Consider the following 115,384-nt stretch of genomic DNA (forward strand, 5'->3'; position numbering starts at 1 on the left):
GCCAGGCAACTATTGTGGTTTCAATGGGGATATTAGTTAATCAATTAATCATTAGGTTATTTGAGTTGAGTTGAAGTGAAACACAATAAAAGCAGCTTCTAACCGGGCGTATGAATCATCATTCACTTGAACACAGAGAATGTTTTGAAATCCAATAGTTCCCAAAACAAATAATAGACTGAAAAGTTTAATATGTCTTTATTTTTTCCTCGATATGGGCAAATAAACTGCCATGAAAGATGATGTTCATAAAAAGAGGACTGCACATCTCTAGGTTTCCCTGGTATTTGTGTTAACCTGTTTCTTAAACAACACAGTGTGGGTTTTATAGCATTAAAAGAAATAAAAACACACAACAGACTATACTACTGAAATGCTGCCATAAAGATTGTCAAGCTACGACAACCTCCAATGCTAAATCTTTATATATATAAAGGGTAATCAAAAATAATCACACCCAGGAGTTCTGTAGATATGTGTGTGTGAGTGTGTGTGTGTGCGTGTGTGAGAGAGAGAGAGAGAGAGAGAGAGAGAGAGAGAGAGAGAGAGAGAGAGAGAGAGAGAGAGAGAGAGAGAGAGAGAGAGAGAGAGAGAGAGAGAGAGAGAGAGAGAGAGAGAGAGAGAGAGAGAGAGAGAGAGAGAGAGAGAGCTCCCTGAACACTGTGTGGTCGAGCATTGATGGGTAAATCAGGTGACAGTCTGGCGGCTGAACAGCTCGATGGTGACCGCGCTGAGGAACACTGGGATGCTCTTCTGATGGAAGAGATGCAGATCTACCAGTCCAGTTAGAGTGCGGGAAAAATCTGTCTCCAACAGCTGCATGCTGCCGCTGCCCATTGGACCAGTAGACTGGAGAAAGAGAGAGAGACAGGGGAGAGAGGTGTCTGTTTAAACATTTGTAACAAACTACAAAGGTAAAGTAACAAATAAGTTAAACTTACAAATGTTAACAAGTGTTTTAATTCACAAACAAACAAAAATAGTCAAACAATCCACTACCAGTCACTCCCTAACAGCCACTAACTAGCTAAATGAGTTGGGACACATTGGTTTTACTTCTGTCATTCAGACTGAGTAACTGACTGATATTTACCAAGCCATTTACTGGTCTATGACAAGCTATAAGTAATAAGCTCTAAGTGAGAGACACAGTAAACCAATTAACTAACCACTACTACATAACTAGATAAAAACTATTTGTCACTAATTACTAACAGGTACCAAGTAACAAAACTCACTAAAACAAACTTACTAAACATCGAACTAACTAACATTCAAGTCAAACTCTGTTCTGGTTTATATCAAACTGTGAGTAATGATAAGCTCTGAGTAAGTGAAAGACACAAACCAAAAACTGCTACTCCAATAAAAAAACTTAGTCACTATCTAAAAACTAACAGGAGTAACAAAAGTCGAACTACCTAACAAAATGACTAGACATGTGCCAGTATAATACGATATATCAAGATAATGAACATGCACGATATTGTTATCGTGAATAATTATATTGGTATACATATATTGATATTATCCTAGATACTGTTTGAAAATGTTTTGATTCTTTATAGTTCGGTCACACTTTACAATAAGGCTCCATTAGTTAACATCAATAAATTCATTAGCATAAACTGACAATGAAAAATACTTCTAAAGAATGTATTAATCTTTTCAAACATTTAATAACACATAATTGAAATAAAAGGTTTGTAACTATTATCTAATGGATCTAAACATGAACTAACGGTTGAATTTTTTTAACTAACGTTAACGAAGAATAATAACATGTAACAAATGTAGCTATTGCTTATTGTTAATGTTAGGTAACGGATTAACGTAAAAACTATTATTTACTAACTAACATTCACTGAACCAAACACAGTTTGAGTTTACTTATGTCAACGGCAGTGAGTAATGTTAGCCTTTACATAAACAATAAAATGTTCAGATGTACAAACACCCCTTAAAACCTTCAGATGCACATCAAAAAAAAGAAAAAGCAGTGCGTCTGTGATTAATTGCTTGCCCAAAGTAGAACCAAGAGGAAACAAACACAAAATGAGGGCATCAACGCACAATGGTGCTTTCCATGTCAAATATTTTTAAGCCTGACCTCCACAAGAAGTTGTTAGCATCAAAAATATTTTACATTTAGAGGGCCTGAGAAAAGAGGGCTCTCATAAAGATCTATTCTTTTTTGCCATTTCATAAGCATCATAATGCGATCTCATAACACAGAAAGGCCCCCCTCGACACCAGACCTTCTAATACCTGTCCCGGCAAACCGGGGACACGTGGAAATGCCTCTCCTTTGTCTCCAACTTGGTTTTGATTTCTATTTTCCCAGATCACATTTTAATAAAAGGTCATCCAGTTTTTTTTGTCTTTGTTTTTGAGAGAGAGTTATTCAGATTGTGACCTTATCATGTGTTTTTGTATTGCCACCGCCACAAAAGGGTGTTATGAACAATATGTGACCTTTCGGCTAACAACAAGTTTTTGTTGATGTTAAAACCTTCCTCAAGTCCACATAAGAGGAGAGAGAGAGGACAGAAAGATAGAAACGCTTTTATGAAATGAGAAGAAAAACGATTGACTCGGGGGTATAGTGGGGCCAACGGACAACGGTAGAAGTTTCCAAATTAGTATCGTTTCTTTTATCTTCTTTGTTTCATCTCTCCATTCTCCATGGACATCCAGTTACTCTGCCGCTCCTAAAACAGTCAAGCCGGGAGCCTGCAAACTCCACACGTAGCTTCATGTAATGACATCTCTCGCTGAGCTTTCTTTCCGGTTTCCTCTCTTCAACGGGTTTGCTTAAATGCAGCTTTTAGACAGAAGGGGTGTGAAGAGAATAATTACAACACTTTGCATTTGACCCAAACAGCTGTTTTCTCTCTGAGGATGTAAAAAGCCATTCATAATGACAGTTTATGCAGTATTGTAGAGAGGGATGGGGAGAGAAAGACAGACAGTAATGGAAAAAGGAAAACAATGCTTGCCTAGAGTTTGCTCAAGATACATTTCAGTACATGGAGTGACACCTGTTTCGACTCACAGCCTTCAGGATCTTTCAGGGACTTTCACTGTAACAGCCTATATATCTCCTAACAAATCCAGAGAGAGTCATGCACGCCACAAACCACCTCCAGCACAAATACCAAAGAAATACACAGATAAGAAAGTAAAAACGTCTAGTCTCAAGAGATTTTACAATATACATTGTCTGAAGCCATCAATCCACACACACATACTGAAGCCGTTTTTTACTACAGCTTTTACTACAGCAGAACCACACACACACACGTCTGGTCCACTATCTTTGTGGGGACTCTCCATAGACGGAATGGTTCTTATACTGTACAAACTGTATATTCTGTCCCCTTACACTAACCCGACTCCTAAACCTACCCATCACAGAAAACTTTCTGCTCTTTTACATTTTCTAAAAAACATCAAGTATGTTCATTAATCAATTTCCCTTGTGGGGACCATTGGCTAGTCCACACAATGTAGGTGATTTCACGTTTTACTATTCTTGTGGGGACATTTGGTCCTCACAATGTAATAAAAACAAGAGCACACACACACACACACAAAATGTTGGGGTCAGTAAGACTTTTTTTATTATTAATCTTTATTCAGCAAGGATGTAGCCTGGATGCCAGCCCGAAACCCGCCCACAACATTTTTTGGTCGGGAAGTTCGGTCTGGACTCGATCCATTGAGGAGTAATTATGATCGGTTCAGAATTAGTCGGGCCAATCAAATTGCCAGGGCGGGCTTTATACGATGATGGACAGATGATCTGCAGTTACGTAATCATCACGTTATCAAAGAGCGCTTGGGTTGAACTGGTTTCCCTCAGAGTTGACTGCAGCTGCAGAACCGAGATGTATAGATTCCGCTATCGCGTCTGTTGTAAAAGAAATCGACAGCGCATTCATTTTAAAAGACGAACAGAGAACTGCAATCAAGGCATTTGTCGATCAGAAAGATGTGTTTGCCGTCCTTCCTACGGGATTCGGCAAACGTTTATTTTATCAGCTGGCTCCGATGGTCGCTAAGAAGATGGGACGCAATGAAAACCCTGTGGTCGTTGTGGTTTCTCCTTTGGTCGCACTCATGGAGGACCAAGTAAAAGAAGCAACACTCATTATTTTACTACTTCTTCCAGCGTGCGTGCAGTTGAGTTCTGTTAACAATTTGCGTAGCTCATAAAAAAAACACTTACTGCGTTGCTCTGATTGGTTGTAGGTCTATCCAATTGAGTGCAGAGTTTTTTTTTTTTCCTGGTTCGGTTAAGACACGCCTCATAATCAAAGCCCTATGGAGCAGAATCAGACTCACATTTTGACTAGAATATGAGTATGACGAAGTCAGGCTAGCAAGGATGCATTAAATTGAACGAAGTGTGAGTAAAGGTTTGTAATGTTACAAAATATTTCTATATCAAATAAATATATTTATTTTAGGCATGTTACCATGTTAAGTATCGTTGTGGGAACTGCAAAAAAAAAAAGAAAAAAAGAAAAAAGTTATGCAGAAAACCCAGCACAGAAGTCATTTAAAGTTTGCAGTGAGCCAGGAAAGCATGTACACACAAACAAATTTATGATCCAGTAACATCTGAGTCGTCTGTTGGTGCGAGTGCACCCTGCCGAGCTTAAAGAGAGGAAACGAGAAGCTGTCATTGCTTCGAGTGTGAGGCGGAGGTGTGTGAAGAGCAGTAATTGGCTGTTAAATTAGCTTTATCTACTGATTAGGCAGATGTATAATTAACCAACTGCTCCTTGCTAACGGCAAATCGTGCTTTACCACATCCATGACATGAGATACAACACATGTATTGCAGATAAAAACTTACATTAGCTAATAAATAGCACATTAAATTGTACATATTACACTAGAAAACAAACATTTTAAGTATAAAGTGGGCTAGAAAAAAAAGGTATGACGTTTAAAGCTAGGGTAGGCAATGTTTTTCATAAACACTTTACGTTATACATGTTGAAACTCTCTTCACATCCTGATAGCAAATCATTAATAGAAGTGGTCTAAATATATATATATTTTTTTACATATAATATCTTTTGTGGAAGTCTCAGGACCACAAAATAATCGTCTAATCATTGCATTTGTTTTTTCTCAGAGCTGTTCACATCCTCAGAGTTGTTTAAGGCAAAGCTCTGTAAGTTGTTTACGTTCATTACTTTTGTAATGTTATGTGCTTTGAGACATGGGGTAATTTAACGCCGTCTCTCGTGACGCTTTGCGAGTTCATGTGTTTTAGAGGAGGCATGGCTTTGGAGACGCTCTAAAGGGAGGGTGGGATCTTATGCTTTCAAAGCTAGCTTGCTATTATTAGCCCCTCCGAAATCACCTACCCTGTCTTTAAGACACAATGTATGAATGTCAGTGGATTAAAATATCAAACCAAGTGGCATTCAATTAATTTTTTATGTTTTAGTAAGACAGGTCTTTTGGGAACTTTAGTCGTTAAATTTTCAAGTTGGTCAAAAATAACTAATATCAGGAGGACTTAATGGCTAGCGTTTTGATATAGGCTGCTAACCGATAGTTTTGATATTATACTCATAATAACTTACAAACTGGACTTTTTGCTAGAAAAAGATTCAGCCTAACTGTTGTTTTGAGCAGAGTGAACATTTGTAGAAAAACAACAGATGTGTTTAGAGGGGACAAGCTCCATCTATGATGTCACTGGCAACAGATGCAATAGATCTACCGACTTGCTTATTCTGAATTCTGAAAATGCAACTAGCAAATGCATCTCCATTTCTCAGATAGATAGTGAAGTGCTCAGTGTTCATGAAGACATGCAGACGTTTGATCTGGAACTAACTAAGGTTACAAAATTTTTATTTATTTATAAGTACGTAATTTATTACTTGTAGCTAAAACTAAACTTGACTGAAATAAATATATCTCTTTTAATGGGAAATGTAGGTTTAATAACTACAAACACACTTGGCCTAGTTATTTAATGCATTTTGTATATTTAATTTGTATTTTATAAATGGTTTAAATAGTACAAATATATACACACAAAAATAAATATGTATATAAAATACATACATACATGTATATATAAAATGTGAATACAGCTATTTTTCCTTGCACTGATGCCATGAATTTGAAATACGTGAAAAAAAAAAAAAACATTTGCTGGGAGGACCACCTCTCCAACTGGAGGTGGTGTAATTGAATAATCAGAAATATGCAAATGAAAAACAAAAAGACTTCAATCTAAATGCAGATTTTGACATTTTGCCTAGGATGGAAAAAAACAACAACGGGATGAGTGGCAGAGTAAATATCAAGACCATTATCAAGGGTTTACTTTGACTATCAAGAATACAGGGCATTAGCGTATGCATTAAGTTGAATATGAGAAATGTCTGCAAATGTCTATTTAGTATTTAGTCACGTCATCCGCTGCCTGTCGTTTTAGCAAGGATAATTATCAGTTCCTGTCCCAAAGTAAAAAACAACTCACTCTGTGAATCTCCTTTGACGTTCAACGGAAACGTACAGTACATATTTGTCTGTTTATGTTCTTGCTATATGCTTAATAGAGCATACAGAATTGAGTTACAGTACAGTAAATGCCACACATCAACCCACCATCTGTGAGAAGCAACACAAGAACAACTTCATAACATGGAAAATAACATCTGTAGATTAGACTGCAAGAAAAACCGATCAGTTAATCTAAACTTCCTTAAAGTGAATTTAAACTTTCTAATGTAACACACACACAAAATAGCCATCTGAAATGTTGAAACATTTAGTGGGGTTTGATAAAGTTGGACATGCATCTCATCCTGCACTAAAGCCCAATTTATACTTCTGCGTCGACCTCCCGCCGTAGCTTCGTCGTAGGCTGTGTGTAGCGCGCGTACCCTTCGGCGTACCCTGACGTGCACCTCTCCAAAAATGTAACAACGCGTCAATTCTACGCGTACCGCAAGCGCTGTGATTGGTCCGCTAGAACCGCTCCCCGGGTTTCACATGCTCCCTCTGCATGTGTAATTGCGCGTCAACACGGACAACGACGCAGAAGTATAAATGAAAACCAACGCATAGTCTATAGCGCAGAGGCTCCGGCGTAGGTCAGACGCAGAAGTATAAATCAGCCTTTAGTCCTACAGTATTGATTCTTAAAACAGGGGGGGGGGGGGGGGGGGGGGGGTTATTGGAGGAAGATACAAGCCGCCATATTATATATGTACCAGAATATTATAGAAACTTTTTTGGCTTGGCCCAATGAGAAACCGCCAAGCAAAATGCTAAAAAAACAACAACACCCAGAACAACTTAGCAACTGCATAGCAACACCCTGGAAACCATCAACACCCCCCTCCACTACTAATTTTCTTGATTTCTCTCATCTTCTATGAAATTGGCAGACTTTCTCTTGGGCGTTTGAAAAGATTTTGATTTAGATCTTTCAATCATCGAAGCTGTGAAACATTCTCTTGCTTAAGTGTTTCTGTATCCTCAGCCTAAACAAATGAAAATGTATCAGTACAAAAAGCTTGCTGTCCTTACAAAACCTCTTTCCCCATGATACTCCACCACACACAAACAACTTCTGCTGTCATGACAGGCTAACACGATGGCTGACACATGCTTTATGAACGGAGAGAGAATAAAAGCGCGGGCCGGTCTGGAAAAGAATGTCACACGGAATAGCACTCAAACTCTGTCGGGAAACTTTCGCCACTCGACAGCTTTGATGGACAGAGATGATGTCTGCTAGTTTAGGCATTCGATCTTCAATAGACACCGCAGTCTCTAGGGATCAAATCAAATGTCTTACCACTCATTGCATTTCATGTTCTCTCTAGACCAGAAGAGAGAGCCCACGCATGAGGACACATGCACATGCTGTATGTTGGGCTGGAATCTATAAACCTGCTCTGCATGGATTACCCTTGACCAGATGTTCCGAGATAATACAGACAGTCTATAGAGAATCGGTATATTAAGCATATTATAATCGGTATATTAATATATATTAAGGTCTGAAATTGCACTTGTACAGAATTCTTTGGCATCCAAAAAGAAGAATATATAAACATAAGCAGGTTATGTGAAATTCGATGAAACACATCCAAACATTGAATATAAAATGTGCAGTTTCATATCCTGTGTTCCCACACCTTTTAACCAATTAATTTCCATGATAAGGACTTTTGTACATTGTACAGAGATTCATGAAGAGCAACTGGATGAAAGATTTTACAGCAGATCTAAAACAAAATGAGATAAATAAATATTACGTAACTTTACTATAGACATATACCATAAATAAAAATATACACAATAGAAACGTCTGTAAATATTCACTATAAAAATCCCCATACATAAATACATGATTCACTAAAGAAAATTCAATAAATTTTTTTTTTTACTATTTCCATTAATAAAATAAAACATACCATACTTCACTAAACTAAAAAAAGTCTTCATATTTCAAATGTATGATATCAAGAGCTGAGGGCAGGAATAAATATAATAACCACTGCTGTGTTAGAAGTAGTTGAAGACACCATAGTGGATCCATTAAAAAAAATAATTTAAGAGTTCAAGCTGTGAATGCAAATGTTATTGGTCAAGATAGGATAGGAAAGAGTTCAGTCTGAAAAAGAGAAACTCATCCAAAACACAGCAGTAGAGACCCTGATTAACCAGTCCACAACAGTGTCCACAACAGTGTATTGACTGAGGCTGGGCAGGCAGGAGGAGACCGAGATTCACTCTATCAAAGCAACTGCACAGACAGGGTCCAAAATTAACTTTGCCATGCCTGCTAATGATAGGTGATACAGTATGTGACAATTTACTAGCAGTTATTATTTCCTACCTTGCATGAACATTTATTTAGCTTTTTTTTAAATTAAATAATAAAAACATGTCTGTCACTTTTTTATTTGGTGGCTTAAAACAAAGAATATTCCACATTAGTGTCATGGAGAGGCAGAGGCAGTTGAGCAAGAAAAGATTGTTACTGGGTTGCAAATTTGATTGCCAAGAACATGTCAACAAAGGTGAAAAACAACAAAGAGATGAACAAAGATACAGAACATTAGCAATAAAAGTCGCATGAACAGATTTCTGCAGGACACTTGCAAGTTCATCAACAGCAATCAAAGCTCTTTTTGGATATTTTATCTTCTCTGAAATCTAATACATGATTTAAACCCCTCAAAAATAGACTTCAAACCCAAAAGTGCAGCCTCTCAGTAGCAAACAGCCAAGAGAATGACTTGAATGAGAATGCATCGACCGTGCAAGTGAATTTCACACCTTTGATATGATTTTTTTTTTATATTGTCATAAATTACAGCATGTACTGTTATCAGTTCTCTGACGTTCCCTCACTACATGCACTCACTTGCAAACATATTCTAGATTTCACTCATTAATAGCTCATCAGTGAGTTTAATCAGCGAGTCCATCAAAAGGTGTAATCATCCCCTGATTGGACGGGAGGAAATGCCAGAACGCTGATCAAAACACGCATAGAGACACCTGCCGTTCCAACGTCGACAATCAAAGCAGCGCTACTGTTACTATGGAGATTATCAAAGCCAGAAACTTTGTCATCCTAACCTTTGAGGTTAAAGCAAGACATGGCACCGGCAAAGGTTAGCACAGGGACACATTAAACTGTCAAGTGTATGTACACTCAGAGGATGACATTTGGATGATCATTATAAAGGCTATGTGGATACTTAACATATGTATACAGGTCAATGCTTGAGACACAGTGATTTGCTGTGAACTTTAATCACTACTCTTATTTAAATAGAACACTGTTGAAAATGAAAAATAAACTAGTTCATTTCAGCCTTTACAACTACACGCAAATGGACACTTACACTTTGAACAAATCCCTATCTGTAAGTATTACATTTCAGCATGCAACTCATTGTGCACTGTTTGTGCTATATGGACATGAACAGAGTTGGGTAAGTTACTCAAAAAAAGTAATCCACTACAAATTACCAATTACTACTTTAAAATTGTAATTTGATTACATTACTGATTACTGCATGTAAAAAGTAATCTGATTACTAATTACTTTACTTTCAAGTTACTTTGAAAACATATTAAAACTACACAAAAATACACTACAAAGTGAAACACAGTTCTTTCCGTAATTTAATTGGGCGAGCTCTGTGGACCCATAGACTATTATGTCTATGTGTGGACCTCCCCCCCTTCTGCCCGCGAGTCGTCAGGGAAACGGGCCAGCCCGCTGTAGTGCCGCGCCGTTAAAGCGCCGTACTCAGCGGGTCCCCGAGCCTTCTCCAGCCCGTTAAAGCTCGCCGGTGCGCCTGCCAGCTTCACCAGCTTCACTCGAGTCGCTCACTGACGGACAACGGCCGCCGCTTCCGCCTTTAATGACGACGAGATAGCTGCATCTGTAGAGAAGGACCGCGGCTAGCTTTCTTTACGTTATAAGAAAGCTACCCCGCCCCCGCCCCCCGTAGACGTCTGCGTCCATTTTAGCAGCCGCGTTCTCCGGTAATTCATTAAAGCGCATGCTCATTAACTGACGCAGCCACACCAAACGTGATTAGAAATGTATTTTACTTAATATTTTTTCTTAACAATACATTTGTAACGTAAGTAACTTAATTTTATTGACATTAGTAACTGTAATCAAATTACATACATTTTAAATGTAATGAGTTACATTACTGCGTTATCACGAAATGTAATTACACTACAGTAACGCGTTATACCCAACTCTGGACATGAAGGATACCTCAACCATGTTGTTTGTTGAGAAGCGATGTGCTATTACTTTTTAGAACTATTGGAGATTAGTGGTGACCGATATAGATTTTTGGATGGCCGATATACAGTATACAGTGCTGGAAAAAATTAAGAGACCACTGCAAAATTGCTGTTAGTCAACTTTATGCTAGCCTGGCTCCGCCCTCCGTACTTCCGCTCAATTATCATTTTCCTTTAGTACTACGTCTGGGATTGTGGTGTATTCTTTGGTTTTCTCCGGTATATTTTTTACAATCAGCGAACCGAGGGAGTGGCTGAGAACGATGACGTTGATGTCGTGCGCTAGTTTGAGTGGTTTGAGTCGTCATACGTCACGACCAAATGTCAGCGATTGGTTATGGCAGATCCAGAGTGGCTCTGGGCAGATCCAATAGTTTTAAACTTCAACAGAGGACCCGCCTTCAAGGAAGTTACCACTTGTCAATGGAGCGAGGCCATGCTAACTTTATGCCACTCCTGGCGACAAATCTGGCATTATTTAATGGCTGGTGACCATCCATCTGACTCTTGATAACATTACAGAGGTTTTCAGTGGAGTTCAGGTCTGGAGATTGTGATGACCATGACAGGGTCTTGATCTGGTGGTCCCCCATCCATACTGAGATTGGCCTGGCTGTGTGGATTGGAAAACCAGTCAGTTGGGGAACATTGTCAGAGCAGAAGGAAGCAATTTTTCTTTCAGGATAATCTTGTACGTGGCTTGAGTTATGCATCCTTTGCAAAGACATATCTGCTAGATTCTAGCCTTACTGAAGAACCACCAGATCATCACCAATCCTCCACCAAATTACACGGTGGGTGCGAGAGACGCCGGCTTGTAGGCCGCTCCAGGTCTCCGTCTAACCATTAGAGAACCAGGTGTTGGGCAAAGATGAAAAATGGACTCAGTGTTTCCATGACTTTTCAAAAGAGGGAAAACAGACGGATCTGCCTGCTTCTGATCTTCTCTATCATGGATTTTTTCATTTGATATTGAAGGATGTATAGGGATTGTGGTTGATCTGTACGGACCAGATTCAGTATTCCTCAAAATGAATGAAAACAGTGACATGCAAACTCATTAAATTATTGCAAGTTTGTGTAATATTCTATGTACAGGTGTGAATTTGCATAGCCTTCAGCCTGAGGCTTATTGATTTAACTGTTGGGTGAAACATCTTAGTAACATCACAGAAAGGCCTTGGGAAATCACCTACAACAGCTTTGAATCGAGGCTGAATTTTATTTAGAAAATGTACATGTTTTTTGGCCCCTAAGTACATTTCATTCTCTGATGTGAATGAAATAGGCAGACAAGGCTTTGAGGAGTTTAAAAAGTGGACTTGATGCCCTGTTTCAATAACACCCACGCAAAAGCATGAACAGAGTGAGAGCTCTCACGACCAATGTGCTCTTATGCTAAAACCTGAGATGAACAAAGAACGTTTTGTCAAAGCTGCACAATGACTACGGTGCTCACTGTGTGCTGGGAATAGACTGTCCACTAAAATTATAAGCACGCTACACAAAATTGAGCCTTTTCAGCTGCATTCAGTTTGTTTTCATCCCATTGAATAGAGACAGCAGCATGGCTTAAATATCGCAGATAAAAGGGATTTTAGATTTCTTTCCTATCTGTACTTTGAAGGTAAATTTTCTATTGGGGACAAAACGTTAGAGGGTGAAATTAATCTAATATTATGTGAAAACGGATGCTATGTACGTTACTAACCAAATGTACCCACCATCAAAGCACAGAGACACTAATTACAGCAAAGATGAGAGGACACAGAGTATACAGTCTTCCTTTGATGGAACTGTTCATGTTATTGCTACGCTCATAAAAAATGCAAAAGTAGTATAGAACTAGATTTTTATGTTTTCTGAGAAATGCTTGCTGCAATGATAAGGTGTTCTAGGTGGTTGCTGGGGTGCTGCAATGCGGTTTCCAAGGTTTTCCAAATGGTTACTTGCCCAATGCTATGAAGTCGTAAGAATGTTGTTATTGTATTAGGGGTGTGCACGGATAGTCGAATATTCAATCTGTAATTATTATCCGACAAATAAAAATACTATACAGATAAATTATCTGATAGCAAAATTATCTCGAGACATATGCTTCCTTTAATTTTTTTTACGAGGGAGACTAGTTTAAGAACTTTAAGAAACTTTCGCTTTAGCACACTGTTGTCAGTGTCCCTGCGCAGTTTTTTTGTTCGCTCTGCTTCAGCTTAAATACTTTTGTTCTATATATTTTGTTTAAAAAAATAAAAAATAAAGTCTTTCTCGAATGTTATTTTTATTTATATATATTTATGAGCCCAAATATTCAAATACAATATTTTTGAAAAATGCCCATCCCTATATTGTTTATTAAAGCTGATATAAAGAAAAAACAGCAACAAAAAAACATAAAAAAAAATAAATAAATAAAAAACACACTAACGAAACCAATAATAAATTGACTAACAAAAACAGTATTCATTTTTTTTTTTTGGATCATGGTTGTCTTACGGAGCTATGGAGAGTGTCTGACATGTATGAACCTGTTTAGGAGAAGATATGCCATCTTCAGAGAGTAATATGGCACATGGTAAGATTGCCAATATGTGTTATATATGCAATATTTGCTCTGACTGCCTCAACTGTTGTTGATTACATAACTTTTATTATTAAACCAGTAAAAAAAAAAAGAAAACTTAAACTGAAATATTTATCAAAATAGAAATGCATCTATGAAAAAAAAACAAAAAAAACTACAATGCCAAATATAATAACTAAACAAACAAACTATTGTAAAAAGAAATTGAAATCAATATTACATTTTAAAATATTAAAAACCAAACTGAAATCTACAAAACTATAAACAGGGAATTTACAGTTTAATTCAAAATAACAGTGATATTACATCATTAGTGAGAGTTCAAGATTTCAAGACCATTAGAAAAACAGGCAAAGCAGTAACTACACGCTGTCAAAACTGAGACAAATCAAGTGATCTCAGAATATGATCTACCCTGCGACAGATCGTTTTGGTTCAGCAATGCTCAAATTCTGAGTGTGAAATTCAATCAAAATTCAATCCAAACCATTTCTTTCTCAGTTCCAGTGTTGGTGTAGTTACTGTGTTTTTTCCTCTCAGGTATCTAGACTTTTACTATCAGCATAATACATGGTCACCTAAAACAATCACCAAAAACTATGTACATCCTCATGTAAAAAAAATAAAATAAAAAATAACCAAACAACCTCAACTATTTGGCTAACCCATCCCTAAAAAAATTGTTTTAACAAAGTTTGAAGTGGGAGTGAAATGGAATAGAGTATTGTGGCAGCAGTGTGACAGTTTCTTCACCGCCTCACGTTTGCTACTTTATTTCTCTTTTAATTGTGACCATTGATTGAGTATTTTCTCTGCCTGGCTCCCTGTTGAGATGAGCTCAGCAGGGAAAGAGGCTGATTGGTTTTGCGTCTGAGAAACTTCTGATTACTACTGGAGCTGAAAACTTAGCTGAGGGCAGCAATCAAGGGGACCAACCTGGCCTGACAATTACTGAGTTAAGAGATGATGAGAGAGAATGGCAACATAGCGGCAAAACACTGCTGGGCGATGAAGCGGATGCTTCCATATGAGTGTTCAGATAAACACTGGAAAGCTAAAAGTTTAACTGCCAGATACTGTGATTGAGGGTTATGGTTAAATCTATGTGAGTGTGTGTCTGCAAATCGAAACTTTGCAGTTCATTTCAAGTCAAATTCCTGTCAAAGAGTGGCTTTGAGCTTGTCAGATTTTTACCAGCAAAACAAAAATTGAGCATGCATAATTTTATGAGCATGAATTTGGTTTTTGAACTGTTTACTTATGCTTAAATTGCAATTGCATGAATGTTGTTAACAGTTTACTGTTGTAATTCTCCAACTTATACTATGCCCTAAAAGTATGCAATTTGCATAATGATGCATTTAAAAGTTAATGACCACCAAACGTATTATTACAAATTTCACAATGTTGAATTAACATTGAATGCATATCTTTTCATCAGGTTAGATACTGATTATTAAAGCTGTAGTCCGTAGCTTTTTTGGGGTTAAAAATGATCCAAAATACATATTTGAGAAAATGTGTTCAAAACTATCTGCTTGCCTTCGATTCAAAACGGTAAGCTTGTAATAATGTTTTTAATTCCAGTGGTACTGGTGGATTTCCGCGGGAGATTTGAGCTCGTCTTTGCGTCATTACATCACATCTGTACACATAAAGAAGGAGTCTCGGCTAGTATAAGCTATAGTGCGTGTGAGGATGCTGGAGGTGGAGATTTATTGCCTTTTCTCACAGCACTTGATATAATTAAACATCAATTTGATGGCGGATGCAGAAAGGTTCAAACGACAATCACCAGTGACGACTGAAGATTCACCCGTTGTAAAATGCAAAAGACTTTGTTCAGACTTCGGACTACAGAAAAAAAGAGACTGCAACCGGACCCATGCGAAAACAAGGATAATATCGGAAGGACATTACATATAGTAAGTCACGCAATGCTGACGTTGTTAAAATTAACAATTTGAGTTTTGCGTGATATGATTGTTAGATCGTGAAGCGATTGTTAGATTTAATCAGCGCGATTTACTGGAATGTCAGAACCAGAACAAAAGTGGATGTTACTTACTTGTTCAGATGACAATTTCCGGGGAAAATTATTATGTTGGTCATACTTCCAAAAAGAATAATCTGTGATTCTGAATGCCAGTATCCACACCGGCGCGGTGACTGACAGCCTCACAGTCTCCTCAAACATTGTGTTCATCCGCGCTGTATCGTGTCGAAGTACAACTCACGTAAAGTTGATAATTCCGCAAATAACTGCAATTGCAGATTTCGAACAGAGATGGCGACAAAGAGGAAAAACTCCGGACTGCAGCTTTAATCACTTAAACTCCTTTAACTAAACCTCTCCACTTAACCGCCGGACTCGCACATCCGCCATGTTTGTAGTTTTTTTTGACACTTTTTATTCGTGTTTGCAGTTCTAATCAAATCATCATCCAAAGGGCAATGGGTTGTGGTCAATATTAGCCAATAGAGTGTGCACAGATCTGCACTTTGAATTCTAACCGGAAATTTTAGACCATCCAGGTATTTTTGGAATACTCATTTTAACATACTATGCTTTGGGACACACTAATTCTAATTTCGAATACTATTTAGGACGGATAGCATGCAAATTGGGACGCAGCACCCATCTTCTAATGCTTCAATCTTTTATTCAAAATGTTTTTGAACGAACAAATTACAGACAAATATTATCTTAATTTAAAATTCTGTTCAATACAGATAATACAATAATTATTTATAAGTTATGGCGGTTAACTGTTAAACAGCTGCTATTAAAATTCTATAAAATGTTGTCAAAAATAAAAAAAAATAAAAACTAGTAAAAACAAAAACTAAATGCTACAAGTGAAGTAAGCATCGAAATATAATGTACAGTATGAAAAATAGATTGAGATTTGCTCTAGATTACTTTTAACACTTATTAAATTGTTTCTGTTTTAAAAATAACTAGGTCAGCGTTAAATGATGCAAATGGAATCTAAATATAAAAAAATATGGATAATGAGAATGTAGGATTAAATCTAAAATACTGATCAAACCAATAAACTAAAATTATAATAAACAATAATAATAATAAATGTTAATGATACAATATGTAGGATTTTTCACCAACAGGGGTCGCTAACCTCTTACAATAACAAAGGCGTATCGATGACGCAAAGCATTAAGCGGAATTATGGATCTTGTCATCAAGCTGATGAGTCTTTTATGGATGAGTGAATACATTGATGTTTTTAACATGACTGTGGTGTGAAGCATGGCGCGATTGCTAATGAGAGACGTATACCAGCGCCACACGCTGGTATACGAGTCCCACGGATATAAAGGAATAAGGACAATTCATTCTACCGAACTACACGCAAGTGCTGAATTAATACCCACACAGGTCAGTTTATCAGATGAATTAAACTGTTTTACTTGCTCTAACAGTTACACTATCTCACTAAACGGCATTTGAGTGTGTTGAATGTTGTTAGTTAGGTTGTTTGTTGGCTATATGAGACTAGCAGTAAGCTAGATCAACATTAGAATAACATACAGATCATATTCTAACATTTCAACATGTTGAACTAAATAACATTGATTAGTTTTAAGTACATTTGCTCACCTGTCTAATAAAGCACATGCAACTCTCGCGTCTCTGTCAAGTCTAAGTTAGTCGCGGACGTGGAGCTCTCGGCATCTCGAAAGATGTTGATCTTCATTTTAGTCCTCTTTTTGTCTCAAAGTCTGCTTGCCATGGTCCATAGTGTTTGAACAAAACAACAACAGCGTGAGCGTCCTGCTAAGCATTACCCAGTTGTCCACGTCTGTCGCCATGGTTACTATGGCAGTACGAGCGGAAACCGAGGGTAACGCGGATATGACGCCATTGACTGGCGACTCCTCACCCCTGCTCACACGTCCCGTTTCCTTGGTTAAAATCGCAATTTTCTCACGATTTACAAATAGTTGGAAACATTTGGGATATTGTAAGTAATCAACTAAACAAAATATATAACATTGGCCTAGTAGTTTTTAAATATTTTACTACATATTGTGCCTTTAAATTATGTTTAATGATGATGATTAAAAAAAATAAATGGAAACAACATATTGTGCATCCCTATGTAAATCTTTACAAACAAACAACTCTACAAATTACATCCCCCACAAATAGATAACTGGGATTTAGAGCTTTTAACCTAAAATCAATCAGTAACATATGCTTTGGCCTCCAGTTTAGAAAAGGTAAATTAACTGAGAAAGACTTTGTTTTCTGACCACGGTTTTTTTGCCAACCCAGAATGCCCTTCTAAGAGCACAAATGTAATTTTAAAACCAATAAGTCTACGATGAGTCTACGCTAACATGACGTTAAGATGATACTCCATATGCCCTCAATCAATACAAACCAGTTTTTCCTGTAGGAGTCGCCCACGATTAGAATTAACAGCTGGACTAAAGTTTGCCTCAGATTCAGTTACTGTCTTGAGTCACTGCCAAGCCTTGTAATGCAGTAAACACAAAGGGCTTCAAAGAAAAATATAAACCATAACATTTGGTTGACATTCTTTACAGTCACTGAGAGGAGGTTTCATAATGTGAAGCAAATGGGTAATTAGAAGACAAAAGTCTGTTCTAAACCACTAACCCTATGTATTTAACTTTGGAGAGTGACTCGTCCTGCACCATTCCTGCTAGAGGCATCAACAATACCTCAAATCGTGTGGCTTGAGGAGAGGTGTGCCATTATTTTTCTAAGCCATTGGACTGGTGAACAACAATGGTTGTGGCCTGGTGAAGAATAATGGTTGTGGCCTAATGGTTAGAGAGTCGGACTTGTAACCCAAATGTCGTGGGTTTCGAGTCTCAGTGGGTGGGGGGAGCAAATAAACAGTGCTCTCCTCCACTCTCATTACCCACAACTGAGGTGCCCTTGCGCAAGGCCACAATCGCTCCCAAGGCGCCTGCTCTAAGTGTGTGTTTATTGCTGTGTGTGCACTTGGATGGGTGATTCGAGCACAAATTTCAAGTATAGGACACCATACTTGGCTACACACATCACGCCACTGTTATAATTAACATGATTATCTGCACAATTATATGATTAAGTAACTTAAGCTTTAAAACACTGCGTTTAACTAAATCACAAAAAAAATCATGCAATATAAAGTAACACGTCACACCTAAATGCACTTATTTAGATTAAAATCTTAAAATGTCTTTTTTTTGTGCCCTCTGCAAGCATTTTTGAACATCATGATTTGCAGTAGTGGATGAAAGTAACAAAAGAATAGTGCAGCATATTATTAATCAACTCTAATTAATCAATGTGTCACAACTGACAGATTACAACACAATAGAAAAGACCATTAAATCTTATTGAAGTGCTTGTGTGTGAATGATAACATCTGAATGCCTGTGATTGTGTGTGTGTCTGTGTAACTCAAGGTTAACAAATATTGACAGTGAATTATCTTCAGCAGAAGGGTCGCAGGTGGCTTCAACAGGTCTAATTTCACAGGCTGAGAAAACCCCCCCACACACACGTCTAGACCGACTCATTCATACAATTTCAAGTGGCTAAATATTCTCTGCAGTACTAGAGTAATATAATATCAAAGTAAAGTTCAAGAAAATGGTTCAAGTCAAAATTAGGATGAAATGTGCACTTAGCTGTTTGCATTTACTTTTATATTTAAGACAAGCCCTCATCCCTCTTTTTGCTCTTAACGTCAGTTCCCAGAGTTCTGGCATCTGATTCTGTCAACGTTATATAATTATAAGCCTGCTCTTGTAGTTATCAATTTCCTGAAGAGGTGATTAGCAATTAGTTTCATTTAGGCACTTGAAAAGTCAGCATGTTCCCTTAATATATGAAGACTTTAGATGCAAAAATAGGTATAATAATTTTTCTTTTAAATTGGCATTTTTATCAGGCTCAAAAAGAGCTAAATCCATGTGTGCTTTTTTTTTATTTGGTGCCACCTCTTTGGACGAGACATAGTAAACAGTTGCAAAATCCCTAAAGAGCCGTTCTTTAAAGTAGGTTATGTCAGTTTCTGTCAGAGTTACAGCAGCACATGAAACCCTGTTGAGTTTACATGCTACTCGCAAATGCTGTCATTGCCACTGTAACGATTTTCTTTAGCCTTAGAACGGTCAGAATTATGAGGTTGGCAGCGTTTTCTTTTGTCAGTGACTTAAACTACCACAGGTTCATCCATTTCATCATACTTCTCCATCTTGTTTAGTTAATTTCTTTCAACAGGATAAAAACTTGCAGCTTGACAATTGAAAGCCAGCTCATTCGCACGCGTCATTCATCGTGAAATCATATCTGATCTTATCTGATTGGTTCTGTGAACTTGGGGAGTGACGGAGTGAGGTTTCTGCCAATGAACCGGTATTTCTGAATGTGCTGAGGCTGGGATTTAGCGGGTTTAAAGCAAAAGTATTTAATGAATGTATAATATGTCCTGCGTGAACCCCCACAAACTCCTGAGCGTGTATCATAAGGTAAGATGCCGATTTTTGTGCTGTGTTTTTAAAATGTATCATGAGTTCTGAGCGTTCTCACATAACTCTGTCCTCATTCATTTGTATGTTCATCTTTTTGTTTGGGCTGTTTAATATTAGGATTTTGTTTAAAATACTCTACCATAGCACCGCCCCGCCCCCAGCACCCCCCTGATAAAATATGTTCCCGCGGCTATGCCTCCAGTGGCATAAAACAAGTGAAACGCAGAAGCCCATGATAATTGGGATGCAGGCAAGTTTGATCTTCAGATGATCAACAAAATCAATAAACTGTAAATGGTTAGTTCATCTAAATATTTAAATTCTGCATTACTCACTCTCATGTTGTTTTCATGTGTCACAGAAGCATTTGAACACCATTGTTCAGTATATGTGCATTGTTGTAAATCTGTTCATCATATAAAGCCATCATGTCTCTTCAGAAGACTTGGATTTGGATTAGACCACTCGATTGATTATTTTTACGATGCATTTATGACATTTTTTGGATCTTAAGTTTTAGAGGAATGGACTTTAAACAGAGGGACATCAATTTCTCAGGTTTCATAAAATATCTTCATTTGTGTTTAGAAGTTGAATGAAAATCTTATAGGAGAGTGAGTAGAGGGTGAGTACACGATGGCAGAATTGATATTTTTGTGTGAATTATACCTTATAAATACAGTAAGCTGAGCCTTGGATAAAACTAACTATATTCGTTTTAAATATTTTTTACTAAATTACGGTACTATTATAGTTTATAACTATCATATTGTGAATAGCATATCGTTACATTTCTATATCGTGGTTTCTCAATATAAAGATGTATCGTTACACCCCTACTGCTATATTATCATGCAAAAACGGATTGCATTGTAGTCCCAGTTCTCCAGGTTAAGTATTTTTATTTCCATAGAGCTGCAAAGTGTAGACTAATGTACTTATTCCCAACGTTTGGAGTAATGCCACACATTTTTCCATATGGAACGTAACCTTGCAGTCCTACTTTAATCAGATGGACAGTCTGATAGATAGACACTTTATTCATCCTCAGGGGGACATTCAGTACACTCAGGTATAATTTGACAAAGAGAAGGACACCAGATATTGAGCCGTATATTCATTGACATCATTTAAAGCATGAGCACAAATGCCATCACAGAGCTTGATGAAAAGTGCTTATGTGAATATCATTTCAATTATTGATGTCATAACACCCGCTCACATCTGTAAACGACTTTAACAGAGAACAGCTGTGTATTTTGTATTTGTAACTTTCAACTTAACAAGACAACCATGCCTAGTGTGATTACACCTGTGTTACATGTGTTATGTCACTATTAAATCAAAACTATAAACCCTTTTATGACCAAAATGGTGAAAGAGCCAGTGCTTGACCCATGTTTCTACTAAGCCAAACGATGACATAACGGAGAAGTTTCTGCATAACCTGCCAACAAATAAACATACTGCATCACAGTCTTTGTTTTTTAAAGTCCCTGTAAAGGCAATTCTAAACACATTATAGAAATGTATTGCTAAAACACATTACAAAGACTGTGAACTGAGAAGTACTGAATTGTGGAGTTAGACCGTTAAACAGTTTTTCACCGTTGCTGTGTTCAGGATTTTCTGAACACAGCGAATGTTTTAGTTTTATAAACATTCGTCGGAGACTGGGATTCACTGATAATCCGCTGTTACTGGTGAATGGGGCCGAACCGACTATCTCCCGTCCCAAAAGCAGTATCACCTAATATCACCGTCGGCTGCTTTCCCGCGAGTGGGCGTGGTTTCAGCTCAGCCAGCGGACACGCCCCCAGCGTTTTAGAGCAGAGAACACTGCTAATTTTTTCAAGATTTTTATAGCTTGTTATTTTATTTACTTGGCTGCTTTTTTTATCATTCAAATTTGGCTGGGTGGCTAATAACACATTTTTCTGTGGTGTGACAAACTCAGAACACATACTTAATTTTGACTTTACAGGGACTTTAAGTTTGAGAACACATTTTAATGGTCAATGGTCAGAATAGTTACATATTGAATAAAATTTATTGTAATTAAATAAGCTTCATCACATCAGCTGCCTTTGGTGGAGACAGCTTTGTTAGATACAATGGGTGCCATCTAGTTTTGTTAAACCAGCCGTTATTCCAGCCCAGAAGCTCTTTTCTGCAGTGAAAACAGACAATAGTTCCAGATTGGAAACCGACTATGGCGCAAGACTGTTGAAAAGGCACGAGAGAGAATTGATTGAGATTGAATGCACTGAAGTGTTGCAGCCTTGATCTAATGTTAGAAACTGACAGTTAAGGGATTTACTTTTTGCTGTAAAAAATGGCAAATATCTAATCTCTCATTTAACACTGAACAAATGTTTCACTTTTTAACATTCAGGATACCATGTACAAATGTGTTATCAAGTTTCAGAAGAGCTGAAAGCTACACAAAACAAAGTCGAGGATATTCAATGACTTTGACAGATTCCCAAGAGAATTTTCAGGACAATGAGTAATGTTTTAACAAATAAGGGGGGGGGGGGGGGGGGGGGGGGGTTGGGGGTCTGTCTCTCATTATCTTTCCTTTTTCACAGACAGAAATGGAGAAGAATTTCAAAGCAGTTCTTTGATTCTTTAGCGGATCAAAACATAACATAACTAAAGCATTGCTCAAGTGCACTTATCTAACAATGCGGGGGTGAACAATTGAGGAAAAAAAGAGACCGGGATTCTGTTAATTTATCTTCAAGTGCCTATTCTCTAAAAGCAAAACAATGGTGATTATAATCAGAGAAAAAGACAATGAACCATCTTTTCTAAACACAGTGCACACTGCACATAATATTCATTGTGATCAAATTTCAGCAATTATTGTGAATTTTGTGAAAACTACATCCTGAAGGCTCTAAAATTTTTCTATAATATTGTGGGCATTTGCTTGGCCGTTACAGTTTGCCAAGCAAACAACTACAAATTCCAACAAGTTTATCTTTGACCGGTCAGTCGTAAAATGAAAATGCAATTTGTGCTCTCCAGTAAGCAAGCACAAATAGTTTGCAACTTACAGTAAATAAATAAACACCTTTAAAGGTAAAGTCTATAATTTGTGTGCCAGTAGCAATGAAGCACCGCCGTGTCTACACTCTTTGGGGAAATCAGCCTACAAATGGCTTGCTTAATATTTGACTTTACATTAAATTGGGATAAGAGAAAGTATTTTAAAAACTAACACACTTCACCTTTAATAAAGGCACTTTAAATGACTCATTGTACTTTGGTTGTGAGCTGGCTTCTGCATGAAAAAGAATATATATTCAGCTAACTCTAAGCCATCTTTTTACTTTTCAGTCTAAAACTCAAGCACATTAACTACAAGGAACTACTGGAGTGCTTCTTGCGCTCCACTTAAGACACTTCCTTCAGAAACTTCCTGACAGACATTTAAATCCATTAGTTTAAATGCTACAGAGTCCTTTCCAGGGCTGGTGCCTGCCTAAACGAGGTAAATTAATTTAGACACGGTCTAGTATTCACTTGAAATGAATAACAAACAGACAAAATCACTTGACTATCAAAACCGTTATATTTAAAGGTTTGTAATGCTAAATCAGTAAGAGAATCAGAAGTCATCATCAGGGTATGAGGTATCCTTTTTTTTTTTCTTTTGCTACATTCACAGAATGTGAAAAAGAGCAAATATCTCCTTAGCACGGAAATAATGTGTATTATAAAATTAACACAACACAACTAGACACACACAAACGACTAAATGCTTACACTCACAAAGCAATAATAACAGCCGAACGCAGACTCACTGAAGCTTTACTGCAGCTCTAATTAAACAGCCTGAGGAAAGTACCGATCAAATAACAAAAACTTAAATCCAATTATTCCACTGTGTGTGTATGTGTGCGTCTATAAGGGATTACCGAACATTTCTACAACCCACAAAGGAAGAGCATTAATTAATAAAGATAAATTACATTTGCAGGTAAATCATTGTAAGAGTATGCAGTAAATATGCATTTTGCATCAGATATATAGCAATAATAACAATTGGTTTATCATACACAGACCTGTCCAAAAGAAAAATTAATATCTTCGCATTTGCATTAAAAAAAGGATAATTACCATCTTAAATCAAGTGGATGCACAACAATGTCCAAACCGTATGACAAATAGTGCAACTACTGTACTATTAAAACCTAATGAACAGTCTAAAGTGGAATACTAAATTACTGGTTCATCTTCAGTCAAATTTGTTTTGATTCAACATTAAAAATTAATATGCTACTGAACATGCTATTATTTAATGTAGTAACATTGGTAACACTTTACAATAAGGTTTAATTATTTAACATTAGTTAATGCATTAGGTACACTTTGCCAAAACAATGATCTTGAATTTATAAATTTAGGTTTGTTAATTACATATACAAATAAATTCAACATTTTACATTGTATAAATTAACATTAGTTCATGTATTTATGTGCATGAAGATGGAAGCCTCCACACTCTCCAAATAAGCAATATTGGTTGCTCACTTGTATAGACGTGGTGCATCTCGAACTGTCCACTGCGCAGTGCGCACATTCATGGTGCAAGACAGGACACCATACAACTCTGGGCCCAAACTTTGGAGAAGCTTAAATGTTTGTTGATTTGAATTGAGGAGATCTCGCCCCCCATACATAATTATTATAAAATACAGAACTATTTTTATATACATAGAGATCATTTTTTTATTTGTTTTGTTTTTTGATTCCCTGTTTTCTAAATAAACCTTGCTTCAATTTTAAGAAAACATTGAATTGAACAGTATGCAGCAATAAACAAAAGTGCACTATAAAGAAAAGAAAGTGCACATGGGTGTATTTCAAGGCATTACAAAAACTGAACTGGGCTTATTCATAAAAGTTAAAAACTCTCCAATCTTACTTAACTAAAAGTATACCAACACATCTCAGGGGCTGACACTCAACATACTAGCATACTTGTTACCAGAAGAAGTGCCCTGATAGTAATTTCCTTGATTAAGTGTTATACTAGGTCGCTGTTTTTCACTACTCCCTGCTGTTAAAGTAAAAGCATCAATTTCCTATATTGTAGGAATGCCGTCTGTTCGTATTCAGTTGGTAGGAACTGACTGAAGAGAATGTGACCTCCTGTAGAGACTCGGATGCACCTGAGGCTGGAGGAGCTGCTGAGCTGGTTCAGATGAGGCTAAACACAACAGCAGTTCTTCAGATGCCTGACCACAGACTTGGGTTTTAAGTCCTTCTTTCGATTTTCATGCTTCTCAGAATTGTGAGTTGAACAACAAACCACCAACTGTGGTATGAAGCTTCAGGCTCTTCTAACTATCAGAGCTTTCTTTTTCAGAAAAACTTGAAAACTTTTTCAACAAAAAAAAAAACGTTGCCAAGGCAGCTCTTCAAAGTCATTCAAAATCCCATTGATGATAATGTCATTGTTTTATAATTGAACAAAAACTCAACATAAACCCTTTGATTGCTGGTATGTTTCATCTATAACATCTGCTCAGCTTTGACAGAACCCTAAAATGATCAAGTGATCATAAAATCAACACATTCAAACTAACTACAATGGAGTGCAATCAAGTCTTAAGTTTACCATGTCTACTTTCAAAGTTTCCTTGTAGAATTTATACTTTTCTTCTAGTTTGCAAGTACGTTTGTAACTAAATATCCCATGTGTGCCAAAATAAGTCATGTAAGCACTAGGGATGCACGATATAGGATTTTGGCCGATATTCGATATGCCGATAATTTCAAACTAATTTTGCCCGATGCCGATATATTTGTTGTTGTTTTTTAAGTGCAAAAAAAGCTTATTAAAGCTTCTATTAAAGTTCTCAGTCAAGAGCAGTGAGTGATTTCCTCTGTTTTTTGTTGTTTTATTAACATTAACGGGATAGTTCTCCCCAAAATTTAAATTGTCATCATTTACTCTCTCAAGTTTCTTTCTTCTGTTGAAAAAAGTTATTTGGAAGAATGTGGCTAACCAAACAGTTGCTGTACTTCAGTGACTTCCATAGTATATTTAAGCACAGGAAAGAAATGAATACAGGTTTGGAACAACATTAGAGTGAGTAAATAATGACAGAATTTTTATTTCTGGGTGCAGTATCTCTTTAAGGACAAGCGGCAGCATATTATGACTGTCTCTTTAAGAACTGCACGCGACGCGTCTAATATACACGCATTTGACAAGCAGATTTTCTCTGTTTGCTTTCACTTTAGACATAACCAACTTTGTTTATGTAAACCTTGTGTGTATTTGACAGTATCAGCGCAATAAGACTCGAAAGATTAGTCCAGTATGCAGACTCTGTGACAGGCTTTTAGTTCCTGTGAGCGTCGGGTGTAACGCGCTCAGAAAAGCGCATGTTAGAACAGCGCATCAGCACGTGAATGACATGTTTACCTAGCAAGACTTTGACGCACATGCAAATAATGAACTTTTGTGAATTGCGGTGTCCCGTGAGTGTAACTCTACCTCTGCGTTTACATGTGATGTGATGTGAATGTAGGCTACGTCGCGTTGTACAGTATGATAAAGGCGCCAGAATTGAACTGATAGAATGCACGATACTATGATTTTTCTTCAAAAGCAGATCGTGGAGACATTTTAATCGTCCACGATCAAAAACCGCGTGAGACGCACACCCCTAGTTGGCAGTTTAAGTTGCTGGCGCTCATGCTTCGTTCGCAGTCATCACGTGCGCATAGGAAACACGCCACCCTATTGTCAAGGCTCATAGTCAGAAATATTCATATCGGCCGATGCCGATGATGGTCATTTTAAGCTTTTATCGGCCGATACCGATGTTGTCGCGATATCATCGTGCATCCCTAGTAAGCACAAGCCGGGCGTAATTGTTTTTTTTTTTTTCTGTTGTACGAGCTCGCAGGCGATTTTTTCTCTCTCGGGAGAAATGGCTCACAACCACCGAGTGTCCGAACTCGCACAGTATACGCCTGCCTTTAATGGGTTATAGCTACAAACACGACGTTTACATATGAACATACCTTAAACAGTAATGAATCCTCCATATGCTCAGCGTACACAGAAGTGAGCCGGTACTGGTTCTCCACAGTGATGTCGATCTGGTACCCGGTCAGTACGTAGCACGCAGTGCGGAACTCTTGAATCTTCTTCTGGAACACTTCCTTCAGGCGCTGGTTCTTCAGTTCTGCACTTTCCATCTGCTTACGCAAGTCTGAAGAACATGTACATCACATTTAGTCATAACCAGAAGAACATTCAAATAATATGAATAAGATCTGAACAAGAGCAACAATTTAACAAGTTCGTATTAAATGAAAAATGTATTAAAGTATTAAATGAATAAAATATGTATTATTCTTGGTGCATACATCCCTTGTATTGTAATAAATAAGGTTATGACACCAACATTTTAGATACCAGTTTAATTTAATAATTCTCGATTCCAATTCAGATACCCAGCTAAAACTACAATTTAAAAATGTAAAAGATTATTAAACAAATAAACAGTCATTACTAAAAAAGAACAAATAATCAAACTACAAGAAATAGCACAAATAAATAAATACAATAGAACAAAAACACAAATGAAATAATCAGTGCTTTTCAGATAGGTCTAAAGTAGTTTTCAGGTGCAGAAATTAAAGTAATTATCAGAATTCATTTGAATATTTAATTTAAAAACAATGCAAAATTGACCATCTAAATTAGATTTTTAAAAATCCAACTGTATCTTATAGGAAGGATTCTGTATGTACAACAGAGGCCTTAACAGCAGTTTTAATTCTCTCATGGACCTTCATGAAAATTTAATCACAAACAATAAAAGTTCTGGAGAAAAGAGAGATAAAAAAGTTCTGCTATGTACTTTAATTGCACACTAGAACAGTGCAGTTAAATTTTGAAAGTTTCAGTCATAACATAACTACCGGTGTTTTGATGAGCTGCACACTAGAAGAAACAGCCTTTTGTTCAGTTGTCCTTTTGCTTTAACCATTCATCAGGATCACTTTTAATTATATATCATGTTAATGTCTCTCCTTTTAGCCTCCGCTGGAAGCTTTTTAAAATTGTTTTCACTTTGTTCATTTTCCGTATAGAGAGCAGGATAGAAATTACACTAAACTTTCAACACAATCACCTTTAAAATGAGCAGCAATTAAAAAGTGCTGTATGTGGCCCTCATCTTCATTAGTACACTAACAATTACCATGTCATGAACTTTATGAGGCTGCATGGACCATGTTGAGAAGTGATGCACTGTCGGGAAGGGACTAGTTTTTCCTTAGGAGGTCAGTATTAAATTCTAATGAGATTAAAATCAGTGTTTTTTTCTTCTTCATATGACTTTGGTATAAAAGATGAAACATTTTCTCCTGATTTTAAATCTAAAAAATCATCTTTTGTTTGGATAGGGATATTAAATGATAGGACACTTTCAATGATAGTTTTACAAATGTTTGACAAATATTTTGTCTTCTTTCTGCACATCATATTTATTACTCTATTGTCCTATATTTCTAAATAATAAATGCCACTGGTCTGATAGTTTATGTAATGCAAAGACATTCAAACATTAAGTGTGTCCAAACACTTTCTGGGGAAACTATTTTCCTCAGGGTTCCTGCACACTTTTGAAAGTCAAATTTAAGGCTTTTTAAGACCTTTTTAAGACCTTAAGAAATCAAAATTAATACCGTACATTAGGGCTGTGCAGTATTGACAAATATATCTTGATATTTTCAACGTTTTGTTGATAATAATTAGATGATATTTTACTGATTGTGTTTTTGTGCTGGTGCCATGGCTGGTTTAGGTCTGTTGTTGACAGCTGACTCACGAAGATATTCATATTTTTCATATTCTATGCAGTGGTCGGTTCACAGCAGTGACAGAAATTAATATTTTGATTAAGGGGCAATATTTGCCACCTTAAATTGATTTTTTCAGGGGCATTTTCACCTATATATGGACATTTTTTCTAAACTTATTTAGAGTTATGCATCACCTTTAATCTCAAATACTATCATTCAAATTAAATTATACAGTAATTATACAATAATACTTAATTATATAATAATCATACAGTACCACTGTTACCAGTCAAATTAAATCATTCAATCAAAATCCATCTTTGCAGTGCAGAGGTGACAGAAGCGGCATCAGAAGTGGCATTAATATATTTACACTCCATTTACAACTGCATAAATAAAGCTATGAGATATATATTTTTAAATCAATATTCAATATTTAAATATGAAATGATTTCTAATTTTAACGTTTTATTTAAAGGGTACTTTAAATATGAAACCGCAGCGGCAAATCACTGTTTTAATAAGTGAGTTGAGGGAGTCATTCATTCAACCGATTCGTTCAAACGGCTGATTCATTCGGGAAAGAAGCAAGTGATTCGTTCAAAACGCGGATTTCAGTCAAGAAATAATCGCTGTCGGTTGCATTGAGACTCTGCTACGGTTTCATTTTGAAATTATAGTCGGCGAAATAAAGGGAAAACAAACAATATTAACAATATTGTGTCTAAAAAGTAGTTTCAATGTTAACTTATTGTTAATTTAACAGTTGTATAACATAAATATCACACTTGGAATCGTGCACGGGAAAACGGCACTCTTTCTGATGTGATAATATAAGAACATAATATGATATAAATATAAGACAAAAACTAATTTGGGGACATAACTGCACACATCACGCAGTGAAAGCACGAGACAAATGCGATGTCAGCTCACAGCAGAGGTGGGAGTAAGTCACACATGTGCAAGTCACAAGCAAGTCTCAAGTCTTAACCTTCGAGTCTCAAGCAAGTCCATGTCAATTTTTTATAAAAGCAAGCAAGTCAAGTCAAGTCACTGCCTTATGTCAAGCAAGTCAAGTCAAGTCGTAGCTTGGGTCACAAGTCACTGGCAAGTCATACAAACGTTTGATGATTTCACTGAATTTATATATTAAAATAAGTTAAAACTACATAAATTGTGGACTATGGTTTTATTTGCGACATATTTTTTTTAAAATATGCATTTCCACATACAGCTGAGTGGTTACTACAATAAAAATCTGAAAAATAAAAAATAAATACAATTTCAAAGTACATAGTCTAAAATGTAAATGTAACTGAAATTAGGCCAACATTAAAGCATGAAAAAATAAATATGCCTCAAACATTGCAGAAGACCATTAAAAGGTATTAAACAATTCACAATTCAAGTATAATGGTTCCTATGCCACCAAATGGCATTCTTCAAACTGGCATCCCCTTTATATAAGTTATATAACAGTCGTTGGCATTTAGCCTATTATGAAGTTAAAACCGCCAATAGGTGGCGCCAAATCACCGTCTTAATGTACGAGTCATAGAAGCAGTCAACTGATTTGTTCAAAACAAGCGTGCCGCACAAGCCCTCAAAAGTGAAGCCAAAACGTCTCGATCGCCCCCCGGTGACCGGTCCTAGTATAGCTCATAAGCCCCGCCTCCCCATGTTATTCAACGGGACGTGAGACCAACTAAATAATTAAATGACACTTCACATATCTTTTTTCTAAAGATAGTTTCTGTCACTTACTGTAGTTTCTACCACGTTGATGTAATTTCAAGTGTTTGTTTTTAAAATAAGTTTGTTTTTAGTTAGTTATTTGATGCTATAAAAAACGGTGCTGTGACATCATGATTGACAGCTGTGATTGACAGGTTCTCTGTGCGAAGTAGTCACTGAAGCACCAACAGACTTTTTTTCATAATGTTGACTGTGTTTAGTAGTTGTATTTACCTTATTTTAACGAGGTACTGCAATCAGCAGACATCATTTGAGATGAACGGAGCAGACAAGGACACTTAAGAAAAGTGCAGGGCGTGTGCTTGCGATTGATTCAAAGTAAGTGAGGGCGGGGCCTTGATTTCGTGGCTTTACTTCCTGCTCACGACTGCGCATGACTGGTCCCGAAAACGCTACTGCGCAGACTCAAATTCCAATATGTCAGCGCCATATCGGGACGCTGGCGGCTTCAGTTCTCTCCAATGGAAAAGAGCGAAGGGGCGTCGTCCATCTTTTTTTACAGTCTATGGTTCAAAATGACAGATTCGTTCTGGAACTAAGCAACTAGGTCACTGAATCACAAATACGCATAACTCTTTCTGTGGCTTGTTTGAAACTATTGTCATTGGAGAAATAGAGCAAAAACAGAAAATATTTGGAATATTATGTCTAAAATGTCACATCACAATATTCACTCTTTGTTTACTGAACTGTTTTATAAAATCATCACATTTGCAATCGCGCCAATAATCTGGAAATATTTTTTTATATATGTTATAATTATGAAAATAACTCATACTAGGGCCATTTTTCCACCACATTTTGAATTTTGGGTGCATATTAATTCTGCTGGCATTTTTTGCCACCAACCCCCTGATAACATTAAGATAAACATAAACGACAAAACTAACAGTTTTCTATATTGTTTTTCGTCATTGGAAAGAACAACATTTTTGGCTTTAAAGCATGATTTAAAAAGAAATGTGGCAAATGTTATACAAAACATATAACATCATTAATTATCATTTGAATATTGACAACATTAAGCTACATTTGAAAACATAATTGTGTATAAAGAGGCATGCTGTTTTGACCAATATTATTCTCTCTAGATTTAAAGATAGTCAAATGAACTATAACAAACAGGTTAAACAAGCCATAGCTTACTTTTAGACGTGGTGAATGAAGTTCGACTGTTCGAGGTTGTGATGGTCATCCGATATCCCTTGCCAGTTATTATGCGTACAACAAATCTTCTTGCATGAATATGGTCATTTTCTAGTGTTTATATCCAAAAAGATACGATGCAGGGAGATGTTTTTGTATTTAGCGCGCTCACCGCGATGTAGGCTATTTCTGGGCTTGTGCAGTGTCACGCAATCGCGCAGAATCTGATGACTGACGTCAATGGTTCCGTTGCTTTCATTTTGTTTATCAATGGATGTTGCGATGATTTATATAAAAATGTATATCAAGTCATTCTCGAGTCATACAGTTCAAGTCAAGTCAAGTCTCAAGTCATTGGATCTCAAGTCAAAGTCAAGTCGAGTCATTTTCTTAATTTAGTCAAACAAGTCTCAAGTCCTTAAATTTGCGACTCGAGTCTGACTCGAGTCAAGTCATGTGACTCGAGTCCCCCATCTCTGGCTCACAGTGCCTCGTACATTGTTAAAACAATGATTACAATATCATAATAGACAATACACATCGCAAACCATACGCACATAAAGAATGAACTTACAACTGAACGGACATTTACGACCTTTCTTCTCTTTCTCTCCTCTCGCGTACAGGAGACAGTTATGCTACCGCGACTCGCGAGTGACGCGAAATGTCACGTGAACTAGCAAATCCACAAAGATAGAATAATAAATAAATAAAAATACGTACGCTAATTAGATAGTTTTAATTTGGAAAGCTTTTAGATATGTCTAAGTCAAAGTGTCATCTAAAATTTAAGACCTTTCATAAGTAAAAATAAGACTTTATAAGACTTTTTATGGTCTTAAATTTTAAAAATCTAATTTAAGACTTTTTAAGGATCCGCGGGAACCCTGTTCCTATGCTTGCGATAATCAATCATTTTGCCTTAAGCTAGTATGCAAAAGGAAAATATGGATACACAATCTTCTTAATGAGCACACATTAAACACTCTTAGGATTTGAGAATGTGCTAGAAATAGGGACTTACATACAAAGAAATATGATATACTTTGGGAGTATGTTATGAAGCGCTAAATGTGTCGGACAAAAAAGAAATTCATTTCCAGTTTCCGCTATTAAATAGTTTCCAATCCCTTTTATAATTGATCGATGATTAAACTATAAGCAATTTTACTCTATAAAAGAGTTTGACGTGCTGTGATTGCATATAAACAACAAAAAAGCTGTTTTTATACTTGAAAGAACTTATTCTTGCATTACTAAAGACAACAAAGCCACTCCAAATTGATTTACCCACTCATTTTGAACTAGATTTGAGCAAGCACAAATCCTGTAATCATACATTTTAAGTGGGAGAAAAATGAGGTCATAAAATAAAGGAGGAACAGTGAATAGCAAATTGAGACAGAAAACGTGCAGCGGCCAATTTAAAAGCAGACCTCAGGGTGTTTGTTTACTCATGGGTCTGAGTCCTAATTAGACTCTTGCCTCCTTCTGAACTCATTCAAACTGATAGCCAAAGAGAGAGAGACAGAGGGAGCATGAAACAAATAAATGAGTCCCAAAGAAATACAGATCGTCAGCACACACCACTCGAGTCCAATTAAACATTTAGCCCTGGCTATATACTGTATATATATATATATATATATATATATATATATATATATATATATATATATATATATATATAAATAATGTCTAAATCATTGTCAACACAGGATGAGGAATTAGGAAGAATCTGTTTCACAATCCTTGTCGTCACATCCAAGAATCAATCCTGTCAACTGGTCAAGCCAAATGCAATTGCAGACATATTAACTTTTGTTTGTTAGCAAAGTGTTTGATTTAGATAAGGACCAAATGTAAACTCACATCTGGTCATATACATTTGGTTTCTGGTCAACACTACCACAATCATCCAACCAGAAGAATAACTCGTGATTTTCAAGTACTCAAAGCCCATTTAAAACTGTAAACAGTTTACTTTGAACAGCCTCAATAAATACACACTTTTTGTGCTGTTGCCCCCATCTTGTTTTAATGTTTTTTTGGTACGACATGTACTCTAAATTTTAGTAAGGAAACGCACAAATACCAGTCTAACTTTGTGAGCTGCTGCTTACACACACATTTGAGACACATTCTTAATCCAGCAGAATAACATGAAATAATTTTTCATTATTTTGAGACCCCCGAGAATTCAACGGAAACCTGAGGCAGGGCTGTTTACATCAAATTTGGTGAGGAATCGTACAAAAAAAAAAGTGTCATTGAATACAGATAAAAGGGGATGTTTCCTTACCCTACTATTGAAATGCTTGTGTAAAAAAAAAAGTATTTACCCAGTATTTCCTGTGAAGGTGGGATGATGAGGGTAGTGTCGTCTGTTGTCATGCCACCACTCGCCTCAATTTTCCGGAGTCGTTCTCTCAAGCGCTGACACTCCACCCTCAGCTGTTCCACCTCTTCAGCGCGCTGCTGCTTTGCAATGCTGGTGGGGTTCATTTGCAAGTGTACCACCTTTGTCTTCACAGGGTCGTAGTCTCCCTAATGGATGGAAAACATGTTAAGAAAGTCTATAAGTTAAAAGTTTATTAAACTTTATAAAACTTTTAAACAAATTGAGTTTTGATTTCATTCTTCCAAAGAAGAAAAAGTGCAGACAATAAGCCTCGACAACGTAAAGGTAATTACCATTCATTTTAATACTTTTGGCATGTAAAAGCATTGTAATTGTTGACTGAAGTAGACTCTGATCCAACAAATTAACATTAAAATAAGAGTGACAAATAAATAAATAAAAGAAAAGAAAACTGAAAAGATGCAATGGAAGATGTCTGGAAACATAACATGCTGTTTTCCAAAATCCTTAAAACACACCCAATCTGAACATCAGTGCCTTTGAATTGTATTTTGCTTTCATAAGTATCCAAATTCTTCAATCAAATCAAAATGATACACTCATTAGCACTTTAGGACAAAACAAAGTTATCTAAAAAAAAAAAAAAAAAAAAATTACCTGAAAAGAAATAAGTTTGTTAAGTGAGAGTCACTAAGTCAGTTTCAATAGCTCATTTATTGAGCAAATACATACACTGTTGAACTACTACAAAAGTTCATGAATGAAAACCAGTTAACATGAAGGGTTAAAATCAAGTCCCATTTTGTCCGAAGACTGTCGCCCCGTAAAAAAATTAATTTATCCAAATTACCCTCCAAACAAAAGGACCAAAGAAGGGATAGTTCATCCCTGTCTGAAACGAAAGGCTTTATCTTCTGGAACGATTCTTCATTTGGGTTTAAAACTTCAGGGGTTTAAAAGCCATTACTGAGCCTTCTGGTGAATTAAAGGCCCCATCAAAGAATAATGCCTCGATCTGAACATCTCATTACTGAGCAAATTACATCACCCTGAGCTGAAGACAGAAAGGCAGAGAAGAGAAATAGAGACTGAGGGGTAAGGAAGAGATGACATAACTGCAGAACAGCAGGGGATGAAAGAACAGAAACAACTAGAGTTACTAAAAATGAAAGATTAAGCTTTTGTTAAAGTGTTCCATATGAAGTTGGGGAAAAAGGGACGAACAAACTCAGAAAGGCCAAAATAAATGGTACTCCGAAACAAAGTCAATAATAATATAATAATAATAATAATAATAATATATAAAGTTTATTTTAATTAGGTTTAATTATAATCCTGTCAAAAAAACCCAAACAATATTTATTTGAGAAATAATTCACATTTTAATCTGTTAATATTTTTAACTAACAAATTAAAGGAGTGCATTTAATAGCTAATGGCAATTCGTTGCTCTTGAACACTGTTGTGTTTTTTTTTTTAAGAGTATGACGACTCTGGCCGAGCAGGTAAGTCTGAAATAACGTGCCGACATGAGATTTCTCTGTACAAGACTAGTTTCTGTATGCAATAGCCCTATACTGTGCTGTAACATGGTAAAAATAATAGCTTTGTAGGACTATACGTTATTTTGATAATTGGTCAAACAATCTGTTGTCTGAATCTGTTGCTTTAAAACTGAATGAAGAATAATATATTGATATTTAATATTTTTTGAATATATATTTTCTGTCCAAAGTGTTACTTTAAATAATAGTGTGGTTATTTTATTGGCTCATATTTTTTTTAATTCAGATTCAATAAAATTATTGAATGTAATTAAAAAGTCTAAAATGAATACAATTATATATATATATATATATATATATATATATATAAATATATATATATATATATATATATATATAAACAATATAAAATTTAACTTGGTTTTGGGCCAAGTGCATCCAGGATTTTCGGTTTCGGCACAGAATTTTCATTTTGGTGCATACCTAGTTTGTACAGGTGATAACTCCATGCGTTCATCTCTCTAACCTTCAAGATGAATATAATACAGCTTGAATCACGAATGACGCATAGACAACAATAAAAAGACAGCAAAGGTTAGCAGTCCTTGGGCCAAAAATAAACCATCTTAAAACCGACAAGTGTATAGAGTGGGTTGATATTATTAACTGTACGTGTGAAGTCGCTTATTCTTACTGTGACACTTACAAGCGTCATAGATAATGGGTAGAAGGTCTATTAATATTAGAGCCAAAGTCTAAGCACATTAAGAAGACTGCGTGATTGAGAAAGCAGAACGAATGAATGACGCAGCTCTTGAATTCCAGACTTTTCAGTTTGTTTTGGGCTGGCACCAATGTTGAGGTCTAATGGAGCATGTCTGACTGCATTTCAGCCCACTGATCGCATCATCGGGTCAGGAAAAGAAAGGATAAATGGATGGGAGGACACTGATAAATATAGAAGCATCAAAAAGATGACGGAAAAGTGATGTGGCCTTATATCTTCCCATTATGTCACTGGCAGTGGCTAATGTTTAAAATTTACCTATAACAGGCTGTTTACCCAATAGAGTGTGACAACATAGCAGTAGAGCCAGGAATTGTAAGGCATTTGCCAATATAGAAACCAAATTTCATAAAATAAATGAAAAAGTAAACTACAGTAGTGGCCAAAAATGATGTCCAGAGGTGATATTTGTTTTTAATGACCCAATAAGTTTGATTAATCAAAATATAAGGAAAATGTTTTACATTATTACAATATTTTAAATACAAGGGAAGAACAACACACTAAACTTGGTTAAGGTATTCATCTTGGCAAAAATTATTTGGCAAAAAAAATAATACTTCTAAACTACAGCCTACAAAGCATAGAAAAACAATCAGTTATTAATATTTTGTTGGTTCTCTCTTGTTTTAGGATGTTCAACGTTTCTTTGTTTGACAGCCTGGCCATAAATCATGCCCACACAATTTTGCATGTACATAATCAAAAATAAAACTATTGACTCGAAGCACAATTACACAATATGCTTACAAAATCTTTAACAAACTTTATTAATATTTGAATAAAGATATACATTTTCCTATATCACTTTTGGCCACTGCTGCAAGGGTTTTGCAATATAACTTTTAGAAATTTTGTTCATATATTACATATTTGAAGCTGTTTTGGCACTGATGTCAGGCTTATTTATTTGTAGAATACAAATAATGAATCTTGTCTTTGTGATTTGTGTTCATCAAGTTTCTTAATACAACACAGAACATGTTATTTTATATTGCAGTGTATTTATTAGACATACCTCCTTCCCTAATATATAAATATAGTATACCAATACAGAACCGCATAAACGGCATAAATATTTAAACCCTAGGACTTATAGTTTGAGTTTCCACTAAGTGCCTATACATTATTTATTGACTAACAGAAATAAATAAAAACACCACTGTGCTATTATTAAAGTAATATTTTTAAAAGCATATTAAAAGCTAGCAATCCCCAGCATGCAAGAATAATTTGTCCTACCATAGGGAAAAATCATATGTGTGAAGAACCATCAAAACTCTTTGTTGACCCATAAGGACCAGTGTTTTTATTATTTGAAATTTATTTGAAGTCAACTTATATCTTGATAATTATTATTTATTTATTTTTAAATACAAGACATTTTTCAACTATAGGTTGATGGAGAAAACAGTTTTTTCTGTGATTTTAAGAGGACTTGTAAGTATGTGGAGTTTTGCAGGCGAACACAATAAGGTCTCAAGTGCCAATTTAGGCTTTGGAGAAGAAACACATATACCTGAGTTACTGTGGAAACCAGAGGCAATGCAAGTGTGGCTGTGCATGAACAAAAACACAACACAGCTAGCCTCAAACTGAGTCTACTGCACATTTATTTTCATTACAGTGTCCTAAAATGGCATATGCCAAGGATAATTTGCCAATTGAAATTTAGACCAGCAATGAAGTCATGCTAGTTAAGGAAGAGAGAGAGGTGAGTTGAATGCACCTTTGAAAAAAAACAGTTTTATGAAAGAAAAAAAAAACACGTTTTTATACTCAAGGTAACAAAATTAGCATACATAAAAATTAGGGATGCACGTTATAGGATTTTGGCCGATATTCGATATGCCGATATTTTCAGACTAATTTTGCCCGATGCCGATACCGATATATTTGTTGTTGTTGTTTTTTAAGTGCCAAAAAAGCTTATTAAAGCTTCTATTAAAGTTCTCAGTCAAGAGCAGTGAGTGATTTCCTCTGTGTTTTGTTGTTTTATTAACATTAACGAGATAGTTCTCCCCAAAATTTAAATTGTCATCATTTACTCTCTCAAGTTTCTTTCTTCTGTTGAAATCATAAAAGTTATTTGGAAGAATGTGGCTAACCAAACAGTTGCTGTACTTCAGTGACTTCCATAGTATATTTAAGCACAGGAAAGAAATGAATACAGGTTTGGAACAACATTAGAGTGAGTAAATAATGACAGAATTTTTATTTCTGGGTGCAGTATCTCTTTAAGGACAAGCGGCAGCATATTATACTGTCTCTTTAAGAACTGCACGCGACGCGTCTAATATACACGCATTTGACAAGCAGATTTTCTCTGTTTGCTTTCACTTTAGACATAACCAACTTTGTTTATGTAAACCGTGTGTGTATTTGACAGTATCAGCGCAATAAGACTCGAAAGATTAGTCCAGTATGCAGACTCTGTGACAGGCTTTTAGTTCCTGTGAGCGTCGGGTGTAACGCGCTCAGAAAAGCGGATGTTAGAACAGCGCATTAGCATGTGAATGATATGTTTACCTAGCAAGACTTTGACGCACATGCAAATAATGAACTTTTGTGAATTGCAGTGTCCCGTGAGTGTAACTCTACCTCTGCGTTTACATGTGATGTGATGTGAATGTAGGCTACGTCGCGTTGTACAGTATGTTGAGATGAAGGCGCCAGAATTGAACTGATAGAATGCACGATACTATGATTTTTCTTCAAAAGCAGATCTTGGAGACATCGATCAAAAACCGTGAGACGCACACCCCTAGTTGGAAGTTTAAGTTGCTGGCGCTCATGCTTCGTTCGCAGTCATCACGTGTGCATAGGAAACACGCCACCCTATCGGCAAGGCTCATCGTCAGAAATATTCATATCGGCCGATGCCGATGATGGTCATTTTAAGCTTTTATCGGCCGATACCGATGTTGTCCCGATATCATCGTGCATCCCTAATAAAAATTGACAATAAAGCTTTAGTATCTGCACCAGCAAAAAACACTGAAATTGTATAGATATATAATATCAGCTATGATGATAATACAAACCCAAATTGCTTATTACACAATCTGACTGGTCAATCATAGCATTCAGAATTTCAAATATTTATGAATAATGACCGCTTAACTGATAAATCAATCTCATACATTCTGCTATAGAGTTCAGTGTCTCGTTTCAGTATTTTACTGTTTTTACTACTACAGCTGTCAAGATTAACCCTCTGGGGACTAAACCCTTTTTGGTCCGTTTTCTCTATTTTTACATTTGGGCTTATAAACCATATGTAATGGAGATGGATCACTATGTGTTTGGTATCTATGGATTCAGAAGACCCTAAGATAACATAAGCATGCATGTAATGTGTATATAAAGGAAGTATGAGTGAAAAATGTACTATAAACTACAGAATTTCAAAAACGGAAATTAGATTTTTCTCATTTATTTCTGAAAATCACACATCACACAAAAACAGTTTTTGAACAAAAAATATATTTGTCAAAGCCTTTGCTTGACAGAGATGTGTAATTGTTAAATAAAATGTGTAAAGAACAATAAAAAATGTAACTTTATTTACAAATAGTCCCAGGCGTTTTTCTTAGGAATGCTTAGAATTTTCTAAGCAATGCCTTCTCCTCGTCACTCTCCAGTAATTGTTCTAGAGCTTGCTCCACCGTAAATCGTTTACTGCTTGCCATCATAAAAGTGCTAAAACAATAAATAATGCTATAATTTTATGTATGTGTATATATATATATATATATATATATATTATAATTGTTCTCTCTCTCTCTCTCTCTCTCATATAAATCTCTGATAATCCGCTCCGTAAGCCTCCGTTCGGTCTCTCTCCTTCTCTCCATTCAACGCTGTTTGCGTCATATCCCTAACTATATAGTACCACCCCTTGCAATGCTACAGAGTCCTCTGATTTGCTAGAAAGGTCATGGTAACCTTCCTCTGATTGGGTAAGAAAATATTTCTCCATCGGCAATTTTTCAATTGGTTGTTGTTCGCGGAATCTGCCAAACAACATCGATTTCATTGGCCTTTTACATAGTGGTATTGCGCAACAAGGAAGGGTGTATATTTACAAAGCCGGGTATCACTGTTTTCAGCGGAATCTGAGGAAGACGGTAAAAAAGACCGCAGCTCTCTATCATTAATAGTTTTTAAGATAATTACACATTTGTAAAAGTATGCCATTTTGGGCGGTACCGCCCAATCCGTCCCCAGAGGGTTAACTAATCGTGAAAATTGTTGATTATAGCATTATATTTAGATCTACTCCTGTCACATGAAAGGTTTCAGCGGTGAGCATTGTAGCCAATGACAGACGTGTCTGTTGAGCGCATGAATGCAGTGCGCTCGTCATTGTAACTTGATTTCTACACTCTCACAAAAGTTATCACCACAACTAACAGTTCGAAAATGATGTTAAAGTGAGTGTAGACAGTGTTATTGATTATAATGGGAGTTTTGGCAATAGTCCAGAACTCAGTCACCGATGCGCTGTGATTGACAGCTCCAGTGATTGTAAAGGGAGTCTTCTTTGATCGCTTTCTGTATATAATTTAATCACAATTTACATACCAGATTATTTTCATGCTACTAAGAAAAACAATGTGAGGTTGATCGTTAAGCCACTGGTTTGATAAACAGCAATAAACGATTTTGAGACAAATAACTCTACTGAGACAAATGTCTGACTGTACATGAATCATATCACCAATCACTGATCACAGATTAAGCATTAATTAACAGTTGCTTACATGTTGTGGCAATACTGTCCGGTCCATATCTTACAGTAAAAGACTGTTTGCGAAGCCTGCGCCGAAATGCGACTGATTTACCAAAGAATCCACAGTGAAATGTCCAGAACAAACAAATAATGCTCTACTGAGACATTCACAGTTGAAAATAAATAACCACTTTCCTAGCATTAGGAGCATCCTTTGGAAGGCACTGTTATTTTTAGTCCAGTATCTCTCGTCTTCTTCTCATCTCACTAACGCACCAGTGTTTTTACAGCACTGTGACCTTTTACATGTCAAAAGATCAAGGAAATTATGATTTCTCAATTCATGTCCCTTTTAACAGAGACTAGAGCTGCATGATTGACAAATCATTCTGTTATTGTGTATTATTTCCCAATACTGTGATCACGGTTGTTTATAATGATAAGCACTCATATTAAAATATTCTTTGTGTGTGAAGAAACTGCATCCATATACTTTATATAGGCTGCACATTCAAAACCAGAGAACCACAATGGTGTTCCTGAATTACTTCAATAAACAATGAAAGTGAACTCCATATTAGCCTGCTTAACAGCATGAGGTAGGGCTGCTCAATTATGGCAAAATCATAACCATGATTATTTTGTTCAACATTGTAATCACAATTATTTAATATGATTAGGAGTGGGCGAAACGACCAAAATCTTAGTAATTCTTTTATAAAAAGTTTTAAACAATTATTGAAAGAAAAGTAAACAGTCAGTAATAGAATAAAAACAATGAAGAAAATAAAAAACAACAGAAAAAAAGATACAATTAAATAATGCTTTACCTTTTTTCATGCAAGTCTTCAGTATTCATCTAATGGTCCACTACATAAATTGAAGTAATCAAATGTAAAAGGTAATATACTGCTTCAATGTATGAATTAAATATACACAGGTTATTATAAAACTACTAAAAGTTATTCAGTCAAGAGCAGTGAGTTGTTTTCTCTTTTTTCACTTTAAGACCGAATGCACAGATCTAATATTTTTTTCCCAACAATTTACGTTCACTTAAAGTGGAAATGAAGCAGCAAGTCAAGTTAACATTATTTAGTAAATGGGTTTCCACTCTAATCAAAAATTATATAACAAACATGACAAACGTAACAATTAAAAAAAAATTGAGTTTTGCTATTGATTTTGTAGCCAGGGCGCGGCCATCTTGCAGTACAACAACCTGTGACATCACAAGGTTGATTGGCTCTGTTGGATTAATGAAGATTATTATAGTTTTGATTATGTTCTTAGATCTTTCTGCTTAGTTGCTGTAATCTTTACTAGTAATAGATAAACCCAGTCTGATAAAAAAAAAAGATTTTTTTTAACTTCATTTTAATTTTTGACAGTCATTTTGACAACATAATATGTAATATATGTTGCCAGTATAACTATGGAAATCTTGAGGCAGTGGGACTTGTGTTTGATTGTGTATCAGGAAGCGAAGCAGTATTGTTCTCTGTTTAAGCAGCATTTTATGAAAATGGACCCTTTTGTCCTTTGCTTTAACAAGGTAAAACTCATTTGCATCCAGGAGCAATGCAATAGTGGCCTCCCACTTGTCTTCTGATGCCCTGAGGCTTTCCAGTTTCCATCTTTCACTCTCTCTGTCTTTATCTTGGCCTCCACAGATTTAAAAAAATATTTTTTAATATGTTCCTTCCTAAAATGTTCACTTACGATGTTTATAAAGTTTTTTTGCACAAAAAAAAAAACAAATATACTGTATATATATATGTTTATGTGTGTGTGTGTGTTTGTATCTTACCCTCATGTTCTTTTTCTCTATTTTTTTTTCAACTCATTGTTTCTCATTTGTATTCTACAGAAGCGTATTGCATTCACTTGAGGAAAAAAATCTACTGTTTTTCTGAATTAACGAGTTAATTATCTCAGAATTACGAGATAATTTATGGAAAAAAAGTTTTTGCTCTGTTTTTCTGAATTAATGACTTAATTATCTCAAAATTATGAGTAACTCATTAATTCAGAAAAACAGAGTGAAAAAAATGTTTTTCAAGAAAAATGTCTCTCATAATTCTGAGATATTAACTCGTTATTCAGAAAAACAGAGCAAAAACTTTTTTTCCATGAAAAATGATCTCGTAATTCTGAGATAATTAACTCATTAATTCAGAACAGAGTAGATTTTTTTTCCTCAAGTGAATGCAATACGCTTCCGTAGTATTCTGTTGACATTGAACATATTGATACATTTTGTATATTGTATATAAAGTTATGTGTCATAAACATGTCATCTCTGTATGTTTTGCAACAGTTTTTTATTTTTTTATTACATAAAATAAAAAAAGTAGACTTTGAGCTATAAGGCCGTGTGTCCACCAAAGCGTTTTTCCATGCGCCTGGCGTATGTTTTCAATTGTTTTCAATGGGAGGGCCGCATTTTTTAAACGCCATGAGCACGCTGAGCGTTTTTTTCACGCTGAAGCGCCGGGCGTTTTTTACTGGTCGCCGAGAGTTGAAAAATGTTCAACTTTGGATAAAACGCAGCGCTCATCACTGTCACTTTTTACCCAGCCGTCCAATCACAGTGGAGGAGGGGCGGGACTAATACCACACCGACCAACTGTCACAACATTCTTTCTGTACAACGACATCAACTGGCAGAGCTAACCGAACAAAATGGATGAAAAATACATTTTTAGTATGAAACAAATTATCCGCGAAATCTTTTACAAGTAAACTGTACTGCGGATATTCTGTACCATAGCAACGAAACGTCTCAACTGAAAAAACGCTGCGCTGCCAAAACGCTCTCAAGCGGCCAAAGCAAGGCATTTTCAGCAGAGCGTCTAGCGTTCTCAGCTGGCTAAAAACGCTTTGGTGGACACACGGCCTAAGCATGTCCCAGCAGGGTTCCTCACTTATTGGGGTCCCCTGGAAACATTTCCGTTGTGGTCTGTGCTATTTGCAGCGCGTTTCTGTGTTTGGTTGTGTTGTGAACTTTTGCAGTGCATTTCCGTATTTGGTTGTGATGTGAGTATTTGGAGCACACGTGTTGTAAAACTGAAGATGATGTTTTCTTAATTTGCAGGTGTTTTTTCTATTTGCATGTGTTTTCTTCAGTTGTAGCGCATTGAGCACTCTCGGCCACCGTAGACCACAACGCCCAAAGCATACCTTGCTTGTTCTGCTCCGCATCAGAGCACGCAAACAGAAAGGTGCCTTGTAAGCAGCACACAAGTTCTGTTTCACAGCTTAATGTGCTTTTAATAACTCGTCCCACAGTAGACTGCTTATGACGACAGTCACGTTAAATGATTTGACTACTTTGGATTTTAAATTTAGGCTGAAATGAAAATGAAAGTATCACCTGGAGGTTATGCCTTTCTAGTCTCATCTCCAGAACGTTGTTTTGCTCTTCCAGCCGCTGGCGTTCTGCCTCCAATTCCTCAATCTTCTCCCTGAAAAATAAATTCTTTCGTCAAAATTTTAAATCTCAAAAATAAACCATAAACATCTATTTTTCAGTCAAGCATGGTGGAACACAACCATAACAACAATTATGTTTAACTCAAGTTCTGGAGGTTGATTGCAGAGTAAAACATTATATAAATAAGTGGGGTCCAAAATCCGAGGGAAAATAAAAACGTGAATTTAAAAGTGAATTATTTAATAGTAAACAAATAGTCATTAATTAATCTTTTTTTAATTCAGAAAAGTGTTTGGTGTGGTACATTTTCTATGTTACTAATCAAATAAATTTGTGACAATCATAATGTTAACATTTCTATTCACATTATATAGTGGTCCCAGACAGTTAGTGAAACTTGTTGAACCGTTATATCCTGTATAATTTGGTAATTTTAAAAGCTCTGGCCAACATTCAAGTTGGTTTAGCTTTGGTTTTGAAGATTACTATGTGGGTCTTGGACTTGTATTCAATACAACAAATATTCAATTAAGGTGTAAACAGCTTAGTGAAATGGTTCCAGGAGTGATTAAATAAAATTCTATAGAGAATAATTACAGGATCAAAAAGAATGAGGAAAAAGGAGGAAGTAGGCACCGAATGAAAGCGTACTTTTCAAGCAAGGCCACAAAAGCTAATGTAGTATAATCACATTTGCATAGTAATTAGGCAATGCAACAGGCCATGAAAAAAAAAACCCCACAGACTTCAGTTCCACTCAGTCTAAAGCCATGTTCTCAATGCCAGCGACTCACAGTGACAAAGTGGCATGAACATTTCAATGAGAGCTGGTTATTTTCAGTGACATGAGTTGTAGCGATTGGTGGACACAGGCTTCCATAGATCACAAGTAACCACTAAAGAATAAAAAACTAAATATATAACAATTGCATACAACCACAATTGTGACTTTATATCCTAGTGGGACTTTGTAAGCTGAAACAGGCTTCCAGAATGATCAGATTAAACGTGATAAATGTTTTAACAGACGAAACATAGTATAAAGGTTCATTTATAACATCTCTTGTTACCTGAGAGAGCAGATTTCCTCTGCTGTTGCTAAGGTGGTTTTCTCGGCATTAGACATCTGCTGCTCTTTTAGAGCCTCAAGTTCAGAGATCACCTAAGCAAGTGATAAAAACATATTGAAAGACAAAAAGATCAGCACTATGTCAAAAACTACAACTGACTGTATATCCGAGTAAATGAAACACCTGCAGCTTGTAATTCTTGTCTAATATCTTGACTTGTGTGGTCTTTCATTTCTTGCATGCATTATAGAGCAAATTTTAATCCATTTATGATCGAAGCGGTAGCTGACAATCGTATAAATGCCAAAAGGAAGTTCCCGTGGTGATGGATGTGACTTACCATATGAGCTTGTAATTTGAAGGTGCCTGCTTCCTCCTGGGCTTTAAACAGTTGAGTCTATAAGAGTGAAACAGATAATTCCCATAAAAACAAGTCCTTGATTACAAAGTGATGAGTGCTATCAATGTCAAGAAAGTTGTCTGGATACTCGTCCATCGAGACAGGCCAGTCTCCATGAGCAGAGGTCTAGAATTTTTTTAACACCAGCACAGGTTTTTTAACAGTCTAACTTGAGCTTAATAGAACCACACATTGTATAACAAAATCTAATACATCCAATAATTCTCCTTCCTTATAAAAAGTTTGATATTACCTCAAATTGTAATAACTTGTTAGTCTCTGCTTCTGAATGACTTTTCTGCTGATGTAACCAAAGATAAAAAATGATCTGGGCCATATAGCTACAGGGCCTGATTTTCGGCAAGGGATTGCAGGTATTGTGCATAATTTTACAAATTCCTGCATGTTTCCTGATTATAAAGCGGGATATTCCCCCAAACATTTAAGCAATATAGCATGCAGTTTGAATGAGTAAATTAATCCGAACGGATTATCAGAGAAAATCAGTCATTTGAAAACTCTCTGTAAAACATAATTTCACAAACATATTAGTGATTCAGCTTCTCTCTCTTAAAATGCACAAATGGCTTCACAATTCACATCACCACATTGTGTCTGCACTGCAAGCGAGCTGCATGCTGCGATACAAGACTTTAGCTCACGTTTCAGAACAGTTGACGGAATTGCCCACTCGAGCCAGTGTAACATCATTACTAAAGATTATCATTTGCACATCGTTTTAAGTATTGCTAATTTAAACAGTCAAGTGATTTTAAACCATTTGGTACAGATGGCCACCTCTCAAACAGCTAGCGAGTGTCTTGAGTTCTTTTCACGGCAAATGCTCGTCTTTGAGAGTATTCACGCAAACACAGTCGGGTAGGATTAATTTATATTTAATGATACAATTAAGACTATGCAGAGTTATTTTATATTTGATTATTGTGGTATTTCATACTTGAATCCAGTTCATTTGTATTTGCATTGTTGCCAAGAACCCTACATTTAAAATGTTTAATTATTTAAATAAATCAAGGCATGTTTTCCACATTGTTTTGCAATAAATGAACATGAGTATTTATGTGCCCTACTAATATGTCAACACATTAACACATGAGATTAAATAAATTATTCATAATTCAAAGTCAAACCCAGACAGGAAATAAAAAACAAAACAATACTTCAGAATCATTAGCATTCTTAATATGAAGGAATTATAATTATCATTAAACCTCAACAAATGGGTGATGTTTTTGAAGTAAAATCATGAGTGATTTTACTTCATGGGTGAAGTAAGAGAGAGAGACCATGAGAGAGAAACCGTAATTCATAGAAATACAAACACCAGGGCAGCAGCAACAGAAACATGCAAGGTTCAATTCATAAACAATTTAAAAGGTGTTTAGTTAGTGAATTGGAGTTATTTGAGAATTCAATGTTTGTTGTTCAGTGTCATAACTGCAACCTGCAGATACCCAGATTACCCACACTTGAACAAATCACTATAGGTGCATTATGGGTAATGAAGTTCTCACCTCCATGTCCGTGTTGTGAGTTTGGACTTTCTGCAGCATGTCCTCTGCCTCCTTGACCCGGAGCATGAGCTGAGGGGAGTATTCACTTGTGGCCAGCTCGCTGTCATACGACTCTAATATGGCCCTCATTCCATCGCGCTCCTGACCCACATACAAAAGCACAAGTTTCAATTCCAGAACTCAATTCAGGCCAAGCTAGGTCAGTATAGTACAAAGACATCAAACATATAGTTATTTGTGTGGAAGTTGAACTATCTGAGATGCTTGCAGAAGCATAAACGGATGACGCTGATTTTTATTGCAGGGTGATTAAGGACAAAAAAACAACAACAAAAAAACAATTTCCAAATGAAAGAATCTGCTCAATGCCTTAATGTAAATTTAATTACTACAGCTTGATTGTGTTTCACTTATTACTGAACTTATTTCACATGCTTTAACGGTCAACCTAATCAATGTAGTACAATTTAATTGGCAGGCATCAGTTGTAATGCCATTGTATTGCTCTAAATACAAGAGGAGAGATGCAAGAAATATTAGAAGAGAATTAATGGGGTGAAAGAGCTCCCTTCTGAGTTGGAGTCATCTGTGTAAATATCTCATTTTAGAGTCGATTAAACCGAAATTAAATCTAGTCTAGTCTCTAAAGCCGAAAACAGCAGGATCAATAAAACATTGTGATTCATTATCCGGTGTGTCAACTGAGAATACTAAAATGCCAACAGACAAATGCATATATATGCACCCAAACTAGAAAAGTTGTGAAGGTTAATGTTGAACAGAACCTTCACTAACAGACCTTTAACATCAGTTTAAATGGAAAGTTAATGATGCATTTGTGGAGTTTTAGTTAAGTTCACCTGACGTAACAATCAATGCGACTGACGTCAAATCATCCATGCAGGTTTAGCTGTGAATTTCACAAAAAGGTCACATTTCTTCCGAAATATTTAAGAAAACATATAAAATACAAAATATTTATATGCCATGAAAATTTCACTGTGAAAAAAAACAAAAAAAACATACACACACAGTTTGAGTTTATTATTTTCAAATGGTAATTATCATTCATGTAATATTTTTAAATGTACAGTATGATAGTAGAAGGTAAACTGGAATAAAATGTTTTTTTTTTTAACCATTTAAATGAAAATACAATATGGTGGTATGTTGAAATGCTTTTATTTATAATGTACTTTACAATTTAAAGGGTTTTGTTGCGTTATAGTAATACAGTAAATATGCTTAATGGTCAAGAAAATTAAGATTTATTTTTCTTTATCTTTAAAGCACAATATAATTGTTTTCCGCTATCAATTTTGTAATCAAATAGCACGGATATGTTTATGTGAGATTCATCCAGGTGTTAATCATATACCTCAATTGTTGTTAACCCTGGCTATCAAAAACTAACATAAGTTATGAAATTTTTAAAAACAGACATTTGAAAACTTATGTCAGTTTCATTTGTAACTCTGTACTACTTTTTAAAGGTCAAAGAGGTATCCGTATTATTATTAGTCATGAAAACAGTTCAGATCTTTTAATACAAGTTATACCACCTAAGGGGTGTCAACAAACCGACACATATCAGTATATTCACACACAATTTTTCATTTCTATTGTAATGAAATTCACCCGTGCTGTTATCATAAACTCACCTCATTCGTCCCACAGATAGCAAACTCTCATTTAGGACTCTATTATTTTGGCACAGACCTGTGCCGAAGAGAGAATCTATGTGGGTGAGTGAGTGAGGAAACCAATCTGTGCCGCACTGCAGTTTTTTTTCCACCCCTATGGATCTTCATTTAATGGAGAACATGGGTCAATTCTACAATAAAACCTTTTTATCTTGGCTTTTAATCATAGCTAGAAAACTGTTAAATCTTCTGAAGACAGCTGATACATTATTCCTGGTTCTGCAGCAGGCGAAGTGCTAAAGTTGTCAATAATGGCTAGTGACAAACAGCCTCCAAATTTTAGCTTGTCAATTCTATTTGTTTTCTGGAACTGTGTGTGTGTAAACAGGCTTTATCATCATATACCATACTACTCAAAAGTTTGGACACTACAGAACTTTTTCTAGATCTTAAAAACATCTTTATCTCATGTTTAAATGCGGTTATGCTTAATTAGATTTGTAGACAGAAAAATTGTGCATTTGCATTATTGTCCGCACAATTTTACTGGACAAACTGATTTGATGCATCCACATTTTAATGAGCACAGTCTACCATCAACGTAATTAACAACTGAACAACAAAGAAATATGTGAGCATGCTTGCTTATATTAACTCTTAATTACTTGTTCTGCCAGCTCTAATTGTCCATGTGTGTTTAGATCAGTTTGGTGAGGACGCTCTGAATGTCTCCAGTGTAGACATCATTACACCCAAACATTGACTTCATTAAAACAAATACCACCTATTTAGGATATATGATTCAAGTGTATTGAAGCCTTTGTTAATTACCAATTAACCAAGCTGTTGACAAACAAAGAACAAGAGTATTATTCATATGCACAATAAGGTGGTGCTCCAGCAATTTATCTAAATCTCATCCAAGCCTTTGGAAAGACTTCAGATCAGGAAGTAGGACACGTTCTAGATTTCTACAGAAGTTACAGCCACTCATACTGTCTATGAGAACGAGGTGGAGACAAAGATAATGGGTCATATCAGACTTTTTAATGACTATTTTCCCTCCCTTATTTACTCACCCTCATTTCATTTCAGACCCAAAAGATCTTCAAAAACACAAACGGATTTATTTATATAACCACTCTAAATGATGAACAGATGTTTTTCACATATAATCCATGATCAAAGTACAAACATAAAACATTAAATATGCTAAACGGAAGCTTAAACATGCTTGCTTGATGTCTGAGAATAAACCTTACAAACCACTAGGCCTACTTGATTTATATGGATTTCTTTTACAATGTCCTCATGAACTTTTTCAAGCGTCAAAGGTTTTTCATCACTTTCAATTGCGGGACAGAAATCTTTCAGGTTTCATTAAAAATATCTTCATTTCTGTTTTGAAGATGTACAAAAGTCTTATGGGTTTGAAATGACAATAAATGATGACAGGATTTTCAGTTTTAGGTTGTTATGTTCTATGTGCTGTAGTGATTCCTTTCTGCATCTCTCTCTTTATCTCTATCTTTTTCGCTCTCAGGTCTCTGACTATTGGATAAGTCTCCTGCCAATCATCATCAAGCAGTCATGACTTCACCCAATCCACTGCCGCACTGCCTGTTTAAAAGCCATTCGGTGTGCTTTATTGACAGACGTGCAAGTGTGTCCGTATGTGTGTTCATTTGTTTGGTTATTTATATTTTGTTGTAATTTGTTTATCAAATCCTACTCTGTAAATGTGTGAACCTACTACTCGTTACCTGTGTCTTATGCCGCTGTTCGATAGAACTTGATGTTCTTTTGTTTGGGTAAACGAGAACAGGCAAGGTTGCGCAATATACATGGTGCACACAGAGGTGTTTGAATGTTAGACACATTAGATAAGGAATGTCTGCCACCCCTTGTACTTTTGTGTTTTCCGTGGATAGAGTAGATTAGTTAGGGCGTCCAAACCCCGAAGAATTTGGTTTATTATCTATATTTTTCTTTTGGTAGGCAGGGTGGACTTGGGGATTAGACTTAAAGCTGCAGTCCGTAGTTTTACCTCTATGTCGCCATCTCTGTTCGGAATCTGCAATAGCAGTTATTCGCAGAATTATCAACTTTACATGGGTTGTGCCTCGGCATGGCACAGCGCGGATGAATCCAATGTTTTGAGGAGAATGTGCGGCTGTCAGTCACCGTGCCGGTGTGGATACTGTCATTCAGAATCACAGATTTTACTTTTTGGAAGTATGACCAACATAAGAATTTTCACCAGAAAATGTCATCTGAAGTAACATCCACTTTTGTTCTGACCAACTAAGGGGAAAAAAAGCCTTTCAGTAAATCACGCTGATTAAATCTAACGATCGCTTATCATATCACGTCAAACCCTGCAAATTATACTTTGTTCTCAAATTGTTAATGTTAACAACATCAGCATTGCGTGACTGCACAGAAATGGAAACTGAACTACAGATAGCTCTAATACACATTAAACACAGTCTAATTTCGAATTGTCATACCAACAAATTAATGTTCCTTAGAACTGATACTCTTTGAAATACAAACGTATCTGTAATCAGATGCATATTTATCCTTGTTTTCGCATGGCCCGGTTGCGGTCTCTTTTTTTCTGTAGCCACTCAGATGTCTTTTGCATTTTACAACGGGTGAATCTTCAGTCGTCACTGGTGATTGTCGTTTGAACCTTTCTGGATCCGCCATCAAATTGATCAGTTTAATTATATCAAGTGCTGTGAGAAAAGGCAAGAAATCTCCACCTCCAACATCATCACACGCACTATAGCCTACTAGCCGAGACTCCTTCTTTATGTGTACAGATGTGACGTAATGACGCAAAGACATGCTCGAATTTCTCACGGAAATCCACCAGTACCACTGGAATTAAAAACATTATTACAAGCTTACCGGTTTGAATCGAGCTAAGGCAAGCAGCTAGTTTTGAACACTGGCTGGTTATGTACTTGCTCAAAAAAATATTTTGGATAATTTTTAACCCAAAAAAGTTACGGACTGAAACTTGTTTTTTTACATATCAATCTAGTGGCGTCGGCTTTTCTTAAAACATCTTTTAGCACTTATACTGTAATGTGCTAATTTGGTAAAAAAAATCTGGTTTTAAACAGACAAAAAGTAGTACCCATCTAATTTTTCTAGAGAAAGATATAGCCATTTTGCACTGGGGATGAAGTTTTTGTTTATGAAACTTATAGTACTGTATGTTTACTAAGTATGAACCCTTTTGTTTTGACAAGATAGCTGAAAATGTTTATTAATATGCTTTTCACCTTGGTGAGCAGTAGGACTCTCTTCTGCAAGCGACGGACCAGCGAATCCTGGTTCTCTCGTTTCTTCTGTTCTTCTTGAGCTTTGGCGCGCAGTTGAGCGATCTCGGGCAGGAGCTCAGCGCGGGCCTTCTCCACAGAGCGAACGCTGAAAGCCAGAATAACATTAGGATGGAGCAGCTCTGGGGAGAACAAAAGGAACTGCATCCTCTATATACTGGGATGTAATTTCCTTATGAAAGCTGGCTGCTTAGTGTTCACAGCTGAATATATACACTCTTTGTTGCTAGGCCATTTTGGGAAATGGTGCACAATGTTTAGAAGACAGTGAGCCATCAACAAGTGTGTGTGTGTGTGTATACACCTAGCAGTGGATTATACCATGGTTACTTGCAACATTGAAAATTTAAAGCTGCTATTGATATTTGCAGGGCAAAGATCACGCTTATTTACGTCAGCTATGACTCATCAGATATAGCATCCTGCACATTTTAAATGAGATATAAGAGAGAAGTAGTGCGTTAAGATCAGTGTTGGGGGTAACGTAAACTCAATCAGATTACTTTTTTCAAGTAACTAGTAAAGTAAAATTGCTTTACTTAACATTAAGTTACTTTTTCAAGTAAGCAATGCAAGTTGCATTGAAAAAAAATTACTCAAGATGCATACATCACATTTGGGTTTCATTTTTTTTATTGCTTAAGTAAGAGTGTTGAACTTCTCCTGTGTCCTATTCTTCTGCAATCCAGAATGGCAGCACAGCTGTAAGGTTTGTTTGAGCTCCACCCTCTACTATACAAGTGTGAATTTGCATTTCCTTCAGCCTGAGGCTTAATCATTTCACTTTTGGTGTGGAATGTCCCTTACATTTGCCAAAATATAGAACTTTTTGTCATTAAAAAACAAACAAGCAAGCCCAGCCCAGATGAGAAACAGTAACACAAAAGTAATGTGATTCATTACTTTCCATGAAAAGTAACTAAGGGTGTATTCACACCAGGAAAGTCAGCTAGTTCACTTGCTTTGGTCCGGACCACATACAAGGTTTATTTTTTGTTTTTGTTTGACGTGGTTCGCTTTCACACTGCCCTTTTTGCAAGTGAACCAAAATTTGTAAACAAAACCACACGTGTGCTAAGGTCATCCATTCATTGGACAGAAATTTGAACCGTACCAGAGTTTGTTTGGAACCGGACTGAGACCATCTCTTCAGCTGGGTCTCGGTACGGTTGTTTGGTCCGCACCGAGTGCGATTGCTGTATTCATACCTGCCCAAAAGATCCGCACCAAGGGGGGGAAACGAACTTGAGTTCGATTCAATCGAACCAAACAAGACAGGTGTGAATACACCCCAAGTAAAGCAATTAGTCAATCTCAAGGATCAGGGCCGGCTATCCTAAGCCCGATATTTTATTTTACGTCAGATGTCATGGAGGTGTCGAACAGTAGGTGGCGGTATGCACCTTCAAATGGGTTTGCACAACAGCAATAAAAATAAAGAAGAGGGAAAGTTTGTGCATAACGCGCAAAAACTAATGTATCAGATTGGGACATATTGTATGACTCGGAGGCACAAAAAATCTTGATTGGGACATGCCTAATTGTATTACATTATGTCTGTACGCAAATAATCCAAATCCATATTTTGCTTCTACAGCTCTGTGTTCAGCGAGTTGAGGACAGCTAGCAAAATCTTTCACATTATCTGCCAGGTACCAAAATATGAGCAATGTTGGTATTTTACACCTTACACATTTTTGATATCACTATTTTTTCAGTACCAGTATTTTGCCCAATCTTTGTGTGGGGTCACTGCTGAAACAAGAATGGACATCAAAACAGTAAGCAAAAAGGCAGCACGTATTTACATGAGAGGAAGCTGTTTGTTTGTGTGTGCATGTGTCTTCTGTAGATAAAGGAAGGATGTTTGATACAGATAGACTCTGACTGGGAGAGCACTTTTCCACTTGACCTTGCAGAGTGAGAGAAATTACCCACAGCAAGAGTTCAATTCCATGAAATCTGCTGCAAAAGTGTTTGTGATACAAAATCTTTGTATCTGCTGGATTAAAGGGAGAGAAAGCGCTAAGACTGTCCGGGTGGATGTAATTGTGCTTTCTGGAGGTAGTTGACAAGGGAGATTTGTTTTGGGGGGTTATGGGGGTTGGCGTTTGCAAGAGTGAGTCAGCGCGTGTGTGTGTGTGTGTGTGTGTGTGTTTGTGTGTGTATGTCCTCATAGCTAAATTGATTAACTCCTCTCATCTCTTCCAGATGCTAACTATCCAGCCCAATTTGAGCTGTAATGAAAATCATCATGCCCTGCCGTGGAGGGTCAATAAGACAATAATGCACAATCTAATCACAAAACCATACTCGTCTCCTATCAATATGACCTCAGCACATACTGAGGCTTATTATGCAAATTGCCTCTATTCGTTAGTGCATAGGGTAATTGATTTAGTTGGCCCAGTTTCTCAACACAGAAGGAGTAGCTTAATGGAGTGCTTCAACCAAGTAAATCACATGAAAGCACACCAACACATGTATGTAAAGCATCTATAAGCACTTGCATTATAATACAAACAGGGTAATTTTATGGCTCATCACATTATTCCAGTACATAAATGATTTACACTAGACCAGTCATTGCACTTCTTTTTAAATGTTAAAAATGATCACGAAAACAGCCTCAAAAGGAGAAAGCAATGCAGTGTTAACGAGGGAACATCCTCCATATTGATCAATGTCCGGTGCGTATCGTAGCCTATTTGGGAGAAGATTCACCTAACCACATGTATCAGACATGCAAACTAACCAATCTATTTTTCCTTGTTATGAGCGACAAAATATGGAATGCATGATATCACAATAACAGATCTTCATGCAACAAAGTGGCTAATTCAGTAATGGCACAGCAAGTCTGTGCAAATGGTTGTAAAAAATAGCAGTATGGGTTTTACTTAGTATAGATTGAGCAGGGCGGCCAATGTTTGCCAATATGCATGTAATTTAATTTAATGGTAGCAAATAAGGTAGGTTATTTGAAAGCAGAAATGTGCATTAAAGGTGGGGTAAGCGATATTTGAAAAACGCTGTTTGAAAGTTGGTCAGACAGACAACCAGACACAACAACAAAGTGTGTAGCCAATCAGCATTAGGTGGCGTATGGCGGTGGAGGAGAGAGAACGAGCAAGAGGGAGATTTAAAAAAAGACTGTAGAAAGAGAGAGTTGGCTGAGAGATATTACAAAAAAAGAAAAGCTCATCAGAATATCACTGGAAAATGAAGGGTTATGACCAGGAAAGAGCTTTAGGACCCACGTTAATATTAGAAAAGCTTTCCAGCACAGGAGAAAGCTAAGCGGGAAGGCCTGAAAACAGACGCTGAGGTTGCTTGCTTTGATTCCAGTAACACTGGTTTTGAGTGTCATTGTTTGTCTGGAGCTGCTGTGCTGTTGGCAAATAACAACGAACTCTTGTTTGTTACTCTTGTGTATGTCTGTTAATTTTTTGTGCTTCCTTTCCATTCGTTCATCATCTTAGCTTTATTTTTCGTGAAGCATTATTTTGTTGCACTTCTGCTATACGACAAATAGACATCCACTCTTGCATTGCTTGTGTAACGGGATTGCTGTGTGAAAGAGGCTAATGTCTTCAAGATCACTAAGGCTGAATCTGAAATAGCCCCCTAAATCCTCAATCATGTTGCCGATGGTATCAATTAAGAATTACTACTGAGGTACCAGAGCCAATTATTGTTTTGAAGCCAAAATGTTGTAGGACATTGATCTAAGTCTACTTCAGGTACTGTCTGCAATTAAAAAGAAGCAAAGATTCACAAAAAAGTATTGTTTTCCACACACTAGACATCCTCCACTCGCCAGATGTAAGTTGCTTTGCAAATAATAGGCCTATATCTGACAGAAACACATTAAAGTAAGCAATAAAAAGAGAAGGTTGTGTGTGTGTGTGGGTGGGAGGACAGACAGCCCCAACTTCTTCCATAAAGAACTTAAGGAAGCAATGACAGCAGACTCATTACTTTGCAAAGCTGTTTTAGAAGACATGATAGTTCATAATTAGCGCAATCTCAACACTCAGCTCATTAGTGAGATCTGATATTGTCATAGTTTCGTTTGACTTGACTGCTGAAGTGACGAGCCGCGCAGCGCCGACACGCACCAACACCCATCGACCAATTACCGTCTGACAATTAGAGAGAGGGAGAAACCAGAGATAGACAGAAAGAGCATCAAAGAGATTGGCTAATGCTGGCCGGTGAAACTCAAGAAAAGACCCCATTACTGCCTTTGAAAGAGCAGCGCAGGATGAAATGAGACCCACATTAGAGGCCTTGTCAAATAATGACATTTTTAAGCACAAAAACAGACATGAACCCACATAGAGATAGGCTGTCCCAATCTATCGCTTGAGGGACAGATCATATGCTCTGGAGTAGAGCTGTCGCTCACAAGTGAAGGTTCAAAAGAGACTGTCCATCTCAATTCTTACGCCCGTTTCACACATACTCCGTTTGCAGTGCGTATGCGCTGCGTATTTTTTTCTGTACCCACTACCCATGTTAACAGGTTAGAGCTTTAACACTGCACATGGATGCGGTCCGGCAATCCGTTCCAGGTGCGGTGCGTATACAGCAGTGCAGCGATCGTTTCTGCACCGAGTCTATTTCTGCTGTGCTGCACGTGCAGAATTAAAGTGAGAGCGCATGATTCGTGGTCAAAATGAACACAGATTGACATGAAAATATAGTAATCTCCCCATAAATGCATTTAATTAAATTATACTACTAGTATATACTATAGGGCTCGGCGTTATGGAGCAAAAAATATATCTCGATATATTTTGCTATATCTCGATATACGATATATATCTCGATATCTTTACAGGAAAAATAACCCAACAAAAACTACAGCAAAAACAAATATGCCAAATACCACAGTCTTTTTTTTATTGGAGTGCAAAGAGGTAGGCAATTCATGTAGTCCAAAGTGCTTTTGCGACATTTAAAAAAAAAAAATCCCCGTATACAAAAATAATAATTCAACGACGGCAATGGCCAGGGTTGCCACCTGTCCCGTTTTACCGGGATTGTCATTCTTTTTAATAACCTGTCCCGGGAAATGTATCCACTCTCCCGGGACACAGAATGTCCCGGTTTTCGAAAGGTTGTGTGAATAAAATGTATGTGCAAACCGTGTAGCGTGCGCACGGCAGAGAGGGAGAGAGAGCAAGAGACCGTGCGTGTGTTTGCTAGTGTGCGTGTGTGCCTCAAGAAGTGCATGTAAGACAGCATTTAAGGTGTAAATTGCAGGTAAAAATTTTCATGAAGATAATGCAATGTGCTTACTAAACATAAAGATAAGAACCGCCCACCATTGTTTTTTTATGTTTTTTATACCAAAATGCTGAATATAATATGAAAAGTTGGTGCGTTTTACAGTGGTTTTAAGCACGCCCCCTCCCTTCCACTAGCTGGGCGTGACGTCATAAAAGGTACTCCAAGCTTTTACTGTCTATGCTCCAGGCCTGGAGTTACGTTATATTGGAGACCTAGCTAGCAAAAATGGTTAACTATTGTGTTTGTGCGGGATGTACGAATACATCAAAAACGGGGGAGAGGCTCCACAAGTTCCCCAAGGACAAACGGCTGATTCGTGCCTGTAAGTGTTCGCATAACTTACCCGAGGTAGAGCTTAGATCGGGCCCAAAAAAAATCAAGCAAGACCCTACCCGAGCCCGCTGTGTCCGAGCCCGGTCCGGCCCTGCCCGACACATTAACTGTAATTATGAGCCCGGTTTAAACCCGACTATTTTTTAATACGTGGCTCGTTATAACTGACATTCTCAACTACTTTCTATATTACTTTCTCCCGCCCGCAACATTTATGTTTTGTCCCGCTCCCGCCCACAAAAAGACTTTTTTTCTGTACCTCCAAATACTTTCAAGTTAGCCTACGTGTCGCCACCATACACATCAGCATACATGCTCCTGATCACTGTTATAACATAAAAGCAAGCGGGCTACTGCGTGCATAGTCTGGCATGACTGCGCGCAAAGTGCGCTCCCATAATAATTCCTAAAAAGCTGATATCAGTTCATCGCGATCTCACACATCTCTGTTATTATCAATGAATCTTTCATAATATATACACTATGTTTGTTATAATTAGAGGATTTGCCAGCATACAGAATTCAGCACTGAACAAAAAGTCCGTTTTGAGCGGTGAGGGGAGTCCATCGTAAATGCTTCTGATTGGCCATTATTGCGTTCAAGAAATCAACACATATGTCTGTGATTGGCTACATCGCTCAACGCTGCAGACATGTTAGAAATAGAAACTCTGCCTGTAAACCGTTTCTATTTTGTTTTAGTTGTTCTTATTGCTTTTCTGCAACAGATGAATAAAAATGTATTCGTTTTTATGTTTTATTCATAGATATTTCTAGTTTGCGGGAGTCCCGCAAATCGTTTTATTCTCCCTCAACCGGCACACACAGAGTGAGTGCATTACCGCCCGCGCTCCCTCTTATGACGTCATCACCCAGTTACGGTAAAAAACATGCTACCTTTGAAGAAACCCCAATAAATGTTATTTTAACGCATTTTAAGACATAAATTTTTACATATATACACATTGAGCACTTTAATTTACACATTAATTGGTTGTGGTGGTTAACCTGCAATTTACACTTTAAGACGATTTTTTTAGACAAGTTCTGTAGCCTCCGGGCTAGTTGCGGGCACCGCCATGTTGAATGAGACAACACGCGAGGGGAGGGGGAACAAAAGCAAGGAGGTGGGGGCGAGCACAGCGCAGAGAAGGCAAAGTGGCGAAATCAGAATTAAATATAAACAATATATCGATATATACGATATGTCAAAATCTATATCGTGTTTAAAAAATATCTCGATATATTTTAAATATCAAGATATCGCCCACCCCTAATATACTATACACAGTTATTTTATTTGTAACTTTATGCCCGGGGTAATTAAAGCAAGGAAAACTACGCAGTACCTCAACAACGCGACATAATGGATGTACTCGTCTCTTCGTGGAGTTGGAAAAACAAGTTCTTTGTGACCCACAATATTTCTTGTAAAAAAAGATTTAAATGCTAAAGAAAAAGTATGAGAGAGCGGTTTTGTCAATTGTATGTTTTAATTTAAAATGTTTGCGATGTTAACATAAGTACACCTACATGTTTAAATGTTTTGCCACTTGCTTGAGCAACTTAATATATAAATCTATATAGAAGTAATGCATTGAATAATACGTTTTTTAAGTGTATTGAGTTTAAACGTGAATACGTCTGTGAAAGAGTGTAGACCTATAACTACTGTGTACAAATAGAATCGCAATCGCAAACTTTTTTTATATCTCTTTTATAATAAAAATAATTATGATAATAAAAATATTGATTTGAAATAAAAAATAGAGAATAAATGTGTTTGTGGTACAGCCGTAGATCAGTTGCGCACTGCAAACGCAGCATATGACACAATAGCGTGTGCCGCTCCTGCACCGCATTCGGAGTATGTGTGAAACAGGTATTACTAAAGATGTCAATTTTGCAAACCATGCAGTGACAGCACAGCTCGACTATATATCAATTATTTAATCTTGCTTCAGCTCATTCCTACAATCAGCTCTATGATATAAAAGAGATCCCTTTGGAAAGGTATTTAAAGGGGTCATATAATGCCATTTTTGTACAAGCTAATATGATTCTTTAGGGTCTAAATTAAAAGTTTGTAATATACTTTAATTAAAAATTCTCATTAGTATTGTAAGAAAACACTTATTTTACCTGGTCAAAAACAGCTCTGTTTTTAGCACGCTGTTTCAGTGCATATGACTTTAAATGATAATGAGCTTTGCTCACCCCGCCTCTCTGTTCTGTGCATTCACCATTTGTAACTCAATAACACAATAACTAGGGCTGTAGTCAACCAAAGAAATCCTTAGTCGACCAAAGTCTTGTCCTGTGCAACGATTAGTCGACAAAAAAAAAAAAGAAAAAGACGCGATGTTTTGATTGAACATTTTTTTTAACAATTGTCAGAGCATTTATAAAACAACAACGAAAAAACATCAAAAATACATAAAACTATAATAATAATAATACAATTCTTTGAAAATTAAGTGATTTTTTTTAACTGCAAAAAGTGAGGAGCACTGTCCTAGGTCTATAGTAACAGTCATAATCGCGCACCTGACCACACCACACGCTACAAAAAATATAACTTCTATCTGCCACATAATGAAACATCCTAACAAAAGCTCTCGTTTATACAGGCTGTATATTCTTCTTTACTTTCAAAGCTATGGGTTAACTTTTGTCCAGCCGATCTAGGCGTTTTAAAACAAACACACAAAAAACCCAGAGAGCCTAAAAAACAATCCTAATAATAATAGGCTGTATTGTAGGACCGCATGTAGGTTTATTTTCGTTTTGTTACATTATTTAGGCTATTTTCAAATACTTCAAGTGTACAAATAAAAACAAAAACATATCAAGAAAACACAATCTATTGAGTCAGCATGATAAAGCCGTTAAAGGGACTGCTCACGTCTTTTGCGCGCTCAAGTTCGATTTCAAATGTAGGCGCGCGGTGTGCGCGCTCATGATGGAAGCAACGCGGTCGCGGTGCGACGCGCTCTTTTTTTTCCGAGTGCGTCCACGCCGCATCGAGATAAAAACATATAGTGTATAAAAACCGAAACAAGTAGCGTTCTAACTGAATGAATACAGCTAAACTACCTATATCCCTTAGTGAGCACGAAGGAGCAGCGCAGCCAGCCACCGAGTGTTCTATGTGTGTGTGCTAAACTGTGGCGCTGTTACAAAATAGCCTAAATGAAAGCATTTAAAGTTGGGGATAAACCATAGGCTAATTATATTTAGAATACAGTAATATATAACTGCTTATAAAGGAAAATCAATGAGTAAATCATTGAAAATTTCTTTCTATTGGTAAAAAAAAAAAAAAAAAAAAAATCAAAACCGGTCGACCAATAAGAATGTCAGTCGACCAAGACGGCATCGACCGATTAGTCGACTAAACGACTAAAGTTGACAGCCCTAACAATAACCATAACGTGTTGTTCAGTATAAACGTGGAATTATGAATTATATTGAGAACGTCATACATAGAAAACATGCCGTAATGTACCCTAAGTGTAAACCTTAGACGCATTCATTGTGAAGCGTGCAGCTAGCGCTTTGCAAAGATTAATATATTAATATAAAGTTTAATAAAACGTTTCACTCACTTCCGTTCTTCTGGAGATTCAGCAGGAACACGAATATCTGGTACCGATCCTTTTTAGCAAAGCTTCTTAGCAAATCCAGCTTTATACTGATCCTCGTTTATAAAGCAGTCTGGTGTGTGAAATGATTCGCGCAAACATGAGAGCATTGACGTTGCTCGTGGGGAATATTCCCTTCGAAAACAAACACAGCCACTGCGTCTTCAGCGGTTTGGATTTAGGAACATTAAAATGACTACTGTGTTCGTTATTACACCCAAGAACAGAACACCACAATCGCTTAGACGCCATTCTGCTCATAGACAGTGCTCCAGCATATCAACAATGACCGCGCAGACTATGATTGACAGCTCCCTCATGAGCGAGGGCGGGTCTGTGTTGAAGCGCTCCTGTCAATCAACAATCGTAGGAGGGGCGTCCGATTTAGTGACGTCACAAAATCGAACGGCTCAATTTGAGGCAGGGGAAAACATATAAGGAGATTAAAACAAAAACACTGGATGGATTTTTATCATTATATGATGGTTGTGTACAGACACCGTCAACACACATTTCAGTACAATCAACTTGTAAAAGTGCATGTACCATTATATGACCCCTTTAAATGTTACACACTTGCCTCCTGACCCAAAGTCAATGGTCCATACCTTTTAGTTCATGTGAATGTGTGTATTTACCTGCTATTGAGTGTGTAGTTCTGCTGTTTCAAGTTCAGTTCTCGCTGTTGAATCTGTATCACCTCCCTGGATAAATCCTCAGGTTTCCTACAACAAAATTTTTTAAGTGAATGTAAGAGAAGGGTATTAAAAAAAATTAAAATTAAAATCTACTAGCACAATGAAAGATGAACAGGGTACAAAAAGGGCCTGAAAAGTCCAAAATCCCATTTTTCGTTTTCAGCAAAGGCTCACTGAAAGTAGATGCTTCACCTTCAGAAAATGCTGAGCGTTCACCAAATGAAACCAAACTATATTACAATACTAAATGAGCAGTTTTATACTTTATAATTATTGTATACAAGGTTTGCAATTTACCAGGATTTTCCGGCAGCCCCATTTCCAAAATTTTAGTTATGGTAAAAGGGTTTAGAGCGAAATGTGCCACATTGCCTCTTATATCATATTCATGTCATAGTCACTGTGTACTGTATGTAAAATTAACGCTATCTGGTCTTTATTTGAGAAAATATAATGCACAGTGCACACAAACTTATCAGATTACTGAGTGCACTTTTGGTTACAGCATTTTTTTTTCTTTTTCATGTTTTTAACTATTTCTTTATTTGTGAAAATTACTATTATAGGATTACAGAATCAATACGTTTCAAATGTATAAACCTATTATTTTACTTTTTTTTTTTAAGTCCAAATTAATTTTTGCATATTGATATTTTCCTATAATTTCTAATTTTGTAAAGTAAAATAATTTAAAATAATTCTAACTTTTATTGCAGCAATTGTTATGCATGTTATTTACTATCATTAAATTAAATAATGTGACATTTGTTCTGTCCAATATCTGTTATTATTTGTTATCGGTCATCAAAAAAAACAAAAACAACGTTGATCAGTCGCTAATGCTGACTGGAAAAAAACTGGCCACATTTATGCAAGGTTAATTATGTTCAACAATACACATCTAATAGTTCTCACAACCATCTCTATTTTCTGTACTAATAGTACAACAACATGTACCTCATTCATGGAAAACATTCTTTAAAACCACAAACTGTAAACTCTGGAAACCCATTCTAAAACTCATTAGCAGCTGCTTATGAAACAAAAATGAATTTGTGCATTTACAGTAGAATCTGCTTCCTAATAGAGATTAAGACATTTTCTCCAAAGCTGTATTGTCCTGACTTTTTTGCTTTTTTCAGCTTTTTGCAAAAATACATGGACTTTTCTAACTCCTCAACCTCCCATACTCAAATTGTCCATATTGTTCAGTAGTGTTTTTAATTAAGTTTTATTTATTTTGATGCCAGTCGTTTTATTTAATTTGAACTATTAAATACAATCACTGGGCCATGATTAAAGATTAAATGCAATCTTCTTTTGAAAGATTTTACATAAATTCTTTAAATCCCATACTGTTACGCAGGGCTCTATTTGTTAGTTTGGTGTTGTTATTCTCCCAAGCATTCTCATAAAAGCAAATTTTGACATAATTATGCAAATTCGGTTTATAAATGCTATGTTATGCTTGCTGGAAGTACTCAGTGGGAGAATTCAGTAGCAATATATATTCAAACTGCCTACTATATTCAGATTTATTTCTATATAACATACACTGCTAACTACTGGGTCATGCATCAAATGATCATAGGGCATGTTAAATTACATTGGCTGTCTTTGATTTGCATAATTAACAGAGCTGTCAACATCAAACAAAAAGCTCATGAACTTAATCACACCCACAGACAGAAAGGCTTCGAATGCATTTGCTCATGTTTGACAATTTTTCTTTAAATTTCTATGATGAAAGTGCTATCTTATGGTTGACAACTTTGTTCTGTATTCAAGATGAAAGCTAATTCTGAAGAGAATTGATTCAGCATTCAAACAGTAGGAATATCACCACAGAGGGAACATAAAGGAAAGGGATCATAAGACCAAGTATAAATTCCTCTTTCCCCCTTCATTTTTCAGGAGGTTATCTCTCGTTTCCTTCACAGCAAGACGAAATAAGTCTACGATACAAAGAGGGAAAGTCCCAACCGCTGCACTTTTCTTTGCTGAGACAAAACATTGAGCAGATATGACACCGGTTTCTTTTATTTGGAGAATCCCCGCGAGAGTTACATTGCTCACCCAAGTAAAACATGAGAGAGCAGAATGAAACTACTGTTAGACATATTTATACTGCCGGTGAATGTGGTGGTTGATAGGCCTGGGGAGCAGAGAGAGCGGAATGAGAAATGTTCAATGATCAATCAGAATCCAAAAACAGATTTCTGCTCCACCAAAGCGAGACGGCCACTTTATGCTCATTCACCTTGCCATTATTCTCTCAAAGCAATGGAAAAGCATTGAGAAGAGTTTGATTACATAGTGTTTTACCTAGGCGAATGTGAGGATAATCAGTTGAACCCTGCATTCAAACACCGAAGGCCATATTACACTTCAAAGACAGGAAATGCATACAAACAGGAACAAAACCTTCGCTGAGAAAAACGGACGTCACAGTGAACAGGGAGGGGAGAGAATTATATGAGGAGAAAGTACCTATATGTGAATTAAGATTTTGACCAGATCCATGAAGGATATTGCCTCTACAAAACTGTGTCAGATTATGTGCCATTTACAGTTAATCATCATTACTGGGCAATTTCTGAATGCTCAAAGTGGAAGGTCTATTCTCTACCACATTCAAACACACATTATAAGATGATGAAAATAATCATTCACAATACATCTGCAATGATTTTGTTGTATAAAACTAAGCAACATTGTGAATATCACAATGATTTTTGTTTGCCCAAGAGATGCACCGCTCGACCGGCCAGGGACCAGAATCAGACGATTTTCCGGACGATCGGCCCGGACCGGTAACCGGCTGGCCAGTCTCACATCTTTCCGATTCCAAGCCGGTCCGTTTTGTTGCCAGCGGCACAGGCAATAACGTCAGCTGCGCGTTCTCGCTCTCTGACGGCGAAGTGACACAAACCCGCCTCCTCTTACTTACACGTCTCATTCTCTCCGGTTAAATACTGATTGTATTGTGCATCATTTGTGCACATTCCGGAAGGTTTCGCGCTCACACCACTGATCTGGAGAGCACAAGCTCCGTCATAAGCAGCTTGTGAGTCTCAAGTGCCAAACGATTGGCTTACTGTGCTTAAAGGGGTCATATAATGGTACATGCACTTTTACAAGTTGATTGTACTGAAATGTGTGTTGGCAGTGCCTGTACACAACCATCATATAATGATAAAAATCCATCCAGTGTTTTTGTTTTAATCTCCTTATATGTTTTCCCCTGCCTCAAATCGAGCCGTTCGTTTTTGTGACGTCAATAAAACAGACGCCCCTCCCCCGATTGTTGATTGACAGCAGTGATTCAACACAGACCCGCCCTCGCTCGTCCTGTCAATCATAAGTCCGCGCGGATCGGCGCGGTCATTGTTGATATGCTGGCGCACTGTCTATGAGCAGAATGGCGTCTAAGCGATTGTGGTGTTCTGTTCTTGGGTGCAATAACGAACACAGCAGTCATTTTAATGTTCCTAAATCCGAACCGCTGAAGACACAGTGGCTGAGTTTGTCTTCGAACTTCGAAGGGCATATTCCCCACGAGCAACGTCAATGCTCTCATGTTTGCCGAATCATTTCTCAGTGGACTGCTTTATAAACGAGGATCAGTGTAAAGCTGGTTTTGCTGAGAAGCTGCACCTGAATAAAGGATCAGAACCTATTCGTGTTCCTGCTGAACCTTCAGAAGAACTAAAGTGAGTGTAACGTTTTATTAATCTTTATATTAATCTTTATATTAATCTTTGCAAATCGCCAGCTGCACGCTTCACAATGAATGCGTCGGTTTACACTCAGGGTACATTACAGCATGTTTTCTATGTACAACGTTCTCAATATAATTCATAATCCCACGTTTATAATGAACAACGCGTTATGGTTATTGTGTTACAAACGGTGTACGCACAGAACAGAGAGGCGGGGTGAGCAAAGCTCATTATTAGGGCTGTAACGATACGCGATATAAAATCGAAATCGCGATACTCAGGTCCACGATCCTGTATCGCGATGTGAGAAGGCAGAATCGCGATCACACCCCTTCCAACTCCCAGAGTTATCCTTCCTGTCCAGAACCAGGGCTCGAATTTCGGCGCGGGTATTGCGCATAATTCTAATCATTCCCGCAGGTCTCCCATTTATAATGCGGGAAGTTCCCGCAATCGTAATCCACACAGATAATAAAATCAAATCATTCTTTTAACAACTATCTTCCAGACGCAATTTCACAAACAGCGTGAGTGTTCAGCGGTGCCGCACGTCTTCTATCTCTTCTCATAATGTGTTGTGCAAGGCAAGCATCAAGCGCTGCGGCGATAATACACACTTGCGTTTTGGAGTCGGAACCATAGACTATAAAAGTCTTTTTAAGTCTTACCAGTTTAAACATTCAAGCGATTTTAAACTAATCAGTGCTCGCGCGCTCTCTGAGATTATTTTCTATGCGCACATTCATAGAAAATCCGCCTCAAAAACAGCTGGCCAGTAACTATTTTTCGCGGATTATATTGCTTTAACACGCAAAATTGTCAATTTCGGTCTTTGTGAGTAGGCTATACTCTAAATATAGTCGGTTTTGTCTTTAATAAGCATAAAACGCATGCCAGTATAATGAACACAGGATCCGTGCACTAGCTCTTAAAGTGACGGAAGCCATATGTGTCTGTCATTAATTTTGTTGTCAAAACAACAAAAGATGGCTTTAAGTTAAAGGAATCAGGATTAATAGCCTATGTATTTAATTTATTCAGGACTAAAATACTACCCAGTGTTATTTTCCATTTGATTACTTTATTCAGTATCTGTATATGAATACTAGTGTTAGACCTATTCAAAAACTTTTCTCTTTAATTGTCTTTATTTGTATCTTTATTCTATTGTATAGTATTTATTTGTGCTACTTTTTTCAATTTAGTTAAACAATTTAAATCAAGCTTCCTTGTGATGTGTAAATTCTTAACAACAATATTACCCCATTGTAAAAATGCAATGAGCACAAACATTTAGGCAAGATAAATGTAATAATTTTGTTTGGAAACAATGCCCCCCCTTTCTCCCCCTCAAACAAAAAAAAATCCCCCCCATGAGAATTATCTAAAGGATTTCCCCCCCCCATTTTCCAAAACGAAATTCAGGCCCTGAGAACTACCACATCTTTAAATTACTATTAGTATTATTTGAAGTTAACATTATAAAATACGTAGACCTACACCACAAAACTAGTTGAGGATAAATTATTTAAAATTTGGCAATTTCAGCATTATGGACGTGAAATTTGCAGCCAAAACTTGAAATATTAATTCTCAGAAAGTGCATTAAATTAATCCTCAATTGACCGGCAACACGTCCAACATGCAGATGCATATCCTACGGCACCATCCCGAAATCAATTTAGTTAGAGTACAGAACACAACCCAAAAGCAGCAGCCTACACTGCCTAGTATAGTTTAATAATTTGCATAGTTATTATTGTTCTTTGGTGTTTAGATTATACAGGTTTTTCCTAATGTTATTTAATAAAAATACCGGTATTTTTTTTCTTCTCTCAAAATCTCTTTTTTTTCACCACAAGCCCCGCCCCCGTGATAGAATCGCGATACGAATTGAATCGTGGGTCAAAAATCGTGATACGAATCGAATCGTGGGTTTGGTGTATCGTTACAGCCCTACTCATTATCATTTAAAGTCATATGCACTGAAACGGCGTGCTGAAAACAGAGCTGTTTTTGACCAGGTAAAATAAGTGTTTTCTTACAATACTAATGAGAATTTTTAATTAAAGTATATTGCAAACATTTAATTTAGACCCTAAAGAATCATATTAGCTTGTACAAAAATGGCATTATATGACCCCTTTAAACTGTCAAATACACACAAAATGATGTCATAATGCCCATCTTGGCAAGTATTCAGTTAAACACAGTCAGTTTTGGAATTTAATTAGTTGAGAAAGAAAACGCAAGTTGTGTAACAGTATACTGGATTTGTGCATAAACTCTTAAAGTGACAGCAGCCCAATATTCCTGCTGCTGTCTGTCAGGATAGTTGACAGACATAATTATTCCTGAATATACTGTACACCCACCTGAAAAGCTTAAAGCCGTGTTGATTTCATATCTCTCTTTATTCTATTGTATTTATTTGTGCTGTTTAAAATTTGTTTATTTGTTCTTATTTTATTAGTCTTTTATCATGTTTTTTTTAATGAAAAAATTTTTTGGCATTGAAGAAATGTGTATGTAGTTATTTGAAAGAAAATCAGAATCGGCAAAATATCGGTATTGGCAGGTCACACTTACAAAAAAATTGGAAATCGGAATCGGCCAAGAAAATTGCAATCGGTGCATCTCTAGTTTGCCCCTAAGAGCCCTTAAGAATGAGCCCATTTATTGTTATATTGGTGCATATAAACGAAAACAATTCAATATTGTTTCATTTGTTAATGTAATGAAAAAACATTTTGTTGAATATTTAACTAGATTTTTGTGTTTTATTTATATTGTACAGTTTAATATAAAAATCTAATTTGCTGCCATCCCTGTTTGGTTGAAATTATGGTTCCTCTGATAGCCCTAGCCCTATGAGCTTGTGAGAAGAAATTTTGTTTAAAGCTCTCCCACTCCAATCCATTCAATGCAGCACTTACACAACATTACAAGCATCTGTTTTAGAGTTTAGATGTGACAGACGAAGAACTGAGCTATCATAACTGCAGTATATTTAAAACAACCAATCACCCAAAAAATTAAAGATTCCTAGCCGGGACACTAAAATGAAACTATGAAAGACTAACTTATAGTTGTCCTAGGCTAGCATCTTAAGCTTGGATAGAAGCAAGTGATTCAGCTATAGGCAAAGGCTTCAACTGTAGCGAAATGAGAAAATAAATCTAGTTTCAGTAAGAACAGTAATATTGTGAAACAGCATTAGCATTTAAAATAACTGTTTTCTATTTTAATAGAAACTTATTCCTGTGATGCGAAGCTGAATTTTCAGCATCATTACTCCAGTCTTCAGTGTCACATTATCCTTGTGATTATGATATGCTGATTTGATGCTCCAGAAACATTTCTTATTATTCTCCATGTTGAAAACAGTTGTGCTGCTTAATACTTTTGTGGAAACTAAATACTTTTTCAGAATTCAAACATGAAATGCAACAAGCTTCAATCCTGTAGTGTGTGCTTTGCTTAAGATTTCATACTGTAACAGATTGTAATTCAAATGTCATCATTCTGTAACCTACATTGAGTTGGTTTCGATTTTTCTATAAATAAAATATAAATACTATAGAAATGCACATAAACACTGAAACATGCTGTTCACCACTTTTTAAATATCTTTGTATTAATATTCTGTACTTTTTTTGTGGTAAAGTATATACCACAAAAAGATGGAAAGTGGAGAAAAAGGGAAAAAAGAACCATCCTGAGGTTAGCCAAATGATATATACATATTAATAACTCCATTTTCATAGAGTTTAAATTAAGGATAACTTTTTTTATTATTTATAATACGGAGCTAGCCCTCAATTTCAATCATTTTGTCTTACATGGCCATTTTCCACCCTCTCTCTGACCCTATCTCACCAAAAATAACACTTGTTTTCATTTATCAAACCTGTATGCTTTTGGCCCTTCCACAGAAAACAAAAGAAGAAATTAATAATTTACTGTGCTCACTTATTGTATTATAACATGAAACTCTTTGTCATGTCTTCCGTAGACATATGATAGATTAGTGTGAAAAACAAATCAAAATTTATTTAATGTTTCCCCTCATTGATGATTCAGTTGAACTTGAAAAACAGATAATGAATGATTTGTTCAGATCAGACCAACTGATTAATAAAAAAACACTAAAAAAAAAACACTCCAAACCGAATTTGTTCATGAACTGATATCACGATTTTCAGCAAATAACTACTTAAAGGGCCCGTTTACACCTTGTCATTTCTAGTTTTTTTCTCTGATTGGACAGCTATCCGATCGTGAAAAGACCAGGTGAAAATGCCCTCCAAAACACTTTCGAGACAGATTTAAATCTGATCACTCAAACCACTTCAAAAGGTGGTTTGAGATGCATCCCAGACTAAACTGGACAAGTGTAGATGCATTTGGTTGTTGAAACCACAGATGTTAATTTAACTCCTCCCAAATAAATAAATGTGTGAGCGTGTTATAGGCTACTGGGTACGGCAGCCATATATGACAGCGCTACTGCATTGCCACAGATATGACCCAGCGCAGGAGAGTAGCCTACTCTTCAGCAAGCTGATGCGTAAACAGCCGCAAATGAAACTGAATGTTTGGCGTCGCATCCTGAAGCTCAACACACAATCATCTTCATTAAAAGAAGTGACACTAAATTATCTTACCAGTGCCGATGCCGCTCTCTCTCTTATTGCAGTCTTTGATCTTGAAATTAGCTGATGATAAATAAATGAAGCTCATATCTGTTGCTTTTGTTGAAGTGAACTACGATGAATTTGCATATGGCTTGGGAATTGAAGATCGGATTTATAATCGTTTTGCATTGACGCACGCATTTATGTTGCTAAGTGTAAATGCAACAGTTTTAACTAATTGGATAGCTTTCCGATTAAAAACGCATGAAGGTGACCTAGTGTAAACAAGCTCAAAATTTCCTCTGCTCCTCACACAAAGCTATCGTATGGTTCTTTTGCATCTGTTTTGAAGTTTTATAAAAAGTTCTGATCCATTCATAATCCATTCAAAAAAGTGACTAGTACATTATTCAGATTTTCTCCTTTTGTGTTCTACAGACATACGGGTTTGGAACTATACATCGGTCCAATTTATATAGGCAGATGTTAGATATTCATAATATCATTAAATATCGGTAGCGGATGTTAAACAGATCAGTCGTTTTAGGACAGTGATTGACCAATAACAGTCTCAATATTTGTCATTGTGAGGGGTAATTCAATAGCACTGTGTGTGTGTGTGTGTGTGTGTGTGTGCGCTCCACCAAATCCCCATAAGCCATTAAACAGACAATGTTTATATCTTTCCACATGACTGACAAAGCACATCTGCACCACACACGATCAATAGAACACATGCATATGCAAACACACTGAAACTACTCCACACATCAGCCACTGTTTCAGCATATATAACAAGCTGACCTTGAAAACACTGCAGAACCAGAGAGCATGTAGAATTTACAACCAATAACACTGACTGACCTAATACAAGTTAATAGACCTACACAGGTGCAGACAGAAAGAGAGAAACAACCTGTTTCTTAAGATCAGAGCGCCCTCTGGTGGCTTTGTAACCAACCAAAACAATTGCTTCAGGTTTCACAAAATTCAAATAGTGATTACTACAATATCTCAAATATGGCTTCATACATTGAGTGTCAGATATCTATTAGGCTTTTAAAGCAATATTTCCACAAAACTCTATTTAAAAAAGAACATTAGAAAATACCCACCTAATATTGAGTCCTGTAGCCTGGCCAATGTTTTCCCAAGCCTGCAGCTCATGCTCTAATTTCTAGAAGAAAAGAATCACATCCAGACACAATGATGCATACATTAAAAGCCCAAACAAACACTACTATTATGTACAAATACATTACATTTTGAATAACAGAACAGCTCATACTTTCTTCAAATTCTGAAATTAATTCTTCAGATTCTGAAATTCAAGAAATCAGACTTGTTTGTTTTATGAAAATGTATTTTCTTATTTTGTTTCCTTTTGATTTTGGGTTGAAATATCAGGCAAAAGATCTTTTAAAATCAGGAAGTCAATCATGCATAGTAGAGCGGCACGATTAATCAAAAGATTGCAATCTCGATTCAAACAACACCCATGCAATCTTATTCCTAAATGACAACGATTCGCCTGTCTATTAAACCTTTGACAAAATCACTCTGGAACATTCAAATCTATGTTGCACTGCCTCTGACCCAGAGAGAGCAGCTATCAATTATAGGTATGAAATAGCTTTACAAACAGTCTTTTCAACCACACTGTATCAATATTTCTGGGTTACAAATATCAAAATTATCACAGAAGTACTGGGATAAAAGTCTGATGTGTATGGTAGCAATCAAAATAGACTATAATCTTTTGAAAGTAACAATAATAAATAACAATTGTTTCAATTTCATCATTGTGCCAGTGATTGTTAAAAAAGATTATTTGTCATTGAATCATTCATTCGAGATTTGTTCAAAAATGTTTATTCATCCAGTGAGGAAACAAGTCTTTATGCATGAGTCATTGAATCATTCATTCAAATTAAACATTTTTAAATAGACTGCAGCAATTATCATTTTAACATGTTATTTTGTCTAGTTGTCTGTTGAGAATTGTGATCTCTAATTGAAAAATATATATATATCGTGATTCTCAATTTATCCAGAATTGTGCATCTCTATTGCATAGCATCGGTCAAGTAAGAAATAATTTTGTACTTATAAACTTATACCAAATTCTTCCATTAAGAGCAATTTTAGGCCATTAACATCCATAAAACTGCAGATACAATACACATTATTTTCAGAGGAGAATTATACTAAAAAACTCAATGACAAATTGTACTTCAGCATGTGTTTACCTCTTTCTCCAACTCCACTTTGAGTTTCTCCTCCATCACTTTCTCCATTCTCTCCAGCTTCCTCCTCAACCCCTCAGTCTCTTCTTTTAGCAGACTGCTGTTCTCCTTTGTCTCTCTGGAAAGAAAATTGAGAGATGATTGAAATTATGATAAATAATGATTTAGGTATGCATCCACCACAGAAAAAGTTGGATGATGACAATGTTGATACCTTAAGAAAGAGTTTTCCTCCCGCAGACGTTTCATTTCCCGCCCAAGTTCAGGCAGTCTGGCCACTTCAGATTTCATGTTCTTCACAATCACAGCGTCTTGTTCCTGAAGAGCCAAACGCCTCTCCAACTCCTGCAGATGGACAGCACCAATAAGAAGGACCGGGTCTCAAATAAAAGGCACTTTCATGATGCAAAATACAAGTTTGATTGTTTTTTTTTTACAACTGACTTGGTACTGAAGTAGTTACTTCTGACATCTCTCAGTGCTCCAAACTTCATAGAAATTGAAACTTAAGACTGAAACAGAATTACCTTTATCTTGAGTTCACTCTCTGTACTGGTGGAATGAGATGACTGGAGATTTTGGCATCTCTGACTGACGTCCTGGAACTTCCTGTCCGCATCAGATGCAAAAACAACATAGTACATTTGTATTTTGATTTAAAAGAAAGTATAAGGGAAAACAGTAGAGGCTTCAGGTAGTTATAGGAACTCAGTTACAGGAAGTGGCCATCAAGGCGGCCCCCCGAGAACTAAATTCTCCACTAGGGCTATTTTCCTATTTGCATTCGCACTGCCAGTATGAACTTTGAAGTGATGTAAGCCGGCCGACAGTGACATCACTTAAGCGTGGCATTCAACAACATCAACAACTCCATAGCGTGATGGTTGAGAAGTGCCTGGACTTTGCCGTCTGTCCATCTATCGGTTTTCCATATTCATGGAGTAAGTATATGTAAATTGTGTGTTTACACGTGTTCCATATGGCAAGTTTTCGGCCAATCAACGTACACTTACATCACTGGTAGTTCCTATGTGTAGACCCTACTCTGAAGTACGAGCTAATTTAGCCCCCCATAATTAGCTCGTTCCTCCGGTGTGGAAGCCCCTAGTGTGTGTTTGTGCCCATGTGAGTTCATACTTGCGCTGCACATCCAGTTGTTCCTGTAGGGCCTGGATCTCCAGGTTTTGGGTGGAGAATTTGGACTCCTGAATCTGGACCTGTTGACTGAGCCTTCGTGTCTCGTCTTTCAACTCACTGATCATCTACAACGAACAAAATACTTTAAACACCTCACGTAATCCAAACTAGATTAAAGGGATAGTTCACCCAAAAATGAAAATTCTCTCATCAATTACTCACCCTCATGTCACTTCAAATCCTTAAGACTTTCCTCCATATTCGGAACACAAATGAAGATATTTTTTGATGAAATCTGAGAGCTTTCTATCCCTCCATTGACAGCTACACAACTACATATAAAGTGAATGTGTCTCTTCAGAAAATTTGGACTAAACCGCTCAAATCATATGGATTAGTTTTACGATCTCTTTTTGAAGCGTCAAAGTGGTAGTTGCATAGCTGTCAATGGAGAGACAGAAACTCAGATTTCATTAAAAAGATCTTCGTTTGTGTTCCGAAGATGAACGAAAGTCTTACGGGTTTGGAACGACAAGAGGGAGAGTAAATTATGACAGAATTTTCATTTTTGGGTGAACTATCCCTTTAACAAAATTGTCCTTACAGTTTTATTTTTGTGGATGCACACTGCCATTCAAATTCTTTTTTTTAAAGAAATTAATACTTTTATTCATCAAGGACGCATTAAAACAAAACGTGACAGAAAAAACCTTTAATTCTTTAAAGCTGCTGTAGGTAACTTTTGTAAAAAATATTTTTTACATATTTGTTAAAACTGTCATTATGTCCTGACAGTAGAATATGAGACAGATAATCTGTGAAAAATTCAAGCTCTTCTGGCTCCTCCCAGTGGTCCTATTGCCATTTGCAGAAATACACGCTCCCAGTCAGAAACAACCAACCAGAGCCAGGAGGAATGTCTTAGCAGTGTCAATCACGCTCGTGTACGCGCTGATCACACCCCTCTCTTGCACAGCGTGAGCCGTCATTCAAACTCAAGATCGCCGGCGTGCTGCAGCTGTGCTTATGACGGAGAAACAACCTAAACTGCCAATTCTCGAGTGACACCTGCTCATAAAACAAAGAGGTAAAAGGAAAAAGACTGATGACGATAAACAAGCGAAAAAGAAAGAATTACACAGAGCCCATTGACTCGGTGTCAAAACTCTAGCCGCATAACATGTAGATAAAATGTCACGCACTCTGCTAAGCAACAAATAATGTTGCTGAAATAATGTACTAGCACACCTTATCTAGCATTATATATCGCTAGAATAATTACTTACATACTGTAACGTTAGTTACCGTTATATTAACGTTATCTTACTAGCTATTTATAACTTATAGAAAGAGTGCAATGTTATAAAGTTACATGTATTGCAAAATACATAATGATTTGAGGACCAAGTTTGTAGTCAAAGTATGGGCAGGCCATAGTCAATGTAAAGCATATTATTGACGTTTAGTCCCTATTAGTGAATGTGCCATATAACTTTTTATCCGCTGTTATCGGTGGCCCTGTTTACTAGCCTGCGCGTTCACGACAGGCTCCGCTGTGGAGGACGAGCTGTGGAGGGAGGGCTGTAGCGCAGCAGAGAGCAAGGGGGTGGGACCTGTAAGTTGTGCTTGTTCAAATTTTCAGGCTAAGTCAACGTTTTCTCAAAACTCCCTACTGCAGCTTTAATAAAAGAATTCTATTTCCATTCTATTCCTTTTAACTTTCTACTCATCAAAAAATTCCAAACAATATGTATCATGGTTTCCACAAAAATATTTGAAGCAGCACAACTGTTTTCAACATTGATGATAATAAATGTTTCTTGAGCACCAAATCAGCATATTAGAATGATTTCTGAAGGATCATGTGACACTGGAAACTAAAGGTATGGCTGCTGAAAATTCAGTGCATCTGCTGCATGAAATGGTAACAATGGGTCTCATTAACTAAGCATACGTACTGTGTAAGAACGTTTTCACGAAAAAATCATGATTCATCAATAACGTTTGTTCGAAAATGTATTCTAAATGACGAAAAAATGTAGGAACAACTGAAACTCCTCGTATGCAAAAATAACATACTCTTGGTGACCTTATAAACATGTTAAGATAAAATTTTAGCCTAGATATAGATCTTAATATTTCATCATATCAGTAAAAGAGTAAGACAAGGTGCATTATAGCTCAAGCTGCGAGGTGGTTTGGCATGGTTTGGGTGTGTTTTATGTAAATTACTTACCTCTGGCACACAATCGCTCATTTAGAATAATCCGAATTCATCAACATTAGAACGAGGTTAAGAAGAAATGTATTTTTAATTAGGCGGAACGTTTTCGTGAGAAGTTCAAATGTGCATATAAATACGAATAGTGTGCAATTATTAATGAATGATTATGAGACCCAATGTTATTCTGTATTGTCCCCGTCAACTAAAATAAATAAATAACTATGAGTCTTATTATAACATGTTCATATTCGCAGAGGTACATGCCAGTTTTGTTGTCAAATAAAATCCTCACAAGAATTGACTAGTAAGTAACAAACCGGCTGTGAGGCAACCGCCTATTGAAAAACAATTACAACCTTTGATATGATCTCATGTTCTAATAGGAAATAATAATGCAATAAATCATCAATCCATTTTATGTAATAATTTTTATCTAGCTATAAACACTAATAAAAATGAACACACACCTGGTCCGCCTCTGCAAGTTTGCTGTCCTTTTCATTTGCTTTCTTGTGGAGTTCCTCAAGGTTACGCTTTAAAGCCTTGTTGTTTTCCATTTGTTCACTAAGAGCTTGATTTGCTTTCTCTTCTCTTTCTTCCAGACGTCTGATCTTCATCAGTAACTCCCTGTTACGGTCAATTTCCCTCTGTAAATGTAATCAGACAGACACAGACACACACAAGCACAGGTCAAATGAGGTGTATCCACAGCAGAGACTGAATGCACCAAATTGCATCCTAATGGTTTTTTGTCTGCAGTGTCTTTTAAACCCTGTTTAATAAGGTTGCAGGGTTTGATTTTTCATGTTGCAGGAATATATTTAGAAAAAGGCCTGAGAAGACAGCTAAAGAAAATCCTGCAACAGAAAGCATGATTTTCAGCACTATCCCATCTATCGCTCACCTGTAAGTCTCTGGAGCTGCTGTGTGCCTCTTTCTCCAGCTCTATACGGGCCCGTTTGTGACTGAGCTCCATCTGTTGTTTCTCTTGAGTGAGTTGCAGAAGGTTGGTGTGGGAACGGACACGCTCGGCAGCCTCCTCTAACTACCATGTGCAACAAAAAAAATCTGAAATCTGCTCTAAACATACTATATAAGAGATTAAAATACATATATTTATGAGATCACTTTCTTAACATTTAGATATTTCGTTACAAATAAGGACCAAAATATGAAAGGAGTCTGTGACTTGCCTCCACTCGTGTGGTATAGAGCTTCTGAAGGTCGCTTCTTCCATAGGCTGGCTCCGTCTCCAGCAAAGAGCGATCTGGACATGATATCAAACTCTTGAAAGATTTTAGCGTTGAGAAGATTGTGGTGTCATCCTCCATATCATCCATATTGACAAAGTCTTGACAGCCTCCTTTGCAGAAATAGAAAAAAAAAATTATAAAGTGTTAAAAGAAAAACATGAATAAACCTCCTCCCTACCCTCAAGAAGCCCATTATTCAAACCAAAGAGGAAATGATACCAAAACATGTAAAATAATAGCCAGTTCAGTTTAAATTAGTAAGGAGGTATTCTGTACACCTTTAGCATGCCATTAAATTGAAAGTTTATTGTGAAGAATAAGGGATACTTTTCGTGATTATCAACTTCCATAATGTCCAATATACTGTCTTGTTTATTTATCTTTTAATTAAAAAGGCTGATGTTTTAAAAGGTGACACTTGCTCAGTTGACACAATTACTGAGGAAACATTTTCCTTGATGTCATAAGATAAAAACATGGTACTTTGCTACATACCAAGGTAAAGGTCTACCATATATTTAAACATCATGATGACGGGGACAGTGGGAACTTAAAGAGAACTGGGTCCTTTTCACTTGGTTCGCCTCTTGGTCCATTTCAAGTGGTCGGGTTCTTATAAAAAGACACTAGGGTAATTTTAAATGGTCCAAAACATGGTATTGCATTTTCCAGAAAAAAATACTAAAGTACTTTTTATAAACTAAGCACTACTCACAATAATATATTAAATCACTAATTACCACTATTTTAAAATACGTATTCGTGAGGTAAACATTAATTTAAGTAATATATAGTGAAATCACACACGCTTCAGTTCAGTGTAAGTTAGCAACCGTTCAGCTAACGTCACCCTCAATAAAAACTATTTTATTCACAGAATAAACCGCAGACCGAATAAATAGGCTATACAATAACATACGTGTCTTTTTTTTTTTAAAATTAAATATACGGTTCTGAATGGAAAACCCGTAACTCACTCTTCACAGCCGACTCTTTCGGCGCTTGAGTCTCCGATTTTTGAACTCGATGCAGTTTTGTTTTCGTTGGTTGAGAAGCCGCTACTTCATATGCAGCCTCACAACAGCGCCTCTGTGTGGCTGGGCGGAATTGATTCACTCATTCTATCTGCCACTTACATCGGAAATTGAATGGGTTGCTCAAGCACGCACTAAAAATGCCACCGCACATCCATTCTGGTGATTATTTAACTGCTATATAAAAGCAATAACAAAGCACTAGTATTGTTTAGATTGCTGTTGGTTCATGACGGGTTCATGAGCACGTGGCCTGTGACGCACTGCTCAACACGGAAGTTGTGACGTTGCACTGAATGACTGAATGACTCTCATACTGGCGGTTTGAGTCTTTGCAATACTATACGGATCGAAAACTGCTTTATAAAGTTTGCAGATCTTACAATGGCCAGGTCGAACGTGGAGGACCCGACAATACTCTGTCTGTTTGATGTAGACGGGACTTTAACAGCAGCTCGCCAGGTGAGTGACTGAAGCGGATGACGTAAGCTAACGTTACTCTTTTTAACTAAAGTTATCTTTATCTTTTCAGATCTCATGACTCTCATGAGATATGGATCTGAGCAGTATGAAGATTGATTTACTATAATTAATTGAATAACTGAAAACTATCTTTAAAATGACAGTGACGGAAGTAAATGGATGAAACTGAATGATGATCTGTGTAAATGTTTTTATAAAGTCAAATATGTATTGTGAATGCAGTTTTGTGGAGGTAATACAAAATAATGTAATTTTCTTTCTGTCTTGGCACATCCTAAATAACAGTCATAGAATCAGAATAAAGATTTATTGGCATTTATGTTTACACATGCGATGAATTTGTCTTGGTGACAGAAGCTTCCACACAGACAGAATGACAGCGACATGACACAGATAATAAAAATATACAATAAACTGTACTAAATGTACAGTTACAGCATGATACTATACATGTCATAGCTGTCTATTAAAGATAACATGTACTACTTTTAGTCTGCTTCTGGGGCGAGGAGAATTTACATATAAACATTGGACGTCATAAGTTGTTATGGACTAATCTTTTAAACACGTCATGGTTCTGTCAATTACATGTTTTACAATACAACAATTTAAATCAATGATTTTTTATTATTATTTCAAGGCCCATATTCCACAACAATATTCAAAGGCCAACTGACTTTTCCTGTTTTTCTTGATATTCTGGATAAGAATTAAGGATTTAAAAATGTTTTTAACGCACAATTTCTACCTGCTAAAATATTTTAGAGCTTGGCATAACTAATCAAAAATGTATAAAAATGCTAAAAGTTAATTGACATGATTTGTCCTGGTCTAGAAATTCATATATCCAGGTTTTCCAAGACATCAGGAAGCCTGGTTCATTGAAGAAGGGGGAAAAATCGTTTTTGAGGAAGTGAATTAAATTAAGAAATATATTTTTTCTATAAAAAAAGTAATCTTGAGGCACATTTGGAAGTTTGCTGTAGCCCCCGATTTAAATGGCTTAGGAAATTAAAGATTGCAAGTTTTGCATGCATTTCAACCCAAAAGAATAAGTGCTTCTGTTTTAAATATTGGTGCTGAAATTTGATTGTTGTTAAACTATATTGAGTAATTTGACACTCATTTAAGAAGAATAGTTCTGCTTTACCTTGTATTTCAAATGTCGAAAAAATATTAAAAGTAAAAATATGTATCCATGATGAAAGAAATATATTACTATTGCACAGTAGAATGTACTTCTCAAAGTAATAATAATACAATTTATTAAAACATTATTTTTTTTAAAGAATTTCAAACAAGTTTTTGTTTTAATTTAAATAGTAAATTTTCATTTGATTACATTTAAAAGGTTAACTAAATTTAGTTTTATAAATTGATTTGATTTCCTCCATTATTGAGAGTAAATTTGTATTTGGTAAATATGTTTGTATTCTTTGTACTCCTGACAGTAAAATAAGTCTCTATAAGCTTATATAAAGGTCCAGTCATGAAAGACAAAATATACCGTGAAACCACCAGAATTTTAAAAATACTGTGATCCATCCAGCACTAGGCCTATTTAATGGACTTTCAGCTAAATTTAAACATTAAAGCCAGTTTATAACTTTGTGCTTAATGGAATGAATTAGTAACCTCTTTGCCTGTGTATGTTTTTGTCTTTAGAAAGCAACTCCTGACATGCATCAGTTCTTGAGTGAACTGAAACAGCGCGTGAGAGTCGGGGTGGTTGGAGGATCAGATTTGGACAAAATCAAAGAGCAGTTGGGGGATGATGGTGTGTATAACAAATATTTCAAATACAAATGCAAGTATATAAGCAAAAACATTCAGTTCATTTATAGTGTGCATGTTTTCTTAGGAGTAAATGTTTCATGTTTTACAGTGATTGATAGAGTGGATTATGTGTTTGCTGAGAATGGTTTGGTAGCATACAGGTTCGGGAAGATGCACTCTGTTCAGGTAGTTCTGATTCTCCGTTTACTGTTTAATAAGCTCACAAACTCTCTCACATACTGTCCAGCGAATGATGCAAGGGGCTTTTCCATTGTGATATTTTTCTTTTCTTTTTCATCAGAGTATTCAAGCATACATGGGAGAGGACATTTTACAGGATTTTATCAATTTCTGCCTCAATTACCTTTCAAAGTTAAAACTACCCAAGAAGAGGTAAGATTTTTTTTACTGCATTATTTTAAAGTTAGTCAATATTTATTCTCAATATTAAAGTTAATAAAAAAAAAATTGTTGAAAGTATTTCTTATTTAACACTGTTACCTGCATAATTAACTGTATTAAAACCTATTTAAAACTGAGATCATGATATAGTGCAATTTTTTTGTGTAAATATATAGGTTTTTTTTTCTTCTGTTTTCTTGCGACCATAATGTTTATGGTATTTTTACTGTCTTCTCAGAGGCACATTTATTGAATTCCGTAATGGAATGTTGAACGTCTCCCCAATTGGTCGAAGCTGCAGCCAACAGGAAAGAATCGAATTCTTCGAACTTGACAAGGTCATTTTTTTAAGCATTTGTCAACGCATGCCATTATCCTTTTAAAAGATGTCATTAAAGGTTGATTGACCCTTTTTTTACTTTTTCTTCTTTATGCAGAAGGAGAAAATCAGAGAAAAGTTTGTCTCCGTTTTAAAAGAAGAGTTTGCTGGGAAAGGACTAGCTTTCTCCATTGGTAAGTAACTGTGTATATGTAGTTGTCTTGCCAAAAATATGTTTGTGTAGTAGTATTATAAAGTATATACATAATGTATCAATATATATATGGGTTTTTTTCTGCAGGTGGGCAGATCAGCTTTGATGTGTTTCCAGAGGGCTGGGATAAGCGCTACTGTCTGGGAATTGTGGAGAAAGACTCATACCAGAACATCCATTTCTTTGGAGACAAAACAATGCCCGTGAGTGCATTATTCCAGTATTCATGCACATATACAGCATGTATGCAAAGTCATCCCAGACTTGCTTGAAGCAAGCAGTTTTGTAATGTTATTTTTTCCCTAACAGGGAGGAAACGATTATGAAATCTTTGCAGACCCCAGGACGATCGGTCATGAGGTCAAGTCACCCGAGGACACACAGCGGATCTGCAAGGAGCTCTTCCTCAGATGAGACCCTAAGCATGACCTCTGCCATCCAGAATGAAGACCACAACGTACAAGAACTGTAAAACTTTGAACGGAAGGTTACTTAATAAGTCCAAGCCATTATTGTCTCTGTGTACTTAAAAGATTGTACATCATGACCGGTACTGGATAAACCTGTACATACAGTACATGTGTTTATTTTATATGTAATCTGATACATTATTTTCAAAACTGTTTGGTGCTAGTGTTACGTCTGAATGTCTGTGGACTAACTAAAATTAGTGGTGAAGGTGCAACAATTTAAAGGGAATTAGAAGAAATCAGGCCTAAGGCTCTATTAATAGTTTGCTCAAATGAAACTGATTAAATTAACTGTTTGACTGCTGAAGTGGAATAAGTGAATGCAACAGTATAGCTTAACTGTTTGAAGTGGCTTAATTCTGTGGCAAAAATCTGCTACATCTTGCTGTATAATAAACATGAAATATATTCCGATTGATATATTTATTGCATTCTATACTTTACATATATGAGTTCAAAGCCATAAGCAAGGATACTGTACATATTCTGAGCTAAACACATAAAAGAGGTAAAACAGAAGAAAGATGTTCAAATTTTTTATTAGCAATTGAATTTTTTTTTTATTCTCAATGTCTGTAATAACCTACTCGCATGCAGTTTAGTTTGAAAAATAAAAGTATTTACGAAACAAATTTTTTTTTAAACCAATAGTGGAATTTTAAGTATAAAATGTGTTTAATTTGCTACTTAAATAACCATAAATGACACTTTTGCAAAAAATATATCTGATGGTATGACCTTTTTGTTTTTTTGGGCTGAAATAACACTTCCCATTTCAATCGATCTGTACAAGCGCTTTTTAAAGTCAATATCAAACCTGAAATCCGATGTATGATACGCAAGACCGTACAACATGGTCAAGCCAACCATGTGACTACAAGAACATTTCAAGAGAGTTTTCAAGATGATCCAATATAAAACAACAAGATCTCGAGAGAAGGCAGAGTAGTCCAAAAGTCCTGGTTTGCTGGTTAACGGATGGGCCGGTACGGGAAGGTCATGGCAGCAGGATGAAAGGCGTGAGGGGAGAGAGAAGGGTGTGTGGCGTGGGCTGTTATTGGGCGATGTGGGGAGAGCGCTGGATGTGTGGGGTGCGCTGAGAGTACGGGGTGTGGGCTGTGCTGTGAGGGGAGGGTGGACTGGTGTGGGCTGTGGGGAGAAAGCGGGGAGGGTCGACCCGAGTGAATGTGTGGGTACATGTTGGGCTGGAAGGCTCCGCTGTGAGGTGGAGGCTGCACCACTGGACCGGACATCACAAGCTGTAACAGACTACAACACAAAACAAACAGTTACTACACACTGCTCACAAATAAACAAAATTTTTGTTAGTGATTGAGAGATGCTTTTTTGAATGGTTGATGGAGATTTCTGGAGAGAAGGGTGGCTGTACAGATATATATCATCAGTATCATACTTAAAGGTGCAGTGTGTAATTTTTAGTGGCATCTAGTTGTGAGGTTGCGAATTGCAATCAACAGAAGTTACGGTGTCTGACAGGAAAATATGTCATCGTCAGAGAGCAGACAGCAGAGAGTAGCCAGTGAGGTTTCTTTACAAAGATTAATTAAGAAATTATTATTAACACGAAGAACAACATAGTGACGAAACGCGCTCTGTAGTAGTTTGTACGTTTAGGGCTACTGTAGAAACATGTCGGCGCAAAATGGCTATTTCAATGTAAGGGGTGTATATAGATTTCGGTATAGTGTATAATGAACGGTTCATTATGCAAGGTCTTTATACACCACTGAAAACATAGTTATGTATATGATATTGCATTTCTGTCAACAGATCCTCCTAAATATTACACAATGCACCTTTAATAAAAAAAATTATAATAGGTACACCACCATTCACTTTTTTTTTTTTTTGAGATAGAGAAATCATAAATATTTGAATTTTCAAATATATTAAATCAAAAAGTTATTTTGAATTGTTATAATATTTACAACATTGCTGTTTTTACTGTATTTTTTATCAAATAAATCAAGCCTTGGCCCGCAAGACTTTATTCAATGTTGTTGTATGTTGCATGTTTATATATCCAAACTTTTTTCATGCAACCATAATCTTCATGGCATTTTTTACTATGCCATCTCAGGGGCACATTTATTGAATTCCATAATGGAATTCTGAACGTCTCCCCATCTGTGATCAGTGACTTACTTGTTGTGAGGAAGTCTGGAGCACAAAGTCCGTAGATCCTCTGAGGAATAAATGACATGACAGGAAATGACATCACTGAAATGGTGCTCTTTTAAGATCAAAACCCAAACAGGCCATTGTGAAGTAAACATCACTTACCTCTGGCACACAGAAGGGCTCCTGTTGCCATGGCGACCTGAAGAGCTTGTGCCAGCCTATCCAGAGCCAGCTGGATATGATTGGCAGCTGAAAGGGGCGTGAGCTTCTCACAGAGCCGGCTGACTTCCTCTACTAGCGTGGCAACAGACTCCACAGGAAGCACAGCTAGCCGGCCAATCAAATTCTGTTCTGTCAGGTGGACCTGCAGGAGTTAAAATAAAAACCTGTTATGTATTCTAATACTGAATGAAATCCTCAAAGCCTCACAATATTGTACTAGAAGAGATACATCACCTGCAGCATGAGAAAGACTTGAAGAACACTGAGGTGCAGTTTAGAGTACAGCTCTTCATATGCTATTCCTTTTTCACTTTCTCCATGGCCATTGGTCAAAGCCAACTTCCGGCCTCTCTGATAGGCTAATGGAGCTTTCACACACCAGCGGAGCAGACCCAGAAGAGGCGTGATCTCGAGGCAACCCAACGGCAGGCTGGAATTGAGAGGTGTGTTGATGAAGGTGAGGAGCAGAAGTCTGGGATCCTCCGTGATCCAACCAACCAGCATCTCCAAGAGTGCAGGGGGCGGAGTCAACTCATCTACAAGCGACAACATCATATATATCATTTTTGGGGGCGGGTTTATATATTATATAAAATATTTAAATATTGCTTATTTTTAAGGAAATTAATTTTATAGTGTTATATTTAAATTTTACGATAATATTATTTTGGATTTTATATTATATAAGATTATAAAGTAGACAGAGAAAAACAAACAAAAAAAGTTGTAGTGACAAAAAGGAAACCTGGTACCTGAGGAGAAGTCATAGAGTGCCGTTACTGCAGTGATGAGCTGGCAGCAAAAGCGAGGGCTGGCTGAACAGATGTTCTGCAGGGTAGAGATGGCACACGGCACCAGTGTGCAGTAATCATCCATCAGCACCTGAGCCAGACGCACACACCACGCAGAGTGGGTGCGCTAAAATAAAAAATCAAACACACACACATAATGAATGCTTGAAATGTTGTCCAGGTCATATTTTACCCAAAATCCCAAAAATTAGAAACTTTTATTTTACTCCGGAACTAAACTCGCGAAGCCAGTGATTATAGTGATTTTCTTTTACAAAAAATGCAATCTGTTCATCATATAAATTGATCGTGTCTCTTCAGAAAATTTGGATTAAACTGCTCAATTCATATGGATTACTTTTACGATCTCTTTATGAACTTTTTGAAGCGTCAAAATGGTAGTATGATTGGCAGCAGTATGTCAATGGAGGGACAGAAAGCTCTAAGATTTAATTAAAAGGATCTTCATTTGTGTTCCAAAGATGAAAGAAAGTCTTATGGGTTTGGAAGGACATGAGGGTGAGTAAATTATCACAGAATTTTAATTTTTGGGTAAACCATGAATTTGGAGTATTCTAAATGAGGTTAGAAATTTGCACGTCCAAAACATGTCCATATAAGGGTTTTCCGCAAACCCTTTCCTCATTTTCCGTGAGAATTTCTCATGTGCGTACAATATAAATACAAATAATCCACGCAATTATTAGTGATTGATCACTGTTCTTGATATGTATGTGAAACTCACAATAAGCATCCTGACCAAATTATCCATTCGTTTCAGTTAACATGCTCCAGAGAAATCATGAATCATAAAACATTGAAATCAAGGCACAAAGACACAAAATCAAAGTAAATGCTCTACTTTCACACCACACACCTGTAGCCAGGTGGATGCACACTCCAGTATGGGCACCCGACACACGGCTATCGCCATAGAAACCAGCTTCCCCAGCATGGCCATGCGGCTCTCGTCGGCCTTGTTGCCTTGGAGACTGAAGAGGGCGGAGAAAATGATCTGTCGGATCGAGTCTTTGCTCTGCTCCTGGAAGTAACTGCACATGATCTCCAGCAGTTGCAGTTCTTGAACGCAGCTCATCCTCTGTGTCAAACACAACACACGATTCCCTTGAATCCATTTTCATTCAAAGTTCACTCATATGCATCTGACCACCATATTTAGCATGGTTTACTCCTAGTCAAAAGACTCGATGACGCTCCCGTTCCTCACCTTAGGCTGGATGTTCCTGTCTTTAGGGATGTGAAAGATGAACTCCTCCACGAGGTCCACCGTGCTCTTCTCTAATCCAGGCGTGGGGCCCGAGGAGCTCTGCAGAGCGCTGCCCAGTGAGATGTCCAGATGATACAGAACCTCTTTAGCTGCGCTCAGCGGATCACGCCGCAGCAATGCATGTCGAATATCACTCATCTCTGCTGTGGAAGAGAAACTACACCATTAATTCAAATACAAGCATCTGTCAACCTGAATAAATGAGACATATGAAAGACACCTATAAGTAAGTAACACATGATGAACCAAAATATATCATTGTATGCATTATTTCTAGACATGAAGCATGGTAATAGCATGAATTTTGGACATGAGTCATGTTAAAGACAAGTCCGAATGAAACGGAAGTTGCAATAGTCTTTTCTTCCCTAATGTGACTTATTGCCGAGTTTTTCTCAAACGAGAAAACATGTAGGGCGGGACTTGATTTTGTCCATGGAGAATTGATTGTATGGTTGTGGTTTGCTATTGCTGTGATGTCATGTGAGTGACAGGTTGCCCCGCCCACGTGCCAGTAAACACGTCATGAGATGTCGTTGCAAGAGGATGAATGGGTAAGAATTTTGATAAAAGATAATGAGGGCACATTAATTTAGAAAAATAAGGATCATTCTTATTTTAATATTTAAAAAAAAAAAGAAGAAGAATTGTCCATTTTGATTTCATGGTGACTTTAATACTTTTGGACATGCATTATGGTAATATACTATGGATGTTGGACATTTATGATGTTTTTGGGATAATATTAGAGAAAACCAAGGTATGTATAATAAAAGTACCATCTTTTATTATCATTGTACAGATATCACACTATTTTGTTTTATTTTGTTGTAAAGCGTGTCATAATCAACATAGTGAAATAGAGCAGTTCTGAATCTAAATCTATCTGTAAAAAAAAAAAAAAAAGTAATTAAATCGTATTACAATAGCTCTTATTCAACCATAAATAGATCATCACCATCACATCACCAACAATAAGAGATTATTCTATGTGGCAAAACACATTGTCCAAAGCGATGCTGTTACACAGCGCATTTGTAATCGCCGGTTGCTTAACATTTTGAATGTTTCCTTAGTTCAAACTACATAGATATGTATAGTTAAAACACCCTTACCTGAGTTAATAATTAGACTCGATACATTAGCTTCTCTCAATCAGCAAATGCAAATCTCCCATAACTCACAATGTGAAAGTTGTTCATCACAAAATAACTAGTACGGAACCCCATACAGGACATGGCAGACTCGGTTGAGTAAAGAGAAGCGAGGCTGTTCAGCGCCACCTGTGTACTGGAGTCAAAGTTTTTGAACTGAAAAGCTTGAATCATTTGTTTTTAGAAGCCACTTGCGGGGATATTTTGTTCATATCTAATGCAATCACTGCAATGTCTGCATGGCTTCTATTTGAAGCCATGATATAGCCTAAATCAATATATAACATAACAGAAACACAATTCAATAGTCTAACTAAACAGATGCATGCAATGATATGTAGCACTAGCAGTAAACACTTTCATGAACAAAAAGCAACATCATCTGAATATATGAACACAAATCAATAACTACTGTAAAGCTTCCTTAAACAAGGAATATCAACCAACATAATAAATTGACTTCATCAAACAGTTAACATGAGCTGAAGTACATAACTCAACTTGGTAATATATGCACACATCAAACGTGAGGATAGCATGCATCGAGTCTGTTTGCTACACTCACTCACTGACTCACTCATAGACTGTAAAAAATGACTCACTCAATGCGGAGGTGAACGCCCCCTGCTGGAGATGGGCGGAGCAGCGTCTTTACGGCCCTGCTTTGACGCTTTGACAGCGCGCTCTGATATTTTGTCAGTTTGACCGTTTTTAACATAACCTATGTGTTCCTGGACTCAAAAAACTGTTTGGGTATAACTTACAATTAATTAATTTTACAATTACCCTCTAAGCAAGGAGGGGGATACATTGCATTTTTTTGAAGTAATTAATTCAAGTCATAGCCGGAGAGAGATGCGCTGAACAGACTCAGGTATTAAATAAATGCTATAATTCATTCATTCAAATAAATTGTAATATTATGCACTACTTTAGCCGTCAGTTTTACCCTTCCGGTAAATTTCACTACAAATATCAGTTATCGTTTAAATGTCAAATCCCATGGCAACCGGCCAACGCGCGTCACTGCGTGTGACGTCACAATCCGAGTATATAGCCCATGGAATTCTGCACAGGTTGTTGAGTAGTTCAGTTGGTTTCTGGTAGTAGGCTACACGCTATCTGACTAGTATTTCAGTACTTCATCTGTGGTGAAAAATTGCTCAAATTGTATTATATCTCTCGATCTATGTTTTATCTCTTGATTTTTAGTATTTCATTTGATCTGTGCTATTTGTGTTCAGTCAACTTGTTATAAGTTTGTAACAGAACATCAGAGAGACATCTGGAGCAATGGGGCAGTGCAAATCTCACAATTACATTGTAGAGGAAGATGCTGCTGCATCTGTGTCACCAAGGCCTGTCCCAGAGAGAGTAGAAAAGAAGAAGAAAGGGAGGTTCTTTAGATGGGCTTTTTCTCGGAAATCCAAGAAAACTTCCACCGAAGCCCAACAGAGTCAGTGCAGAAATGACAGCAGCCAACAGCCTGAGAGATGCTCTGATGGTGAAGTTGAACAGAACAGCAACATTGACAACAATTCAGTGTACAGCTGGCACACCTGTGTGTCTTCTCTCACCACTGTGCAGGATGCTGAAAAAGACATTCCCAGTCAAGAGCAAAGGGGCATCAGCAGCACTCACAACAGCAGTCCTTCTCTGACAGTGCCATCTATGACTGAGGAGAACAGCTCAGCTTCGACATCGGATGACGTTTCTTGGAAGAATGAGGATGAAATTATCAATTTAAGTTCAAAGGGAAAGAAAGGTTAGTTTCACAAGCCCCAACATGACTCATAAAATGTGCAAAAAGTACCCTAATTCAGTTTTAACATATTTTTGTTTAGTGAGGCCCCATAACACCAGAATAACGTGTCCATTCTAAAGCAATCTTTAATCAGCATTTTTTTTGTGGTTTATACTGTAAATTTACTATGTCCCTCTTTTTTTAACAGGGGACGTCTTGCAGCACTATCAAACTATGAAAATGCTGGGTCGAGGATCATATGGAAATGTTTACGAAGGGATCCGTTTGTCTGATTCACGAAAGGTTGTATTTTGTAATTTGAATTTCAATGAATTTGAATTGAATTGAATTTCAATTCATTAAAATTCACATCAAGGTTCATTATTGGAATCATGTGACCTCTGCACATTCTTACAAATTTTTTTTCCTTCTCTTGGAAAACAGGTGGCACTCAAATGTGTGTTGAAGACAGAATGCATGGAAAATGTCCGTATTGTAAGTAGCCAGTTCCTCTCTTCGTTTTCATACTTTCAGAGTATACAGTCACATTAGCAATAGGACATTTTAACAAAATTTTGCATTTAAAAAGGATCATTGTCAATAGCGTATGAACTTTTGAACCAAGCAGCTTTCTGTTGGTTAGCATGGTGAAAATCGTGTGAGGGTGAACAAAAATTCCCATTAAAATGACTGAATTTTGCCCTGCAAAATTTTACCGATCTACAGTAAAAGTGACTGAAACTTCAGTAACCATTTCCAGTATTTCAATTTCAAGTCTTCAAACCTACTTACCCGAATGCAGGACATAATTATGTTGTAGTAATTCATTTAAATTAAACTATGTCCCCTAATTATCTCACTTTCGTATAACTATTATCTCTCCTGTATAGGATCTATTTGGCAAATCCCTTCCAAACGAGGTCGCTATGATGGTTCTTGTGAACAAAGGACCCAGCGTTCCTCAAATAATAAAGCTGCTGGACTGGTACGAGACACCAGAGGAATACGTACTGGTCTTGGAGCGGCCCACGCCATGTGAAGATCTGCGGTGTTTTTTACTGCAAAATGGTGGCAAAATGAAGGAATCTACGGCACGAGTTGTGATGCGTCAGGTTGTCACTGCTGCAAGAATATGCAGTGAAAGGGGCATTTTCCACAGCGACATCAAGCTGGAAAACCTGCTCATCAACCGAAACACTTTGCAGGTCAAATTAATAGACTTCGGTTGTAGCAGACGCTTGACGAAGTCTCCTTATTTGAAATTCAGTGGTACGTATTATTTCACAAATCTATGGTGAATAAATAGACAAAAAGTTATGGAAATACAAATTTAATGCAATGGACGAAATCTTGTTCTTTCTTCCAGGCACAAAAGTTTATTGTCCCCCTGAGTTTGTCAACCATCAAAGGTATCATGGCAAGCCTGCAACAGTGTATTCTTTAGGCGTACTGATGTGCAAGATGCTATCTGGGAAGTACCCTCGCAATAACCTCCCTCAGATGTTTGCTGAGCCCTGGTACATAGAAGACATTTCCAAAGGTGAGAGCATGTGGACGGGTCATAGAGGAACTTTTATTACTGCTTAAAATAATATGATCATTTACACAAAGTTTAACACTTACAATAATAACCGGACATCTCTCCCCTCTTCACAGAATGCAGAGATCTGATCTCTTCAGGCATGGAAAGGGATCCAGCCAAGCGGATTGATTTGAAAAAGATCCTCCTCCATGACTGGTTCCAGGTATTGGTCCTTACATAAAACTGTTTGAAAATAAGATACCGTCCGTCATGGAAGGCAGAACGAGAAACAGAAGAAACCCAGAGAGTTGGTAAAGAAAAAAACCTTATGTGCCTAAAAGAAAAAAGTAAGGAAAGGAAGTATATATGTGTATACACTATATTGCCAAAGGTTTTGGGACGTCTGCCTTGACATGTACATGAACTTTAATGACATCTCATTCTGAATCCGTAGGGTTTGATATGGAGTTGGCCCATCCTTTGCAGCTATAACAGCTTTAACTCTTCTGGGAAGGCTTTCCACAAGGTTTAGGAGTGTGTCTATGGGAATTTTTGACCATTCCTCAAGAAGCGCACTGGTGAGGTTAGACAGTGATGTTGGACGAGAAGGCCTGGCTCACAGTCTCCCCTCTAATTCATCCTAAAGGTGTTCTATTGGGTTGAGCTCAGGACTCTGTGCCAGTCAAGTTTGACCTCCACACCAAACTTGCTCATCCATGTCTTTATGGACCTTGCTTTGTGCACTTGTGCACAGTCATGTTGGTACAGGAAGGGGCCATCCCCAAATTGTTCCCACAAAGTTGGGAGCATGATACTGTCCAAAATGTCTTGGTATGCTTACGCCGCCTTCACACTGGCAGTTGAAATCAGCTCCGATACGGCTCCGAAACGACCGGAAGTCATTCATTTCCTATGGAGATTCGCAGACCGCATGCGAATGGGTCCGAAACGGGTCCGACCGAGTGCGGTGCGAAGAAAATCGTGTCCGTTGGTCATCCGGATGCGTTCATATAATTGAACTCTTGCGAAAAGCTATGGACGGTTCCTATCCGACAATTCCAGCGATTATACAGAACTGACAGAATCAACCTTTCTAATGTCTGCGCCATGTTTGTTCTACTCGCTTCTGACGCTTTTCACTGTGTAGTACGACGTCCGTTGGGGGCGTATTGCGTATTACAGAGCTGATTTCAACTGCCAGTGTGAAGGCGGCGTCAGGGCTGTCGCGATAACCGCAATATTGCAGTACCGCACTACTGACAGGCCAACCGCAGAGGAATGCAAGTAACCGCAGTGTAAGCCCGTCTAATTCGAGCCAACTGCGGTCCTCGATTAGAGGTGAAGGTCACATGCGCGTTCCGTCTCTTCCAATGGCAAAGGGATTTTTAATTAAATACAATACATTCTATCTTATGTATTAACTCGTTTCATCTGACTCCATAAAATGAAAGTGTTTTTCAATGATATCTGTGCATCTTTAAATATACGTTAATGTTTGACTATTCCTTTGAACTCCAATGAAAATAAAGTCAAAGTCTGTTAGAATAATCAAATATAACAATTTATTATGTCAGGTAAATGTATTATAATAATTCCATAATCAATTTAAAGATAATCAATGCAAATCATCAAATGTTCTAGAACAAAGAGGAAAATCTTTTACCCGACATGAAATACATGAATGCTGAGTCTCGGCGACTCAGCATCCACGGGCTATCTGAGATACAGAAAGAGCCACGATCCCTTGCTACATTCCATTAAATAGCCAGAACTTCTTTTCAATGGTAATTTGCATTCAGGTTACACCTTATTTTGGGGGTAGGGGAGAAAGGCCATTTGTCCACCTTTCTTTGTGTGCCAGTTTCTCTAAACTTCTAAAAAACCTTTATTTCCTTTTGTTTTACTTATTTGGAAATGAGACATATGTACCAGCCACCCTGAGACCTTTAAAATGATACTAAACACAATACTCAATGATAATCATTCACATTAAACCATATATATATTCTTATGTGAGTTTTAGCTGTTACTGGGTGAAATGTAAATCAGGTGAGACTGCGTGAGGGGGAGGTCGAATGCTATTTCAGCAAGTTCCTTTGTTTCAATAGACCATGTGGTCAAGACAGTGTCTCCAACCAGTTCTTACAAGGCCAAATGTTACAGTAATTTCCAGCTTCAACCAGTTTCCCAGTCTTACAGCAGCAACCGCATTTTCTTTTTTCATAAGGCCACCCTTCGTAGTTCGTACAATGTGTATTGAATGTTAAATAAGTTAATAATGATAACAAGACTGTTTATCATGGTGATTTTTACAGAGGCTTCGTGGATTTAGACTTAAGCCTAAACAGACAAACCGACTGAGCGCGTGCAAATACCTGCGTCTGTCTTTGAAGTCAAGTCATGTATATTCGTGAATAGATTGCCGTTTCCAAGGAAAGTGAAATATTTGTCGTATCATCCTTTTAACGTGTAAGGGTATTTACCATGAATGGCGTCAGCGCTGGTCAGCATTACACAGCGTGAGGAAGCCGTGGGGGGAAAGCAGCGAGTCACGCATTGAATCAATGCCATTGGTCTCTATTAAGTGAAGCATTGCTTCAGCTTTGCCCAAAAGTGAAGCATTGCTGGCCAGCTGAGCCTTGAAAAGTGGAGCTCAAAGTTAAAAAAAATTATTAACACCTTGTTTCATTACATCTCTCATTTAAGGAATCAGCTTTTTTGAACGTTTTCGTTGAATGAACGGTTTAATGACTCACTCGAAGACAGTCCGTTGGCGTAACAATGTAACTGCGCATTGAAAGACTGTCACTCAGCATGCAGAGACGCTGTTTAGTTTCGGTTACATTGGTTACATTGTTTTTGTGTATGCTGACCACATCATAACACGTATTCATATAGCAACAAATAAATATAAGTAAATAAATAAATGGCGGTAATACCGCATATCGCGCTATTGAGCCACTCAAAATTACCGCAAGGGAAATTCCTTCACCGCGACAGCCCTAGGTATGCTGAAGCATTTATACGCAACTTTATACATGGCACAATGCAGTCAGGCAAGTGCCGTTCTCCTAGCAACCGCCAAACCCAGACTCGTCCATCGGATTAGCAGACAGAGAAGCGTGATTCATCACTCCAGAGAACAGGTCTCCACTGCTATAGAGTCCAGTGGCGGCGTGCTTTACACCATTGCATCCCACGCTTTGCATTGTACTTGGTGATGTTAGGCTTGGATGCAGCTGCTCAGCTATGGAAACCCATTCCATGATGCTCTCTACGCACTGTTCTTGAGCTGAAGGCGCGAGTATTGACTCGGCAGAAAGTTGGCAACTTCTGCGCAATGTGTGCCTCAGCTTGCGCTGACCCCGCTCTGTGATTTTACGTGGCCTAGCACTTCATGGCTGAGTTGCTGTTGTTCCAAATTGCTTCCACTTTGTTATAATACCACTAACAGTTGACCGTGGAATATTTAATAAATTGGAAATTTCACGAATGGACTTATTGCACAGGTAACAAAATGTAAGTAAAGCGGCAGCCCCTAATGGACGACTGCTGCATAAAATAGAACTACTGTAAACAACTTAAAATCCAGGCCTAGTCCTCTCTCGTCTTGCATTGTCGTCCCTTCCTTCCTATCCTTCTGAAACTCCTCCGTGGGACTCGAGACCGGTGTGGCACGCAGGTGAAGCTCATTAGCAATCATGCCACCTGAAGCTCATTAGCAATCATGCCACCGGCCTTGCTCCGTTCCCTGCTTGCCACATTCCCCCATTGCCCCTCGAGTCCGTCACGGCGGCCGAAGCTCCTGGGGGGAAGGACAGACGAGGCGGGAGAAAAGGAGACGGAAGGATGAGGAGAGACAGAGAAAGAGGGTTCCCACACCTTGGTTAACTTCAAATACAAGGACCTTTCAAGCACTTTCCAGGTCCTATACCCTCATATTCAAGGACCTTTCAAGGACTTCCCAGGTCCTATACCCTCATATTCAAGGACCTTTCAAGGACTTCCCAGGTCCTATACCCTCATATTCAAGGACCTTTCAAGGACTTCCCAGGTCCTATACCCTCCAATTCAAGGACTTAATGTGGGATAAATGTGCATAAATGACAGATAGGATCATAATTTATTATGCATATGATTAATATTTATAAACCATAAATTAATAAATAACATTAATTATAATCTATGAATTAATCTGTCTAATAACGTCTAAAAAATATAATAGTTACCTGTCTACCAAGCTCTGATAATATAGGGAATATTATATTAAGAGATTATCCAAATAAAAATAAAAAATAAAAAAATAAAATAAAAAAAAGACCTATGCCTTTAAAAGCAAGGACTTGTCTGTCACTGCATACTGCTTTAAGTCAGAAGTCCACTGCACCGCGTGAGCAAATTAAACTGTGCAGTTCGTCTAACGTTTATCATTAGTTACTGGACAGACCCATTGATACCTTTTTCCATATCTGGAGAGGACGTGAACTCGACATGGTTTCAAAAAACTGCGCATTAATTACTCTCGTTTACGGCACATGTTCTCTAGACTCTTTCGCTACGGAAACAAAGACACTAACATACAGTCACCCGCAAATTAATGTGTGCGTCTATGTAAAATACGGGACAAATTACGTCCCGTATTGATTTGATATGGGACGCATCATTTACGGGACGGGTGGTAACCCTAAATCTTTGTAATCTTCTTTGGTGAGCCAAATATCTTGAAACTTGCATTTTCCAGGCATCACGTTTCAGCCTATTTCTGCAATGTTTCACAGTGTGTCTGTGAAATGTTGAGGTACCATCGTAGTAGTTTCGTGTGCGCGTGAACGCCATGGCAACGTACAACACAAAGTACATCACCCTGAGAGAGTTATAGAGCGCCATTCTCCTCAGCGATGCCTGGCGGTGGTGCAGGACACCCCTCGGTGAACGGCCCTCTGACTCCTCTGGCTTCGAGCACCCGGCAGCGAATCTCCTGTTCCCTGCTCCTCCTCATCATGGTGGACTGCAGCAGGCTCCGGCCTCAGGCAAACGGAGACGACTCCTCCACTCGCTCTCAGACGGCAGCCGACCCTCCACAACCCAGGCGAACGGCAGCGAGTTCATCCAGTCCACCGACACGAGAGACATGGTGCCAGATTCTGCTCAGTTCAATGGCATTGCGGAAATCCCACAGCGGTGAGGGCTCTTTGACAGCACGCTCCTCCTTCCTCCAGGGTTTCGGCACCACTGTAGCAATGTTAAAATCTCAGGAGGCGGGGACCTCCTCCTGTGTTTAATTATTTTTATATTTATTTATAATCATCAAAGGCAGGCACGGAGGCTCAGTGGGTAGCACTGTCGCCTCACAGCAAGAAGGTCCCGGCTGAGCCAGGAGGTCTTTCTGTGTGGAGTTTGCATGTGCTCCCCGTGTCTGCGTGGGTTTCCTCCGGGTGCTCCGGTTTCCCCCACAATCCAAAGACATGCAGGATAGGTGAATTGGAGAGACAAAAAGTTTATTTAAAATAAATAAATCAAAGATGTGCATAGATAAACCATTTATAATAAATACTGCATTATTCCATAAAAAAAAACAGATTTGTCAGTTTTGATTTCATGGTGACTGTAAAAATGACATGTGTTTTGTACTCATCTAACAGCTGTGGTGGTTGCCAAAAATTATGGTGACATTGTTTCAGGTATTACAGGATGGTATATTGATGCCTGTATATTTTACAAGTTATAACTGTACAGATGAAACTCGAAAAATTTGAATATCGTGCAAGTTTTTTTATTTCAGTAATTTAACTTAAAAGGTGAAACTCATATATTATATAGACTCATTACATGCAAAGTGAGATATTTCAAGCCTTTATTTGTTATAATTTTGGTGATGATTATGGCTTACAGCTTATGAAAACCCCAAAGTCAAAATTAGAATATTGTGAAAAGGTTTTCATAAATGACTTACCCGACACGAAAGAAGAATGCAAAATGTCTATCAAAATGTTTTTGCAATGCACTTTTGCTTGCGAGTGCTCTTTGCATGCGCCTGAAATGGTAACGTTAGATGAGAGTAATTTTTAACAACATGGCAAACTTCGAACTAACTTAACGTTACATGTCCCAACCACATCAAATCCTCTTTCTCGTCATTTAAATATATATATATATTTAGTCAATGTGCGACATTATACAGAGTTGGTCTTTATCACAAATAAATACCTTCAGAATGAGACGAGTTAATATTTCAATCATTTTAATCATTTCAATGGGTTTATTTCGCTCGTGTGTCGAAGCACATAACTTACCTCTGTTCAACAAAACAAAACAAGAACGGGAACGCAAAAAAAAGTCAGTTCAAATTGCCCGCGAGGTGGTGGCACAAGTCCTCGTGCGCCTGCCTGCTATCCTCTACTGCGCATGCGCGAATGAACCACATGTTCGACCTTTTCGCTGCACAAAAATAACAATTAGTTGCACTGATTTACGTAACAGGTATATAATAGAAAGTAACAAAAACTAAAAAATCTCCTAAAAACTAAAAAATAGTAATGCCAACAGAGCACAAACAATTACCCTAAGTAATATGAACTTATTTTAACTAAGTTAACGGTGCATACATTTTTCCAGTGAGACATGAAGAAGCAGCATGAAAGTTATTTGATTCTTTATTTTCTCCTCATTAATTCCATACAGCTTCAATAAAGGTCCGTTCAGCACATAAGCGCAAACGAGAGTACATTTGGTGTTTTCATGGGTGTGTGGTCTACATTACTCAAATAATTTTTAGTTTGGCTACCTACTGGGGCAGAGTTATTGTAGTAGCCTATCATAGATCGATTTTATACATTTTTATTTCAGTTTTAGTTTGAGTTATTTTAGTACATCAAGTTAAACTAAATTAAAGTCAGAAATAACTAGCTAAAACGCTAAAACGAATAAAGCTATTTTGTTTCTGCCTAAAAAAAAAATCTGTTAAAGTAAAATGTTAATTTCAACAACATATTCTGGTTACAGCAACTAAAATAAACTCAAACTCAATGCAAGTTTACATCTCAATTCTGACTTTTTCCCTCAGAATTGCGTTAGGCCTAAACTTGCAATCGCGAGTTATACAGTCAGTATTGCGAGATGTAAACTCGCAATTCTGAGAAAAAAGTCAGTCTTTTCCCCCCTTAGAGTTGAACTTTATCTAACTCGCCATTGCGAGATAAAAAGTAGCAATTGCCTTTGTTTATTTTGTATTCAGTGGCGGAAACAGCTTCCATAGTTTTTGCAGTGATGCCATAGAAGAACCATTTTTGGTTCTTCAAAGAAACTTTAAAAAATCTTAAAAAACCCTTTTCTACAATAAAGAACATTTTTGTGGAAAGAAAATGTCCCATGGACGTTAAAGAGATTGGTGTGTGTATGCATTGATTTTCTACAAAATTCAATTTGAATCAATCACCACCGGGAGGCGCTATTTAATACCTGGTTATGACACACGCAGTTCAATGTAGCGCCACCCCATCGATCGCCTCTCCTCTGGCGGGACACCAGACTCTCCAGCATCAACATCATCCAGTTCTCTGTAACTTCACATCCAGAGCAAACGAGCTACAGTCATGACCATCAACACACTCAGTCAGGATGGAGTGCAGCGACAGCAAATGCCCTGTTTGACCAAGGTAAGACCCTAAAACTGTATTTTCATTTAGCAGTTACAGTCTTCGATCCAGATACTGTCTTTCAGCAGAAGAGCCTGAGCTTCATAATGCTGCAGCTGTTGCCTGTAAATCACAGGAACTTTTCCTCACATAACTGAAAATGTGAGAAAGTCCTAAGAGACTAAACTAAAGTTTGTTTACAGAAAATGTTCTGTATGCATTTGAACAGTTGTGTTTGGATTTTCTTAGGATACTTATATAACGATTTATATAACAACATTCCTTAAAAATTAAGTAAACAAGTTATCCAATTCCTCCTATTGCAGTATATTTATTTGATTTATTATTATTCCCTGTTTTAGAATTAAATCACCAAAAATAATTGTATGAAATTTTACATAATGGAAATGTATTCAAATTGATTTAATATTTGACTATAATAATAAAGTTAATGTTTATCAAGGTGTGCATCCTGTTGGTATTTATCTCTTTATTACTGTAAATGCATGAATAGTTAAATAACACAGTCATTTTTTAAGCAACAATATAAAGATATATTTATTTAAGGAAAAATGTATCTTTTTAGATTATTTTACTTTATGTTTTTTTTTTACAGTTTTAATCACCTTTTAGCTTTTGTGCAGTTCACAAATAGTTATGCTTTGTGATAAATATATACATATTTTTATTACAAATATTTCCTGTATATTCACATACAGATGGAGCGCATGATCATATCCATGCAGGACCCTGATATGGGCATCAAGTTGCGCAACCAGCGTCTCCTCATTACGGTCATACCACACGCCATGACTGGTGAGTCTCTCTCTCTCTCTCTCTCTCTCTCTCTCTCTCTCTCTCTCTCTCTCTCTCTCTCTCTCTCTCTCTCTCTCTATGTCACTCTCTCTTTGTTACTCTCTCCATGACTGCATCAAACTTCAAGCTTCACTCTCTCTCACTTGATAATCCCATGACATGACTCTTCCGCTTATTTTTCCAGCCTGTGGCATGTTATGGCACGATTAGAGAGACAGCTGAGACACAACTAGAATAGTTTGTCATTATTATTGTGGAAATACTGTACATTTATCCATGCATATCTCGGAAAGTCTTGAGTGCGCATGTGCACAGTGAATCAATAGAAGCTTGCGCAGTGAAATTAGACTCCTGTGTGTGCTTTCGGTCTCTGCACTCATTTTTCTGGCTATTAATTAGTCTAACAGTGAATGTTTTGCCCCTGCACCGATCTCTCAGAGGACACAGGGCTACGTGGTAATGAACAAATGACTTTCTTTGGCAAATCAAAGAAGTTAAAGTCACTTCATCAAAGGCGACACTTAATCAAATGTTTAGCCTATTTATATAACTGCTTTATATAACAGTAGTTCATTGAAAAACAAAACATAAATGCTCATTCTATCCAAGCTAGGAATGGGAACTTCCAGCTGTCTGAATATTAATATTAATAAGCTTGGTGCTGCTTATTGCTTACTGGTCAGTTCTGCTGTCAGATAGATAGATAGATAGATAGATAGATAGATAGATAGATAGATAGATAGATAGATAGATAGATAGATAGATAGATAGATAGATAGATAGATAGATAGATAGATAGATAGATAGATAGATGTATTGTATCTGTGTGTGCTTATGTTGACAACAATCCTCTTTTAATTTTATACAGGTATAGACATTGTTGAATGGCTGATTAAGAAATTTTCTATCTCTGATGAAGGTAGGACATTAATATAACTATATTTTAATTATTTATGTTTGATGCATAGCTTTGAGCTTTATTGCAACAATGACATGTTTATAGTCAAAGGATTTTATATATATATATAGCCTGTGTGTGTAATAATTTCCATGCTATCTGCTGTGGTGTATTTCTTTGAGTTTTCCAGTCACCTGTGTGTGGTTTATATGGAGTACCCTCTTGGGATGACATTATTCTCCATGTTCTCTCCTGAGGGATTTCAAAATGTACTCCCGCACACGCACACACAACACATGGGTAGCTAAATTGCTTATTAAAGTTGCTTTGGCACACTAAAGTCAGATTTTATGTCATCTGAGCTGAGTTGTGTGGAAGATTTTTAATAATAAATGCTCAAATGTCACGCAGTCAGAGGACAGGCTCAGCTCTGAAAGCCCTAATAAACAAGTAATGCCGCACACAGCTGTGTCTGCATTAAACAAGACTCCAGAGAGTTTGGCAGATCTGTGCACTGCAATGAGGGAACACCTTCTGTAGGCAACGGTTAGATTGAAATCTATAATTTCAACCAATATTTAGTTTATATTTGACCTAGAAGGCATATGTGGGTGTTAGGGAAATAACTAGCTAGATTCTAGCTGATGTAAGCTGTGTTCCTATAGCACAAACAGTAGAGTATGGTGCTTGCGATGCTTAGAAGATGGGTTTCAATCCCAGATTATGAATGAACAAAAAAAGAATATAGTATATAATAAACAGTGTAAGTTGCTTTGGATAAAAGCATCTCTCAAATACATAAATGTAAGCTGGTCTTTGCCTGGATCAACAACAAAGCAGCTACTAGGTGATCAGGCTGGTTTTTGGAACATGTTAATGACCAGCTTGAATGAATCTGTTGTCATCTTTTGTTGTAATGTTTTTTTTTTTAATGAATTATTTACCTGATTTACATTTTTGTTCAAATTTTTTACAAAAAAAAATGAGTATGATGTGTGAGTATATATTTTGTATGTGAATAATTTTTTTATTTTTTTATTTAGAGGCATTGCACATTGGACACCTCTTTGTGAAATATGGATACATTTACCCTTTAAAAGAGCCTAGACACCTTATTCTGAAAGCTGATGATTCACCATATCGCTTTCAGGTAAATATATACACACACACACACACACACTTACACAATATTGATTCAAAAATCCAATGCTATATCAGCATTTGTTAAACTTCCATATTCAAAAACAGCACATCTCAGTTAATATCTGTCTCTATCAGACTCCGTACTACTGGATGTCGACATGCTGGCCTGCTTCAGAACTGGACTATGGTGAGATCTACCATAAGCATGATTCACATAAAATGAAAAGTCTGTCATCATTTACTTACCTGCATGTTCTGCCAAGCCCATATACAGTTACTTCAGATGGCTCAGGCTGATAGGACCTTAACTCAGTCTGCTTGCAATCACATCATTCTCTATAGTGCACTGATTGGTTCCTGCTGTATCAGTAGCCAATGAGCTCTCTGCTCAACTTTCAAACACTTGGTTAGCATTTGCTGTAGCAGTTTGCAGCGTGCTTTCAGAAACCCTCCACCTTCCCCAGCTCCCACCTGTATAAAGTAGATCTGCTTCGGGTGATTCATGTACGCTATATTGTACAGCAGCAGCATGTCTTACTTGCTAACAGCAGCGTGTTGTGTATTTATTGGCAGTAGGAAGTCTCGTACTTGCTCTGCAGCAGCAACAATAATAACAACAGCAGCAACAGGGCCTAAAATGAACACTCACCAAGCACCAAATGCAAGTCAAAATCAGTGTTGGCGAGTGTATGAAATTGTCTCACTCGCCAGTTGGCCGGTAAAAATTTTATGATTTTTAACAATGCATGAACATGAACAAGCATGAACACCGCTCTGGAAAGTTGACCGGCCAGCTTTGCATCGTCACGAAAGTTTAAGCCTTGAAAGTTTAAATTTTTAAGTGCAAGCGAAAGGGAGCTCATTTCGTTACTCCCACGCGCGCACATAAAGCCGCGTCTCAGACACCGCGCAAATAGTAAACTGAGCTCTCTTTCACGTCTTCTTGCACTTGAGCGACAAAATTATGACAAAAAATAGAGAGGATCTAAAAAACATAGTCGGTTATGTCTTAAGTGAAGAAAGTAAACTCATGTGTACAGTATCAGTATATTAGATCCGTGCATTCGCTCTTAAAATGACAGCAGCCTAATATTCCTTCTACTGCGGTGTTTTTAATGTTAATCAAACAACAAAGGAAAGGACAAAGAAAACATCACTCACTGTTCTTGACTGAATAACTTTTGTAGCTTTAATAAGGATTAAATGACATGGATGTTTAATTTATAAAGTGAAGACTATGCAGTTATTTTACACTTACTTACTTAAAATTTATGTAGGCTACTGTTAGACCTACCTGAAAAACACTGTTTATTTCAGTTGTATCTGTGTTATATTGTAATTTGCTTGAAATTTAATTATTTGTTTTTATTTTATTACTGACCGTTTACTTGTCTTTAATAATGTTTTAAATTTGTATTAGTTAGGCTAGTAGTTTTAGCTGTGGTATAAAAATTGGAATAAATATTTGTGAATTTTTCACTGGTATCTGAAAGTTTGGTGTCATTACTACCTGTTTTTGCTAAAAAAAAAAGTTTCATGGTCAGTAAAAAAAATATTTGGCCAGTAATTTTTCTTATATCACCAGCCATTGGCAGGTGTGGCAGAAGTTAGCCAAAACTACCATGCCAAAAACTCAGAGAGCTGTCATGACAGAAATGCATTTCTTTATATCATGGAATACAAAAGGACATATTCTTCAGAAGGTGAATATATTATTTATATATTTATTATTTGTATGTGTTCTAGCTATCTACTTGGCCAAGAAGAATATCCGAAAACAAGGAGAACTAATTGAGTATGAAAAGGTATGTGGGTCAAATGCCAATCACACTCTTCAGTAAGAAGACTGTACAATGAAGTCATGAATCCATGGAGCGATCTGTTGTTCAGTTCTCAATCTCTGTCTTTGTTAGGAGTGCTATAATGCTTTACATAAACGCATCAACCACACCTGGGACTTTGTTGTGATGCAGGCAAGAGAACAGCTCAGGTAACTCTTCTTTTCCAGCACACACACAATATATGTTTCCTTCAGCCTAACCCTCTATTCCACATTTAGTTTCAATTGGTATTGGCCTCTATACTACTATTTTAACTTTTCACTTTAATTTTAAAAGAAATTAATTATTTTAATTCCGCAAGGATGCATTCATTTGATAAACATTAAGTAGCACAACCGTTTTCAACATTGATAATAACAATAAATGTTTCTTAAGCAGCAAATCAGCATATTAGAATGATTTCTGAAGGATCATGTGACACTGAAGACTGGAGGAATTATGCTGAAATTTCAGCTTTGCCATCAAAGAAATATAATATAATGTATTAATCGTAAATACTAATAATATTTCACAGTTTTATTGTTTTTAATATATTTTAATTAAATAAATGCAGCCTTCTATTAGAAACATAAAAAAATCTTTATGAGCCGAAAGTATTGAATGCTATTGTAGTAAAAAAAAAAGGTTGATAATTAAAATTTGTATAATACAAAAACCTCACATGTAGTGGCTGTATCCAAATTCATTCCACTGTTGCGCAAAGCTGCTTCAAAATTTAAGCAATTCCTAAAAAAATATCCAAATAATTAATAGGACTCGATGTTTTAAAGTTTCGAATGTTTCAAGTGTCATGCGCTAATAAATATTAGTCATATTCTTTGGATTAGAAAAGCTTTTCGGAAGGTTGTTGTCCAGAGCAAAATTATTTTGTTATTGCATGTTACTGTACTTCTGTACATTTGCCTTATGTTTTATTCCCTTATGTTCAGGGCATCAAAACAGCGTCGGAAAGCAGATCGTATAGTGCTGGAGTGTCAGGAACAAGCCTACTGGCTAGTGAACAGACCTCCTGTAAGTACTGAACACTATAAACTCACCACACTAAAAAAAAAAAATACCATGGTATTCTTTGAGTACCATGGTATTGCCATCAGACAGCATCACCGTTCCATGGCTATATATATATATATATATATACACTATGTCCCCCATGCATTTGTTAGTACATAAATTAAATAAATAAAACAAAGTAGCATTCTGCTTATTTGAAAAAGTATCTCACATACAGTATTATGGGGTAAATTTAATTACTTGATCCTTTAAAAAAATCAAGTTTTATCCAAGCCTTTTAGAATAGTAATACAGAAATTCAAAGCATATCAGACAGCAAGTATACGATGCTTAAGCAGCGACAACATCTGCGCCCGTCTGGCAAATGCCTTCATATCTGTATCCAGCTTCTGCTTATGAAATATTCAGCCAGTCAGTTAAAAGCATCGCAAAGCAGAGGAAAAAGGGGGAAGGGGACAGAGCACGAGAGAAAGGGAGGGCAGAAACTAGCAGAAGAAAAGAAGAAATAGAGTGGAACACATTGGTGCCTTCAAAATACATTCACACATGAGTGCAAAAGATATGTGCATTGCTTAACATGAGCTTAAGTGTTAAGTGGATGAAATAGTAGAATTGAGAGTGAACCGGAAAGACTGTGTTAAAGACACAGTCTTTGTGTGTGTGTGTGTGTGTGTGTGTCTGTGTGTGTGTGTGTGTGTGTGTGGTCCTGGTAATCCCTACATTATACACAAAGATACCAGTGAGTTTTGACCTTGTGGGGACACTTGTGTGTAATGTTTTTGTTTTGTTTTTTGAAAATGTAAAAATGCAGAAAGTTTTCTGTGATGGGTAGGTTTAGTGTAAGGGGATAGAATAAACAGTTTGTATTAAAATCATTGTGTGTGTGTGTGTGTGTGCTGGTATATCTCTAATGGTTCCATCTTTTGGCTGAGCGCTTAAGAGGATATTCTATTACTAAGTGTATGTGTGTGTGTGTGTGTGTGTGTGTGTGTGTGTGTGTGTGTGTGTGTGTGTGTGTGTGTGTGTGTGTGTGTGTGTGTGTGAGAGAGAGAGAGAGAGAGAGAGAGTGTGTTTCTCTTGCACTCCTGCACAAGGGCATTTTAACGAGGAATCCAGATGATGATTTAATCTGGGATGGATTTAGAGACCATTTCATTCCTATATTGTCACTGTGTGTGTGTGTGTGTGTGTGTGTGTGTGTGTGTGTGTGTGTGTGTGTGTGTGTGTGTGTGTGTGTGTGTGTGTGTGTGTGTGTGTGTGTGTGTGTGTGTGTGTGTGTGACCAAGTAAACCTTACATTATGGGGACAAAATGTCCCTGCATAGATGGAAATACCCGAAATCCTTGTCCTTGTGGGGACATTTTTTGTTCCCATGAGGAAAACAGCTTAAAAATCATACTAAGTGATGTTTTTTGAAAATGTAAAAATGCAGTTTTGTGTGATGGGTGGGTTTAGGGGTAGGGTTAGTGTAAGGGGATAGAATATACAGTTTGTACAGTATAAAAATCATTATGTTTGTGGATAGTCCCAATAAAACATAAAAATGTGTGTGTGTGTGTGTGTGTGTGTGTGTGTGTGTGTGTGTGTGTGTGTGTGAGTGAGTGTGTGTGTGCATGTGCGTGTGTGCATAGAAATGTTGTAAATCCACCTGCCAGACATTACTGTGATTTGGGTTTAGTTTAAAAGCCTTGAAAAAAACAAGGCTCACATTATTTTTGTCTATAGCTAAAAAAAATATATGGACAATGACTGACATCTATTCTATGATGTTTTAATTTATGAAATATTTTTGGGGGATGGATAAAATGATCAAGGTTGTGTAACTGTCCTCTATGGAAGCTTTTTTTATGCGTTGAATAAAAATAAATAAAAAAGGTTATTTATTTTTACTTTTTTCAACTGCAAGTAAAAAAGGTTTGCATAAAACCTTAATTAAAAAAGTTATAATATATATAATTAAAAAATACATTATATTTATTGATTTTTTTTCAATATATTTGAAAATAAATAATAAGACATTTATGCTAGCATGTATTCCAGGTCTAAGGAATAAATGTACTTTTTGTTACACTAATTGATATCTTAAAGTTGATTTAATAGATCAAGGATTTGCCACATGAATTTGGTCTTAAACATCATTATTTTCTCATTGATCTTCTGTATATCTCTTTATGATAAAATTTTTCAGCCAGGGATGCTGGACATTATAGATCACGGCCCGGAGAGAAGAACCATGAACACACGAGTGCAACTGGTCAGTGAACTGATCACCACAACACAACTAACCACACACACACACACACACACACACACACACACACACACCACACACACACACACACACACACACACACACACACACACACACACACACACACGCACACACGCACGCACGCACGCACACACACACACACACACACACACACACACACACACACACACACACACACACAAACACACACAGAGCAAGTTTCAAACATATATGAACAAACATTCACAGCAGAATCTCTCATGTTCAAGCATCATCTACAGCGTGTTTCTCTTTATTTCTGTTTTTACATCATGCATCCTTGTTCAAGTAAGTAATCTCTAAAACACTGCCTCATTTCCTGCTGTCATTTCATTTCATTGCAAGATCATATAAAGTTCAATGACTGTGCAGATTTAGTTTAGTTTATCTAATAGCAACTTTTGAGGAAATCTAATAGATGTATATGTAATTTTGTCAATTTCAGAAAAGAATGCAGAATTCTACAAAAAAGAGGTAAGTAATTTGAATAGCAAGTGTTTATATATTTTATAAATTATTTACATCAAATTATACAATATACTGTATATACGTTATAGATTATAATATATATATATATATATATATATATAATGTATTATATACAGATTGGGTTAATTTTTTTAAAGAAATGAATATATACAACAAGGACTGTTTAAATTGATCAAGAGTGACAGTAACAGTGACAGAGTGACAGACTTTTACATTTTTACCAAAAAATCTAATAAATGCTGTTCTTTTGAACTTTGTATTCATCAAAGAATCTTGGGGGGAAAAAAGTATCATGGTTTCCTAAAAAATATTAAGCAGTAACTTTTTTCAACATAGATAAATAATAAGAAATGTTTCTTGAGCACCAAAATCATCATATTAGAATGATTTCTGAAGGATCATGTGACACTGAAGACTGAGTAATTATGCTGAAAATTCAGCATTTAAAAAAAAAATATATATATTTACATAGAAAACGGTTATTTTAGATTGTAATAATATTTCACAATATGACTGTTTTACTATATTTTTGATCAAATAAATTCAGCCTTGGTGAGCAAAAAAGGTTTCTTAAAGGTACAATATGTAAGGATTTTGTATCAAAATATCCAAAAACCACTTGCACAGTGTTATATGTTTCTTTCAATTGTGTACTTACATTATCCTAAATGTTTCCAAGAATTCGTAAATTCAGAGAAATTCACAATTTTAAATGGTGCCCGTCCCTGTTCACTTGTCGCCTGTCAATGACGTAATATCCGCGTTATCCCTGGTTTCCGTTTGTACTGCCATAGTAACCACGGCGACAGACGTGGACACCTGTGTAGTGCGTAACGTCTCGTGGCATGCTGTTGTTGTTTCGTTCAAACATTATGGACCATGCCAAGCAGACTTCGGGACAAAATGAGAAATAAAACGAGGATCAATATCAGCGTGGCGTTCTCGAGATGCCGAGAGCTCCGTGTCTGCGACAAACTTCGACCCTAAAATAATTGACGCTACATTATCCATTATTTACCGTATACAGCACAGACTGTAACTAAATTCATATCCCATCATACTTGTTTTTGTGTTTTTATGTTAAATGGCTCTAGATTGAACATAACAAGAGAAGCCTGGCGAGGAATCGTGTCAAGTCCTCAATTTGCCTTGAGAGGTACTGTGTGTGTGTGTGTGTGTCTTCACTCTGCTATAGTCTCGATCTCCAGGCTACAGCTAATGGACTGTCCTCAAAATATATTTTAAAAAGAAAGGACTAACCCTTTGTGAGGGCTTACATGTGTGTGTGTATGTGTGTGTGTGTGCAGTTACGTGAAGTACTGTGAGCAGTATCAGCCCCATGACCCAATAATGCAAGGATGCCTTCCCAGCAACCCCTGGATCACAGATGATGTCATGTTTTGGAACATGAACTCTGAAGTGTGAGTCACATTAACACATCATGAATAACCATTTTAATGTTACTTAAACTCCTGAAGTATAATGCCTGATGGTCAGTATATTGCTCTGTATAACTGTTTTCCTGAAACAGAGTTGCTCTGCCGACTAAACTGCGTGTGGAGCGCTGGAGCTTTAGCTTCATGGAGCTGCTGAACGACCCAATGGGCAGAAAAGAGTTCCTTGTTTATTTGGAGAAAGAATTCAGCGGTAAACACACACACACATACACGTACTGTGTTGGTACCATGATAAAGTTATAGCATCAGATCCTAATACCATAGTGCATGGATATATAGAGTACCATATAGAGTACAATATACTGAATAAATATTGACCAATAATCGGTTTGATCAATATTTTATATTTGTATTTTATATTTCAGTATTTGGTTTACTGATAAATGGCGCCATCTGGTGGGTGTATTGAGAATAAAACCCAACAATGCCATCTAATAACTGTTCGCAGCTAAAGAGACATGTTTAATGTAATGTTGGGCAATAATATTTGACTTTTTGTGTAAAAGCCAATCGTACTTACAGTACTGTTCAAAAGTTTGGGGTCTGTAAGATTGTAAGAAGTGTTTTTGAAAGAAGTCTCTTATGCTCGCCAAGGCTGCCTTTTTTAAAAATCAAAAATACATTAAAAAGAGTAATATTGTGAAATATTATTGCCTTTTAAAATAACAGTTTTTTTATGTAAAATGTAATTTATTCCTATGATGGCAAAGCTGAATTTTCAGCTTTACTCCAGTCTTCAGTGTCACATGATCCTTCAGAAATAATTATAATATTCTGATTTAATGCTCAAGTAACATTTCTTATTATTATCAATATTGAAAACAGTCGTGACGCTTAATATTGTTGTGATACATTTTTTTTACAGCATTCTTAGAAAGTTAAAAAACAAATATTTGAAATAGAAATCTTTTGTAATATTAAAAATGTTTTACTGTCATTTTTGATGCACACTTGCTGAATAAAATACTTTTTAAAAAATCTTAGTTGAAACCAAACATTGTATGAACGGCGTATGTCAGATACAGAAATGTTGGATGCATATTAAAACCAAAAAAGTGAAAAACTGACATAGTGGACAAAATTGTGCAAAATCTTAAATTACAAAAGACTTTTTCATCAAAGAATACCATATATTGGTCCAACAACTTGAAATTACGGTGGTATTCTTTCAAATTTTTAGTTTTGATTCCCTCGTTATATAAACATATTTTATTTTAACCCAGTTCTGAATAGCGTCGTTCCCTTTTGGAGGTTTAATAGATTCCATTTTTATCCTACTGCACACTCTGTAGAAATGAATAATGTAACAACTTTTCATGTTTCTCTCTCCCCCGTTCCCTTTCTCATCCCTCCCCTCTCATCATCTTCTTTTGTCCTCTGCTTCTCTCTCTCTCGTTATCAGCGGAGAACTTGTGTTTCTGGCAGGCCTGTGAGGACGTTCGTCACGGAGAGACCTCAAAGATTCCAGAGAAAGTGGGCGAGGTTTACAAGTATGACCTTGACAATATGTTACAATGTTAAAGACATTTATAATGTATAACTTTATAGTCATCAAAGAATCCTGAAATAAATTTTAAATATATGTATCAAAATATACATTAAAATATATTAAAATAGAAAACAGTTATTTGAAATTGTAATGTTTCTCTTTTATTGATTTTGATACAGTCTTTCCGCAATCTTTTTTCAGTGTATTCAGGGCTTGACAAGAACTTTTTTTGCTCACCGGCCACTGTGGCTAGTGGTTTTCAAAAGTTACTCTGCATTTTCACTGGCCACAATTTTGATATCACGGGGGAAAACTGCCATATAGATATTTGTATTTGGCAGCAGGTATATTAGGCTGCTGTCACTTTAAGACCTGACGCACAGATCTATTATACTGTTACACATGCGTTTTCTTTCTCAACTAAGCGCTGCTGGTATCGTGTGTCTGATATTTCGGTATTAGGGTTAGTTATTTCGAAAAATCGATATTTTTGACAACACTAGTTTATTATTTCAGATGCCTTTTTAAAAGACTACAATTGAAAAATGTATATATTATATAGCCTAAAAAATTCAACTTGCCAAAGTGGTTAGTAGGAGTGACTGGATTACATGCCACTGCTGAAATCCACCCGCATTTGGCTTTATTTGGCTAAACTACAAGTCAAGTCAACTCCATATTGACTTGACTTGGACAAAGACTACGATAAAACCTGTTGGAAAGCATCTTTTGCAGCGATTTTTGTGTGAGCATATCAGTGAACACCCCAGACCACTCTGTGAGTTTAACGTCTTTGTAAACCTCTGTATATTTAATCTGTGTGCTATATGAGTGAAAGTCTTTCATCACCTCTAGTTTGTCTCGTATTCATGCGATTCATGTGATTGTTTTGCTGAACTTTGTAACTGATCTTCATTCTAATCTATCAGGCAGTTTCTGTCTCCTGGTGCAAGTCGTTGGGTGAATATCGATAGTAAGACCATGGAAAAAACCCTGGAAGGACTCAAGCGCCCTCATCGTTTTGTCTTGGATGATGCTCAAATGCACATTTACTTCCTTATGAAAAAGGTATAGCGTTCAATTTGTTTGATCAAATGCAAAATGTGCCTGTAATAAACCTATACAACCCTCCACACCTGGGGGAGGTGGAGGGTTGCCAGCAGCCATATCACCCTGTAGCCCAAGACTGGTTGCCCACTGAAGCTAAGCAGGGTTGAGTCTGGCCAGTACCTGGATGGGAGACCTCCTGAGAAAAACTGTGTGGGTCCTAACACCCCAGTGTAGTGATGGGGACACTATACTGTCAAAGAGCACCGTCCTTCGGATGAGACGTTAAACCGAGGTCCTGACTCTCTGTGGTCACAAAAAATCCCAGGATGTCTTTCGAAATGAGTAGGGGTGTAACCCCAGCATCCTGGCCAAATTTACCCATTGGCCTCTGTCCATCATGGCCTCCTAATCATCCCCATATACTGTATATATATATATATATATATATATATATATGTATACTGATTGGCTTCATCACTGTCTCCTCTCCACCAGTAAGCTGGTGTGTGGTGGGCGTTCTGGCGCAATATGGCCGCCGTCGCATCATCCAGGTGGATGCTGCACATTGGTGGTGGTTGAGGAGATTCCCCCTTCCATGTGAAGCGCTTTGAGTGCTGAGAAACGCTATATAAATGTAACAAATTATTATAAGACCAGAGTGTGACTTCAGATTTGGACAAATTGGGAAAAGTCCATATACACTATCGTTCAAAAGCTTGAGGTTGGCAAGATTTTTTCAATGTTTTTGAAACAGTCAGAAGTCCCTTATGATCACCAAGGCTGCATTTATTTAATCAAAAATACAGTCAAAAAACAGTAGGCTAATATTGTGAGATTTGATCTTTTCTGTCACTTTTGATAAATTTAAAGGGATAGTTCACTTTGAAATTAATTTTTGATATGTTTTAGCTTACCTCAAGGGCATCCAAGATGTAGGTGTCTTTGTGTCCACAGTATTTTCAATTTTGTTATTTTTAGGTCAAACCGTTCTTGTCTGTCAGTCATATAATGCAGTCCTATGGGGTCCACCTCAAAGAGCATGCACAGAGAAGTCCAAATTAAACATGATTTAATGACTCGTAAATGTAAGTACACATTGATGGCCTAAGACACGAAACGAGCGGTTTGTGTGAGAAAACGAACAGTATTTATATCGTTTTTACCTCTTGTAAACACCGCCACGTCCAAGTACTCTGATGGCGCGGGCGCCTCTGTCTGCGCAAGCGCCGGAAAGCCCCGGAAGTGATCTCTCGCGCGTGTACGTCACTCATTGTTTACACAGAGATTTTGGACGTAAAATCTCTCTTTTTTTCTAATTTCTTTCCGAAATCGTCTTCCATTGCGACTCCCTGTATATCTAAATATGTTTAGATCTTCACAGTGAAAGGTAAAACGTCTTGGACGTGACTGTGATTAGAGGTAAAAACGATATAAATACAGTTCGTTTTCTCACACAAACCGCTCGTTTCGTGTCTTAGGCCATCAATGTGTACTACCATTTACGAGTCATTAAATCATGTTTAATTTGGACTTCTCTGTGCATGCTCTTTGAGGTGGTGACCATAGACCTGCATTATATGACTGACAGACAAGAACGGTTTGACCTAAAAATATCAAAATTGAAAATACTGTGGACACAAAGACACCTACATCTTGGATGCCCTTGAGGTAAGCTAAAACATATAAAAAATTAATTTCAAAGTGAACAATCCCTTTAATGTGTCCTTGCTGAATAAAAGTATTCATTTCTTAATTCTTTTGAACGATAGTGTAAATCAACAAAACTTCCAAGTTATGATTTGAATATTCAATATTCAATGATTTGAATATTCTTGCCGATGTTTATTAGATGTAGTTTGTGTTTCTTTGTAGGATTCGTACCCTCGCTATCTTAAATCCGACCTCTACAAGAACTTATTAGCCAGAGCCATAGTACCACAGGAAACCAAGAAAAGGTAAAAATGCAAATGGAACAACAGCTAAAGGTGCATAAAACCCATATTGATCAGTCTGCAAAGGAAGAGAAGTCTTACGAGTGTGTTTCTGTGTGCAGTGGGTTCCCGTTCATGCGCCGCCAGCGTCACTCCAGCCCTTCACCTGCTCTCGCCACACAAACCGCAGAGGATGATGGGAAGGCAAAGAACTCTGTCAAACAAAGCAATTCCGGAACTGCATCCCAGCTTTAAACATGCACACAACAGTTACTGCTATTTAAAACACTTTTTTTTTGTGCTACTTGATGTTACCTCCAGTTGTCATCTCCGGTTGTACTCTTAAAAAAAAAAGACGTTAGCTAAACCGTAGCATTAGCTAAAGGTTATTATTTAAAAAAGAATGCTTGATTCACATTTCTCTATCATAGAAGTACAACTTTTCATGCATTTCTAAGATACAATTTATGATGTAGCAATAATATAATCTGACATGTTCACAATCTCACAAACTTTCAGCTGCTCTACGAATGTTTTCTTCAGTGTTTTAAGCGGAATTTGACTTTTTCACACATTGTCATTTTTTTAATATATTTATTTGATATAAAGATTTTCCTTTCAGCTATACATTTACTATTGTCACAGTTTATGTACATCATCATATACTATAAAAATGCTTCAGTGAATACTTGAAGGGATATGATCGGACACCGTAAATCTAGTACATCTGTAGTAAATCTACAGTAAAATAAATTGTCAATAAAGTTACAGGCCTACATTTCCAATTCCAAACCTAAAAGGAGGAAACGCGTTATGACATAACAAAAGTGTAGTGTAACATTTTTTTTCACAAGTTCTTTATATAATTTTATATTCTTTCAAAGTATATATTTAAAACTCAGACACATATACAAAGGTTTGGGGTCAGTAAGATTTTTTAATGATTTTTAATGAAAAAAGTATATATATATATATATATATATATATATGTACTGTATATAGACCCCACACTTTAGAACGGTAGTGTTTATTTTTAAGATTTTATTGTCAATATCTATTTTTATGTTAATTGTGCAGCATTAGCTAATTTGATGTTAAACTATGTTTATGTAACCAAACCTAAAGTTTAATACTACTGTAAGCATTGCTCTAAAAGAAAGTAAAAAAAAAAAAAAAAAAAAAAACAACCAGCTTTAAATAATCATTCAATTATTTATTTCTCCATTTATTGGCATATAGATTACAGAACATTTTAAGAAAAGAGGCAGGAATCAGGAGCACGAATAAAAAATAAACACCACCAAAGAAACTTTAACATGTACCTTCATAAACATATTGTCTGTGATTGCACTGGTTCATTCTCACCCTAAAATATAAGTGCATATTTGTGCAATATACAAGGCCTACCATTAAAAACAAACAAGAACAAGGATTGTCAAGATAATCAATATTAAATCAAAACCAAATCCCATAAGAAGGAAGTAGAAATTTTGAATAAATGATTCATTTTATAAATATTTTATTATATATATATATATATTAGTTAGGCTCATATTTTTGTTTTCAATATCATTTGTAATTCCAATAAAAAAATGTATATAAAACATTGTAAAACATCACATTCCAACCTTAACTTTACACTTACCTCCTCTGGAAAAACAAGAGATGAATTGCCTTGCTGTTACAATTAAATGGAAAAACACAACACTGATTTACTGAGTTTTTAAAGGACAGTTGCCATGTAAATTAAAATGGCCTGAGGGTCAGAAGTACAGTGTTATGCATATCTAGAAAAAGCCTTGACAAATACAGAGGTTTTTCTTAAATATGTCTGGTTATCAGTATGTTTGATTCTCATTACAAACACACACATCTGTAGTATTTCATACTGGCATACAGCAAGCACCATTTTACACACTGGCTCAAGCAAGCACATTTTTAAGCAAGTGTAAAATGTTCTTCCATTTGAAAAAGTAAGAGCAATGTCTCAAAAAGGAATATCAAGGCTTTCAGGGAAGAAGAAGGAGGGAGGTATTTTCGTGTACATTCCTGACAGTGTTATAAATAACTGTAAAACA

The 115,384-nt window shown here is 36.8% G+C and overlaps 5 protein-coding genes across 7 annotated transcripts; 3 read left to right on the forward strand and 2 right to left on the reverse strand.

Annotated features, from left to right (window-relative positions):
* Positions 1–605: 605 nt before the first annotated feature.
* On the reverse strand, positions 606–78,826 carry mad1l1 (mitotic arrest deficient 1 like 1). The gene is made up of 18 exons (XM_056263571.1): positions 78,674–78,826; positions 77,637–77,806; positions 77,348–77,488; positions 76,911–77,090; positions 74,220–74,344; positions 73,610–73,691; positions 73,297–73,427; positions 73,086–73,200; positions 71,952–72,013; positions 62,418–62,504; positions 52,448–52,592; positions 47,509–47,649; positions 45,914–45,970; positions 45,574–45,665; positions 44,444–44,534; positions 34,021–34,225; positions 26,984–27,174; positions 606–849 (listed from the first exon to the last, which is right to left on the reverse strand). The coding sequence occupies exons 2-18, from the start codon at positions 77,781–77,783 to the stop codon at positions 688–690; spliced, it is 2,154 nt and encodes a 717-aa protein (XP_056119546.1). The 5' UTR covers positions 77,784–77,806; positions 78,674–78,826; the 3' UTR covers positions 606–687.
* Positions 78,827–79,050: 224 nt separating this feature from the next.
* Positions 79,051–82,518, forward strand: pmm2 (phosphomannomutase 2). Its single transcript, XM_056263572.1, has 8 exons — positions 79,051–79,192; positions 80,879–80,990; positions 81,099–81,175; positions 81,291–81,382; positions 81,630–81,729; positions 81,829–81,904; positions 82,012–82,127; positions 82,234–82,518. The coding sequence occupies exons 1-8, from the start codon at positions 79,115–79,117 to the stop codon at positions 82,336–82,338; spliced, it is 756 nt and encodes a 251-aa protein (XP_056119547.1). The 5' UTR covers positions 79,051–79,114; the 3' UTR covers positions 82,339–82,518.
* A 685-nt stretch (positions 82,519–83,203) lies between these two features.
* ints15 (integrator complex subunit 15) lies at positions 83,204–88,103 on the reverse strand. 2 transcript variants are annotated; one of them, XM_056263573.1, is made up of 8 exons: positions 87,953–88,103; positions 86,778–86,980; positions 86,427–86,648; positions 85,511–85,676; positions 84,993–85,294; positions 84,699–84,900; positions 84,561–84,600; positions 83,204–83,663 (listed from the first exon to the last, which is right to left on the reverse strand). In XM_056263573.1, exons 2-8 carry the CDS (start codon positions 86,973–86,975, stop codon positions 83,366–83,368), a joined length of 1,428 nt encoding a protein of 475 aa, XP_056119548.1. In that variant the 5' UTR covers positions 86,976–86,980; positions 87,953–88,103; the 3' UTR covers positions 83,204–83,365. The 2 variants fall into 2 exon arrangements, with proteins under 2 accessions (XP_056119548.1, XP_056119549.1); XM_056263574.1 differs by having other exon boundaries at positions 86,778–86,977; positions 87,953–88,088.
* A 1,031-nt stretch (positions 88,104–89,134) lies between these two features.
* On the forward strand, positions 89,135–94,768 carry LOC130096911 (serine/threonine-protein kinase pim-2-like). The gene is made up of 7 exons (XM_056263602.1): positions 89,135–89,756; positions 89,944–90,038; positions 90,180–90,230; positions 90,626–91,004; positions 91,102–91,275; positions 91,392–92,088; positions 94,264–94,768. Exons 1-6 carry the CDS (start codon positions 89,285–89,287, stop codon positions 91,496–91,498), a joined length of 1,278 nt encoding a protein of 425 aa, XP_056119577.1. The 5' UTR covers positions 89,135–89,284; the 3' UTR covers positions 91,499–92,088; positions 94,264–94,768.
* Positions 94,769–98,762: 3,994 nt separating this feature from the next.
* Positions 98,763–113,654, forward strand: rgs11 (regulator of G protein signaling 11). 2 transcript variants are annotated; one of them, XM_056263575.1, is made up of 17 exons: positions 98,763–98,912; positions 99,611–99,707; positions 100,576–100,626; positions 101,649–101,755; positions 101,884–101,935; positions 103,495–103,553; positions 103,662–103,738; positions 104,519–104,600; positions 106,789–106,854; positions 107,341–107,364; positions 108,474–108,535; positions 108,687–108,800; positions 108,911–109,026; positions 110,239–110,326; positions 111,255–111,393; positions 113,248–113,330; positions 113,429–113,654. In XM_056263575.1, exons 1-17 carry the CDS (start codon positions 98,850–98,852, stop codon positions 113,559–113,561), a joined length of 1,413 nt encoding a protein of 470 aa, XP_056119550.1. In that variant the 5' UTR covers positions 98,763–98,849; the 3' UTR covers positions 113,562–113,654. The 2 variants fall into 2 exon arrangements, with proteins under 2 accessions (XP_056119550.1, XP_056119551.1); XM_056263576.1 differs by lacking the exons at positions 98,763–98,912; positions 99,611–99,707 and having other exon boundaries at positions 100,580–100,626; positions 101,651–101,755.
* Positions 113,655–115,384: the final 1,730 nt, after the last annotated feature.

This window comes from Rhinichthys klamathensis, unplaced genomic scaffold, assembly GCF_029890125.1.
Source record: "Rhinichthys klamathensis goyatoka isolate OS25496 unplaced genomic scaffold, OSU_Roscu_1.1 h1tg000208l_1, whole genome shotgun sequence".
Lineage (NCBI taxonomy): Eukaryota > Metazoa > Chordata > Actinopteri > Cypriniformes > Leuciscidae > Rhinichthys > Rhinichthys klamathensis.

Coding starts and splice junctions, on each gene's coding strand:
- ints15 (XM_056263573.1), bottom strand. CDS start 86,975: ATGAGTGATATTCGACATGCATTGCTGCGGCGTGATCCGCTGAGCGCA. Junction 86,649..86,777: donor ACAGGAACATCCAGCCTAAG/GTGAGGAACGGG, acceptor TGTTTGACACAG/AGGATGAGCTGCGTTCAAGA. Junction 85,677..86,426: donor GTGCATCCACCTGGCTACAG/GTGTGTGGTGTG, acceptor TTTTTATTTTAG/CGCACCCACTCTGCGTGGTG.
- mad1l1 (XM_056263571.1), bottom strand. CDS start 77,783: ATGGATGATATGGAGGATGACACCACAATCTTCTCAACGCTAAAATCT. Junction 77,091..77,347: donor GCAGCTCCAGAGACTTACAG/GTGAGCGATAGA, acceptor TTACATTTACAG/AGGGAAATTGACCGTAACAG. Junction 62,505..71,951: donor GCTACAGGACTCAATATTAG/GTGGGTATTTTC, acceptor ATTTTGTTGTAG/GAAACCTGAGGATTTATCCA.
- pmm2 (XM_056263572.1), top strand. CDS start 79,115: ATGGCCAGGTCGAACGTGGAGGACCCGACAATACTCTGTCTGTTTGAT. Junction 80,991..81,098: donor AGAGCAGTTGGGGGATGATG/GTGTGTATAACA, acceptor CATGTTTTACAG/TGATTGATAGAGTGGATTAT. Junction 81,176..81,290: donor GGAAGATGCACTCTGTTCAG/GTAGTTCTGATT, acceptor CTTTTTCATCAG/AGTATTCAAGCATACATGGG.
- LOC130096911 (XM_056263602.1), top strand. CDS start 89,285: ATGGGGCAGTGCAAATCTCACAATTACATTGTAGAGGAAGATGCTGCT. Junction 89,757..89,943: donor AAGTTCAAAGGGAAAGAAAG/GTTAGTTTCACA, acceptor TTTTTTTAACAG/GGGACGTCTTGCAGCACTAT. Junction 90,039..90,179: donor GTTTGTCTGATTCACGAAAG/GTTGTATTTTGT, acceptor CTTGGAAAACAG/GTGGCACTCAAATGTGTGTT.
- rgs11 (XM_056263575.1), top strand. CDS start 98,850: ATGACCATCAACACACTCAGTCAGGATGGAGTGCAGCGACAGCAAATG. Junction 108,801..108,910: donor TGGAACATGAACTCTGAAGT/GTGAGTCACATT, acceptor TTCCTGAAACAG/AGTTGCTCTGCCGACTAAAC. Junction 111,394..113,247: donor TTTACTTCCTTATGAAAAAG/GTATAGCGTTCA, acceptor GTTTCTTTGTAG/GATTCGTACCCTCGCTATCT.